Source organism: Hyperoodon ampullatus (genome assembly GCF_949752795.1).
Source record: "Hyperoodon ampullatus genome assembly, chromosome: 2".
Classification (NCBI taxonomy): Eukaryota; Metazoa; Chordata; class Mammalia; order Artiodactyla; family Ziphiidae; genus Hyperoodon; species Hyperoodon ampullatus.
The window spans coordinates 182,128,104-182,256,096 of record NC_136915.1 but is presented as its reverse complement, the minus strand read 5'-3'; the positions used below and the strand labels follow the sequence as shown (position 1 = coordinate 182,256,096).

At 37.7% G+C, this 127,993-nt stretch overlaps 1 protein-coding gene across 1 annotated transcript; it reads left to right on the top strand.

Annotated features, from left to right (window-relative positions):
- The first annotated feature begins 81,608 nt into the window (after nt 1-81,608).
- RRP15 (ribosomal RNA processing 15 homolog) lies at nt 81,609-127,699 on the top strand. Its single transcript, XM_079697333.1, has 5 exons — nt 81,609-81,768; nt 93,261-93,535; nt 95,977-96,074; nt 98,472-98,673; nt 127,328-127,699. The coding sequence occupies exons 1-5, from the start codon at nt 81,624-81,626 to the stop codon at nt 127,469-127,471; spliced, it is 864 nt and encodes a 287-aa protein (XP_079553459.1). The 5' UTR covers nt 81,609-81,623; the 3' UTR covers nt 127,472-127,699.
- Nucleotides 127,700-127,993: the final 294 nt, after the last annotated feature.

Sequence of the window (127,993 nt, the reverse complement as noted above, 5' to 3'; positions counted from 1 at the left end):
AGCACAAGATCAAATTTAGGGCAAAAGAGGTAGGTTTATGGGACCTTGGACAATTGATTCAGCCATCTTAAATTATGTATGTAATGATATCATGTAAATGATTGTATATTAGGAATCAAAAATGAGAACAGAAGTGAAATCATTTTAAACTTCTATACAAATGGCAGATATTATTGTAATTATATAAATTAATATGAACACAGAGAAAAACCTATATGTTGAACTACTCCATGTTTTGAAAGGATGGGATATAGGGAAATGATACAACTCTGTTTCAGGTGGACAAGTTTTCATAGGGTGACATTACAATGCTTTAGACCTAGTAAATTACATGCTTAATGTACATGCTTAGGAATATCCCATGCTTTCAAGGCAAGGTCTCCAGCATGAGAATAGAAGGACCAACCACAGAGGAAACTGGGGATCCTGGAAATGAGAGAAGTCATGTTTATGAATGAGAGGTGGCGGTTTGTTACCCAAGTGTTTGCTGCCTCATTGTTCCAATTTCAGGGGCCACCCTTGCCTATGACTTTAAAACAAACAAACACTTTTGGACAATGATATTTAGTCAATTAAGATGTGGAAGAGAATATAAATCAAACTCATAAGAGCAGAAAGTAAGTTGGTCGTTACGAGGGGATAAAGGGAGGGAGAAATAGGGAGGTGATGGTCAAAGGGTATGAAGTTCCAGTTACACAATAAATGGGTTCTGGAGATGTACTATACAGCATAGAGCTTATATAGCTAACAATGCTTATCCTATATTTAAAATCTAAGGAGGTAAATCTTGCGTTAAGTGTTCTTACAACACACAGCACCCCACACCACACACACTAATCATAAAGGGCAGGAGGAAACTTTGGGAGATGATGAATACATCTGTGGCCTTGATGGTGGTGATGGATTCTTGTGTTTAACCATCAAGTTTAGACATTGAATATATATAGTGTTTTATATGTTAATCATAACTCTATAAAATTGTTTTTTTTAAAGAAATGTATACTTGCGTTGGGTTGTCTGGAATGATGATCACTTAATATAATCTGATTATTATATCTGAGTGGTGAGACATTTTTTAGCAATAATTATTTTTACCTTTGTAACTGGGCTTCTTATACTAGGCATGTATATTTTTTTGAAAAAATCCTTATTCTGCAAAACAATTTGGGAAAATAAGTACATGGTAAAAGAAAGCTTCACTAGTAATAAAATGAGTGAAAACTTTTAAAATGAGCTGTTATTCTGCACTTCTATAATTAAAAATAGTAAAATCTGGGGCTTCCCTGGTGGTGCAGTGGTTGAGAATCCGCCTGCCGATGCAGGGGACATGGGTTCGTGCCCCAGTCTGGGAAGATCCCACATGCCGGGGAGCGGCTGGGCCCGTGAGCCATGGCCGCTGGGCCTGCGTGTCTGGAGCCTGTGCTCCGCAACGGGAGAGGCCACAACAGTGAGAGGCCCACGTACCTCAAAAAAAAAAAAAAAAAAAGTAAAATCTGATAATATTATTAAATGTTAAGGAAGGTTCAGTGAGACATGTATCTTCATACACTGCCAGTAAGAGTGTACTTTGATATGACTTATCTGAAAAGCAAGTGTGCAATATGAATTTCTAAAAGGGCACAGCCTTTGACCCAACAGCATGACTTCTTGTATCCTATCCTAAAGGAAAAAAAAAAATCAGAGATACATACAAAGATACAAAGGCATATTATTCATAACAGCAAAATTTTGGAAACAACTAAAAATTCAACAATAAGGAAATGACTAATGAATAATTGTATATCCATTAAAAATCATATTTAGGAGACTAATGTCCTGAAAAAATGATTACTCAATGTGAAATGAAGAAAAGCAGAACTCGATTCTTATACACGATAAGGTTTCAATTTTACAAACCATGTATGGGGGGAGGGGACTCACATAGGCAAAAGACCATTGGAGTAAACATACTGCAATGCTACTAGTGTTTATGCTTCTAGTTTGTAGGATTGTACATAATTATTATTTTCATCTTCATACCTTTCTGTATTTTCAAGATTTTCTACAACTTGAATGGGTTAAAAATCTCTCTGCTTTATCATTTAGGAAAGAAACACCCTTTCTCAAAATTTATTCTAAGAAATAATATTCAATTTGGGGGAAAAACTATCCACAAAGGAATTTATCACAGAATTATTCATAATCTTAAAAACTGAAAAAAAACTGTAATGCCCATTAATAGAAAGGATAACTAACTTGTGCAACATCTCTCCAAAGAGTGTACCACATTAATTTATACCAATGACTAGGATGATTGTGTAAAAACAAGGAGAATGCTTAAATGAAAAAACAAAGTCATCGAATGGTATGCAAAGTTTCATTTAAATTGTTGAATAAAAACAAATATACGTGCACATAAAACACTGAAAGAAAACTTGCAAACTCTCATAGTTATTATGCTATATCTGGGTTCCCCAGTGAGTGAACATTTAATTTACCTTTCTTTTCAAGCTTTTCTGTAATATGCCTATTTCCTCCTTTATGATAAAACCGATTTATAACACAAACCATAATGTCTGAATCAGAGAAGAACAATAGTACAGTCATTCATTCCAATTCTGTTTATTCTTCTTCCTTAATTTCTAACCATTTGTATGAACTTGCATCTTTCAGCCTCATATTAAGCATTAGTGTTTGTCAGTGAAGCTTTATGGACTTTAATACTGAGTTTATAAGGTATTGAGTTAATGTGACTCATTTACTTCACATTTCAGGATGTATACATGAAGAGCATCCTTCTAATGTTTACTTGTCCTTTTGGGTCAAGGATGCAGGTACTCCACATGTTTGTGATGTTTGCTTTTTGTAGGCATCCTCAGAATCAGAGAGCACTTTTTTTAAAAATGCCATTTATTAAGTAGACTAAAAATGAGAGGTGGGGTGGGAAGAAAAGCAGGAGTTGAGGACACAAGTTGAGTCTAGGATGACTCTCAGTTTCCTTTTTGACATTTTAAACAAACAAACAAACAAACAAACAAACAATTCCTTCTCTACTTTGTATTGTCTGAGAACCACTGTGGTTTTGTAAAGTCTGTAACAGTAATGACATTTAATCACCCACGAGTACATTTGTTTTAAGCTTATAAATATTATGTTAGTAATACTAAACTATCTCCATTGGCTTATTTGTAAAAAGAAAAATATATATTTATATTCCTATAAAGTTAACAATGAGGGCAGAGAAAAGGGAATGAGAAGCAGTGTTAAATCACAGTTTCTCTGGACAGAAAAACCAGACTGGGTTCTTACTCAAGCTAGCTGGTCAAGCAGCATCTGAGGAAGAGTCACAGGAGACAGAGATGATGGAATTGCCACTTTTAAGGATGACACACATTGGGTTATGTAGGATCAGATAAATTTGCTTTAAAAATCTCAATCTTTTATAACAGCACCTCATATATGTTAAGATGATGAGACACAGCTTCAATATTTTATGAGATAGTTTTCTACTTCTGATAGGTTCTCATTTAAGTTATTAAACCACCAGCCTTCACAATAAAGGGAAACATATGTACTAACCATTTTTCTCTGCTATGAAATTCAGGCTCTATAGAATAAGTAAGGTGACTTCCTTTTGGAAAGATTTTGTCTGACACTAAGTTTTATTTCTTCACTTAAGATAATAAAATTGTTTTGAAATTGTTTGTTTCATCGGTGGAGGGTGGGTGGTTAGGTTGAGAAAGAAAATAAAAGTAAAGAGGGAACACATATTATGGGAATTTTCCTCAGGGAAGTGAACAAAGGCTCCATGGGTTGGGTGAGTTTCCCTAGCATATGGTCTTTGGACTGTGTCCTTTCTTTGCCAGTACTGATACACATTCTCCATTTCACTTTACCCAGTGTCAAAAAATGGGGAAAGGAGATAATGACACATTGAAAAAGAAATACACACATATATATGTAATCTCATTGGATGAAATATATAAATAGTTGGAAACTTCATTTTAATTACTACCTCGTGAATACAAATGTATTTGACTCCACACTAATGACCTTGATTCTGGCACTGAACCATAACTAATGTCAAAAATTTGCAGAATTTCAAAGAAGAATATCACCTATAATATCAATGTGTCCTAACATCAAGGTCATTCTCTAATGATGAGGATTTTACTCACTTACATAATTTATGTGTAAATGAAGAATACGGATACTTTATGTTTCTGAAAGAAAAAAAAAAAAAAAAACTTCTACCAGTTCCAAGTTTCTGATGCCAGGTAGTGCTCTTATTAAAATAATTCCAAATGATATCACATTTCCCAAAAAATCTCTTGAGAGGGACTTGAGAGCTGCACCACTGTCTCTAAGAATTACCAATTACTGTCTTTCACACTTCCTCCTGAGCTGGATAAAAAGTATCCATCTCAAATTTATCAGCAAATACAGGGTAGTTCTGGGGCCGAGAGTAAAAGAAGCTTTTCCTTAAATTGGCGGCCCTCGGAAAATTGGCCTTTCCTAAAGGTTGGAAGACTGAGCCCCCATTACCACGGCCTTTGTCAGTTTGAAGACTTTATCTGAAGAAGCAGTCCATCTTCTGTCCTCTTTACCTTGGGTTACAGGGTCAGTTAACTGTTTTCAATCCAGGGAAAATAGGTGTCTTTCAAACTGGTGTCAAGATACCCAAATGGGATAATGGGAGAGTGTTTAGTGGAGTCTCCTAGACTATACACACTGCAGAGCTTCAGATGCCCTCTCAGTGAAGATGGGCGATCGTGAGACGAGGCTTGTGAATTTCACAAGCAGGTCTCGTCTGCTTCTGCCTTCATTCCCTCTGGTGTTTTAGGATCCACTGCAAACCTGTCACAGCCCTAATTGACAATAACACCAAGTGCAAGGGGGAAAAGCCCATTTGTTAAATTACTAGGATAAAGGAAGTGTAGTAAGTTCCATGTGCTGAGATGCCTCCTATAAGGTAGGAGGCCTCACTTGTTAATTTCTGCTACCATATCCTAGAATGAAAAATGCATTTATCCCTATTATGAAGATGAGAAAACTGAAGCTCAGAGAGGTTGACTGTCTTACTCCAGGTCATACAGCCTCTGAGTGGCAGAGACAGGATTAAAACCTGGGTTGATTTGTTACCAGGACCCCTGCTTTTTCTATTTTTTTTAACCACCTCCCTAAGAAGGAGTGATATCCCAGCATGTGAAATTGTGTGTTCTCCCTGGGAGGTCAGAGAATAAAGAAATCATTGAACCCCGGAATTCAAAAGCTCCAGCAGGGTCATTATTGTGAAGAACGGAGGAAGTTATATCCTGCAATGAATAGTTCTGCGCATTGTGATTTTCTAATGGAAAGCACACAGGCAGAGCAGAGGTGAGATACAGGGGCTGGGGGGTGGGAATAATGATCAGGCCCCAAAGAAGCAGAAGGTAAGTAATACAGTCATTCAGTGGTGGGAGAGCAGCCTAGAATGTACTCTACACAGGTCAGTGCAGACCAGCTCAGCTCCAAACTGTGTTTTCAGTCCTTTTGGAAGCAACTGGTTTCAGGCTGCAGGTAGGAATGGCCAAGTTTTCACCTTCACATTTACACCCAGCTCTTCCCCCAGAAGATCATTCTTTGAGCTGAAAGAAATAGGAGTCAGGAGCCGTGCAGTGGTGCATGCCTGCTCAGCTTATTAAAACATGGGAAGAAGGCAATATTTCACCCCCAGAAATAAAAAAAGATAGACAAGTGAGAGCAGCTAATCCATCAGAAGAAATTAGCAAGCAGAGTATGTAGCTGTTTGAAATGATGAACGAGGCTGAAATAGCTACACAGGCTAACATCCAGTGGGATAATTACTCCAAGCTCTCAGGCTAAAATCTGTCTTGGAGGAACTGGGAGGCTTTGATGACTCAATTTCAATGGGCATGCTTATGAAATACATAGTAAAAACTATTAAAATTGAAATTGCTCTTGGTAAGTATTCTGTGACTAGGCTGCTGACCCTGTCAGGCGGCTTTTAATAAGGTACACCCTATTTTTATTCTCCAAAGTGGCATGTACTTCAGCTGCCCACAAACTCAGCCTTAACCCTGTAGTCACTTGCCCTGTGATTTTTTCATAGACGTATGCTGCATTTACATGTATTCTTGTTATGTAAAATGGTGAGTTTCCAAATCAGTGTAGACATTGTTCATTTTTGCTATAAGAGAAGCTGCTTTCCTTGATTCTGTCAACCAGTTTTCCAGCTTCAGAGACAAGGATTTGTTGACAGGACTGATCATACTTGATGTCCATGGAACAAATATCTTCATAATACATACTTGCTGATCTAAAACAACCTTGTTTTCCCACTGGTGTTCATATTTTCAGCCATGACCATCATGACGTTATTCCTGTGGAATATATCCAAGTATAATCCAAAATAATCCCCACATTTTAGGGCTTCCCTGGTGGCACAGTGGTTGAGAGTCCGCCTGCCGATGCAGGGGACACGGGTTCGTGCCCCGGTCCGGGAAGATCCCACATGCCGTGGAGCGACTGGGCCCGTGAGCCATGGCTGCTGAGTCTGCACGTCCGGAGCCTGTGCTCCGCAACGGGAGAGGCCACAACAGTGAGAGGCCCGCGTACCGCAAAAATAAATAAATAAATATAATAATAATAATAATAATCCCCACATTTTAAAATGAATTAAAACTAAGTAGATCCTCCTCTACATACCTGGGCATAATTGTTTTAAGAAAAATCCTCAAATGTAGGAAAGAAGCTAGAGGATGCTAGGGCCACTCTACTCCAAGTGTGGTCTCCAGAGCAACCACATAGGCATCTGGGAGCTTTTTAGAGATGCAGTATCTCAGGCTTCCCCTCAGACATACAGAATTAGAATCTGCATTTTACCAGTATCCCCCAGGTAATATGCGTACACAGTAAAGCTTGAAAAGTCCTGTTCTCCTACACTAGATTTCTATCATCATTCACCATCTAAGCAACTTTGCACTCAGCCAAATCTTTCTTAAAACATATTTGGAGGGAAAACAACTACAAAGAATCAGAGGAAATCCACTCAAACTCCATTTATAAAACCACGCCTTCATTCAAAAGTACTGAGAGTCAAAGCAACTCAATGCTTTGAGGAAATCTAACAGTATAAATAGATGCTAAAGGAAACATGTAATTCAGGGAATAGAAGAGAATGTTTGCAAATTTCCAATTAGCATCTTCAGAGAGAGCTGAGGCAATGCTGCGAATTATAAAAGAACAAGCTTCTTTGAGAAAAGACCACTGAAAGAAAATGAATGAGCTCTTGTGAATTAAAAATATGATGACTGAAATCAAAATACAATGAGAAAACTGGAGGTTGAGGCTAAAAAAAATTCCAGAATGTAGAACATAGAGACAAGGGAGGGAAAAATTCTTTCATTCACTCATGCACGGAACAAGTATTTATCATGCAACTGCTTGGAGTCAAGCAAGGGCTGGGGATGTTGCCGTGAACACAACAAAATGTCTGTGTTCTCGGAGCTGATGAGGTGAAAATGATGTAAATAAAAGTTAAGAGCTATGGAACTTCCCTGGTGGTCCAATGGTTGGGACTTCGCCTTCCAATGTGGGGGTGTGCAGGCTCCATCCCTGGACAGGATGCTGGGATCCCACATGCCTCATAGCCAAAAGAAAAAAAAAAAACAACAACCATAAAACAGAAGCAATATTGAACAAATTCAAATCTAAGGAAAAAATGATACAAATGAATGAATTTACAAAACAGAAACAGACTCACAGACTTAGAGAATGAATTTATGGTTAGCATGGGGAAGGGTAGGGGAGAGGGATAGATTGGGAGTTTGGGATTGACATGTACACACTGCTGTATTTAAAATAGGTAGCCAACAAGGACCTACTGCAAAAAAAAATTTTAATTAAAAAAAACAATCAAGGCTCATACAGTTAAAAGCCTTTGAAGAATCAGGGTGGGGTGAGGCAAGGCAATTTATACTCCAACGATTATTATATTTACAGCTGAAGATGATGGGTCATCCTGTCAAAGACCATCTCCCAATCCTCTCCTTCTTCCTCACACCCCATTCACTGGCCCCATCCTCTTTCCGGAGTCTCTGTTTCCCCTCACTCTTCTCCTACAGTGACATTTCATCCCCCATTTCACTAATTTCTTTATTTGCTCTTTCTTCTATTATCTAGCCTGCAGTTTATATTCTGAACAATAAGCCCACTGAGGACATCAGTGTACCCAGAAGACAGTGTCTTTTTACTCTAAAGGTAAAGACAAAAGCATTAGATTTAGAACCTGGGATTGCTGCATATAAAGGAAGCTTGCTGTTGCTATCCAAGAAATGTCCATTCTTCTGAGTAGTGAGAGGTGGACTTGAGTCAGGTCGTGCACAACAGGAAGCTGCTCTTTTCCAGTTAAGAGAGAGTTATATACAAAAAAGAAGCAGACTCACAGAAGTTATATTCCCTCATATATATATATATATATATATATATATATATATATATATATATATATATATATATATAATATATACCACATCTTTATCCATTCATCTGTCGTTGGACACTTAGCTTGCTTCCGTGTCTTGGCTATTGTGAATAGAGCTGCTATGAACATTGGGGTCTAATTTTTTCTTGTCCATGGTCAATCTACTCCCATTCCCCTCAACATATTTTCAAACCTTCAATACCACCCTCAAACTCTTTTTTCAACTCCTGCCTCCTTCCAGTCTTCACGAGATAATTATGCCTCCTATTTTATACATAAAATTAAGGCATTATCTCTCAACTGCTACTCCCTGTTTACTGGTTTCTTTCCACCCACGCTCATTCCTAACTTCCTCTCTTTCAGTTTTCGAGAAAAGATGATCTCCCCCATTCAACCCCAATCTGTGCCTTTAATTCCTCCTTCTACTAACACCGTGACTTTGCTCCCTCAGTCACCTCCTCTCTTACTCTCTCTTGCATCTTCCTCTCCTCTTCCTCTCTCTCTTCCAGCTTATTGTCCTCAACTCATAAGCATAGTCAAGCTTCCCCCAGACAAAAAAGAAAGAACTGACCCTTACCTCAGAGCTCTCTATCTTCAGTCCAACCTTCCTTTCACATCAAAATTCCTCTCCAGTGTAGTTTTAATTTCACATTCTCAATGCATATCAACCAACTGCCTGTATGACTTCTATCCCCAGGTTGCACTTGCTAAAATGCCAGTCACCTTCTTATTCTCAACACCAAGTTGCCATCTTATTATATTTCTCTATGGCATTTGATACCTACTTCTATTTTCTCAGCATCCAAACTCTTTATTCTGCTGGCTGTCCTCCCATCTCTGGCCATTTCTTCCTCCTACTCACAATCTCCTCTTCCTTCTCCTACCTTTAAATACTGGTGTTCCTACATCTATCCTAAGGCATAACTGACTTGTTATATTTTATCCGGAGCAATCAGATTTACCCACTTGTCATGGTTTCAGTAACTATTTGTACGCAGATGACTAACAGATTCACACTTCTAGACGTAACTCTCTTTAGGGTCCAGATCGTTTTTTCAAGCCCCCTTTTGGATATTTCGTCTAGCTACCACTCAAGCACCTAAAATTCATCATGTCCAATATGGGCCTAATCCTTCCCCAGAACTGCACCTTCTCCTGTGTTCCCAAATTTCATGGTACCTCCATCCAAAAGACCCCAAAGTTAGAACTTTGCTTTCTCGCCAAAGACTTGATTATAAAGGGCCAGTGATATAAACTTCCTAAATATTTCTGGGCTCAAATTCTTATTTGTTCTTCGTACTAGTTCAGGCAATTATTGTGTCTGATGAGGATTATTACAACCTCCTGCTTTTAGTCTAGATTTCTCAAATTCAACTTCCACACAGACATCGGAGTCCAATATTCATTAGTTGGACTAGGTCAGAATGGCAGCAATATATAATTCCATACTACATGGCAGGGGTCAACCGCTTGTTTTTTTGTACAGTCCATGAGCTGGGAACGAATTTTATATTTTTACGTGGTTAAAAAAGAAGAGAAGTCTTCCATGACACATGAATATTACATGAAATTCAAATTCACTATGCCAAAATGAAGTTTTATTGGAACACAGCCATGCTCATTCATTTATGTATTTTCTGTGACTGCTTTCAAGCTAAGAAAGAATAGTTGATTAGTTGTGATAGAGACTATCTGGCCAGATCATCTGGAAGTTCAGATATCTGAAAATATGTACTATCTGGCCCTTTACAGAAAAAGCTTACTGACACCTGCAATATAGTATTTTTAAAAATTTCATCATATAGTGCCAAAAAAATTGGGCGGAAAATGGCTTAGAGGTGCTTATATTTTATAGACTCCAAAAAGCCTATTTAAATGTATGTATCTTCAAGTAATACTTTTGGTTTAATAGACATTATACATAAAAATTACTCCTCTGGTGAGTCCAATAAATAATTGTTGAGTACCTACGCATCAAGTATTTTTCCAGGCACTGGGCATACAAAGATGATAAATATAGGCCAGTGGGTTAGAAAAATAGAAAAATTTCATAAAATTAATTAGAGCCTTGAAAAGGTTTACAAAGGGTAATAGCCTATAAAAGACAGAAGAGGGACCATCAGCCAAGCAGGGATGTTCAGGCAGGTGTTCCTGGCAGAAAGGACCATTCAGCTAGAACTGAACACAGCGTGTTCTTACCCTCTTCTGTTGATAAAAGTAATTCATCTGTTACATTCATTTTTCTTATATTCTAAGTGATAAGAATTGTTCATGTATTTTTTCAAGTGACAAATAATAGTTTACACTCTCTATTAATACTATGTTGCAACCAGATGAATCTAAAAGCTTTCATTCCCACACAACTGCTTGCATACCAGTATCTTCACCAGGTTAATGACCACTGCCATTTGAGCCTACAATCATAATGAACATGGAAAATAACATAAATCTGATGGATGGCGCCTAATGCAAATATTTTATACTTGTTAGCTGGGTATGTATGTCAGATAATTGTACATTTACTACTCTGGGATCTCAATTAATACATTCAAGATGATTGGATATTCGTGAAAATAAAAAAATGCAAACATCGTAACATTACCTGAAAGTGTACTTCATTACCTGGAGAATGTAGGAGACATTTCTCCCATTAGTGTCTTCCACTAAATTAGGCTTTTATGTTGTTACAGTATTTGTGGCTTAGTCAAAGCTCATAAAATAGACAGTAGCCAATAATGGAGAGGAATGATTTATTGGCAAAGAGCCAAGTCTTGAAGTCTTTTTTTTTTACAGTCAAGTAGACTGAAACTACTAAGACACATCTTTTCATATTTCTTTCAGGAAAAAAAGGAGAGAAGAGATTTTTTTTAAGTCAGGGACTTTTTAAAAAAGAATAGATGTAAATTTAAAGACCTTCAGCATTTTATACTGGCTACTAAAATTTCATTTGTACTGATCCAAGTACCAGCTGGAGATACAGAAGTAACTTGATTTTTAAAAGTCATTTTTCAGGTGTTCCTCCTGTTATATTTGCCAGCTCTACCATCTAGATAAGGAAATAATTTAAGATGGGCTGAATTACTGACTTGAGGGCGTATTAGCAAACAAAATCAGAACTGGGAGTTAGTTTTCACAACTCATCCAAGATACTGTGCTAATATCGCCCTATATCCCTAGTGGACAATAGCTGCAAGTGTATCTGAGCCTATGAGTATTTTTGTAGGTTTTGTTGACTTCCACCAGCCCTACCAGCCTCAAACACTGAAGTGCTGCCTTTGCAACATGGATGTGTTCTATAAATAAGCAAAGTAACTCCCCTCAAAATCAAAATAATTTGAGTTTGGAATAGATAAAAAGGTTGAGGAGGAGTGAGTGATCAAGAATGAGTGTGAATAATATAGGGAACAAACTAGTGGTTACCAGTGGGGAGAGGGAAGTGGGAAGGCGCAAGATAGGCACGGGGCAGGGGGCGAGAAAAGAAAGGGTGATTATGGGATTGTATGAAATCATGTGTGTGAAACTTGAAAATTGTAAAGCACTATAGAATTTAAAGAACCTTTTATTCCATATAAAAAAGAATGACTGTGAAAGCCTGAGAGATCATTTACACTCGGTAAACATTTGTTTTATCACTTCTACTGCAGTTTTGGAAGATTTGTCTAAAGCCAAAATATTTAATGGATCTTAGGATTGCAAAGCCCTTTTTCTTAGGGCTTCCTTTATTTTTACAGACCAGTTTATTTAAATTTTATTACAAAATGATACTAATTTTAAATATAATATAATTTAAATATAATGAGGTGCAAAAGTATATTGTCATTCAAAAACACATTTTTAAAACAACTTCATGTCTTAGAAATAATATTAAGTAGTATATGCCTTTGGAATAATAGTAGCTAGCATATGTATCATTTAGCAAAGAATTTCATAGAATGAGATAACATTTGTAACAAAATATTTTTAATTAAAGAATTTAGAAAATATTGGCCTCAACTCATGTGATTTAAGTTGCAAACTAGATTTTTAATTTTAAAATGTCTAAGATCTTGGAAGTATCCAGTGGAAGTATCATTCTCTGAATCAAAAATATTTATTAAGTGCCTATTATATATAAAATACTATGCTAGGTAACTGAATATATAGAAGTGTCCTCAAACTACTTATTGTCCAGTGTTGGAGACCACAATTCAAATAGGATATGTCAGGCCAAATATAACAATAAACTAGGCTTTTCTCTGGTGGAATAACAGAGCTTATTGTGTGAGATTTGTTTAATTTTATGTTATCTTACAATTAATTTCTTATGCAGTCCATTATCAAATATATTTACAATCTAAAAAATACCTGTTCACTTCATATAAGAATTTGCTAAGGTGATATTTTATGATACTATGATTTTGAAAATATAAAAGCAAGAAAGTACCTTTGTAAATAAAATTCTGTTACTTCAGCTGATGTAACTCCTATGTGTTTTTTTGTGCTTTAGTGATGAAATGACTTTCTGATGACATCAATAGCGGAAGTCTTCACAACATATAAATCAACTATATTTCAATAAAAGTTTTAAAAAATCAGAAGTCTTTTCCAATACCTCCTAGGACTTTTTCTATCTATTCCTTTAGCCTGCCTTTCCTTTCTTCATAGGAGCTTTGGCATTCAAAATCTTTCCTGCCTTCTCCTTTTTTCACATAATGAAAGTTTACTCAGTTCTTTGGAACCTACTTGCAGAAATACTATAGCCCTTCTCCTTCTATGTATGTAAATAAAAGATTGTCTGGTTCAACCACCTGTGTACACAATCCAAAATCTTAAAATTTTAGGACTTAGATACTCAGTGGATGCTTCACTGATACCTTATAGTCAAAGTCTACAAAAATAAATTATTTGTAATTTTTGTTAATGTTCAGTCATAATTTGGCTTAATAAAATCCCCAAGTAAGAAAGTTTTCCAAAGAGAACTATGTCAGAAATTCCAATTTAGTTTGCTGACAAAGTAATGTTTAGAATGTCTGTATCAATAATATAGGAAAATGATGTTCGCTTTTTTCTCTTAGCTAATAAAAATGTTATATTTTCAGTTTAAATGAATTTTCCTTTCTACTTATGGATTTTTTTCAGACTTTTAGGGACCAAATTTAACGTTCCTGCCATTAACCTGTTTCAAAACAAATTGTTTCCTAGGTCAGCATTATTTCTTGGTACAAATAAGAGAGTGCCATTAAATGAATCCTGTGTTCAGACTTCAAAGCGATCAAACTTGACAAGTATTGCAGCTGCTGCTGTCCATAGCTGATTTTACAGGAGTAGGTGATAATGGACACCATTTAGTGGACTTTTAATTTCCCTATATTTTAAGGAGTTATAAGGAATAAAACATGGAAGGTAAAGAAGTATAATATTCCATAATTTAGAAAAAATACATTATTAAGTGTGAAATATTCAATTATAAGAAAGAGTAGAATTAAATTTTCTACTGAATTTGCTAACTATAAATTGTTTCATTCAACACTTTAATATAAATTTCTGAAGCTTTTTAGAGTAAGATATTTCTCTGCCTTTATTTTTTAAACCTATATATATCAGAGGAATTTAACAACATTTAAGGCAACAATCTATGATAAAACATAATTTCAGATCTTTTTTTAAGAAGTTGTAATGAAAAATCCAGTTGATCATCAGATAAGCTCCATTAAAAGACTATTAGATATAACAAGATAATTCAGAAAGTTGACTAGTTGCAAAATAAATATCAAAATCAGTAACATTTCCAGAGAAGAGCACTAATCAGAAAAACAATGGAAAAATTATTCTTCCATCACATTAACAACAAATATATATAAAAGAATCAGAAATTAATACAACAAGCAAGATACAAGCTTTTGTGAAGAAAAGCACAAAAATTTCCTATGGGATATGAAACAAGATTAGAAAATAATTGACTTATTTCTAGCTAGTGAGATCTAATAGTATTTCTTGAATTAATTTGTGGGTTGATACAATTTCTATAAACTTCAACAGGATTTTATTTTGTGTCTTTACAAAATGATTTTAAGTTTACCACGAGGAAGAATGAGCTAACAAAACCTCTGTGTGTGCATGCTCATGTGTGCACGTGTGTGTGTGTGTGTGTGTGTGTGTATAGAGATAGAGAATAATGGGGGGGAGAAGTGATTTTTATGTATTCAAGATTATGTCTTATAAAGCTAAAGCAATTAACAAAATATACTTGTTGGATGTTATAGAGACTGAACAATGAATGCATTAGAAAACCCCCTATTTATCTACCTTATGTAAGAATTTAATATATAATAAAGATGGTATTTCAAATTAGGAAATGGCAAACTACTCAGTAAATTGTACTAGCACAATTAAAGGAGGTTATCATTATCCTCATTTTACAAATGAGGAAACTGAAGCACAGAGAAGTTAGGTAAGTTGCTTAAAGTCACACAGCTAGCATACAATAGGTTTAGGACTCAAACTCAGGCAGATTTACTCAGGAGTCCAAGCTTTTACTATTACACCATCTCTTCCTAATACTTGATTTTTCCAACAACCTTATTTTACTAATAAGAAAACTGAACAACAGAAAAGTAAAGTAACCTCCTAAGATGACGTATCTGAAGTATTCCAGAAACAGTTCTGGAATTTGAATTCAGGCCATCAGGGTAGTTATTTAATTTTTCAAAATATCTTGTACTTATTAGGACTTCCCTGGTGGTCCAGTGGTTAAGACCCCACGCTTGCACTGCAGTGGGTGTGGGATCTATCCCTGGTAAGGAACTAAGATCCCACATGCTGCGCAACACGGCCAAAATAAATAAACAAATAAAATATTTAAAAACGTATATATTTTGTACTTACTAAATCAGAATTTATAAAAATCTAGGTCTTCTAAAGTGATCAGATCATTTTTTAAAAATACAATTACTAACACACAATTTTAGTAATACCACTAAAATACAATTCACCAATTACTATAAGCTCTCAGATATAGTGTTATTTCTAGTGTCGGATAAGAAACTGTGAGAAAGAGGAGATGTCTCATGTCAACTATGGCCTTCCAAATTTAATAGAGACACAGATCAAGAATTATTTTTGTATTGCATAAACTTCTCCAAAATAGGCTCAGTTCAGATTTCACCTTCTCTGAGGATTCTGGGGGGGACTTTATCTCACTCTCACCCCAAACTTACGACAAAACTAAATAGTTCCCTCCTCGTTGTGCTGTTTCCCTTCGCCGCCCAATTCTAGTTGAGCACAGACCACACACTGCATTATAGTTATCTGTAAAAATGCTTGTGGTGCCAAGATATCAATAGCAAAGCAAGAACTATTTGTATTCTCACTTCATGCTACGGTGTCTGGCACATAATAGAAGCTCAATAAATATTCTGCCTTGTCCTGAATCTGCTCATCTGTACTTACAGAGCATCCTTCTATATGGTACAAAACTGAAGGCTCTTGGGAAACAGACAAGAACTTTTAATCCATAATCTCTGAAGCACTAAGGGAGCAAGTAAAATGCCAGAAATAAGATTTTAAAAATCTGGCTTCAAATCTTGACTCTGCAGCTTTTTGACTATTGACCTCTGAGTTTTTATCTTTCTATAAAATGGGAATGATAATATTTACCTCCCAGGGTTTCTGTGAGGAATAATTGAGAGAAATTTAGTAGAAGGGCCAATTATACCGTCTACTATGTACTACCAGTCAACAATATTTATCCTATTAATATTAATATAACCATTTTTAAGTTATTGCAGCATCACCTCTTCTGCCAACCATTTTATATATCATCTAATCCTCATGACAGTGCTTTCATTCAGCAATGATATCTTCACTTTATAGGTAAGGAAAGATTCAGAGAGGTGAAATGGGTTGCCCGTGATCACACAGCTAGGAAGTAGGAAAGCTAGAATACCAACTCAGAAGTTGCTGATTACATTTCCTGCTCTGAGCTACTATATTTTTTTTTTAATAAAGCAATATCTTAAAAAATTGAAGATCACTCTACACTAAGAAGGCTGTTTTCTAAAACATAGACACTAAATAGATAAAGATTTGGGGGAAAACAATTTAAAAAAATACAGACTTCCTGGATGACTTAAGTTTCACAAAACATTCTGGAGCTGAAGGAGAAGAGTCAGGATTTAGACAATGCCAGGTGACTTCCAATCTCCCTCTCGATTCCAAATTTTGATTTTAATCTACTAACTCCTAGATATTTTTACTTGAATGTCTCAGAGACTTTTTAAAGTCAAAGATCCAAAATTAAATTAATAAATTCTTTTTTTTCTACCACAACTTTTGTACTACTTTCCTCCCTTCTTTCTCTTTGTTACTATATCTGTGGACTACAATTCCATCCCCCCCCCCCTTTTTTTCCCGGTACACGGGCCTCTCACTGTTGTGGCCTCTCCCGTTGTGGAGCACAGGCTCCGGATGTGCAGGCTCAGTGGCCATGGCTCACGGGCCCAGCTGCTCCGCGGCATGTGGGATCCTCTCAAACCGGGGCACGAACCCGTGTCCCCTGCATCGGCAGGCGGACTCTCAACCACTGCGCCACCAGGGAAGCCCTCCATCCCCTCTTAATTGCCCATCTCAGAAATCTGGAAATCCTTCTTGAACCTCTTTCTTTCATAACTACCTTCTCAAACCCCTCCATTTCTTCTGCTTCCCATCTTTACCACCATTTCACCACGAACATACCTGGCAAAATTCTTGCCAAGACTAATGTGCGTATTGAGCATATTAAGCACTCTAAGAGCTGAGACAGCTTCCCGAAACGTGTGAAGGAAAATGATCAGAAAAAGAAGGAAGCCAAAGAGAAAGGTACTTGGGTTCAGCTGAAACTCCAGCCTGCTCCACCCAGAGAAGCACACTTCGTGAGAACCAATGGAAAGGAGCCTGAACTGTTGGATGGAGCCCATTCCCTATGAATTCATAGCATGATGGCTGTAGAGAAAATAAAAGACCGGGACTGTAAAAAAAAAAAAAAAAAAGGAAAGAAAAAAAAAGCACAAATCATCTACTTGACTTGTATTAAAATTATGTTTACAGGGACTTCCCTAGTGGTCTAGTGGTTAAGACTCTGCACTTCCAAAGCAGGGGGTGCAGGTTCCATCCCTGGTCAGGGAACTAAGATCCCACATCCCACATGCCACGTGGTGCGGCTGATAAATTAAAAAAAATTTATGTTTACTGTCCATTTCCAAATAAAGAAGATTGTGAATGCACTGATGGCAGAAAGTTTGTCTTCTTCAAATTCTACCCTATGCTTTGCAGTAGCTAGCCTAGTGTTTAGCTTCTAATAAAAAAAAAAGTTCTATTTGTCTCTGTATGTATGTAAGCATCTATCTGTCTATACATCTATCTACCTACTTACCTACATACCTATCTTTATCGGTAGGTTGTACACAAAACGAATATCTAACAAATTTAAAGAGAATGCATTCTTTGACTATGGGTAAAGTGTTCTTTTCTCATGATGTAGTTTTAGTTAATATATAGCTCACTTCAAATAAATATCCCAACCTTCTACCTAAATGCTGGTTAATTTTTTAATACTGAATAACTTTTTAAGTACAAATAGAATGTTTTGGCAAAACATGCTCCCTTCATTTCAGTCCATTCTCAATTTAAACATAGCATTTACTTCTAAAACACTACAGAATTTTGGTATGACCACATGGGAAAAAAATTCCATAATGTAACTGTTTTTGTTTTCTCCAAAGGGTTAAATATTTTGAATTCAAATTCTCAGCCAGAAGTTAATGTTTTTTAAAGCTAAGTATGTATATTTATGTCTATCTAACAGAAAGATTTTGAGGACCATATCCCAGGCATGTTGCTAGGTCCTAAAGATAAGCAAAGATTTATGAAACAAGATCCCTGATCATTAGAAGCCCACAGTGTACAAAGGCTGATGATATTCACAGTCAATGAGAAAGCATGTGAGAATATCTAGTTCAGTGTTTGCTGCATACAAGGCTCTCAATTAATGTGTTAAAAGAAATAATCAAACTATGATACAGTAATGTCTACCTTACTGGTTTATACAGAAATTACATTCAGCATCCTCTTTGCAGCTGAAATTATTTTCCAGAACACAGAATTCCAAGAGGTTAACCAAAGATGTTTTGATTTCAAAAAATAATATCTCTTTGTCTACATGCATCTGATACACATATCAATTTTAATAAACTGTAACACATTTAGGGGAAAAAACAATGCCATATTAAATAAAAGGCAGCTGATTGATAGAAGCAAATTCACAACCCAAGTACCTGCCATTATTTTAGCTATTTCATTTTTGTCCTAATGCTAATATGTCCCTGAATTGTTTTCAATGGTTTTAAAGCAGCGAGGTGATTGTTTTGCCATAGATTCAGGAAATCATGGTTTATTGGCCAAGTCACTGACCTTCCAAGACCCCGAGCTAAAATCCCATTAGCACAAGTTGTTTTAATGTGAACTTGATACAGCAACTCAGAACCTGAGATAGGAGATCTGAAAGGCACCTTTCTAAAAAACAATTGATTTGCTTCATTTCATTGAAATGGCTAATGCTTTGATGGTTCATATTTACAATGGCTTGTCCTGCTCTTCAATAGAGTTGATATGTTGGAGTCTTTAACACCATAAACTTGATCAGAACTTCCTCACTAATAAACAGACTGGATGGAAGGGAAGTGCCCCTCCTCACCGGGCCTCTGGAACCTATTTGCTTACCAATTTGTAGCTAAAGACATTGAGAATAGTGTTCTTCATGCTCAACCGCTCCAGGTAGTTGAAAAGAGTTCTGGGAAACTCAATATGCAAACTGGTTTGGGAGCCTGAAAGATTTCAAAGGGAAGAACATTTGACCTTCCTTAGGAAGAGCATGTTGCTCAGTTACATTCACTTTTAAGTATGGAATTTTGGTAGCATTCATAAAACCCACGAAGAAAATCTATTTCCCTTGTAAGTCGCTTCCTAAACAACTCAGAAAATTAACAAGCTGGGATTCTAGTTTGTACATTTTTTTTCTAAATTCCAAAGATGTGTCAAACTTCACAGCGACTTATGTTGAATCCCATGATTGTTAAAGACAAGAGACACACACCTCTTCTCCACATTAGGGCACAGAGAAAACTGAGACTGAAACTTAGCAGCCACTGAAGGGCCTGAGTGTGTTGCTTTGTTTTTTCTTTTCAATTCTACTCTTTTGGAGGTGTCAGGGTCAGTGGAATTTTTTTTTCTTTACTTTTGAACAACAAGTCCAATTTAATTGTGATTGCGTTAAAATCAAGCCATTCAATTAGCACAAAATGCAGATTTAACCTGCCCTCCCACCTTTTTCTTTTTTTTAATATCAGAAGGTTTTCCTTGAATCTCTCCCAGGTTACTTGCCTATCAGTTTGCGAAGTGATTTTGCCATAGCAGTACTTGGGTAGGTGTGATGAGGTCAGGGTTAATTTAACAGTCACCAACAAAAATTCCTACCCAAACCCTAAAAGATAAAAGAATTCTGTTGGGGTCATACCTCAGTACCCAGAGATAGAAAATTTACCCTCTGCAGGTCTGTAGAAAATCCTTGACAACTAATCCTATCCCAACCTCTCCACACTCCTGCCAACAAGAAGAATTATATGAATTCCTTATGGAAAATCTCAGGTCAAAAATTAAAACATCTTTTTATGCCTCATAGTTGATTCCTACTCAACTTCTCACCTGCATTTCAACAAAATCCCTCCATGACTCTCAGCACCATTTTTAGTGTATTTCTCTGGCATTTAACCTGCTTCTTTTCATGTTAAAAATAACTGACTCATAAGTTATTCATAAAAATGATGGTGAGGGACCTCCCTGGCGGTCCAGTGGTTAAGACTGCATGCTTCCACTACAGGGGACATGGGTTTGATCTCTGGTCAGGGATCGAACTAAGATCCTGCATGCTCCGTGGCCAAAAAAGAAAAAAAAAAATGAGGGCGATCATAGAAATACCATGATTAATAGTAAAAGTCATTTGTGCAGGAGACAAAAGACAAGATAAAATAATTTTATGTCAGGATTTCTTTACTTTTAATTTAAATAAAAATAAGCAGCTAGAGATTGTTTAAATCATTTGGAAAACAAATTCAAACTTGTAAGATACATCAGAAAGCTACTGTATGAAGCTGTTCATTACCGAGGGAACATTACCAAAGAAGAGTTAGATCTATTAAAAAGCAAGATCACAGTTTAAATAAAATTAAACCATAAAATTAGAAATTCATTTTATTATTTCAATGTATATTATGTATGTATACATGCGTGTATGTATATATTTGAGAATAGCATGTGCTGCTTTCCTATGTATCTGATATCTAAACTGTCCAGCAATTTATAAAAGCAAAAAATTAAAAATCTCCTTATTTTTAAATATTTTAGTATGTATTGTTATATGTATTGAATAAAATGTGAAAATAATTTTCCCTTAAGTTTTCTTCTTTGGGAGCTTAGTTGCAAATTAAATGAGAGAATATATAAATAAACAAAAAAATTTAAAAGGATAATTAATTAAAACTAAAGTATCTACAGTGATTAAGTAATCCAAGTATTTCAGATTATGTAGTTAAGATAAATAATATCAATAAAGATGAAAAATTAATCTGAGGTCTCCAACTATTTACATATTTGTATGTATATGTGTGTTTATCTACTTTGTCTCTCTCAACTTGATAAGTAATAGCCTGGCAGAAAAAATCATGGAAATCCTTTTTCATTTCAACAATGATTCCTAATCTCAGCAAAAATACTCAAGAAAATTCTAAATCCATTCCTATCTAGCTGGCTTGCTAGCTCACACTTCAGAAGTTACTTATTTCTCTTGAGTCTGTCTCAACTAGAAAATTAGGCTAAAATCCGTCCTTCTCCAGAGATAACTTGTATAAAATGCTCAAATTAAAAAGTTACATATCAAGTACAAAATAATGCCAGTTCTCTTATTTCTTTAAAGAAGAGTCCATATGAAACACAATCTGCACAGTTGTGAATGAAAGGTGGAAATTAAAAGGGAGTAGTAATCAATAGCTGTGAAATCCCAAAGCCTATGAAATCCAATCAGAAAAGGGAAGAGTTAAAATAGGAGAACTCCCCAAAGCTTGGATGACTTTGGAAACACGGATCAAAAACAAAGACAGATAGTATAATTAACTCCATTACTGCTCAGTCAAATGAAAACAGCCATGACATCCTTACTTATTTATGACACCAGCAAATAGCTCAATTCCACCCCTGGATATTGCTGTAGGACAGCACTGGTTCCACAGCAGGTGAAACAGAAACAAGACGCTAAAATTTATGTCACTAGATCATGTTATAGATATAAGATTTATGCAGAAGTCCCATAAAAAATAAGTAGCTTTTATATCTTCTTATAACAATTCTTGTTCTCGAGCAAACCAAAGTCTATACACAGAAAGCTGTAATTTTCTCAAGTGCGTTTAGAATTGTGAAAAGCCTGTTTACTTAAGTATATATTTTGCCTCAGGTATTGGAATTTATCAACAACAATAATAAAATCTTTGCATCATCAAGCCATCTATTAATATTTATGAAATATTTTCATTTCTGAGTTGTCTTCCTTAGCAAATTGGAAAATTCAGCAATGTGGTATATAACCTCCACTGTACAGAAGGTTCAGAAGGAAGGAGAATAAAGGGGATATTCAGGTCACTTGCAGCATTTCTCCCTGAGATGTTGTCTGATTCCTCTCCACCTCTGTTCTTACCTTTCTGACCAAATCTTACCTTCCTGATCACTTTAGTATTCCTACTGCCTAGGGCGGTACATGGCGTGTAGTAGGCATTTGTCTGCAAAGAATTTCACTGTGCATATATCTTCTACTCAGACTCTCTTGTATATCTTTGTATCTATCTTCAAAGTCTAGGACAAGCAACCTTATTTACAATAGATGTATAATATTTAGTTGGTTGCCCGATTTCCTGAGTTAGATAAATAGTTTTACAATGGTCTTACATCTTTTTTTCACTGCTGGTGGGAATATGAATGGTTATAACCACTTGGATGGCAATCTGTTTTTTACACTTTTGGCCAAGAATATTCAATGACAAGCTGCAGAACACAGTTTGAGAAAAGTAGAATGGGTAAGTAGTGGTATATTCATAGGAGGCAATAATGTAGACTAGTGAAAAAGTATCAACTATCCCTATACAGGTTACCAAGGAGACTCTCCCAAATAAGATGTTGAGGGAAAAAAAAAACCAACTAAATTGTACATCATTTATATAAAGTTTTAAAGCATGAAAGCAATACTGTCTATTTTATTATACACTACACATTGAAATTATGTTTTTAAATGCATGGAAATGAGAAACATTACATTCAGTGGAGTGGTTGCCCTGGGGTAAGAAAAGGATGCTGCAGTCAAGAAGAGTACACAGGAACACGGAACACTGGGGAAGCCAAATGTATTGGTAATGTTTTATTTTTAAGCTGGATGTTGAGAACGTGAGATTTTTTAATTGTTATCATTCTCTTCACCTTTCTGTAAATCTGAAATCGTTTTTAAAGGAATAAGAAAATAACATTAACAAGGTAGTAGTTAATCTACCATGGGATAAATATCCTAATTAGATTCTTTTTCTCTTTGCCATCTCAAAATTGTTAAGGAAAACAATGCCCTGAATAGAAATGATATGTTGACATGAGGGGTACCATTTAAATCAAACATGGCAAAGGGACATGAACCCCAGAGTCCACAAGAATAGATATGAAACTTTAAAAAGCAAAGGCGGGCTTCCCTAGTGGTGCAGTGGTTAAGAGTCCGTCTGCCGTTGCAGAGGACACGGGTTCGTGCCCCGGTCCGGGAAGATCCCACATGCCGCGGAGCGGCTGGGCCCGTGAGCCATGGCCGCTGAGCCTGTGCGTCCGGAGCCTGTGCTCCGCAACGGGAGGCCACAACAGTGAGAGGCCCGCATACCAAAAAAAAAAAAAAAAAAAAAAAAAAGCAAAGGCAACATACTATTTTTAGCCACTCAGTAAAATATGATGACCCAGTGGCCAGGAAGCCATCACACACCTCCTTCTACCAGCAATCTCAAAAGGCTGCTCAAATTCTTTCTATAAATTGGGCGAACACCTAAGTTATCATCCAAGTAACATAGTTTTAAAAGCAAACACGGGCACTATTAAAAACTATTCTGGAACAAAAAATGTAAACCAGGACTGTCCCACCAAACCAGACTGACTATAGACTACAATTGCTGGATGCTCCACTGTAGTAACAGGTTTATCGAATTTAGTGGATTTTATGGAGGCAAATATGAATACAGAAGTGTAAATGTTGCACTCCATTTGAAATACTATTTTTAGATGAACTGGGAAATCAAAGAACTGGAAAATAAACTGACAAAAATCAGGTAGATATAGGAGAGGAGTGAAATCCTCTTCTTTTATAGTGGTCTATCTAGCGATTTTGTCTAAAATCGACATTTGTGACTGTCAGATGTAGGCATTTAACTCAGTCATAGTGGCAATTAAAATATGTTAAAAATTTATAAAAATGATAATAGCCAGTACTCACAAGTGCACAGAGTAAATAATGGTAATACCTCATATTTTTATTGAGCGTTTATTATGTGCCATGTACTTTTTAAATGATGAACATGAGTTATCTCATTTAATCTTCACAACAATCCCATAAGTTATTATGCTCGCACTCTAGATGAGAAAACTGAGATATTGGGTGGGTGTCACACCTTGTTGAAAGTCAGACACAGTTCACATGTGCAGGACCTGAGACTTGTACCCAGGCAATCTAACTCCAAAGCTGCCCTCTCAAATCATTCTTTTCTTCTGTCTCCTGTTTGAACATGATACTCCAGGGAGTATACATTGGTACAAGTTTTCATATAGTATTTTGACAACATGTATCAAAACATTTAGTGTGTATACTCTTTGACTCAGAAATTCTGTTCCTATATATTTATGCTAAGAAATAATGGTAAATACGCCCCAAGGGATATTTTAAAGGAAGTCCATCCTTGAAATGCATATGAAAGCAAAAAAAAAATCAATATTCATCAATAGAGGATTGATTTTCTTAAATTATGATATATTCATACAATATAATACACTCAACCTATACTTATTTACATGGAAGATTAACACGGTTATAATGAAAAGGCAAGTTGCAAAACAATATGCATATATGATCTTATTTTTGTCAAAAATAAAAATGCATAAACAGAGCCATAGAATACAGTTTGGAAGGCCATACTCTACAATACCGCTTCCCAGGAGAGATCATTTCTAATAGCTTGATGTAAGTAGTACCTTCCTTGTTGATTTGCCATCATGATTCTCTGCTCTCAGCTGTCATAAAAATAATATACATTCATTTGCTTTCTTGCCTATTTTTTGTATCTTTCACCAATTTTATGCTAACTAAGGGCAGGAACCACATCTGTAATAGTTATCCCTATTTACCAAGGCCCACGTGGTACAGAATATGTGCTTCAGAAATACTTGTTGAACTAATGCCAATCAAATTTGTTTCCAGGTGATTTTCACTTTCAACTTTCTACCTTAATCCATTGTTTCAGCTTTTACAAAGAGAAGGGTGGGTGTTGCTGGTATAACTATGGAGAAAAAAATACCCAGTAAAGCTATTTTTATTATGGTAGAGCCAATCAATCAACCAATCTAGCAATGCAGAGGCAGTGCTGATGAAATTAAAAACCACACTAGATTTGCATCCACAAGACTTGAGTCTGCAGCCTTCCTTCCAGCTCAAGCACTTACTAGCTGGGTCATCAGTCTCTTAAACTTCACCCATCTTCTCTTCTTTCCTTCTTACTCTCATTGAAAAAAATTATTCCCATATTTATTTGCAGAGCAAAGAACTGGGCTACCTGCCTCAAGGAGGCTACAGAATCTTCCAGTCCTCAGGGTCCTAGGTGGACCAGGAAGAACCCAGGGACAGAGACTACATAGGAAGGGCTGCTGAGGATTTGGTTTGGGGGTTTTTTGGTTTGTTTTGATTTTGGAGTGCCATCAGGAGGTGGAGGCCATAACTTAAAGGGCTGCAAAGCCTGCTTTCTCTCTCATTCTTCTCAAAGAGAATAGGCTGACCTAGCCCCAGCCTCACACTGTCAAAGGTATAGTCACTCCATAAATATTTGTTACAAAAATGAATGAATGAACATGTAAAACATTCTTTTTCATTGGTCTTGCTGTGGCAGTAAAAGCCCTAAAAATCGTAACTGGAAACATGTAAGATTTGATAAATATTGAGTTTAGGGAAGAAAAAAAATGTATTTATAAATTAATTTGTTTTCAGTATAAGACTTTGTATGTAAGGTTCCAACACAGTGAATTTTTACAGTGAAGCTATAAACTCTAAAATGGGGATTATGAATGTGGACACTATAATTTATAATACTTGCATAGCTTTCAATTATTCAGGTGCTCAAAGCCCAACAAATTGAATAATGAACAGGGGTAATGAATTGAACGCTGAGGAGATGATAATAGAAAACACTGGGTAGTCACCACGGAGAAATTCACATACAGAAGTAGCCCTGAAAGAAACACACTTCTTTGAAGGACACATTTTCTTTTCTTTCAAGCCAAACATTTACGGAACAGTCATGCAAGTAGGAATTGCTTTCAAGAAATACCTGTTAAAGGCAGAAAGCTGCTAAAATAGTATATTTTAGATGACCAAACAGAGAATTAGAATCGTAAATTGGCCTGTCACATTCTTGGAGAGTGCGGTTCTCTATTTCATTATCTTTAACCACATGGAGAAAGGGGAGATGCGTTCATATAAATTATCAGCAGCATTGCTTTAGATTTAGGCGGGGAAATGTGTGGATATTCCACAGATCCTAAAGCACAGGGTTCTTCACAGTATTTCATACAACACTGCAGATCAGAAATTTAAATAATGAGATGGCTTCTGAACTTGCTGTTCAGACCCGGGATCGATGATGCATGCTCGTGTCTGCCAGTGAAGGTTCTGGAGGAAGGATGCCTACTTAGCCTGGTACCCACATCTCTGCTGTCAGTGATACTGCAGACCCAGACAGGCACAACGTGCAGTTGGCCAAAATCGTTGAAAGATTCGAATTAAATGCAATTAACTAAAGTCAATAAAAATTAATGATCCCCGCACCTCTAACCTCCACCACCATCATACACACTACTCAGTCTGCACACCCATCATTTTCCACATAAAGGGTATTTATCAGAGCAACTTAAAAATCATTTGTCTTCTAGACTGTTGCAAGCCACGTGGTAATACTGTATAGTGATTAGCGTATTGTCCGTGAGGTCAATACATCTGGCTTCAGATCTCAGCTTTACTGTTTTCTAGATGTATTTTAGGCAAACTATTTAACCTTCTAATATTCAGTTTCTTTATCTGTATAATGGGGTTAATAACAGTACCTGCGTCTTCAGATTATTGGGAGTATTAAATAAGATAATATATGCTAAACATTCAGTATAGTCATAGTTAGCACTCAGTAAGTATCAATATTGGCTATTCTTACTGGCTAAAGCTGCATTGGCAAAAGCTGTTTCTATGTATCTGAAACACTGGGACCTGGCACCCATAAACAAGAGTTGTGCCATTCACAAGAACCATTTAAATGATCATTTGGGGCTCGAGGCTTTCAGGGGCAGCTATTGCTATTACACCCTTAGAAACGGTTTTCCAGCAGCAACATGGAAAACTTCACATGCAAAATGAGTGCCTATTTACCTCTGACAATTATTTTGATGGGTAGACCAAAGGGACTCATCAGTTTGATATGAATTCTAAAATATGTGTCACATTTGTTAAACTGTTGTACCTGTATAATTTGAGTTTGATTGTTCTGATCCTAAAATATTGTTCTACCCAGTGGAAATCATGATAATTATCCCAAATCTGTCCTGGAACTACAAGATCAACAGTGCAGAACTCTAAAACAAGTTATTTTACTGGGAGAATTTCATAGAAAATTTTCAGTGATATTTCACCACTCAAAAAATAAGTTAGGGCTTCCCTGGTGGCGCAGTGGTTGAGAGTCCGCTGGCCGATGCAGGGGACATGGGTTCGTGCCCCGGTCTGAGAAGATCCCACATGCCGTGGAGTGGCTGGGCCCGTGAGCCATGGCTGCTGAGCCCGCGCATCTGGAGCCTGTACTCCACAACGGGAGAGGCCACGACAGTGAGAGGCCAGTGTACCGCAAAAATAATAATAATAATAATAATTTAAAACTATTGAGGTACTTCAGGACTTTTCTCAGATGCAAATGTAAACCTACTAGAACATCCGGACTATTTTGACTTTTGTTTTTAATCACTCACTAATCAAGGAAAGTGGAAATTTGTAAGAACCTTAAAGATCATCCAATCTGACCACTTTATACTAGAAATGACGCAATAAGGATGAAGAGAGGAAGCTATGTTTCAAAGAGCCAAGATTCGAATGGAATTTTTGTGGGCCATAAACATTTTCAGTGATGTTGGTGGCTGCTGAAATGCCCAGGAAATTTTATACGTGGACATTATAGAACACAAAATATAAATTGTTATTTATCACTTTTACTTTATAATCCCAATAGTAAATTAATGGCTCTCTAAATATTAATACAAACACATGGTCTTTAGTTTCTTTAAGATAAAGCATAGGACGCCTACTCCGTAGAATTCTGTTTATGCACAGCACTTACACGCATACATCAAGGATCTCATTTTTTTTTTACATACATACATAAGAATTTCATTTTTCCTCTTGTTATTTATATTTCTTAAGTCTCCAATTCAATTGTAAGATATTAGGTGCAGAAACCTCTTTCCCCTTTTTTAATCACCTATAACATGTGGGGCATGTTCATGATAGGTTGCCATGATTCATCCCTGATGAATGAGTTCTAAAGGGAAGCATTTAAACTATTAAAGCTGATGGACTACGAACTCTGAACTCTTAGAAACCTTGGAAAAAAAATTTTTGTTTAAGGGTGACCTGAACAACCAAAGGACAATAATTCACACTATGACCTTGGATAAGTCAATTAACCTCTTTGGTCCTGGTTTTCTTCACCTGTAAAGCAAAGGGGTTGGCCAGAATGATGTCTAAAGAGCCTTCCAGATCTCCACATTCTACAATCCTGTGTTACTTCATTACCTTGGTCTCTCTGTACAGTGTTAGGTTATAGCCGTCACCCCTTCTAATAGCCATTCAATCTTACTTCTAAAAGCCAGGTCCCACCGGTGTTGCTGGTAGTGGAGGCTGCATTGCTTGTTTCTAACCTGCAGTGGAGAATTCAGTGGTGGGGAACAGATGAGGATCGATGTCCCTGTTATGGCCACAGCTGGGACGCAATCTCAACCATTGTGCAGACGGGCTCTTTGTTTTGGGGTTGGGAGTATTTGAGATGGCAGAAAGGAAAACGACCACTGGCAGGACAATCCCAGCAGGACAGCTTCATGTTTGGAGATGTCTTTGGTCAGCATATCACTCCCCTCCAGTGAGCATCTGGTCTGGAAAAAAACAAAAAACAACAAAAAACATGTGTATCTGTTGATCTGATAGCATTGGGAGGCTTCCTTCCTGTTCAGCAAAGTACAGAAATGGGTCCTGTGAAATCACAGACATGTAGAATATCTCCCCTTTGCCCCCCATCCTCAGCTTTTCACTCCAACTGAGATACACGGCCAGTGTCAACAGTCTTTGTTCTACCCTCTGGAGACCTTCAGAGGGTAGAAGAGACTTAAAAAGAAAAACTCCTCCCCAAATCATAAAACTAGCATGAATAGAACGTCTCCACAGCAGGAAAGCAAAAAGGAGGGAAGAAAGTTGCTTTAGGCAAGAGTGATATGAATATTCAACTCAAATACATCTTATTAGGTGAGGATATAGCAAAAGAAACAGCCAGAGGCAAGAAAAACAGGGAGGTCCTACAGCTGTATTAAAGAAGGAAAATGCTGCCCACTTTTTCAGTTGAAGGTAAGTTCATTGACAAAGTAGGGTTACAGGGACTTCCCTGGTGGTCCAGTGGTTAAGACTCCATGCTCCCAATACAGGGGACATGGGTTCGATCTCTGGTTGGGGAATTAAGATCCTGCATGCTGCATGGCCAAAAAAAAAAAAAAAGAAAGAAAAAAAAGGCCTAGTTAAAAAAATATATATATGTGTGTATATATATGCCTATATATGTATATAAAATAGAATAAAAAATAAAAAAACAGCATTTAAAAAAAAAGTAGGGTGACAAATAGCAGTCGTCTCCTTGGACAAAGCTAATGACTCACCTAAAACCCTGGAGAAAGAATACAAGTAGAAAATTACCAAAAATTACACTCTCTTCCTCACCACCATAACCCCCTTTGTTGTGTCATTTCCTAAACTGCCCAAAACTTTTCCATTAAGACATCAGTAATGCTGACCAATAAGCTGTAAGAATAAGCAAGCCCTGTCAGACAGGCCTCCTGGCTGTCTTAGCGTTTGCTACTCCCCTGCCCCCAGCCTTTTCCCTGGGTATTTCCATGACTCTGTCTTTCTCAGCCTCAATGTCATCAACTCAGAAAAGCTTTCCCTGGCCACACAATTAAAGTAGCCTTTGCGCCCCACCATCTATCACCCAGTTACTTTCTATTTCCTCATCTGATTTTTTTCTCCAATAAAATTTATCAAAAATTTGAAATTAAAAAAAAAGAATAAGCAGCCCTTAGAAAAGTATGCTTATTTGAGAGAAAAGGATAAAAGAATGTTTTATTGATGGCAGTTTCAAAATTGAACAATTGCAAATTATTCCACCTGTTTCTTCCGAAGACCACCAATTTTGCTTGGAAAGGTTTTTTTGTGTGTGTGTGTTTTAATTTAATAATAGGTTAGAAATCTTGTTGCTCATATCCTAAACATTTTCTACCCCATTATCTTCATTATTTTTCATTCACTTTCTCATTCTCACAATAAAAACTTGAGGAGACAAAAATAATAATTAACATAGGATTCCTATCTTTAGATTTATCAAGTCCATATCTGACTCAGATAGCAGAAGGTTAGAATACTGGCTCTTCTTATAAGCCAGTTATGGGCAAGCAAACTCTTCAAGCTTCAGTTTCTTCATCAGTAAATTAAAAATAAGAACAGATTTCTAATAGAATGTTGTACAAAAAATACCTGGAATAGTCCTTGGAACATAGTGGGAGCTCAGTCAATAACAAGAATTATCTTTACCATCGTTATTTTCTTGTGTGTTGTTAGCTACCTTCCAATTATGTACAGAGAGCTCTACTTCAATGAAGTTTCAATCACAAGGCAATAGATTATATTACATACATAATAAATCATCTTGCTTTTCTTATCAATTTCAAATCTGCAAAATCATAGGAACAGGAGGTGTCATACTCAGCCAAAACTATTCAAATAGTATGTCACCAACAGGAACACTAAAGACAAATTGTCAGTGACAGTGATAATTGTTACCATTTATTGAGCTCTTATTATATATAAGGCCCATGATAAGGAATTTATATGGATTGTTTCCTTTCATCCTTTATAATACCTTATAAAACCTCTTATGGAATTGGTATTTTTATCCCCACTTTCCAGATGAAGAACAGGGATGCTGCAGGGAGTTGCTTGCAAAGAATGTATTACATGTTCAAATTTACACAGCTAGTAGGTAAATAAACCAAGACATGAAACCAGGTCCCTGTTATGACAAAGTTTTATGCTTTTACACAGTATCGAGTGTCTAGTATTCTTCTGAAGAATTATAGCATTTTAGAAATTTAAAGGAGGAAGAAATTTTGGGGTTTTTAGCACAAGACCATATTTTGAGAAAAAGCATTCTCCCTTCTTAGTAAAATCCCTGTGTATGGAGCCTAAGACATATATAATTCCAGGCTCCCCAAAGTGATTTTTTTTTTCTGCAGTATGCAGGCCTCTCACTGTTGTGGCCTCTCCCGTTGGGGAGCATAGGCTCCGGACGCGCAAGCCCAGTGACCATGGCTCACGGGCCCAGCTGCTCCATGGCATGTGGGATCTTCCTGGACTGGGGCACGAACCTGTGTCCCCTGCATCAGCAGGCAGACTCAACCACTGCACCACAAGCGAAGCCACTCATTGGTGGATTTGTTTATTGGTTTGGTTGCCATCTTCATTTTTTTAATTTTAATTATTTATTTTTTCTTTCTTTTTTTTCTCCTTTTTCTTCTGAGCCATGTGGCTGACAGGGTCTTGGTGCTCCAGCTGGGTGTTAGGCCTGAGCCTCTGAGGTGGAAGAGCCGAGTTCAGAACACTGGACCACCAGAGACCTCCCGGCCCCACATAATATCAACTGACGAGAGCTCTCCCAGAGATCTCCATCTCAACGCTAAGACCCAGCTCCACTCAATGACCAGCAAGCTACAGTGCTGGACAACCCATGCAAAACAGCTAGCAAGACAAGAACACAACACCACCCATTAGCAGAGAGGCTGCCTAAAATCATAATAAGTTCACAGACACCCCGAAACACACCACCAGACGTGGTCCTGCCCACAAGAAAAACAAGATCCAGCCTCATCCACCAGAACACAGGCACCAGTCCTCTCCACCAGGAAGCCTACACAACCCACTGAACCAACTGGAGGCAGACAATAAAAACAATGGGAACTAAGAACATGCAGCCTGTGAAAAGGAGACCCCAAACACAGTAAGTTAAGCAAAATGAGAAGACAGAGAAACACACAGCAGATGAAGGAGCAAAGTAAAAACACACCAGACCTAACAAATGAAGAGGAAATGCTCAGTCTACCTGAAAAGGAATTCAGAGTATGATAGTAATGATAGTAAAGATGATCCAAAATCTTGGAAATATAATGGAGAAAATACGAGAAATGTTTAACAAGGACCTAGAACAACTAAAGAGCAAACAAACAATGATGAACTACACAATGAATGAAATTAACAATTCTCTAGAAGGAATCAATAGCAGAATAACTGAGGCAGAAGAACGGATAAGTGACCTGGAAGATAAAATCATGGAAATAACTATCACAGAGCAGAATAAAGAAAAAAGAATGAAAAGAATTGAGGACAGTCTCAGAGAGCTCTGGGACAACATTAAATGCACTAACATTCTAATTATAGGGGTCCCAGAAGAAGAAGAAAAAAGGAAAGGGATTGAGAAAATATTTGAAGAGATTATAGTTGAGAACTTCCCTAATATGGGAAAGGAAATAGTCAATCAAGTTGAGGAAGCACAGAGAGTCCCATACGGGATAAATCCAAGTAGAAACACTCCAGGATACATATTAATTAAACTATCAAAAATGAAATACAAAGAAAAAATATTAAAGCAGGAAGGGAAAAGCAACAAATAACATACAAGGGAATCCCCATAAGGTTAACAGCTGATCTTTCACAAAAAACTCTGCAAGACAGAACTGAGTGGCAGGACATACTAAAAGTGATGAAAGGGAAAAACCTACAACCAAGATTACTCTACCCAGCAAGGATCTCATTCAGATTCGATGGAGAAATTAAAAACTTTACAGAGAAGGAAAAGCAAAGAGAATTCAGCACCACCAAACCAGCTCACCAACAAATGTTAAAGGAACTTCTCTAGGCAGGAAACACAAGACAAGGAAAAGACCTACAAAAACAAACCCAAAACAATCAAGAAAATGGTAATAGGAACATACATATCAATAATTACCATAAATGTAAATGGGTTAAATGCTCCCACCAAAAGACATAGACTGGCTAAAATGGATACAAAAACACAATCCATATATATGCTGTCTACAAGAGAGCCACTTCAGACCCAGGGACACATACAGACTGAAAGTGAGGGGATGGAAAAAGATATTCCATGCAAATGGAAATCAAAAGAAAGCTGGGGTAGCAATTCTCATATCAGACAACATAGATTTTAAAATAAAAACGATTACAAGAGACAAAGAAAGACACTACATAATGATCAAGGGATCAATCCAAGAAGAAGATATAACAATTATAAATATTTATGCACCCAACACAAGAGCACCTTGATACATAAGGCAAATGCTAAGAGCCATAAAAGGGGAAATCGACAGTAACACAATCATAGTAGGGGACTTTAATACCCCACTTTCACCAATGGACAGATCATCCAAAATGAAAATAAATAAGGAAACTCAAGCTTTAAATAACACATTAAACAAGATGGACTTAATTGATATTTATAGGACATTCCATCCAAAAACAACAGAATACACTTTCTTCTCAATTGCTCATGGAACATACTCCAGGATAGATCACATTTTGGGTCACAAATCAAGCCTTGGTAAACTTAAGAAAATTGAAATTGTATCAAGTATCTTTTCCGACCACAACGCTATGAGACTAGATATCAATTACAGGAAAAAACTGTAAAAAATACAAACACATGGAGGCTAAACAATACACTACTAAATAAGCAAGAGATCACTGAAGTAATCAAAGAGGAAATAAAAAAATACCTAGAGACAAATGACAATGAAAACACAATGACCCAAAACCTATGTGATGCAACAAAAGCAGTTCTCAGAGGGAAGATTAGAGCAATAACATCCTACCTCAAGAAACAAGAAAAATCTCAAATAAACAACCTAAACTTACACCTAAAGCACTTAGAGATAGAAGAAGAAAAGAACCCCAAAGTTAGCAGAAGGAAAGAAATCATAAAGATCAGATCAGAAATAAATGAAAAAGAAATGAAGGAAATGATAGCAAAGATCAATAAAACTAAAAAATGTTTCTCTGAGAAGATAAAATTGATGAAACATTAGCCAGATTCATCAAGAAAAAAAGGGAGAAGACTCAAATCAACAGAATTAGAAATGAAAAAGGAGAAGTAACAAGTGACACTGCAGAAATACAAAGGACCATGAGAGATTACTACAAGCAACTATATGCCAATAAAATGGACAACCTAGAAGAAATGGACAAATTCTTAGAAAAACACAACCTTCCAAGACTGAACCAGAAAGAAATAGGAAATATAAACAGACCAATCACAAGCACTGAAATTGAAACTGTGATTAAAAATCTTCCAACAAACAAAAGCCCAGGACTAGATGGCTCCACAGGCGAATTCTATCAAATATTTAGAGAAGAGCTAACACCTATCCCTCTCAAACTCTTCCAAAATATTGCAGAGGGAGGAGAACTCCCAAACGCATTCTATGAGGCCACCATCACCCTGATATCAAAACCAGACAAAGATGTCACAGAAAAAGAAAACTACAGGACAATAACACTGATGAACATAGATGCAAATATCCTCAATGAAATAATAGCACACATAAGCCAACAGCACATAAAAAGGATCATATACCATGACCAAGTGGGGTTTATCCCAGGAATGCAAGGATTCTTCAAAGTATGCAAATCAATCAATGTGATATACCATATTAACAAATTGAAGGAGAAAAACCATATGATCATTTCAATAGATGCAGAAAAAGCTTCTGACAAAATTCAACACCGATTTATGACAAAAACCCTCCAGAAAGTAGGCAGAGAGGGAACCAACCTCAACATAATAAAGGCCATATATGACAAACCCACAGCCAACATTGTTCTCAATGGTGAAACATTGAAACCATTTCCTCTAAGATCAGGAGCAAGACAAGGTTGCCCACTCTCACCACTATTATTCAACATAGTTTTGGAAGTTTTAGCCACAGCAATCCGAGAAAAAAAAGAAATAAAAGGAATCCAAATCGGAAAAGAAGTAAAACTCTCACTGCTTGCAGATGACATGATACTGTACATAGAGAATCCTAAATATGCTACCAGAAAACTACTAGAGCTAATCAATGAATCTGGTAGAGGAGCAGGATACAAAGTTGATGCACAGAAATCTCTTGCATTCCTATACACTAATGATGAAAAATCTGAAAGAGAAATTAAAGAAACACTCCCATTTACCATTGCAACAAAAAGAATAGGGGCTTCCCTGGTGGCGCAGTGGTTGGGAGTCCGCCTGCCGATGCAGGGGACACGGGTTCGTGCCCCGGTCTAGGAGGATCCCACATGCTGAGGAGCAGCTGGGCCCGTGAGCCATGGCCACTGAGCCTGCGCATCCAGAGCCTGTGCTCCGCAACGGGAGAGGCCACAGCAGTGTGAGGCCCGCATACCGCAAAAAAAAAAAAAAGAATAAAATACCTAGGAATAAACCTACCTAAAGTGACAGAAGACCTCTATGCAGAAAACTATAAGACACTGATGAAAGAAATTAAAGATGATAAAAACCGATGGGGAGATACACCTTGTTCTTGGATCGGAAGGATCAACGTTGTGAAAATGACGATACTACCCAAAGCACTCTACGGATTCAATGCAATCCCTATCAAACTACCAATGGCATTGTTCACAGAACTAGAACAAAAAATTTCACAATTTGTTGGGAACACAAAAGACCCTGAATAGCCAAAGCAATCTTGATGAAGAAAAACAGAGCTGGAGGAATCAGGCTCCCTGACTTCAGACTATAGTACAAAGATAGAGTAATCAAGACAGTATGGTACTGACACAAAAACAGAGATATAGATCAATGGAACAGGATAGAAAGTCCAGTGATAAACCCATGCACATATGGCCACCTTATCTTTAATAAGGGAGGCAAGAATATACAATGGAGAAAAGACAGCCTCTTCAATAAGTGGTGCTGGGAAAACTGGACAGCTGCATGTTAAAGAATGAAATTAAAACACTCCCTAACACCATACACAAAAATAAACTCATTAAAGACCTAAATGTAAGACTGGGCACTATAAAACTCTTAGAGGAAAACATAGGCAGAACACTCTGTGACTTAAATCACAGCAAGAGCCTTTTTGACCCACATCCTAGAGAAATGGAAATAAAAACAAAAATACACAAATGGGACCTAATTAAACTTAAAAGCTTTTGCACAGTGAAGGAAACCATAAACAGGACGAAAAGACAACCCTCACAATGGGAGAAAATATTTGCAAACAAAGCAACTGACAAAGGATTAATCTCCAAAATATACAAGCAGCTCATGCAGCTCAATATCAAAAAAACAAACAACCCAATACAAAAATGGGCAGAAGACCTAAGTAGACATTTCTCCAAAGAAGATATACAGATTGTCAACAAACACATGAAAGGATGCTCAACATCACTAATCATTAGAGAAATCCAATCAAAAGTACAATGAGGTATCATCTCACACCAGTCAGAATGGCCATCATCAAAAAATCTACAAGCAGTAAATGCTGGAGAGGGTGTGGAGAAAAGGGTACCCTCTTGCACTGTTGGTGGGAATGTAAATTGATACAGCCACTATGGAGAACAGTATGGAAGTTGCTTTAAAAACTAAAAATAGAACTACCATAAGACCCAGCAATCCCACTACTAGGCATATACCCTGAGAAAACCATAATTCAAAAAGAGTCATGTACCACAATGTTCATTGCAGCACTATTTACAATAGCCAGGGCATGGAAGCAACCTAAGTGTCCATCGACAGATGAACGGATAAAGAAGATGTGGCACATAGATGCAATGGAATATTACTCAGCCATAAAAAGAAACAAAATTGAGTTATTTGTAGTGAGGTGGATGGACCTAGAGTCTGTCATACAGAATGAAGTAAGTCAGAAAGAGAAAGACAAATATCGTATGCTAACACACATATATGGAATCTAAAAAAAAAAGTTTCTGAAGAACCTAGGGGCAGGACAGGAGTAAAGATGTAGACATACAGAATGGACTTGAGGACACGGGGAGGGGGAAGGGTAAACTGGGATGAAGTGAGAGAGTGGCATGGACATATATACACTACCAAATGTAAAATAGATAGCTAGTGGAAAGCAGCCACAAGCACAGGGAGATCAGCTTGGTGCTTTGTGACCACCTAGAGGGGTGGGATAGGGAGGGTGGGAGGGAGATGCAAGAGGGAGGAGATACGGGGATATATGTTTATGTATAGCTGATTCACTTTGTTATACAGCAGGAACTAACACAACATTGTAAAGCAATTATACTCCAATAAAGATGTTAAATAAATAAATAAAAATAAAAATATAGGTCTTATGATTAAATACACATTTGGCTTGTATCTTTTCAGTGCCCAAATCCCTGGCTGGGAATGTTTGTTGACAAAAGAAGTTTATTGATACAATTGCACTAATGGCACTCATGTTGCTCTGGAAAAAACAAATCAACCTGGCTTTGTCTCAGAGGGAGGCACTGCAGGCACTATGTGGAAATCAGGTCCATTTTTTTACGTCTGGACTTGTAGAAAAACATGTTTTCCAAAGCTGATTTATAGCCTGTAGGCAAGTAAGTAGATTTGGATTGAAAGAGAGATGCTGGTCTGTTGAAGCAACTTGATCCAAGCCAAGAGAAAGCTGGAGAAAAGTCTCCCTGCTCTGAGAAAGAAACCCATGACCCACAAAGCCAGCCTGATCATGAGCATCTGTGGTTTTAGTAAACCTCTTCTTCAAGCCTGACTAAATCACAAGGGCACCCTAACAATTCTCCAGAGAGAAAACCAGAAGCAAGAGGCCAAAACAACTCAACAAAAAGCTCTCAGGAGTTTACAGAGATGAGATTTAGAGCCCCGGCACTAACAACACACCAGACACTTATCGAGGACTCGCTGTGGGTCAGGCACTGTATTCCTTGCTTTGCACACATCCAATTCATTCAGTTCTCACAACAACCCCAAGAGGTAGGGATTAATATTATCCCCATTTTTCAGAGGAAGAAACTGAAGTTGAAAGCTGTTAGGTCACGTGCCTTAAGTATCTTAGGTGTAAGAGGTCCCTGGAAGTCTGGAGCCTGAATTGATGCATGTAACGTCTACTATCCTAACTCTCTAGATCATGAGCCATTCACCAAGGTAACGCTTCCATTTCCCTGCCCCTTGGTCCCTGGACTGAATTACCATGGACTTCATATTCACCCTTTCCTGGAGACGTGGTGAATGTTGTTCAAAACTGCCTATATGTATTGAACCCATACTATACGCATATTTGTTCTATCATATCTCAGTATTGTTTCAAATTTTTCCTCCAGGGAAATCTTTGCTCTTTATTTGAAGGAAACATTAACAATAAAATTGTGATGGAAAATCGTGTCCTGAGTGTGCACTGATTCATTCATTTAGAAGATATTTATTGCAGTATAATGTAATGATCAAAAGTGCAGGCTCCACACCAGACTGCTCATGTCTTAATATCAGTGTGACCATTCTCTAGCTGGGTGATCTTAGGTATATAACCTCTTTGTGCCTTGGTATCCATCTTCAACATAGGGGTAATAAGATATTGATAGTATATATGTCATGGAATTATGAGGATTAAAAATTAATATATAGAGAATGTTTAGAACAGTGTCTGGCAAGAATAAATGCTTAACAAATGTTAGCTGTTGTCATAGTCAGTTTGGACTACTATAACAAAATACCATAGACAGAGTGGCTTAAATAACAAACATTTATTTCTCACAGTTCTGGAGGCTGGGGAGTCCAAGGTCAAGGGCATATTCGGTGTTTGGTAAGTGCTTTCTTCCTGGTTTGCAGACTTCTTGCTGTATCCTCACATGGTGAGGAGAGGGCTTTGTTTTCTTCCTCTTCTTATAAGCGCACTAATCCCATCACGAGGTTCCCACCTCATGACCTCATCGAAAGCTAATTATCTCCCAAAGGCCCCACTTCCAAATTCCATCAATTGGGGGTTACAGCTTCAATATATGAATTTGGGGGAAGACAAACATTCAGTCCATAGCAACTGTGGATGTGATTATGATCATTTATTGGGTGTCTTAGCTCTGTGCCAAAGATTGTGCTAAAAGCTTGGGTTGCAGAAATGGATGGCAGTGGATGGCTAGCTTGCACAGTTTTTTACATAATTATCTCATGTAAAAGAAAAATGTGTAGTTGGTAAGTAGAAAGGGCTCCATTGCCTCTAGGTCCCTGTTTCAAAATGCTTTCCCATGGAGAAGAGATAGAGCTCATCTTTAGCAGTTTGTTGAAAGGCTGTAGGAAATCAGCTTCAGTTCTTTGTGACTAAGTCCACCCAAGGCCATAGAAACTTAGGTGACATCTTCCTAAACTGATGCAGTCGTAACTTCCATTGAACTAGTGAGACTTCCTCAATTGCAATATAAAATATGTAATAATTAACAGCTTAGATATGTCAAGCACTTTTCAAGGCATTTTAAAATTATTAATTCATTAATTTTCAGAATAACTCCATGAATTAAGTGCTATTATTATTCTATTTTAAAGATGAAGAAACAGGCACAGAATGGTGAGTACCTAGGGACATACAGCTTGTAGGTAGCAGAGCCCAGTTTGGCTCCAGCATCTTTGCTCTTAAATGCTGTATTACAGTGCCTTTTTATACTTAAAGAAGACTGCCTATGTCTCTGATAATTCAATGGTTATTCATATAAACTATGAATGAGAAGGATATACAAAGAGCTCTGGATTGCATAGTTCAGAAATTCGGTGTCACATTCATGAGCATTTCTTCAATAAGAAATAACAGTTCCTGGATCTCTGTCTCACCAAGGACTAGAAACTTCATGGCACCAAACAGCTGCACCTCCAGTCTAATTACTCAAATACATGAGCTCATTGGGTTTACACAGAACAAGCAACTTGCCAATTTACTGGTCTTTTCACACATCAGTGAATCTTTTGGTGTTATGAAAACATAACATGATTCAAATCCATTGATAGAGCTTTTTTGGGGAAGCACAGATAGCTTCTATTTGGTGGGTAAAATATGTATAGGTAGTCTAAGTCTCAATTTGACATTTCAGCAAGCATTACATTTATAGAAGGAAGTCTAAGCAAGCAGAGGTCTTTCTAAACAGAGTAACTTAGAGGGGTGGCAGGTAGATTTCCATTTGATGTAGCATCATATACACAGGTGAGCAAATTAAGGTTGTAGTCCTTTTGTCAATAGGGTGAAATTTTTTTCTTTCTTTTTTCATAACTCTTTCAATTATACCCTCTATAGACTCACTTTAAGAAGTTATCAATGAGGACCATGCCCCAAGTACTCCTGAGGTAGATGGGAATTTTCCCAGAAGCCAGAGAACCTTCCTTGGTCTCTCCCCTGAACATTCATGTTTCCATTACCCCATACAGCCTGCCTTTTGGTAGCATCCAAACACACAAGGGGGAATTCTACGAATGCCTCAAAGCAAATGCCTAATTTGGGTCATTCAGTCATTTGTCTACAAATATTTTTTTGTTTATTCTTTTTTTAGGGATGGATCTATGCTTCAATTCTCTACTGCATTCTTAAGTTATGAACAGGACATGAACAAAAATTCAGTGGAGTTTTACTTTCAAATTTTAAGTCTCTAGTTGCCTCAGGTAGGTTAGTTCTTCACTTGAGTTCATCCTTGTCTTCTGTGTTGAGACTGCATGAGGATAAATGCAAATGATGCATAAGCAGAATGGTGATCATCAAGGTTTGAAATGAGAATAGAGGATCCAGGATGGAATGCCATTCACTTTATCCATTCACCCTCAATTCACCCTCGTAAAAACTGGTATAAATGCCTTTCAAAAATCTGGAACTTCAGCAGGGGGAGGGTCTATCAAGTTGCTGGGGAGAATTGGTCTTCTGCCATCTACAGAGCTTAGGTACTTCGGGCGAGCTAAGATTTCTCCTTCTAGCCATTCTCTTACTCATCAGAACTCCATTTTAGGGGACTTTGTGGATCAGTTACCTATTGAAACCACTCTCAGTTCATATCCATGAAAACAGATAATTAGCATGTAGCGATACTTGCTCTATATTTTCTGTAGCAGGAGAATATACATCTTGATGAACTCTGTCTGATAGAAATAAAATGGGAGCCGCATATGTAACTTAAAATTTTCCAATAGCCATGTTGAAAAGAACAAGAAGAAGCAGGTGAAATTCATTTTAATATCATATTTTGTTTAACCCACATATCCCAAGTATTATCATTTCAATACATAATCAATATACCAATTATTAATGAGATTTTTTATCTTTGGTACTAAGTCTCCATCCTGATTAGCCACACTTCAAGTGTTCAATAACCACATGTAGCCAGTGGCTACCTTACTGGGCAGTAGATCATCAAAAAGAGGTGGCAAATCATTAAGTAAAGTTAAAATAAATTGCCTCCAGACCATTTTATTTGACACAAAATTGTTAGTTTCTACCGAGACACCATAATTATATACGATTGTATACAATTAGCTTAAAGATAAAGGTTCTATGTAAACAGGAATGTATTCTAAGCTGATAGAGTCAAACTGTAATAAATTTCTTTTCACAAGATCAAAGGTCAAGGATATTTCTATAGTTCACAGATGTTCTCAAAATTTTTGTACTATAATTAACAAAATGCTCCATAAAAAGTTTAAAGTGAGTAACGTGGATTAATAGTAAATTGTGCTTATTTGTTGCTGACTACAGATCTTAATGACCAAAATTATTGCCATCTACATAGCTTGATTACATAGAAGTTTCATTAATGTAAAAAGAGATATACATTCGACAAAATAACAGGTAGCCTCTTCTATATCATTCATCTTAATTTGATTAATAATTTGTGTTTATGTTTTTTCCCTTATTTTCTCTAACAACCAAAGTCCCAAAAAACAAGTCCACATTTACCTAAACCCGAAATAAAAGTGGTAATCTGTTGATATGGATTAAGAGGGGGACCATTCTGTCAAACCACCAAAGAGAAAATGTCTACATCTACAGACAGAAGAAAATCACAATTAAAATTCTAAACAACCTCACATTATACTTTGTATTGAATAGTATTCATTATATCCTTTTATCTTTTTATGCTGAAGGGAGTAGATGCAGGTCCATTGACAACTACATCAAAAGTGAAGATATTGGTAGTTTCTCCTCAAGTTAAAGGATACAAGTACTATAATGACCCAGCAGCGCTACTCTTGGATATTTAGTCAATAGTAATAAAAACGTGTTCAAAAAATTATTTTAAAATGTTCATGGCTTACATAATAATAGTAAACAGCTAGAAACAACCCAAACATCCATCAACAGGTGAATGGATAAACAGTTGTGATGTACTCACACAATGGAGTGTGAACACGGCCATAAAAGAGCAACAAGCTACTGAGGGGAGCAAAATCTTGAATACTGTATAGCTCAAAAATAATGTGACAAGCAAAAGAAGTATCTCCCCCATATAATTACATCTACATTATGCTCTAAAACAAGCAAAACTAAGTTATGGCGACAGAATTCAAAACAGTTGGGCAGCTGACTAGAAAGAGGCATGAGGAAGTGTGAGTGATAATTGAATTGTTCCATAGCTTGATCGAGGTGGTGGTCATATTGCTGTATACTTTTGTCAAATGTCATTGGACTGAGCACTTAAAACCTATGCATATATAAATAATAAAATAAATTCAAAATTAAATAAAACACTTTAAAAATGAATAAAAGGACAGTGGTTGCTTTTATTCAGACTGTAGTTACACCCTGTTCTTGCGTGATAGCTTTCGGTCTCTTCAACCTATTTTACAGATATTTTAACTCCCCCTTCTCCCTCCTAATTCACGCTAAGAATGAACAATGAAGAGTCTCCTGATGACCGTTTTACTGAAGAAAGAGCTAATATTAAGTGAAAATATGGATGGGGATTTGCAGTCTACTCACACTTCTCCATCATTTCTACAATAGTTGTATTATTTTTTGGCAGATATTCAATGGTGACAAGTGATTTTTTGAAATGTAAACAATTAGTATATAAGATTCAGCACATTAAACAGATTTCATGGTCTCTTTATTCATCTTGAACTTGATAATTTCTGGAAATTTTGAATCAAGGGGTTTCTGTTTACTTTCCAATGACGTTTAACAGTTAGACTTAAAAATACAGAAAAAAGCATTATAAGTTTATCCAAAATGATTATGGCCATCATTTGAATAAAATACAGATTTTGCAAGCTGTAAAGCATATCATTACTACATACTGGCCTAAGTAAGGTTTGGTTCACAAACTATAGAGCTCTAACCAAGTCATTAAATCTATCGAAAAGGGCCTCATTTGAGAAGCAATAAAATTTTTAATCATTTTATTATTAAAAAAGTGTTTAATATGTAGCTAATTAAATGCCAAAGGCAGGTTATCTGAGTTTAACCTTCAAAAAGAAAATGATGTATCAAAGTCTGCCGTTGGCATCATGGGATAGAAATGTCATCCTCATAATCATTGCGTGACAACTAGCTGGTGGCCTTTTCTAGAGCTATAGTTAAATTACCTGACTAAATTAATAGCCATTTAGATGTTTTAGGAACTGCACAGACCTATACTAAATGAAAATTAGGTCCATTACATTTTCTGAGTGGGCTAGATAGACTCTAAAATAAAACACGTATGCCATTGCCCACATTACTTAGATTAAGCAATTAAAAGCTCTTTCTAAAAAGCGACTAATTCCCTGTAAAGTACAGACAACTGGATTTACACTAATGACCAGAGGTAAGTTTTTTTTTTTCCTGCTTATTTTTCCCTATCCTCAAATTCTGTTTATTTTAAAATAAAATATTAAAATTTGAACACACCTAAATATATAGCTAGATAGCTATTTGTAAGTATATTTCTGTAAGACAATGAACAGTGATTATGTGTAAGTAAAACAGTAAATTAGAAAGTAAAATAAAAAATCATCCTAATTGGGAATTCACCAAACCATTATTGAAGCATTCTAGGTAACAGCTTTTAAACTATTCAGTCTCGAATGTTTGGAAAGAATACAAAAAATTCATGCCTTCTTTCCTTACTATGTTGATTCTTTCATATGAAAGCCAGATCATCAAGTAAGTAAATATGTCAGAAAATGCAAACAACATATTTATTAACTTATTTAAGAAGCAAACTACTATTCTCTCCATATACCTCCAGTTGCAAATGAATACAGATTGCATGTGTAAGTTTTAAGGACAAAAGGTATTGTCACTGCTATATGCCTATTACCTAGAATAGCATCTAACACATAATAGGTATTCCATAAATATTTGTTGTATTGAAGGCAAGGCTGAAATGTTTTCTCAGTTTCAATTAATAATATTTATTTAAAAGTCATATTGACATATCAAAATCCCTTGTTTTCACAGCATGTTATAAAACTAAATATTCAGCAAGGAATTTTTAGTCCAGTGCCATTTTATAGGTAACTAATAAAAAATGAACTGCATCAGTGTGGGGACTTTATTTATAATTAAGATTTTGCCTAACTTCATTTCATTTCATTCTTATCAAGGATACAATGTTGTATCCTATTCAGGGACTTTAAGGTGTTCAAAATAGATACAAACTCTTAACAATATTTCTTAGAATCCTTCTTGTGGCTATAAAGCTTAGATCTACTGTAACATCTGGTACTATTTACAGATAAATTTCACCTGTGACATGTTCATGATGTTTTAAACATAAAGCAGAAAGAACCAAGGCAGCATTGATAAGACCGTGTAAACAAATCACTCTTTGGGAATCAACAGTGCTTACATCATAACATGGTTGCATGTGGGTAGGTCTTTATTCGGTGAATCCTCATTTATTGGGGGGCTTATGGTGTGCCTGCATTGCATTAGACACTTTGTAGAAATACAAAGAGTAATAAAACAGCCGATGTTTTAACTCTTGTGTAAATAAATAACCAACACTGAATATGAAAGAGTAATCAAAAATGTGCATGAGCCAAATTAGAAAAGTGGAAAAGTACAGTCACCATAGTGAGACAGAAGTGATGAACTGTCTCATGGATGGTGAAGGCAAGCTGGGAAAGAAGTTAAAAAAAAAAGAGTGTTCAGAATTGTTACATGACAAAATGAAGATGGAAACTTGTACATGAGGATGTCAGATCCAAAAAAAAAAAAAATCCTAAAAACCATGTTTGAGAAACTAGATTTAATTGAATACAGATCCTTCTTAGAAAATGTCAGAATCTGATGTAATGGATTGCATTTTTTAGGTTGTTTTATTTATTGGTATGTCAAAAAAAATCTCTAAGTACTTTGTGATTTTTTTCAAAGTTACCATGGAAAAAATTCCTACAGAGAAACATCACAGGATATTTCCATAATAGAGAAGATAGAGGAATGTTGTTATATTTACAGGAAAGCACAGAAATAAAAATTTAAGACTTTCATGGACCATGGGCTTTAGAATGTATTCTATAGATAGCATGCTGTGTCCCACTGACCCAAAGCCTAATTGTCCTGGTAAGGGAGTTGTGAGGAGAACACACAAATTCAGCTCATGGTAAGGGAAGAGAGTGGGAAGAAATAACCAGGTAATCATAACAGAGATGGATCTAAGACAGAACATATTGGAAAATCAACCTTGACAAACAATTTTGAATTACATTTCCAGCCTATGCCTGTCTTAAGTTTTAGTTGTTTTGCCTGTCAAGAGGCTGGCTATTTGACAAACAGTAACAATGACAGGAAATTCCTTTATACATTCATAGAAGCCTGTCTCAACCTAGATCCATTTTCAATGTCACTAGAGCTAATTGAGAATAGTATTCAAGCTGTACAAAGGATTATGTACATCTCCAGGGAGATCTTGGAGTTCATTCATAAGGGCTAGAAAAATATTTAGTCTATTCACCTCACATACACAATGCTTCTTTTTTATGTAAGATCTAGTATTGAAGTATTGTAGGTAATGGTAATAACCATGATTTCCTACCCACCTGCTATGCTCTGTACTTACTAGGAGTTTTCAACCTTCACACTACAGATACTTGGGCCAGATAATTCTTTGTCGTGGGGCCTGTCTTGTGCTTTATAGGGTGCCCAGCAATATCCTTGGCCTGTGAACACTAGATACCAGTAATACCCCTTCTCTAGTTGTGATAACCAAAAATGTCGCTAGACTTTGCCAAATGTCCCCTGGGGTGGGAGAGAGGAAAGAGGGCACAAAGTCACCTCCTATGGAGAACGACTATTATAAATGACCATTTACTTGTTGCCTATTTCCTTTTATAACAGTCCTGCATGGTAGGACTTATTATGCCTATTTTAAAAATGAGAAAACTAAGATTTATAGGAGGATTTTAACCTGGGTCTTTTAACCACAATCTTTATTCTGCACAGCGTGCTGTATTATCTCCACCTTTAAAGATTTTTTACTCTGAATTTTCTAAAAGATTTAACATTAATCCCAGAAACATCCTTGTGATACACGTCTAGAATTGACTGTCCTTAACATACTCAACCACATTGAGTATGTGGTTCAGGATTTCCTTTTAGGGTTGCTTTGTCTTATCTACCAAGCCTACTTCTAATCTACTGTTCTATCTTGTTACAGCCTCACGGTCATTTCTGGATGGCAAGCAAGGAAATCAAAACCTTTGGGTGACTTTGATTGTTTGCTGATTTTCAGAAATGTTTTGTATGTGTTTTATGGGGGAAAGAGAAGGAACTCTTAAATAAATCTCTGTAATTCATAAAAATATTGTTTGATGTTCATACCGAACAGTAAAACTTTCTCTCTCATCTTATCATTGTGACTCTGTTTGCATATTTGTGAATCTGTCAAAAGATTTAGGGATTCCTAGTGGTTTTACAAGTTGAATTGATTAGGTCAATGATGAAGGAATTGCGTTATCTCTTTTTCCTGCTACCAACTTCCATAATTACTCCATATCGTGCTCTAAGTCGCTTTTGGAAAGTTCTGCCTAATGGAGGAGTTTCCTCCCTCAGTTCAACAAAAGCAACTGTTTGCTGTTACATCATATATTTTTTTACCTGATTACCCAGCACAGAAGTCGAGGTTGAAAAATGTCTGTTGAATGAATAATAAATAACGAACTAATGTCAGATCCATAAATAATCAGCAGATTCTTGAATTAGGCTACACATAAAAGATGTTTTATTGCTATTAGCTGCAGTGAGTCACCTGCAGGACTGGAAGAGAATATTACAGATGATCATTTCTTTAATTTCTAAAACTCACTCCTCCCCTCTCTTCCACCACTACCAGTTTATGTGGTGGGAAGTCAGGAAAAATGTAGTTTTGGTTCTTTTTAAAGGAAGAATTAGGTACTTGCGAAGTTTGGGCTTTCACACTTAAAACGTTCATTAACATGGAGGAAAAAAATGTAGAGTATGAAGAAAGAAGAAACTATTACTTTTGTCCATTCTTCTGAAATAACAGTCTAAAGTTTTCCTTTGAATGTTATAGTATGGCTCTTTAGACTGTAGAAATCACCCATATTTATGATAATTCAATTTTTTTTAAAAAAAGAGCTGTGTATATAGATTATCAGACAAAATAGAACAAGGCAAGCAAAATCTTCACTCTACAATTGATTGTATTGATCAAGAATTTTGAATCTTTTTATAATTATGAAATGTTAGCATGAGTGTTATTATTTGATTTACTGGCATTCTCATCCTTCCTTACACAAGTATATTATGATTTTTAAGAATTATAGAATGCCACATTTTGAAGCTAAAAGTGACCTAACATTACCTGTTCCAATCCACATTCCCCTCTTAAAACAAACAAACAAAAAACCCAAAAAACAGCTGAAGAAAAAAAAACAATAAAACTTAAGAAGTTACCTTATACCAGACCCTGCCTTCCTTTTTCAATTAAGTAAAAATGTAATTGAAATTTTAAAGTTTTAATTTGAAATTGAAATTGTGAAATAGGTCATTATTTTGACCCTTTAAGCTCCAGGGAACATTCCCAGCATTATCAGAACTTAGAGTAAAGAGTCTTTCTCTAAATCTGTTGTCCAGATGACATGGGTTGAGATTTCTGCCAATTTTAAGCAGGAGGCCTTGCATTAGCTTCTTAACCGTTCTTTGCCTTAGTCTCCTCTCATAGGAAATAAGCGCTTCAGCTTTGATCTCTGAAGTCCCTGCTAGCATTTCTTCTCTGACTATAGCTCCTATTGGATTTTCCTTCTACAAAAAGCAGACTTCTTTTCTTAGCCTTAAAAGGGGTGAGGGTTAAAACCTCTTTTCAGTATTTATTTTGGAAGTGTTCCATCCACTGAGCTGCCATTTGATTAACCAAAATTTCTAGGAATATCTCTCTTTAAAGTAACTTTTGAAGTGGAGAGTTAGAATCCATAATGAACACCAGGAATGAGCAAGTTTCATAACCTCAAAGGGTCAGGTCATGACAACCTAAAAGGATCATGACACACATACTAGTAGTAAATTTCCCAGTAAAATGCCACAAACAGCAAACATTTACTGGGAACCTACTCTGTGCTCAAATCTCATTTCCCTTTACTTGATCTCTGCAGTGATCTCATCTACATCTGGACTTTAAACTATCATGTGTATCCTTAATTCATCACACCACATCTTCCTTCTGAGCCCTGGACCCGTGCATATTGGAAATAATTTCCACATGTTTGTCCCACAGGCACCTCAAATACATTAAGTCCAAACAGTCCTTTCTATCCACCTTCTAATCTCTTCCAACACTTCTCACCCATGTGAATAGGGCTACTACGCCCTTCGTCTTCTAATGCAATAAATGTGAGGGACCCTGAGGGCAAATAAGAAAAATGCGATTAGTAAAGAGGAGGTGAACTCTGAAGATGGAGAAACAGAAGGCGGGAAGACAGGCAAAAGATTGCTATGATTGACCAACCAGACATGGTAGGATAAAAAAGGTTTGGAACGGTAAATAGGCATGACCACGTCATAAATGAATGATGAATGAATGAATGGCTGTGTGCATGTAATTTGTGTGTGTGTGGTTTATTAAGAAAAATAATAAGACAAAGAAGAGCTGCTGAAGGGAACCACATTGATGCACTAACTCTTAAGTCATCTAAAAGGCATGTTATCATTAGTTCTTACTACTTTGTTGACAAGTTCATAGAAAGGGCAGGCTCACTTTTATTGAAAGCGTGAGGAGAAGGCAAAATCTGAAAATTGCAACCATTTTCAAACTAACTGTGGCTTGGCTCAATGTGTTTTGAAGCAAGGAGTGACAACGAAGCATCCTTCGTTCAGCGGGGACTCTTCACTCTGAGTTCTTCCTTGGAGAAGGTTAGCAATGTCTTCCTCACTTATGGAGTTCATGATAACTTTATCAAAAGGCTTGGCACATTGTACTCAGTCCTTTTTCCTGTCTCAAAAGTGTGCTGATATGTCCAAAAAGGTGATGTCAGCATGCTGATCATTTTCTAGAGAATCCAATATATTTCCATGCCAGTTGATCTTTAGACACGAACTTTAAGTTGCATTTTGTACTGTTATCAAACATTACCACTTAGACTTCTAATTTACAAAGATATATTAAAGCTTGTCCAGCAAAAGTGAGCAGCTCATTGGTGCCTTTGTGGATGGGGAAAAGCAGGGCATCAAATATGTGTCTGTCACTCCCACACTCATGATTCTCCAAATGATGAGTAGAGAGAAACCCATCTCTTTCACACATTGAGGGTTGCTAGTTTTATGTTCCTTACTTGATTATAATCTCCAGGAAAGCAAAGGCTGTGCCTCACTTATAATCGATGAGTTAAAGTTAGAGCAAAACCAATACGTTACTGCTCCAAGAAGTTTATCATAGAATACATGGAGGAACATACGTATAAATGAATAATGTAAGTATTATGCCAGTGGGTCTCAAACTTGGCCATGCATGAGAATCACCTGGGAGGTGTGTTAATCCACATATTACTGGACCCCACCACCAGAGTCATTAATACAGTAGATGTTAGGTTGTAAGAGGGAAGAACTTTTGTATTCTGTTAAGCTAACTTTTGTATTCAAGTTAAGCACTAAAGGGATGTTTCCTATAAGCTTAAATTATACATAATGGCCTGTCTCCGGGAACCCTGCCTCCCAAGTAATGAGCGTTAAGTTAAAATACCTTATTTAGCTCACAGAAAACATCCTGCCCAGGCCCACCGTGAATGGCTGCAGGAAAAAAGAAATTCACACTCTCCAGAATCTGGCTAAAACAAGGACTGCATCCCCCTCCCCTTTTAGTATAAAAGAAGCCTGAATTCTAACACGGGGAGGATGATTCTTTGGGACACTAGTCCACCATCTTCTCAGTCTGCTGGTTTTCCAAATAAAGTCACTATGCCTTACCCCAAAAACTCTTCTCTTGATTTATTGGCCTGTCATGTGGTGAGCAGTACGAGCTTGGACTTGGTAACAGGGTGATGCTAAGCCTTTGCATTTTTAATGAGTGATGCTGATTCTGCTGGTCTGGGGACCACACTTTGAGAAGACTAAAATATGGTGTCAGTGGTGGGTAGGTGAGATTATATTTACTCCCAAATAATCATAAGATGGCGGGGCTGACTTAAAATTTTAGACTTGAAAGGGAATTCTGAGATCTTCTAATTTAATCTCCCAAATATTATGTAACACAAGTGAATAGTGGTGGGTCCGTATTCCTGACCCAACTTTTCTCCACCTTCTTTTCTGCTTCCCAAATGAGGTTTCCAAGATCTAGTAAAATCCCCGAAAGCCATCCTGCATTTGTGTCTCCCATATAAAATAGCTGTGGAAATCAATAACAGTTCTGTGTGTATAGCAATCTCAGAGGTTGCTTGTGGGTTTTATTCCACCAGTAGAAATAACAGAAAAAATACACATGCATTAGATTGATTTTGGTCCTTTTGCTCTACTTTTAGAGGAGAAAATGAATATGAAAATATGTGTTCTTTCTGCGATTTTTCTCCCAGGAATTTCCCTTTTTATTTCTCAGGCAAAGTTGGCTGCCATCTGAATAGGAATATAAGGCTCCCTAGTCCTTTTCACCCACCATTATGCAGAGTCAGTTTTCCACCATTTAGAATTTAGTGCATCTTTGGTGAAGCCTGACAGGTACATGGAGGGTTGGTGGAGAGAGGTTGGAGGAAGGTAAGAGGGCTAAGAAAGCAGCCATATAATTTATAATCTTCATGACCATAAAAGCACAGCAAGCAGATAAGGTTGAGCGTGCTGTCACGGGGGCACTAGCCAGGCCTCCAGAAGCTACAGGGTCTTATTTCATTGTCCTGTGACCTGCATCACAGTGCACAAAAGTCCCACTCTAAGGCCATAGCTAATCTGCTCTGACAGAATAGGAAAACAACTGCAGAACTCTGCAGCTCCTCTTTCCCATAACCAGGAGGCCAAATGCAAGCGACAGAACTACATTCTTTTGGAGAACCATCGTGACAAGTTGGAGCATCCAGAACTTATGATCAAGGCTTTGACTCTGTGCTTTCATTGCTGTTACTGCAATGCTGCCTAGATGCCAAGTGCGTGGGTTTGGAGTTCACATTTTGGTTCTGCTATTTGTGAGCTGGATAACCTTAGCTTCTACTCCAATAAGTTGCATCTTCCTTAACTATAAGATGGTGATCAGAATAAAGCCAAACACTGAGGGGTGTTAAGAGAAATGAAAAAACTAATCCATGTAAGATGCAGAGTACAGGACATGTCCTATAGGAAGCATTTTTGATTATGACAGATACCTCATCAGTATATGTGTGATATGTCAGGCTAATTTATTTAGATCTGCTTATATATTTCTTGACTCTTTGTCTTTATCTATTAAAGAGACTGTCCTCAATTTCTACAGGTTAGGCTGATCAACTAGGCAAATCACAACAATGAAAAACTCACACCTTGACCACATTGTGACAATTACCTGAATAACCAAGGAAACAGTTACAAATGTGTTCTGCAAAGGAGAGCTTCACAAAATGTTAAGCCTGCATGAGTTTCTTATAATCAGTTCTTTTTCTTTTATTATTGAAATATAGTTGACTTACAATGTTGTGCTAATTTCTTTTTTTTTTATTTTAATTTTTAATTTTTTTGTACGCAGGCCTCTCACTGTTGTGGCCTCTCCCGCTGCGGAGCACAGGCTCCGGACGCGCAGGCTCAGCGGCCATGGCTCACAGGCCCAGCTGCTCCGCAGCATGTGGGATCTTCCCGGACCAGGGCACGAACCCGTGTCCCCTGCATCGGCAGGCGGACTCTCAACCACTGTGCCACCAGGGAAGCCCCTGTTGTGCTAATTTCTGCTGTACAGCAAAGTGACTCAATTATACACATATATACATTCTTATTTTATATTCTTTTCCATTATGGTTTATCCCAGGAGATTGGATATAGTTCCCTGTGCTCTATAGTAGGACCTTGTTTTTTATCCATTCTGCATCTACTCACCCCAAACTCCTCCAAACCCCAAACTCTTATAATCAGTTCTTATCCTTCCCTTGACACAGTTCACCTCGGAATAATGTAATAATCACAATAAAGATACAACTAAAGCAAAGTAGTTAATTTCTTGTGCTGTTTTGCCATCAATGAAATATGATACCACCTCCAGAAGGTCAAAAATAATATCTTACAATAAAAAGCTCCACTAACATTAAAGAAATGCCATACATAGACTCTGAAAACTGAACTCCTTCAGATTAACCTCTGTATCAATGAGTCCTTTTGTTAGTGGACAAGGAAATAAAGGAGGTAGAAGTCAGCATGCAAGCTGTACTTTTTAGATTTGAAAAGAAGATGATCCATGGGGATGTTTCTGATCTACAGTAAAACGTAATATTCTGCTCAGGAGTTGACATTAGTATCACTATATTGGTGAGGGAGGGGCAGGGGGACAGAGGAGACGCTGCATATTTTTTGCTTGTTTCCTCTCTCATCAACTGGAAACGTGACAGTGTTAGTAGCAAGTGTTCTATCCGGTGTACAAAAACCGAGCACTTAGGCATTTTTGAGTGATAATTCAATAGGATTAAATTACACTCATGTGACATCTCAACTTCACTAATGAGGTACATTTCAGTAAACTGTTGACAGAACTGTCTGGAAGGTTTCTTTAATTTACCAACATGCAACAACATGGGAAAAGCATTAGTCAACTAGATGAAGATGAATAAGCAGTGAGGTCTAGGGGTATTTTACATTAATACCTGACAACCTGAAAGGGTTTTTTCACCTGTTCCATTTAGCCCAAGGCAGGCGCAGAATCACTGGTACCTGTTAGTGTGATTGACTTACCAAAGCAAGGAAGGGAATTACTTAAAAGAGGGCTGAGTGGAAAATATGTCAGAGAAATTTCTTTTCCTTCCAGTTAACAGGAAGCATGTTCCTTGCAAAGTGAGGGATGGTTGCCCTAAAGTTGAAAGAATATTTCAAAGCTTTTCAGATGGCTACACCAACATTTTCATTTTCAAATTCTTTGAGTTTGTCCTTACAGATGAAAAAATCTGTCTGTATAGATTTCTAGCCAGATGTTGATTGGGAATAGTGTAAGGTGCTCAACTAAATAATTTATTCCAAGCCAAGAAAAGAAAGAAAATATAGGAAACATGGAAGAACAGTAAATAGGAGACAAGGAAGTATGCTTATGAAGGCATCAAATGCTTATTGAAAAGATGCTCTAGCTAAGATTATACTAGCCAATAAGAAGTCCATAAAATCATTTGCATCCTTTGAAAAATGCCCCCAAACTACTGTTTTTCTAGTGTCTGGCAAGTAGTATGTTTGAAGAGAAAAAGCCGACTCTAAGTGGATAAACATGGCAACCATTAGGGGACGCTACAGATTCCAAAATAGATATTTATGTACCAAAGTCTACCTGTTTCACTAGACTCACAGACATAGAACACAAACTTATGGTTACCAAAGGGGAAAGGGTGGGGGGGGGGATAAATTAGGAATTTGGGATTAAAATATACACACTACTGTACATAAAATTGATAACTGACAAGGACCTACTTACTATACAGCACAGGGAACCATACTAAATATCTTGTAATAACCTATAATGGAAAAGAATCTAAAAAAGTATAGATATATAGGTATATGTATAACTGAATCGCTTTGCTGTACACCTGAAACTAACACAACATTGTAAATCAACTATATTTCAATGAAAATTTTAAAAACAAAATATAATATAGTAAAAAAATAGTTATTCTCCATACCTAATCATCCTAAAAATGTTAATGTATTGATATATTCTCAAGGGAAGGTGTGCCACAAAGGACAGGCAGAAGCAAAGATGGAAATACTTTCTTACTACATCTGTTGGCCAGAAATTACTCGAAACCACTGAGCATTTTAGAAGAATTAGGAGAAAAAAAGAATCAGTGACACCTTTAACTCTTGAGTATCAAACATATAAGAGAGGATTGTCGGTTAGGACTGTCAGTTTAACTAACCCAAACTATCAGCTAATCCATAAACCACATCTGTTTAGCTTTGAGAGAATAAAGTATATAGGGTTTCTCGGCAGCAAGTTACCTTTCTCATTTCATCTTGATATGGCGATTATTCCAGTGGTTTTGCATTTCCAGAACACACGTTGATTTGTTGGAGGCCCTTGGGAGACAGGCTGGGAGGGAGATGATGCAAAGATCTAAAAGACAAGAAACCGACTTTTCATAGTTTCATCTGTGTCAGCTCAAAGCATACTACCTGAGGGGTAACAAAGGTGAGAAAACCATTCAGCAATATTGCCAACACACACACATACATATAAATGTCAAGCTGGACCTTGGAGTAAGACCGAAGTTCTGCCAATAGAAAAGCTCTAGGAGGTCTGAAAATACTGATGAAGTGTATGCTGAACAGAATGGAATGTATTACAAAAGGGCCAGCTAATTCCCGAAATGACTCCTTTTGCTGGCCTCAGACACTATCTCTGACTCTCTGAACACTATTTCCAGTCTCAATGATAATCATAATAACAATAATTGCTAAAATTTTCCCCATGTTCTGTTATTCACAAAAACTTCCATCACCTCATTTGCTCCTGTGAGGTAGGTAGGGTCAGTATTTTTATAAAACTTGACAGATGAAGAAGCTGACTTCAGCAACTGCCCACTCAGGCTGCAAAAGCAGCCAAATAAGACACAAACTCAGGTCCTCTGACTTCAAATCCAAGTATTTCATTTTCACTGTGCTGAAATGTCATGGAACGTCTAGAGGCAAACTTGCAGAGTTTGAGCAGGGCTCGTACAGTCCAAGTGGGAATTAAATATCTTGGCAGATTTTTGATCAGAGTGATCCTCATAGAGAATTCGAGAGGAAGGATTCCATCTTTCCACAGTCAGGCTAGGCATCTGGAAGACCAGCAACTTGATTCTATCTTTCCTTTACTTTTCTCTAACTATAAAGAAAACACGGACCTGGCAGTTTCCAAAGTAGTGAAGGCCAAGCATTCTTTCTGAATTCTTTTTTTTTTCTTACTCTATTACTTTTTTATTAGTAGAAGCAATAGAACAAAAATATGAGGAACAGTATTTGTAGATTTTTCCAAATATCTCTGTTACATAAATTTCTAGAAGTAGAATCACTGGGTTCAAAAATATGCACATGTAATATTTGATTTATATAGCTAAACTGCTTTCCATTGAATTCTACTTTTTTTTAGTTGAAGTATAGTTGATTTCCAATATTGTGTTAGTTTTGGGGTACAGCAAAGTGATTCCGTTCTATACACACACACACACACACATATGTATACACATATACAAACACACACACATATATATTCTTTTTTCTATTCTTTTCCATTATAGATTATTACAAGATATTGAATATAGTTCCTTTGCTATACAGTAAATCCTTGTTGTTAACCTATTTTATATATGTTAGTATGTGTCTGTTAATCCCATACTTGAGTCCTTTCACATTACAGAACAATATAAAATTAATAATGAAAGCAAACTAGCAACAGAGAAGGGAAATAAGACATCATGCCTATAAAATATTTTAGTAGAAGGTCTCAGTTGAAAACACTTATCTGAACAGTAGTACTTTTCTCACCCAACAGTGTGTATATAGTAGTTGCTTGGACCATATCTACTTATAAGACAGTTCTAAACAATGTTAGGTCAAAAGAATTGTCTGGCTGTTATTTTGACCAAGTAAAAATTGTCAAGTAATAGCTTGATGTAAACAGTTTTAAATTAAAAATGAACAATCAAATTTTGTCTGGGATTGACTCAGCTATCTAGTCAATTATTTTGTAAAGTTTAAACAATATTAATAACACAAAATAGTTAAGATTTTCTGACTGCTTACTGTGAGCCAAAACTGTGCATTTACAAGCATTATGCAATTTCATACTGCTACAGTTATATGAATGTCGGTGCTATTATTAGCCACATAGAGAAGAATGCAAAAAACAGACTTAGAGCCTAGGTAACTTGCCCACATTATATAGCTAGTGATCAGTCAAGCTACCACTTGAATCCAAGTCTGTATTATTTCAGAGTCTAAACCGTTTACTATGTCCACTTGACTCTACCTAGGCCAGATACTCTGTCTCAGTTAACTTCTTAATGTTCTGCTATATTCCTAATTCTGGTTATCAAACCCAGAGATAGCTTACTTTAGAAAGATGGAATGAAGTTAAATCAACTGGGAGCAAAATAGAACACACATTAATAGGAAAGCCTGCTTTCTGTAATGCGGTAGTTTGGCGCCAAGCTGAGTAACAAGTGCATGGCCAGGAATAGTATCAGAAATGATTCTTTTCAAATAAGAAATTAATCTTCCAGATATACTTGAATTCAAATATAAAAATGTATTACAAAGATTTTTAAATTGTGTGTAATAGGAAAAGCCACAAAATTTAGATGGAACCAGAAGAATAAATAAATTATGACAAATACATACAATAGAGTACTGTGCAACCTTAAAAGAAATTAAATAGATTAATGTGTGCTAATAGAGATCAGTCACCAAGACATACTGTTACATGAAAAATCAAGGCTCTGACTAGTACGACCAGTAAGTTACCAAACAGATCTTAAAAGATAGGCATACAAATTCATGCAAAATAGAACATCACTGGAAAGATCTACAAGATCCTGGTATTGTCTCTGGAGAGAGTTAACTGTGATTCAGAGAAAAGAGAAAGTCTACTTTTTACTACATAATTATTTATATTGTTTCTATCTTTTATCATGTACGTAAATTACTTAAAAGTATTTTAGCATTAATAAAGAATAATAGGTGTGCAATCTATGTTTGTGGATCTGAACAATGATTGGAACACATGGGTCATGCCAACCTAGAAGCATTGGACTTAGAAACAGACAAAAAAAATTTTAATTTGGCTCTGTCACCAACTAGCAGGGCAGGGTTTGTGTAAGGGACTTAAATCTTTTAGCTACAATTTCATGTATAGGAAATTGGTATAACAGCATCTCAGATTCTCAAGGATGAGATGAGATAATATACAGCAAAGCATTCTCTGAAGTGTAAAAATGCAAGGAATTATTTTTTTTTGTTGTTGCTGAAGCAGGCTCTGGTTCAGATTAGGAAGCCATGTCTTCAGAAAGGGAGGACTTACCACGTATAGCCTGACTTGCCACGTCAAGCAGATCAACCAAATATTTGCCAAATATCCACTTCACTTTGTACCATATTCCCATTCTTTTGCAACTAGATGTAAAAATATTTATGATTTCTCCTTTAGAAAGGGGAAAATGTTTGTTTGCAGAAATGGTTGTTTCTTTGGGGTAGAAGGTAAACGTAAGAGGGACCTCGGCAAGATGGAGAGAAACAATCTTGTTGCTTTAAAGAAGAAGGTGAAGAAGAGAGAAGAATGGATAAAGGCTGAGACCAGCGAAAGATAGGGCGCTCAGCAATGTGACCTCACCAGACCGCTTGTCATTAGAATCACAGAATGGCGGACAGGAGTAGCTTCTAGAAGAAGCTACTTAAAAAGCTGAAGACAACACACACAGGGTCTCTCAAGACAATAGAGACAGGGAGAATGAGAGTGAAGTTAAGAGACAGATGCCCAGGAAGTAAAAACCCAGGACCTCTCAGAAATATAAGGAAGAGTCTTGGACTGTCACAGACATGGATTGGGATCCAGGTTTACCCTAGAAGTCCAAGGGGCAGGGGCCCCAGCTGACCGCAGGGTAACGTACTGTTTCCCCAAATACATGCTTGGCCAGCAGTACGCCTGAGTATTAGACTGAGTTTACAGAATGCAACCTCTGTACAGCCAGCCCAGTGGATTGATTGTCCACAATCAGCAGGAACATTCCTGGGTGAAGCACAAATTGTTTTCCCTGGTGCTTGACCCTTCCAAACCATAATGATAATTGCTGCTGTGTTGCAAGCTGGGCTTATGCACAACACAGGGGTTAGTGCCCTCCCCTCAGGAAGGCTACCAAGGAGTAGGGACTACATACATCTGATTGTGACAAATGCCTAGTTTACCTGCTAATCAGTGCACAGTAGTAGGTATTTTGTAATCTCACCAGAGCAGAAAACTCCACACATCTCAGCTCAGAAAAATCAAATCAAATCTACTGCTTCTATATATTTCTGGTAAGAAATGAAATACATTCAGTTTTAATCACAGGAGCAGTCAATCAAGTATCGAATTGAAAACAATGAACTACAAAGAGCCACCTCGAAGTCACTTAGCATTGATAAATTAGTAATGGGTTATTAAATTATTCATATCTTTTTTTCTTCCTTCGGACTATAATGATATACTGTACACAGCACTGATCATTTACTTAGGCTGAGTCCATTCATTTAATTATGCTGCCAAACTTGGTGGGCCAATTGGTCATCATGAGAGTTCCCAGGCAAGCTTATCACAAATATAGAGAACATGTTCCTTATTGTCCCCAGTGGCTAAGTGCTAAAATGCTATTTAGTGCTCAGAAGGTTAATGTTCTGCTTATGTAAATTGTCCAATTTAACATTCAGCAGAGGTATCATAAATTCTGGCTCCAGGATTTCATTAAACGTATGTTCAAACTAGTTGACCTTAAAGGTTAACAAGCACAAGTTAAACAGGACAATTATTTAACTCACTTCTTATCAAGAGACTGAAGTGTACTGGCCATTTAACAGCTCCACAGATTTCACAATTAGAATTCTTAGAAGGTCTCTGATAAAACGGCAGGTCATGAATTTTCATAAGGGTGTCAGATAATAACTATTTATCTGCACTTGTTTTTTTCTTTCTTATAAACTTAAACTTTGATCTTAACATTCAATTAGAAACGAGTCCACAGAGAAGGACTCGGTAACTCAGGTTGCTAGGGTTCACCTTCATTTGGGTCTGCACGGGGATTTAAAACATCACTTAAGCATCGCCATTCATGAAAATTAACATGAAAGTCAGGGAGGGACTCACCATTAAGTGTGCAGAGCTCAAATGAAGCATGGGGCCCAACACTGAGTCACAACATCTCTTTTACTGGTTTGGGACATTAGACTAAACATTTGATTATTTTCTTAAAAGACCCCCAAATGCCTATTAACCTCCTGGAAAAAAAAATGCATTCTCCTTTGCTTTTATATTATGATGTGTTTTAATATAACAGAAAGTTAGATGATTCAAGACATCTTTTTCCTCGCCAGCCTGGTTTCTTCTCTTGCTCTCCTTGGGCATTTTTTGTGAAATGGGAGCGAATCTCTGGAAGGGATCGCTAAGGCCCTGTTACCTACGCTGGGGTGAAGCTTGGAGGGAAGTCCGTGGGCTGACGTCTGCATGTGCTTCTCTCTGCGGGAGGATCAGGCAGTGGCTTCGGGGATGCATTACATTGGTAACCACACACCAACAATCTCAACAGTTGGTGGCCACTGTCCACCAGGAAAAGGCACAGAAACCTTCTCTCCTTGCAGGTTTAACTGTTTAGACTGCAGGCTCTTTGGAAAATAAAGCAGCACATAAGAGCAAATAGGACTTTATTAATAAATCATGAGGACTTCCCTGGTGGTGCAGTGCTTGAGAGTCTGCCTGCCGATGCAGGGGACACGGGTTCGTGCCCCGGTCCGGGAAGATCCCACATGCCGCGGAGCAGCTGGGCCCGTGAGCCATGGCTGCTGAGCCTCCGTGTCCGGAGCCTGCGCTCTGCAGCAGGAGAGGCCACAACAGTAAGAGGCCCGTGTACCGCCAAAAAAATAAAAAATAAATAAATCATGAGCTGAATTTCTGTTAGGAGCTGAAATGAAGCAAAATGGGTCCAGTTTGCCTGTAGGTACATTGGGGGTGGGATAAGTAATTCTTAAAATTTGTTAATGTGCATTAAAGGTTATTAAATGTAACGATAGAAAAGGGAGAGATGGATAGATAGATAGATAGATAGATGGATAAATAGGTGTTAAATATATCTATGCTTGGCCCAGTTCCTCTTCCTGCCTTCCTCATTCCCCCAGAGGTTACTTATTTTTAGGAGCTGTTTAAAAAAATAGTAATATAAGGAAGAAGTATTTTCTAGCATGAAAAGATGTGACAGTGTTTTATACCCTCTTGTGTTGCTCTTCATCCAAACTTCATCTTTTGAATATTGGCTTCAAATCCTGCCTGAAAGGGGACATAAATAAAGTGAAATGGCTAATGGACTAAAAACACTTATGATCAGGTTTTCATAACTAACATTATTGATAGCTTCTACGGCGCAGGCACCTGCACACAGTGCAATATCCATTTCTAAAGTAAGATTTAGAGCCCTATTTGCAATAAAAAGGCTAGCACATGCAAATAAAGAATTCGAGAGTGAGGCCGGCAATGGCCTCCCCCAAGAGAGGGAGGAAAGACCTCTTTCCATAGCAGAACTGACCACAGGGGACACAGGACACTTTTTCAGATTTCAGAGGTGGCTGTGCATTTCATGGCATCCTGGGAGGGTCTTCAGGGACAGAAAATTGTTAAGTCCTTAATTTGGAAACCACCACTCCTTTCTACTCAATGGCTTAGTATTTGCACTTGGTCAGGCAAATAAATTTGCATTTCTGTACATTGAAACAATAACAAAATCATTTTGCGGGAAATGTAACACAATACAAATAAGGAAGCAGGCAAGATGGGAATATTTTCATGGAGTCTGGTGCTTTCCATGTCCATTTTAAGGTGATTTTCCTGTTGTTGTTGTTTTTTTTTTTTTTTCCTTTCAAGATTTCTATTTTAGCAAAGACAGTTGAAGAAAAGCCTTTGTGATGACTAGAAATTTATTTGGTGTTCAAAATTTTTCTTATCAATAACCCTCTCTTTAAAAATATTTTAGCTGTAGTAATAATAAGAAGATGCTAGCAAAACAGAAAGCCTTTTATCTGCCTCTTGCTATTGGGATAGCGTTTGGAAGGCATAATTTTCTTCTCTTTTAGTTCTTACTGTTCCCATCTCGGCAAAAAAAATTTTTTTTCTTCAAACTCTGGACTTTATTATTCTAAAAAAATTAAGTTCAGATTACATAGGAAACTGGAAATTATGGCTTTATTAAATTAAATTAATTTAAAAGAGCATTGGATTTGTGGGACTTGTATAGTTACTCATATCTACAGCTTCTATTACGGTAGAATCCCCTCCTTCAATTATATTGAAAATATGAATCCCAGTATACAATCCCCCTTGGAACTGTGCATTAATGTTAGAGATTATCACCTCTGTACTCTGAAGAATAGTGATAGTTTCCAAGCTATATAGCAATCAACAGCAAAACATTTCTCCCTCCCTTCAGAATCTCATGGTACTGCAAAGTATTACTGAGAGAGAAAAATGTCTTATACGGGAAATTGCAACAAAGATTTCACACATAACTGTATCAGTGTTTAGTTGTGAGTCCCTATTTTTGTCCTTTCTTTTGTCCGAATTTGAGTGTAACAGAGAACAAAGAAAGACATGAGAAGGAGGATGCAAAATGACTGCAGACTCTTCATAAATGGCAAACTCATTGCTCAGAGACAAGCTGAGACCTCGTTGCTGATGATAGGCATAGCCCAGATGCCCGGATGCAATCAATGCTACCTGGGAGGGAGCTGGGAACGATGAGAGAAGTGTGACACTGCTCCCCCCATCCTCTCACCCCACCCACTCCCACCTCCAGAGCAAAGAAAGAGCCAGCAGTCCAAATCACAAATCCAGCCTGCTGCGGGCGAACACCGATCCAGATAGTGTCTACTATGTGAGAGACAGCTCAAAGGGATGCTCAAGTCTTGTGACAGCTAGGGTTGTGACATATCAGGAATGAGTGGCAGCTGGGTGAAGACAAGTGGAAGACACCCTAGCATAAGAGAGGGAAGGAGGTTGCCATGAGTTGAATTGTCTTCCCCAGAAAGATATGCTGAAGTCCTGATCTTTGGTCCCTTTAATATGAGCTTATTTGGCAGATGCAATCGAGTTAAGATGAGGTTGTACTGTATTAGAGTGCACCCTAAATCTAATAACTGGTGTCCTTATAAAGAGAGAGAGATTCAGAGACAGAGAGAGAATGCCATGTAATGATGCAGGCAGAGACTGGAGTGATGTATATTCAAGCTAGGGAACTCCAAGGATGGCAGGCAACCACCAGAAGCTAGGAGAGGGGCATGGAACATCTGTCTCCCTCAGAGTATACAGAAGGAACCAACCCTGCTAAAACCTTGATTTCAAATTTCTAGTCTCCAGTATGATGAAAGAAAATATTTCTGCTATTTTAAGCCAACTGGTATGTGGTACTTTGTAGCAGCCCTAGGAAACTCATACAGAGGAGAATAGGAACTTGACCGACTTCCTTCTTCCCATTTTCTCCTAGCAGTCCCTGAACCAGAATCTGTTCTGGTATCTCTCATACTCTCCTGAACAGACTCTTAGACTGACTGGCACTGATTACACTGAATGCAGAGAATCACCATGCAGAAGTCTTGATGTCCTATCTCAAATTGGACCTGTCTCTTGGTCAATGATGTCAGTAGCCAGTGAGTCTTGATTATGCACTAGTTCCTCAGAATTGATTTTGAACTTCTATTAATTCCTCCTTACATCCTCAAATTAAAAAAAAAAAAAGGTCCTCAGCTCTCTTCTTCCATATTTTCCTCTAAAAGCCGTCATGGCTTGGGCCTAGCTCCCTTTCACCTTCTAAAAGTTTACCAAGTATCACACTTATATGGTCATGTTCTTTATGGCAGGCAGGAACAGGCAAACGTAACTGCTAGATTGCATTTAGAGCTTAGGTTTGGGGATCAAACTCCTTTGATGGAGGGAGAATAATTCTGGCAGCCTCTGCAAGCCTATCCTCAGATACTATGTCATGGTCTTCCTGCAGTGTTGATGCCTAAGAGATTTTCAGACTGCCTGGCAGTAGTTCTCAGTTTAAGGTTAGATAATCATAACGATAATCGTTATGATAATCGCCACCATCTGTAACATCCACAGCTCACAAGTGTGACTCCAAAAAGGAAAGGTTTGGAGTTATGAATGGCAGACCATTTTGTATCAGGTTTCCAATGCTCATGACCTGTCCAGGGTTGGATTAATATGACACAAATGCCAGGACTAATTTTCACCCTCAGTATATGATTATTCAAAATGAGTTACTACTGACACAGCACATATATGTGTGTATATGTGTGTGTATATCTTCTTGACACCATTACAATTACTCATATACTCTATACAAAGCTCCCATAAGATCTTTCCCCAAAAGAACTCTTTAAAAATTTAAAAAAAGTTTTTTTACACAATTTTAAGTTACTTTCCATTTACAGTTATTACAAAATATTGGCTATATTCCCCATGTTGTACAATACATCCTGCAACCTATGTTATACCCAGTAGTTTATACTTCCCCCTCCACTGCCCCCCCCCAACTGGTAACCACTAGTTTGTTCTTTATATCTGCGAGTCTGCTTCTTTTTTGTTTTATTCACTAGTTTGTTGTATTTTTTAGATTCCATATATAAGTGATATCATACAGTATTTGTCTTTCCCTGACTTACTTCAGTTAATATAATGCCCTCCAAGTCCATCCATGTTGCTGTAAATGGCAAAATGTTGTGCTTTTTAATGGCTGAGTAATATTCCATTGTGTGTGTGTGTGTGTGTGTGTGTGTGTGTGTGTACCACATCTTCTTTATCCATTCATCTAATAATGGACACTTAGGTTGCTTCCATATCTTGGCAATTGTAAATAATGTGGCTATGAACATTGGGGTGCATATATCTTTTTGAATTAGTGTTTTTGTTTCCAAAAGAACACGTATTCAACAATTTAAGGGAAAAATAAAACACCTTGTTGTATAATTTCCCCTTCGCTAACTTTCCTGACCCTACTTCCAAAAGTCAACTATAGTTAACACCCAAGGCATATCACGGGATTTATGAAACCATCAAAACCTTCACAACTAACAGGAGAGATCTCATTTACTTAAATTTATGTCTATAGTTGTGAAAATGAAACATAATTTTAAAGGACTCCACCTGCTGTGGAAGTTTTCCTCTGTTATAACTTCTGTGTAAAACTGAATACTCTTTGTCATTAACAGGGGGGTCAAAGGGATTCATTAAAGCACTAGCCTATTATTCCAGGGGCTTCTAACTAGCTGAAGGGAGAGAGAGAAACAATGAATCATGAGCATCCCTTTTGCTTTGCCTGCATGTCTCTTTCCCCTTTCCTCTTATATGTCTCCTTCTTATACCTCATGGATTAAACACCTAGTAGACAAACGGACATTAAGTAAAGGCAGACATGAAACCGTTTCAAGGATCTGATGTGGAAGAATGAGTATGAATTTGGAAGGCAGGGAATCCTAGTGCGTCACTCACTAAGCTGTGACCTTTGGCAAGGAAGTTTACTCATTCATTCAACAAATACATAATGACCACCCAATCTGAGCTGGCCACTGGAGTTACAACAATAAATAAGGCAGACGTGGGCCCTTCACTCAAAATATTTCATTCTATTTAATGGTCTTCTCCAAAGCTCAGCTTCCTCCTCTGTTAATTTGGCACAATTATAACATCAAATTCACGCGGAAAGTGTGAGGGAAGGAATGAGATACAATACATGTGAAGGAATTGTGAAGCCCAGTAAAATTAGCTATTATTTCCACTGGATGGGAAATACCTTGAGTAAAAACGGTTTGCTATTTGCCTTTAGTATGCCCTGCACCTTGCACAATGCTTGGCGTTTAGTAGATACTCAGTGAAAATTTATTGTATGATTATGAACACCAGTAGAGATCAGATTAGTCACTTCCTCCTCTGCTCTTCACAACTGGTACAGCACTTTGAACAATACACGATGTGAGAGCATGTTATGTTCGTCTTGGTATTCTTCTCGCCCTTCTTTACCTGACGCAATCGCTGGAGCATAGATGGTGCTTGGAATTTATTCGAGTAAAATGTCTGTCAGTTAATAATCATTTCAAATAGAAAACTTAAGCAGGGAAGGACCAGCACTCAGCCGTGTCTGCTCCATGCCCTGCAGAGCCAGTGTCCATCACAGTCCTCTCTCACTGGCCAGCTGTCAATACTGAGGATTTCATTATCAGCTCCACCCAGGTTTGGAAATGACCCTAAATATGCTTGTTAGTGTATAAGAGACTGGGTGGATGTTGGACAAGGTTTCCTTGTGGAAGGGGCTCAAAATAACGTTTAGGTAATGAGAGGGTAGAGTTGTAGGGGAGGGAGTATATCCTTCAGTGAAAGTAACATACACGAGGGACTGAACATGGGAGATAAGATGGAAATTTTGTGAAACAAAGAAATCCACCATGCCTGAAGCGTAAGTCAGGAGGAGAGTGGTCCAAGATGAGGGGTGGGCGGGGGCTAGGGCTGGGTTGGCAGCCTCTGCCATATTGACTTTTGGGGCCAGAAAATTCTTTGATATGGAGTTGTGTCCTGTGCCTTGTGGATAGTTAGGAGCACAATCACTATATGCCAACAACCAGTAGGTCCCAGTGGGATGACCAAAAATGTCTCCAGATACTGCCAAAGGCCCCTTGGGGGAAAAGCTTCTGAGATTGAGAACCACTGGGCTGCTGGGCCATTGCAGGGCCTTGCAGGTCACATAAGGAGGTATAGGAGATCACTGTGACCTGACTTGCAGTTTGAAGAAATCACTTCCTGCTGAATCCATGCAGGGAGATCAACTGGGAGGCCATGGCAAGAAGTCCACTGGAGGAAAATGGAGGTTTTGATCAAGATAGTGGCAGTCAGATGGACAGAACCCGGTAGATTCAAGAGATATTAAGAAGTAGAATGCGAGTGGTATTCATAATCTTGCCAGGCATCTTTTTTCTGACCTTCTTCACTGTTCTATTTGACCCTACTTAAGGCCTGGGGAAGAACCAGCAGAGCAGGTCTTCTTGTTAATACCCATCTGATGTCAATTGGTTCCATCCTTTTTTCTGATTCAGGAGATCTCTTTGTTTATTACTTATTGCTTATCACTATAATTTCTAACTCTTCACTTTTTATTAAGGTTGACATTGGAACTGTCTGTGAAGGACATTGTTTGCATGTCCTTTTGAAGAGAAGCTCAGACCACACAGGCCCATTTTGATTATCTACCTGTTTTTCCTGGAGGCAGGAAATTACTAGAAGCTTGTCAAAGCAGTTCCCATCCTTCCACTGATCCCCATTTGACAAGGAAACTCAGGGAGGAATCCCAAGTATAAAGAACCAAAAAAGTAGCATTGATGAGTCTACCACAATCTGAGCTTGCTGAACTCAGCAGAACGGTCTTCTGGTTATCTCACAGAAAAATCAACAGTAGTCAGAATATATTTATTACCCTACTTAGTGGATTTCAGGAACAATCTCATCATGACCCCCCACACAGAGTATAAGGCCTTTTCCCTTAGTAAAAGGAGGAACCAAAGGTCATAGCTTCCCTGAAACTTCTATCCACTAATTAGAGAGACCCGTTACTAGGTGAGGCTGAACATAATTGGACCATTACCTAATCCCATTACAAAATAAAAAATATACAATTACATTTTTGTTGGTTTCCCTGTGAGTGAGACACAGATCATCAATGGATAGTCAAAGTGTAACAAGAATATTACTGACGGGTTTTCTAAATGTGAGATTCCAGCCCCAGGGATTCTATTAATATTCCTCACATGAAAGAACCTGAATGGACAGGTAGCCATTTGGGACCTGCTTCTGATCCAAAGCCATTCTAAATATCTAGTTTTACCACTGTGAGCCATATTCAACGGTAAGCTCAGGAAATAATATTGACACTGAGAGGAAAACTCTCTTCTTCAGTAAAGATACCAAGGTTTCCTTAAAGCCAACAATATTCCAGGAGCAATTTATTAAAAATCCTCTCCAAAAGATCTGTGGGTAAATATACATAGAGGCAAAGCCATGGTACGCACTTCAACCTAGAGCCATATGCACACATCTGGATCAGGACCTCGAAATCTGGTTTCAGGTCACTGGAGGACCTATAGCTACATGGAGACACCTTCTCTGGAGGTGACGCTAGCTACAAATTCTATTGCAAACCTTCACATTCTCCACCCATTTCTCTTGTCTCCTGTGCAAAGACAAGGCCCTAGTGTTCTGAGTTTGATGCTGTTGCTGTTGCCAAGTGTTGTCTAGTTTCCATCTTAAGAAAATTAATTTCATGTTTTCTACTTTCATATGAATGAGTCCATTGGAAATGACAAAATGAACAAAGCTTGAAAGAAAATTAGAAAAGCAAGTAGGCAATGTGCTCTAACTTACCTTGAAAGTGTTTGTGGTAATAATGGCCATTTTTCATTTGTTGTGACAGTGGCTAAGATTAGGCTTCATCAAACACATGACTATCCCCATTTTTTTTTAAAAGGAAACTTCTGTGTATTTAATACCACAACAACTCCCCAAGGTAGTGGAGTCCAAAATGCTGGAAAGTTAGTATTTCAATAGAGCCTGAAAAGGACAACCTCGTTTTCCATGGAGAGGCAACGTGATGCCGAAGAAAGAACACAGAGCTGGGAGTCAGGCCCCTGAGTGTTGGACAATGCCTCCTCCTGTGTGGCCTTGGGCATATCAGTCTCAACCCACCTGCTCTCATACATCTAAGGCCTTGTCAGGCTTTAAAATTCTATGATTAAAAGAAAAAGGGGCATATATCCAGAGAAAACTATAATTCAAAAAGATTCATGCTATGTTCATAGCAGCACTATTCACAATAGCCAAGACATGGAAACACCCTAAATGTCCATTGACAGATGAATGCATAAAGAAGATGCAGTATGTATATACAATGGAATATTACTCAGCCATAAAAATGAATGAAATAATGCCATCTGCAGCAACGTGGATGCAACCAATGATTATCATACCAAGTGAAGTAAGTCAGAAAGAGAAAGACAAATACCATATGATATCACTTGTATGTGGAATCTAAAATATGACACAAATGAACCTATCTATGAAACAGAAACAGAATCACGGACATAGAGAACAGATTGGTGGTTGCCAAGGGGCAGGGGGCTGGGGGAGGGATGGAGTGGGAGGATGGGGTCAGCAGATGTAAGCTTTTATATACAGAATGGATAAACAAGGCCCTACTGTATAGTGCAGAGAACTACATTCAATATCCTATGATAAACCATAATGGAAAAGAATACAAAAAAAGAATATATATGTATAACTGAATCACTCTGCTGTACAGCAGTAATTAACACAACATTGTAAATCAACTATACTTCAATAAAAAAATGAAACAGAAACAAAATAAAAAGAATCCACAAGATCACATGCTTTCTTTTAATCCTCCATGACTTCATATGACCATGAGAGGCAACAGAAAAACAAATTTCCTTGCTAAGAAAGGGGAGGTTGTCTTTTGGCGATTCATCCCTCATCTCTTTCTCAACTTGAGAGCTCACTCTCCAGACTCACTGCATATTGGCATCCTTTACTGCCCAGGTCCAGGATCATTCTGAAAATAGAGATGTTCTTCTCACACGGCTGGGCAGCAAGAGTTCAGAACAAGAGTGAAAGGCTAAACAAATCTCTCCATTGTCTAAATGTCAAGATTCTTGTTATCACCCATCTGTGAATCAGAGATTCAGAAAACAGAATCCCTGCTTTCTAAGACAAAGAAGCCTGAGGTCTGAGTGGTGCATTGTGCCACATGCGGAGCCCATATTTTGAACCCAGCAAGTGTAACTAATACCCCTAAATTCAATAAGAAATAAACACCGAAAAACTCTGTAGGGTAACAGCATCAGTCCTCTGTGCTTAGCATCCCTTCCAGGTACTGAGAGGAAAGCATATTCAGTGCTGGTGGTAGTTAGTGCAGTGAAACAGCAGAAAATCTGGTGACAAAAATCCTTATGGCATAATATTTAGTGGAAAAGTAGTATATAAAACTCTGATCCAAATTATATTTAAACATAAATGTAATTTTGTTTTCTTTGTATGCATCTTTTCCAAAATTCTTACAGTAAAATTTGATTAATTTTGTTGTAAAAAATACAACCAATTCCCTTTTGAAACTATAGAAATATTTAGCAAATCTACGTGAGTTGAGAAGTCATTCCAGTTTTAACTTATATTTTTCTCAAAATTTTATCCACATATTGATGACTTTGGCTTGTTATGCCAAAAATTTACATGCTTTTTGCTAAGCACAGGAGAGGTGGATAGTATATTACAGCATTCAAATGCTCTCTTATTCTTTTGTGTGTGTGACCCTGTAGGGCAAGTTGGAAGATTAGGAATAGCAGCCATAAAATTCCTACCATCAATCTCATAGCACTTGGCATTATATGAATATTTGCCTGCAGTGTTTTATTGTGCAATAACAAAAATGGGGGGTGGCGGCTTTAAAATAGCTACTTTACAAACATTGTATCTTTACAGATAAAGCTGAATATGGTCAACTTTCCTGAATCAGTGGGGTGGTGCTAATGAAATTACAATTAGAGAATCAATAAAAATAGACAGAACTTAAATACAAAAGACTATGCACTGTACAATTCTATTTATACGAAATTATAGAAAAGGCAAAACTAGAGTGTCAGAAAGGAGCTCAATTGTTGTTAGGGGGCTGGTGGTAGATTGAAGGGGTCTAATACAAAGGGACACGAGAAGACTTTAGGGTGAGGAGACGATGCCGTATCATAATTATTGTGGTGATGTGATTCTGTACAAGCACTCATCAAACTACACTTTTAAAATTCGTCAATTTTAGTGCATGTAATACCTTAATAATAATACCTTAATACCTTAATAGTAATAACATAATACCTTAATAGGTATGAAAGAGGAGGAAATGGGCAAGATTTGCCTAGACCTATTCATTTGAGGCAACACCTGAAGTTCTAGAAAGGGGACAAATTGCAGCATTTACCATACATGGTAAGAGTTACATCAAAGATCCACAAGAGGGTCTTTAGCTGACATTTTCCTTGTTTATTTCTTGACTGGTTGATGGGATTTTTGTTCACTAGGTCCCATAAGGATATAATCTCCATAAGAAGAAATGTCCTAGTTTGTCTTGTTCTTAGCTGTATCTTAAGCACCTATGATAGTGTCTGGCATATAAATATTTTTTGACTGAATGAAATAAACAAATACATAAGAAAATTTCAGACCCCAGTAGGTGCTATGAGGATGCCTTATAGTAAGGAAGGTTCCCAATTAAATTTGCCTGAATGAAATATTTTCTGTATGGTGAGCCCGGATAATAATTTTGAGACATTAAGTTTTTCTCTCTAGACTCCTCCCTTCTTTTTAGTTGCAAGCAGATAACCAGGCCTTTGTAATTTATTGAACCTGAGACTTATAGGGTGATCAACAAGCTGTTTGAAATTTGTTACTCTTCACGTCTCTGTAAAATCATGAATTCAATCCAAGAGATTATATATCCCAGGGCTGCTGGGAAAGGAAGGAATACCTTTAAGTAACAAAAGGGAGAAGGGAAATATCCTGTGGACTGGGAACGGGGAGTTACTCCAGCAACAAAGGAATGCCATGACTGCGAAAAAGGGTCACCTTCAAGCCAGCGGACCACTTTTCCCAGGTGAGATCACCCCTTGCCTAGATTGCTATAGGATTTCATAGTTGTTCAGTGAGCCCATAGACAGATGCCAAAGAAAGACTCTGAACTGTATCTGAATTTTGCTCCTTTCACTGGCTGACGATCAGATGAACTCCATCATTACTGCATTTCCTTTTTCCCCCCAATTCACCATCTGAAACCTCTGGATCATCCATTTTCACCCAGACACTTGTCCTATGCTGCTTGGAAAACCTCTGATCTGATCCATTCACTCTACTCCCTGTCCTCTCAAACCCTCTATTCCACCCTACATCAACCAAAACCTGTCATCAGCAAATTCCCTACATCTTCAAGCTCTTCCCTCAGGATTCCTTTCATCTCCTCTTCAACTGAAACTCGACTGACCTTAGAAATCTCTCATAGGGAGGCTGCTTTTTTTTTTTTTTTCCTGTTGCACATGAAGTAGCCAAAGTATTCTTCCTGTTCCTCTTTGCCCATCTTGCTTCTCCTTTTTTAAAACCACATCTTCCTGAAACATCTGCTCTCACTCAACTTGTTTTGTCATCCTCCAATCTCAGCACCTTATTCATTATGGGTTTTAGCACTGTTCCCATCCTTGGTGACCTCAGCAGCCACATAGACTCACAGCTCTCACCTTCACTGTATATCAGAATGAACTGGAATGCTTGTTGAAAATACCGGGGCTGGGCTTCCCTGGTGGCGCAGTGGTAGAGAGTCTGCCTGCCGATGCAGGGGACACGGGTTCGTGCCCCGGTCTGGGAGGATCCCACGTGCCGTGGAGTGGCTGGGCCCGTGGGCCATGGCCGCTGAGCCTGTGCGTCCGGAGCCTGTGCTCCACAACGGGAGAGGCCACAACAGTGAGAGGCCCGTGTACAGCAAAAAAAAAAAAAAAAAAAGAAGAAAATACCAGGGCTAATGTCCTATCCCCAGAGATTTGGATTTAGTTATTCTGGAATAGGAGTTATCTCTCGGTAGGAAGTGGATCTCCCACCTCAGTCCACTCCTATCTGCCCAGAAGGAGGCAATAGTGCACCAGTATTCCTGCCCAGTGGTGTCCAAAGAACGGGGAGCTGATTTCCTTCCCACTGCCTGATGGAAGTAGGCAGGGCTTTGATGCCTGCCAAGCAGTGTCAGAGGCTGAGTGAGGAACTGCCTTCCCTCCTCCACTCTGCCAAGTGGTGCTCTGGTTCCCTCACCAGGACAGTGTCAGCAGAGCCCAGCAGACAGCTGCACCTCCACCCGCATCTGGAAGCAAAGAGGCAGAACAAGGCATAATGAGGGGGGCGGAGGTGCAGCCTCGTGTCAGTAGGGCCCCCGCAGCCAAAAAGCTCATGTCAGATCTCCACTCCTCCCTTCCCTGGTATCAGCAGTGCCCAACAGAGAGCTGAGCTGACACCTGCATTTGGAAACTACTAAGCAACATGAATGAGTTCTACTTCTCTTGGTTCTTACTATATACTTTTAAGTACAATCACTTGTTATAGTAACAACCAGGAAAATTTGCACCTTAAATGCGAGAAGACAATCAATAGACTCTGAGACCACGATGAATCAGATGTTAAAACTATGACAAAGATTTTTCAAAAAGCCATCTTAAAATGTCTCAACAGTAACTATGAATTTCTTGAAACAAATGAAAAGCTAGAAAATCTCAGGAAACAACTAAGTTATTTTTTTAAAGGACAGAATGGTATTTATAAAACTGGAAAATACAATCGCCAAAATAAAAACCTGGCTGGATAGGTTCAATAGTAGAGTGGATATGATGGAAGACATGACAGAAGAAGAAGAAAGACTGTATTAATATCAGATAAAGTGGACTTCAGAGCAAAGAAAATCACTAAAGGCAAACAGACATTACATAATGGTAAGAGGATTTATCCACCAGGAAGACATTAACAATCCTGCATGTGTACATACCAAGTAACAGAGACTCAAAACACATAATAACTGATAGAGTTGAAATCTTGATTCTGGGTATTTCACATGATATCTTGAGCCACAATGTCCTCATCTGTAAAATGGGGCTCTTAAACACCTGTTACATTGCCTGGTACATAACAAGTGCTCAGTAAATAGAGCACTGGAAATCTTAGCCTCCCATGGCCATGTGAGAAGCCTGACCAAATGGTCCAGGCCACCTGATTGGTTTTACTCAAAGGAAGTCTCTCCTCTCACCATAAAGCAGCTCAGGATTCAGGCTGCAGCTCACCAGAGAACTCAGGGCTGCCCGAGCCGAGGGCTGCATGGGGCTCCGCAAAGCTGGGTTTCAAGTTCCTGGCACAGCCAAGCAAAGAGAGTGCCCTTTATAAGCCAAAGGAGATATGAGTGCCCAGCTGGTTGCTGGTCTTGGTGGCAAAGCCTCTGGTCATGTCAGTGTAGACTTCAAAGACTGTCACGTCTGCCAAATAGGACCAGTAGAGGAGCCTCAGTCTGCGAACAGGAAGGATGACAGACCACTAGTGCTGACCAGACTCAGGACAGGTGCCCTACCCAGTGTCCTCTGGGAGTAAGCAGGTCTTAGTATGTGCTGGAGAATCCCAGGGAAGAGGAGGTGTGGCAGGGGGAGGGGTGTGAGGACCATGGTTTGTATTTGGCTGAGCCTCCCTGAACCTCAGCCTTGGCTCTCCTCTGTGGAAGGGTCACCATCCCTCCCTCTCAGCCTGAATGAGATGATGAAAATATTCCCCTGAGCGGCATTCCCACCGTGACCACTCACAAACGTCTAAGATAGATGAGATCAGAGTGGAGATTTCTATTTTGAAAACACCCTATGAATTCAATCTTATCTGCACCTATCTTGACCTCACAATAGTATTTAACAAAGATGATGCTTGCCTCCTTTTTGAAACACTTCTCTCTCTTGCTTTCTTAATTTCCTAATTCTTTCTACTTTCTGGCTATCCATTTTCATGCATTGTCTACTCATCTCTAAATACTGGAGTTCCTGCCACCTGGACTGTAGCCTCCTTTTTGTCTTCTGCCTGGAAAACCTGCTCCAGGTTTTAATACCTGGGTGTTAAAACCCACCAAATTGATGTCATATGCTATCAAATTTTATACATTGTATCTCTATCCCTGGCTTCTCTCTTGAGATCCAAGTACTTATTCAACGTCTTGATTTAGATGTTAAGATCTTAAACCTAATAAGTCAAAGTAGAAACAATAGATTTTTCCTACTAAGCTGTTCTTCCCAGCCTTCCCCATATAAGCAAATGGCACCATGACCCACCTAGCCATTAAATCAAAAATCTAGGCATAATTTCTAATTCTTTTTCTCTTACATCCTATATCCAAACCATTAACAACTCTTTCCATGTCTAACATATACCCTTAATATGTCAATTTTTATTTATCTCCACCCCAGTCTGAGCCACCATGATCTCTCACATAGAATTTTACAGTAGCCTCCTAACTGGTCTGTGCATTGACACTCTGACCCACGTGTTCTCCAACAGAACTAAAAGGGTCTTTGAGAAATGAGTTCTGATCCTGTTATTACTCTGTTTAAAATAGTACCATTGGGCTTCCCTGGTGGCGCAGTGGTTGAGAGTCCGCCTGCCGAAGCAGGGGACACGGGTTCGTGCCCCGGTCTGGGAAGATCCCACATGCCGGGGAGCGGCTGGGCCCGTGGGCCATGGCTGCTGAGCCTGCACGTCCGGAGCCTGTGCTCTGCAACAGGAGAGGCCACAACAGTGAGAGGCCTGCGTACCGCAAAAAAAAAAAAAAAAAATACATAAAATAGTATCATGGCTCCCCATTTCTCTTGGCACAAAGTTGAATGGCCTTGCCATGACCTACAAGGACATATTTAACCTGGCCCTTCTTAACCCTCTATCTCAGCATGTCTTACACCTCCCCTGCTCACTATGCTTTATTCATGCTGGCTTTTGTTCCTCAAAGGAACCTGGCTTCTCCTGAAAAGTTTTCCCCCAGATTGTCACATGGCCATCTCAGTTGCACCATTCATATCCCAGCTCAAATGTCACCCCTTAGAGTTTCTCTGACCTCTATCTAAGGTAACCCACTCCAGCCATCACCCTATTCCAAATCATTCTCTATTACATGACGCTGTTTTATTACCTTTCTAACACTATTATCTGCAGCTATTCATTTTATTTTTATCTACTTATTTATTATTGTCTCACTCACATAGAATGCAAGCGTCAATAAGAACAAGGACTTTGTCGGTTTTGTTAGGAATCCCTAATGCCTAAAACAGAACCTGGCACATAGTAAGGGCTCATTAAATATTTGATGGATGAATGAGTGAATGAATGAATGGATGGCATGTCTAGGAAGGCTGGACCCTGGGGCCTTACCACTGGACAAATAGTCTCTTGTCTTGGATGATGAAGCCATTCAATTTCAGAAGGATGTAATAAGAAGGCTGAGCTCTTAAGACCTCTTCCATCTGTATCGCTGGTCTATTAAGGACACACAGATTGGGTTCAACTGTCACCATGGGAAGGAAGTGGCAGTTCCTTGTATACAATTCCGGATGCACTTTACACTAGTAGAAATGAGAATCTGAAAGTCTGGAAGGATCGAGGTAGCCCACTTTTCTCTTTTGGTTGCTTGATCATTCAAAAATCCAGGGCAAATCTTGCCATGGCTGATGAATATTGTCTAAGAGACTGTTAACTCCCGTAGGGAGGTGAGTGTTTAATGGAAAGACTTTTTGCAAGGTGGAATATGCCTTCTTGAGGCATGATAGTACCCGTGTCACTAATGAAGGCCCTGAGACCAGGAGTCCAAGAGTAATTTGTTCAAATGAAATAAAGCCTGTTAGTCTTGCCAGTATTCTCCTGCTTCATTGCTTAACACCAACCGGATGATGTAATCTGTCCCTTTCTTGTTTACAGGGATGTTTCTAAAGAGGCAGTCAAACGTTGCCTCAGTCTGGTTAGGAATAATGAGGCCACTGCCTGGGTCTTAATTATATCACCGGCAGAAGTCCAGTGCCAGAAGAGAGTAAAGATAAAGAGGAAAGTTATCCTCTTTTTAAGGATGTTCCAAAGCATTCAGAAACATGTGTCCTTAAAATATAGATGATAAGATTCAGAAACAGCCATATGAACAGGAGTCTGAAATGCTGGGGTTTTGGTGGTAGTTCCACTTTTTCTTTAGAGGGCAAAGCTACCTGGTTGGAGAGGGAATGGAGCTCTAGTTAGCTGCTCCTTAATGGATTTCAAAAGCCTTAAGGTGACTCACATGAAAGATCATTCCTAGGAATTTCTAGTCAATCTCCAGAGGAGACACAGAGCCATACACTCATTGGCATCTAAATTCTGCGAGTCCTCTTTTCCCACAAAGGAAGTTTCTCTACTTTGCTGTGTTCAGAGCCTTTCTACACAGGAGAATATATGTTCACCTTTATATTCTTTCCACTCTGTTACTACTTTAAAAAAACACAGAGTTCAGACATTATCACCATCATCATCAACATCATCATCAGCATCATCATTATTATTACTATTAATTTTAGGTTACTGCTATTAAATAACTTAGGAAAAGTTTGCATATCAGTCTTGAATCTTAGATTTTGAACGAAGGGGGGATGGTTTGGGAAAACAACGTCTACGTGGAAATTTATTCTATAATGGCCTAGAAATGTAAGTTGAAAAGATTTTTAGAGTTTATTTAGTGCAGCTCCCTTATTTTTAATATGAGGATATGGAAACACCTTTACCTTTTTGAAGGTAAAGCAACTTGACCAAGGTCATGTAGTGTATCCAGTGCAATGTTTTTTGGATGTAAAGAACTGAAAACCTGACTTATCATAAACTGACCTAAACAATGATCCAATTTATCTTACTAAAATGAAGGACATGTATAGGGTGGGAGTATTAGTTTTCTAGGGCTGCTGTAGCAAAATACCACGGACTGGGTGGCTTAAATAACATATGCTTATCTTCTCATAGTTCTAGAGGCTTCAAGGTGCCAGCAGGGGTGGTTTCTCCTGAGGCTTCTCTCTTTGGTTTATAAGTGGCCACCTTTTCTGTGTATATGCATCATTGGTATCTTTTCCTCTTCTTTTAATGGCACCAGTCCTATTGGATTGAGGCCCACCCATAGGCCCTGATTTAACTTCAGTTATCTCTTTGAAGACTCTATCTCCAAATATAATCACATTGGTAGTTAGAGTTTCAACTTATGAACTTTGGGGACACAATTCAGTCCCTAACAGTGAATGCAGTGGGCCTGGTGTTTTCTGTTTGGGGGTGGTTATTAATTATTTATTCCATTTATTTAAGAGATACAGGCCTCTTCAGATTGTCTATTTCTTCTTGTGTGAATCTGGGGAAAATGAATCTTTTAAGAAATTGGTCCATTTAATCTAGGTTATCAAATTTGTGGGCATAATGTTGTTCATAGTACTCCTTTATTATACTTTTTACATCAATAGGATCTGTAGTGATGTCCTCTCTTTTGTTTCTTATATTTATAATTTTTGAACTTCTTGAAGTTCTTTTATTCTTAGCCTGGCTAGAGGCTTATCCATTTTATTGATCTTTTCAAAGAAGCAGCTTTTGGTTTCATTGATTTTCTCTATTGAGATCCTCCTTTCAATTTTATTGATTTCTGCTCTAACACTTATTATTTCTTTTCTTCTGCTTACTTTGACTTAATTTGCTTTTCTCCTTCTAGTTTCCTAAAGTAGAAACTTAGATTATTGATTTTAGATCTTTCTTCTGTATATATATCAGTATATATATATATATATATATAATCAGTATATATATATAGAAATCAGTATATATATACATATATATATATATAGAATCAGTATATAAATAAGTGTATCTATATGTGTGTGCTTTTATTTCCTGACTTTCTACTTTGTTCAGTTGATCTATTTGTCTACTTGATGGCCATACTATACCGTTTTAATAACTGTAGGCTTATAATGTCTTGAAATTATGTAGTGCTAACTCTTCAACTTTGTCCTTCTTTTTCATTTGTTTTTTTTTTGCTATTCTAGGTTTTTTGAATTTTCATATGAATTTTCGAATCAGATTTTCAATTTCTACAAAAAATGTCTGTTGGAATTTTGATGGGGATTTCATTGAATCTATAGATCAATTTGGGAATAATTGATAATAATGTTGCAACTTCTAATCCATGAACATGGTAGATCACTCCATTTATTTGCATATTCTTTAATTTTGGCTCAGCAATGCTTTGTAGTCTTCAGCATATAGGTCTTTCACATCTTTTACCCCTAAGTATTTTGTGGTTTTTGATGTTACTGTAAATAGCTCAAGCCCCTCTCCTGTAAGTCAACCCATTGCATGGGCAAATGTTATCTAGCTCTTTTTGAGTCACTCTGTGGTGGGGCTCAGAGAATTGTCTAAAAAATTGCTGATACTCTTGCTACTGCTATTGCTCTGAATAATAAATAAACTGTCCTTCCTCTCTTACCCTAAAGTCTTGTATCTTCTACCAGCATTAATGAAATTTTGGCAGGCTTCTTGTTACCTTGCAAATAAGATAAAATCTCATACCCTTAAATTTTTGATAGATACTCTAACCAATACCCTGTGAGTTGTGAGATTTTGCTAGTCTGGCTGGTGGGAATAGGCACTATTCTCAGTCCCACATGTGCATAAGTAGCTGTTGACTCTAATTCTTTTGGGTGGTTCTTGGGTAGTTTCTCACATGTATGTGTTGATCAGTACTGACCTAAATCCCCGAGGGAGCCTCTTCACAGATCTCCTGAGTTGTCTCTCTTCTCTCTGGTACTCTATCCTGCTAACTTTAGTTGCCTTGGTCTTCCCTGACTCTCAGCTGTATCTTTCCAACTTGAAAAGTCTTCCAGGCTCAGCTTCGATCCCCTCTCTCTGTGCCCAGGTCTGGAAACTTTCTCCAAGCAGTATGCTGAGGAGATCATGGGATCACCTAGTTTGTTTCCCATCTTTCATTGGTCATTATCCTTCATTATCTAATGTCTGGTTCTTGAAAACTGTTGCTCTGTTTATTTTGTCTATTTTTTGTTTCATGTGGGAGGATAAACTTGCTGCCTGTTACTCCACCTTGACCAGATGTGAAAGTCATATGAATTCTTTATGTAGTCATCTCAAAATCGATTTTCTGTCTTATTCACATTCTATTTACCTTTATATTTTGGTCATTTTCTTAGATACACAGTTTTTGGTTTTTATATAATTAGATCTATTGTTCTCTTTTTCAGAATTACTTCCATCGATTTTAAACTTGGAAAGTTGTTTCTACAATCCAATAAATCAGACTTGTACTTCTTTTTTTTTCCTTATATTTATTTCATATTTAATTCTGGAATTAATTTTAGGGTAAGATGTGAGCCTCTAATTTCTTTTCTCACTAAACAGTTAATTTTACTAAAATAAGTTTTGCAGAATTTTTCTCTTCTCTCTTTTCCTCATGATAGTTCCTGCATAATATTTTAAGTTTCTACACATTCTAGAATTTGTTTCATTATCACTTATTTTTTCTTTTGATCTGTACATTTTAATTATTGTAGCTTTATGTATAGTATAGTCTAATATCTAAACAGGCAAGCTTTGTCTCAAGACTCCTCTTTTTAAAAAAATATTATTATCATTTACTTATTTTGAAGCTTAGAATTATTTTATCAAGACTTTGCTCTTTTCCTTTCTTCTCCCCAAACTTTCCAATGGCACTTTTGTTGGAATAAATAAATAGCTTTAGAAAATTTGATCTGTCTTTCAAGAATATAGTACATCATTTCTTTTTTTTTCTTTTTTTAAGTTTTCCTTTACATCTCTTGTTAAAGTGACAAATCAATTAAATAGTTATGATTTCTTTTCCTGTGAGTCCACATTTGATGACAATCACTTCTTTTGGGGAATGTGTCCCACTAGTGTTTAGAGACCTAGCATTGCTCTTCTCGTAACTCTCTATCCTGATCCCTCTTTCCTGTGCCTTCCCACATAGCAACACTGATGGTATTCCCTATGATCCTGAGATATCGTCTTTCTCTTTACACCCTCCTTTTATAGACTCCTTTCTCTGTAGAGAACCCAAGAATTATAACTTAACCCAGAATATCTTTCCAGAGCATGCAGACCTTGCAGACCCAGTGCCCCCTGCTCTGGATACACTGTGCAATTCCCTCTCCTTCTCATCTGTTCCATGTCCAGTAGTTCAAAGCTCTTCAATGCACTCACATCAGCCAAGCTGCAACAAATCATCCAGAAGAAATTATTTTATCTGTTATCGTCCTATAAATATTTGCATTTTAACAAGGAACTCTACTCTGAGTACCCTCACTCTTCTAAAAATGACTAAACCTTAACGGAACGGTTTAATGGTGCTGCAGGCTGGTAGGGACAGTATTTGGGTACTGATAATATTTCCATCACAACACTGATCTTTGTATCAGTTAAGGCCAATCAGGAGATGGAAACCACTTAGTAATTTGATTCGGAGAGCTTAATATACAGAATTGTTAACTTTAACAGAGGATTGGAATAACAAGGGATTGGCTAGTAAGACGTGAAGAGAACTCTAAAGAAGATAGTAATAGCAGATAAAAGGAGCAGAGAGATAACAGCACCCAAAGAAGAAGTGTGCCCCCTCCCCCTTTAGAAATTTTGGGTTTTAAAGAAAAACAAGAAATGCTCTTCCAGGAAAATGCTAAGCTTAGGGAAATACTTTACGCCTGGCCGATGGAACACGATGTAAGAGTTTGCTACATTATCTGTTTGACTCATTAACTTTGTGAATGGTTGTATTCATTCATTCATTCATTCATTCATTTCTTCCAAAAATATGTTTGGCTTCCTATTCCTCCGTTGCTGGCCTCGGGGGTAAGGTAGTGAATGATATATGGTCCTTATTATCCAGGAGCCGACAAGTTAGGGAAAGGAAATAGGGGCAGCTTGTGGGAGCAGCCTCGAGGGAAAGCGGGGCTGGGAAAGCTGGTGTCAAAGGCTGACCTCAGGGAGAAGCTGGCCCCGGGAGGGAAGCAGGAGTAGCTCGCGGAGGGCAAAGCTGCTATTTTCTCGGTCTACACCGCGCGGTTGGGCGCCTTGAGAGGGCGGGGCGGAGCTACGTGGGAGGGAGGGGTGGGGGCTGGAACCCTTCACACCTGCGACCCAAGGGAAGAAAGCGAGATTCTATTATATTCTATTGGGGTCAGAGTGGGGCGGCGGACCAGGACAAGGGCGAGCTGGCAGAGGAGTCGGCTGAGAACGTATATTCACTGATTTTTATTATTATTATTATTATTGTTTTTTACTGGAGCAGATAGCACGTAAAGACAACCAATCAGTCCTCTTTCCAATCCATACTGTGAGCCTCCAGCCCGAGAACTCCCGGCTAAATGGCACCGGCCCGGAACCTTGTATCACCGGAACTACATGCCGAAGTCTCTTGTGTTACCGCCGGACGCAACGCTCACGGGACGCTTCCGGTTAGGAATCATGGCGGCGGCCGTTGGAGAGTCACGTGTGAGTGCGGGGAAAAAGCTGAAAAATTCACTAAAGAAGAAGGGGAAGATGAAAATGGTATCCCCGGTTGCAGCATCGGAGCTGGAAGAGAAGGACAAAGATGCTGCCGATAATGAAGGTAACGTACTAGGGCTGAGTTTGGCTGCTCAGAGGAAAGGCCGGCATGAGTTTGCGGGAAGCAGGGGATGCGAACGCATTTGCCGCTAGCCGCCCGAATTTCGTCTCCTCGGGACGGCGAAGGCGCGACTTTGGCTGCTTGAGAAGGCTTGGGAAAGTGGTGTTCAGGGAAGGGTCCCTGTTGCGTGTTAAAGCTTCCAAGGTCTTTTATTAGACATTTTTATCGTCTCTGTAATTAATTAAAACAGATGAAACTGCTGCTGCTTATAGCAGCAAAAAGAAGCTTACAGTAGCGAGGGACGAAAGGAAGGGGGATATTTGAAATTACAAGAACGAGTTCGTTCTCATATGGAGCAAGGAGCAAAAGGCCGAAAGAGGAAGAAGGATGGTATACTTGAATTTTCTTGTGCGGTAGGTGCGTGCATCTGTTGGGGAGTTAGAGATGAGATAGTAAATGAAAGAAGAGTAGGTGGTTAAAGTAGAATAAATAAAAGTAGCAGTTGATAACTCTCTCAGAGACGTTTGCTATTGAAAGGAAGGAAATATATTTTAAGGCTTTCAACCATGATGTGTCCATGCTCCTACTCTTTACCATCTTTCTTGGCACTAGCTTTTTAGGTTAAAGGGGTCGCAGACGACCCCTGACTTACTACTGCCCAGTGATCGCTCCTTTGTACTACCTAGAGCTTTGTAACAGCCAGACCTATTCTTTTTTAATGTACCTCAGATCATGTCAGTTATCTGCTCAAGATGATCCAGTGGCTACCCATCTCAGAATAACATCCAAAGTCCTTAGCCTGTGTATGATCTAGCTCAGGCATCTCTCTCATCATCTGCCACTCTGCTCTGCCCCTTACTAGCCACATTGATATCCCGTGGTTTGTTTTACATGTTAAACATAACTCTCACACCATGGGTTCTGCACTTGCTGGTTTCACTGCCTAGAATACTTTTCAGATGCTTGCATGGCTGTCTCTCTCTCACTTCTTCAGTCTCTGATTCAATGCCTTGTCTGCGAGACTTGTCCCTGACCGCCCTATCTAATGTACACCACTACTCTTCTCCGTGTCTCCCTGCCTTCACTTTTTGACTTATTACCCTGCTTTATTTTTCTCAGCATCTTTCAAACCCTCTGACATATTGTATATTTGCTGTGTGTCTCTCCCAGCTGGAATGTAAGTTCCATAAGAGGAGAGACTCCTCTGTACCCAGTGCCTAAGATAGTGCCTGCTGTGTTGTGGATCCTTCGCAGATATTTAAGTAAATGAGTGAATAAACCTCGACTTCCAGGACTAAGAAGAAGAAACTGTTATATACTACTGCAGTCCCTAGGTAATTAGAATCCTTGTCTCCTGCCAAAGGAGTTAAGGAAAACAGACTATTCGTTGAGCAGGGATTGGAACACCTCCCAATATTTTTTGAACTCAATAGACTAGTTCCTGTGGGGTTGTCAGAGAAAGAAATACTACTACATTTGGAGCAGAATATCAGTATTGCTTACAGATTTAGGTGGAAAGTAGATTTCTCTATTCAAGTACTGGGTAATTTCAAGTTAGAGCTGTCCTGACTTCTCAGTTCATTATTGTAAATATGATTAGGTTCTAGGGTTCTCTTGCTATTATAGTTCAATTACATTTAGGGTTAAGAAGACTTTTGGCTAATATAGAGACCTTATTATTCAATTCAGTTCAATGAACAATTGTGTTCTTCTATATTCTGGTCACCCTCTGGGTGTTGAGGATACAAAGGATGAGTAAATTCCTGCCCTAGAATTACAGTCTTAGGGAAGATAGATATTAAACACAGGACTGTAATACAATGTATTGAGTATTATTAAGAGCTCATTATAAAGGTTATAGTTACCATGATCCTGGTCCAGTTAAAAATGGTGAGGATGGAGACAGAGAAATCCATATCCTATAGAACCCAGCCTAGGCATCGCTTCCTTCTATCTTATACATATTACTCATAATATACTGTATTATTATTTTATTTTAATGTGTCTCTCTCCTTTTGGATATAAGTTCAAGTTCTGGAACGATGTCTTATGTATCTTTATTTTCATAGGGCCTTCCTTACACATTTTGGTACTAAGTACGTTTTCTTGCTGAATAGATATTGATAAGTAAGGTGTCATTTCATCGAAGCCTTAGCTTTCTAAGTCTGGGGGTGGAGAGGACAGTTTTCTCAGACATAGGACACATGTCTCAGACACATACAGTGGCATGCAGCTTCTTAAAATGCATGGCTGGTGAGGTTGAGGTGAATTGTTGCCTATGGCTCTAGCTCTTCAGAGGAGTCACTGAGACTAGGAACACAGGATAAAGCCAGATTGTAAAGGGCCTTGTTTGCCGTATGAAGGAAATAGGATTCTCCATTTGTAGGCAGTGTGGAGCGCTTGAGACCTTTTAAGCAAGAGGGTGACACATCTTTATAAACATCACTGCTAACTGTATGGTGACTGCCATAGAGAGCCAGAACAATCAGGCAATTGCAAAACTCTTTTAGGGATTGCACTAGGAAAGTACAAGGAAGACAGAGAGAAGGTCCCCACTGGAAATGTGTTTCAGAAGGAAAGCATTCAATTTTCCAGATAACCAACTTCCAAATAAAGTTGTAGTACCATAAATTTTGGGAGTACTATACTGTTAGAGGAAATAGGTAATAATAACAACAATATTAGCTTAGGTACTGTTCTAAGCTCCCTACGTATCACTTTAATTCTGACAACAGCCCTGTGAGACAGGGTTATTATTATTCTCATTTTACTTATAAGAAACTGAGACACAGAGAGGTTTTATCTTGCTCCCCCAATGCACAAGCTGATTAACAAGTTGGTAAATGACACAACCATTATTGAAATTTGCTCTAGAGCCTTTACTCTGACCCCTGATTCCGCTGATACGGTTGAGGAACCAGGAGGATAGAGATGATCAAAAAAAAAAAAAAAAAAAAAAGCTCTCCGGAAAGTAAAAGAGCAGGGGCATAGAATCTTAAGAAAGATTGGGTATGAGGAAACCTTGGTGTTGAGACACATTTTTCTTCCACTCAAGAAGGTTCCATCACTAAGGGGTGTTCTTGTGGTCAGATTTCTGTAGCATTCCTTCTGCTCTTTATAACTGTGTAGTCTTCGTTCCTTCCCCACTTCTTCCAACCTTCCTTCTTTTCTCCTAATATCCATGTATTATCTCTAGAAATGAATGATCACTTTTACTCGGTTGTATAAGAGGCCCCTGTGTTTGTACTGCTTATTTACTGTGAGCTGCCTCCGTTTCCTCATCCCTAAAATGGAGGTGATAAGTGTCTCCTCAGGATTGTTGCAAAGATTCAATGAGCTCATATATGTAAAGCATTTAATGTTTGGCACAGGCACCTACTCATAAATATTTGGATTAATGATCATGACATTTTTTCTGAACTTACAAAACTGCTAGTCCCATCTCTTGACCACCCAATAAGCCTTCCAGCCCTTGGTAACTGTGGTGTTTATAAACTGGAGCTTTCTGCAGAAAAAAGGTTAGAATTTCCTCTGGTAACCCTGCAAGGTAGCTGCTGGCGTTTCTGTTTTACAGATGAGGAGACAGAGGCTTGGAGATACTGTTTCCATTATGCCTCCCAGTGGAAAACTGTTCAGTCCATAGTTGCAGGATGTTGTCTCTTAATTCTGCCCTTCTCACTCCATAACCTAATCATTTAGTCATGTATCTGTGGTAGAATTCAGGATTAATAATAGTGAATTTGACAACTATGGGTTGTCTATGCTTAGTTGTTCCATAGATACCTCACACTTAATATTTGCAAGGCTGAATTCATAATTTCATTTTCCCAAATACAGAAGCCGGTGAATGAGCAGGAGGGACTGTATCATTGTGAACTGGTGACAGTCTGCATACCCAGCCTCCACGATCTGACGGCTGCTCACTCCTCTTGGCTCACACCTTGTCGCCCCCCCAACTCGCTGGTGTCACAGTTTCTGAACTCCTCGTTCTGTGAACACATTTGCTCTCCTCCCTCCTAGCCACGCTTATGCTGTCCTACCAGCTGCTCTTTTTTCTTCACTTTCTTGTAAGCAGATTCTCTGTCCTTTAGATTTCTACTTAGTTGTCTCCCTCTGCTGTTTCTTTCAGGATTTAGAATGTGTTTCTTCAATAGGCATAAATAATAAAGGGCCTTTTATTTAATAAATTCAGTAATGTAGGTCCTTTGGATGGGACGTTTTCCTTTGGTTTAACTCAGAATTTGCTATTTAATATAAGAAATTGATTTTTTTCCTCTTGTGAAATCAGATATTTCTGGAAAAAGTGACCCATGGAAACAGCTTTTCTAGTTCAGATATTTGTGTACATGTGGCCTTGGCAGAACTATTAAGTTATCAAAAATTTATAGAGAATGGATTCTGAGAGATTATAGAGGCAGATGATTGAAGCTGACTTCAGATGCATGAGGAATCAGCAAATTATAGGCTTGTTATTAAAGTGTACCAGCTCATTTTATCAGGAAATTGAATTAGAGACTTATCTTTGAATTTTAATTGGTTCATAAAAATTGATAGGGATGTGCCTTTTATCAACATTTGAAAGCAACTTCCTTTAGCAAGATGCTACTTAAATTCCATAGAAAACACACAGGTATAACCCATGTGTTGTTTTAACTTTATTTTTTATCATCTGGCTTTAATTTCTTTTGACACATTGTATAAGAAAGGTAGAAAATTGTGCTTTTATGAGTGTAAACCTCTTAAGTATTATTTGTCAGACTTTGCAGAAGTTTCCTAGTTCTGTGGGGAGAGACCTTGAAAGCTTTGGTTACAGCTGTGTCTCAGAACTTGGCATAAATCCTGAAACATGGTGTAGTACTCAATATCCATTTATTATAAATTGGAAACCTCTCTTAATGGGATTTTTACACTCTTTTCTCATGTACCAGGTATTTTTAACTGAAGTTAAAAATTAGCAGAAGTTGTATGTAATATAAACTTGAATGGTAGCAAAATGATTCCGGCTGAAGTTTTGGTAAATTGTAATACTCTTCAGTAGGGTTTGAAATCTGGTCATAGTAAAATTGCGGATGATCGCGAATCAGAGGTATGTGAAAGGTAAAATGCCATAGTCAACGTTAGAGTAACACAAAATGTCAAGCATTATAAAGGAGAGGATGCCACCCCTAAGTGAGTTAACCTGGAACTTCTCAGATTTATTGAATTGATACCTTGTTGGAGATTTAGATACAATGTATACTTCGCTCTTAAGTTTGTAGTCTAAATAAAAAACACAGGCACACCCAGCCTTCCCAGTCAGTAAATCAACTCAGGTGAAAAAAATGAGAACACTGGTGATGATATCAAGTATTATAAAGAGGAGTATGATAAGCTCTACCTCTGAGTTATCATTGACCTACTCAGATTTATGGAATTTATGCATTGTTGGAGGTTTAGACACAATACCTACTTGCTTCTTAAACTAATAGTCTTTATTAAAAAAAAAAAAAAAGCTCTGTAGTCAGTGAATCAACCCAAGTGAAAAAAGCCTTGGTCCAGTGCCATGAAGTGATTGACCCCTCCCTCATAGAATGTGTCCATATGCCTATAAACTAGTAGGGAGGAATGGTAATTTCATTTTTTTCTGAATTATCTGGTTACATACTTGAAAAATGGCCATATACTTCTAACACAAGACTTGATAACAATCGGTTTAGAAGGCCCTAGGAGCTATCCCTTCATTTTTGATAAACTACAAAACAGTATTCAAGATGTAATAACCTAGCAGATAAATGGGCTTTTCATCAAACTGTAACTTATAGCCTCCTTCATCGTTTAAGTTACTTAAATAGCAAAGGAACATGCCTCAGAAATGAAGTATATCATAGTCCTACTTGAGTGGTTTAGCAATTTATAGGACAGATTCAGGAAACAGACTACTTCCAGGCTCTGTCTGCTCTAGCTTGCCCAGATAGCACACAGTAATCACATCCGATAGTTTGTCCTGTGGTACAACTTTCATTTTATTTTTGGTTATTTTTATGGAAACCTGGGGTAACTTCATTTTTTTTTTTTTAGAGGTAAATGCTTTTTTAAAAAGTTTTCAAGTATCAATTTTGAATATTCTAAATTAAGTACTAATGGGCAGGAAAGATCACATGACATGATCGGAACAGATGATTTATACCTGGAGTGGGGAGCAGTAGTTTTGTAGAGCTCTGCATAGCTAGGGGCGAAATGAGAATGGGCGCGAGCAATGGCTGTTCTGTTAACTGTGGCCTAGAGAGAAATTCCTTTTTAATTCAAGCTTTATTAAGCTATTTCGTGAATACTTTCTGCATTAGTTCAGTATACATTAGCCTGAGCTGAATATTTGATTCAAAGCTTTGTAGTGCCTTAGAAATCAACAGCCCTATCATCCTACCTTATTAACTTTGTGACTTTGGACATTTTTTTTTAACTTTTCTAAGCTTGAGAACTGTTCCCTTTGTAAATAGAATAATAATAGCAACTCAAAGAGTATTGTGAGGATTAAATGATAACGCATAAAAGGTGTTTTAACTAGCACCTAGCCCTAAACACATGTTTTAGAGTGCTCGGAAAGCTGTAGGATGGAGACATCGACCACTTCTGAAATAGAGTCAAAGGTGGCTTCTCACCATGAATGCCTGGTGCATGGGTTACAGACGATAGCCAAGACTGTGGCTTGGCTTCCAGTGGAAGGAAAATTTATTCCCTCTTCCCCACTGTTTTTTGGCATCCTTTTTAAAGCTTTTGGGATTCCCCCCTGCTCTGGCTCCCAGGTTCTTAGTATCTTTGTCTGTCTTCTGGTTACTGTCATCTCTTTAGTGCCTACTGTGTGCCAGGGCTGTGCTAAGTGCTTTTCCTGTGTTATTTAATCATCATAACAACCCAGTGAGGTAGGTACTGTTTTTATTCCCATTTTACAGAGACACAGGGATTAGGTAACCTGCCCAAGAGTACACTGGTAGGAAGTAATGGAAACAGGACATAGCGCCAAGTCTGCCTAGTGTTATAATCTGAGCTCTTAACCCCTGTGCTGTAACTGATCATCTAAAGCTTCCCATTCAGCACCTCACATGTCCTGTGGATTCCAGCCACCCGAGTTATTTCCTCTCTTCTCCACAGCCACATTGTCTGTGTCCTGTGTGTAGTGTGTAATTGACATGTAAACATTTACTATGGGCTAGGCACTCTTTAAGAGCTTTGTATATATTAACTCATTTAATTATCACAAAACCCGATGAAGTAGATACTATTTTATTGCCATTTGTACAGACAAGGAAATTAAGGTTGAGAACATAAAAACCTTCAGAAAAGTCACATAGATGTGTGTCTGGAGTTAAGATTGAATCAGGCACCCTGAGTTCTGTGTCTTTACTCTTTAGCCACTGCTATCTGATCTCAATCAAATTTTTATGAGAGTTCTATTTGATTTAGAGTAAATTCTAAAGGTGTGAGGTAACATCAAGGTTAACCAATAGCCTTAATGCTCCCAGATGATATTTGTATTTTAAAAGAACAACCTTCTTAATCCAATAGAGAAACTTTTTTAAAAGTAAGGACTTGAGGTAGGTGGTAAGAGAAAAAAGCACTCGCAGTTTGGCCACTTACTGGAAGTACACACCTATAGTGCAGAACTTGGGGCTTGATGTATATTTTATTTCTTGGATGATAAATCAGACCAGCTTATTTATGTAAACCAACCAGCTTTTCATACCCAATTCTTACCGTCCAATCCCCAAATCTCCAGTTTCAGCCAGTGTGAACTTCTTGTTATTTTATAAATATCTTACCTTCTTCAACATTCCCATGCTTTTGGACATGCTGGTTTCTTCTGCCTGGAATGTCAATAATAATGATGATTACAATAAGAGTTTTAATTTTAATACAAAATCTAGGATGTTTTTGGTTCTAGATTCAGTGATCTTGCCCCCTGCCTCTTTCAGTTGGCCTCATTGTAGAAACTTATTTCTTTGGCCTTTTTCCTTCTCTTGTCATTCAAACTCTTGCTTTACTTTTAAGAAACAACTTGAAATCATCTTTGTAAAAGATACCCCTAAACAATCACCCTTTTCTTCGTTGTTTTTCTTTTAGAAGAACACTTACAAATTTTACAGATTGTAAAACCAACTTTTACAATTGGTTTATAACTGATTTATATATCCTACTAAACATTTGGCTTCTTCAAGGGGAATTTGATTTTTCATTTTCCCCTTCCTTCGTCTTCATTCACGATTACTTGGTAAATATTGAAGGACTGCGAGTCTTCTTTAAAAACTTTATCCCAGTTCCAAAGGCTAAGGTAAATAGCTCACTTTTCTGCCAGCAGCTAACCATATATCTGGGATCAGGGACAGATGGCAAGTTTGAAAGGCTGGTGGGAGTTTGGGGAAAAGGCAGCAAGAGATGGAGAAATGCCTGTGTCTACCTCATTATCTCAGAGGTCTAACCCTGCCCTGTCCAATATGATAGCCACTAGTCACTTTAAATTTAAAGTAATTAAGTTAAAAATTCAGTGACTCAGCTGTACTAGCCACATTTGAAGTACTCAGTAGGCTCTTGTGGCTGGTGGCTAGTGGGCAGCTCTGATAATAGAACATTTCCATGAATGCAGAAAGTTCTGTTGGAACCTTGAGTTATTACTTCCAATAAGCATTCTTTGTAGCCCTTCCTTAATTTCAAGATTTTTAAAATAGAATGCAGAATTAGAGTTAATGTTTAAAATAACACACACGACTTCAAAGGAATTTTTTGCTTATCTACATCCACTTAACTTCTTTTAAGTATCAGTTCATGGTCAATTCAAAAAATCTCGTCCTCGTAGGCTATAGTAAATTTTTAAGGACCAGTTCTATTTTCTAATTTCTGATAGTGATTATCTTTGGTATCCTAGAAGTAAATCCTGTTTTTTAGTATGCTGGAAGATCTCATTAAATTGGCATTTTAAATTTATATAAAATATCATCATTTCCATTGGCAGTGAATGCGTGACTAAAAACTTCTGAGCTAGAGCTTCTTAAAAAAATAATAAAATAAAAACTATGACTTCAGTAAATTATTCTGGGATTTTTTTTTTTTAATTGGTGGGGTAAGTGCAGGTTGTATGAAATGGTGTTATAAAACGTCATGGATTTATTGTGTCCATCACATGCCTGTTGTGGTAGTCAGGCTGGATAAGAAACACATCAAAGAAAAATAGCCAGGGTTTAGAAATGGAGAATTGGAGTGGCTTATACAACCATAAAGCCTTTGGCTGCCTTTACAGTGTAGGTGAAACTGAAATTCGCTGCAATTTGTGTGTGAATTCATCAGGACAAAACACTAGATGTCAGTGTTGTAGTTTTGACATTTTACCAGGAGCTAGTAAAGACTTCTGCTTTGAATCACTCAGAGATTCTTCATTGACACAAACTTTTAAGCTGTTGTGCCTCTTTACATTTGGATAAATGCTTACTTAGAAGAAGTACTTTTCAAAGCAGTGTTTATTTTGTTATTAGTGCCTGTCTAGTGCTGCTGACTGAGGAATAAACATATGCAATATTAACATATATGTTTTTCAGCTAACTACGTTCTCCAAACTTTGTTTCTCAACCTACTTTCCAGGGAACACTGATCCTAGGAGATGCTTCTGGGGGAAAAATAATGTGACTCTGGAATCTGGTATATAGCAGAAACTCAGATTTTCATTGAATGATAGTGCTTTCAGCTTTTGTTTGGCAAAATTTAGATACTTTTTCTTATATTGCAGGCAGTAAGATTTCTTATATCACCTTAGATTTGCATATCAAATCCTAGTCATGTTCTCAGATTTCTTAAATTTGCCCAGTGTACAGGATACAGAGGAGGCTTCAAATTAAATACGTGGCAAATTAATTTCTCTTTAAAAAATTCTTTCTCTTTATTAAGAAATATGCAGCACATTAGGGCAGTAGAATTATTAGTGATTCTTGCTTCTTTATCATTTCCTTTAATATTTTTTGATACCATTAACATACTTTATGTTTTAAGATCATGATTTTTAAAAATATAAAGTATTATTTTGCTCTGTGTATTCAACTCTAGTTTATGTATCGTTCTGTTAATTTTTTGAAGATACTTCATTTTTTTACTCCTATGCTTGAGGCTCATTTTTATATGTGTATAAAATGTTTTGTTTTATATATTTTTATTTGCTTTTTTCTAATATGTTACAAGTTTAGTTTCAATATGTTAAATGTTTAGTTTTCCATCCTTTTATTTCATGAATTCTCAACAATTAAAAAATAAAGGTATTATGCAAAAGTAATACCAAAAAGCAAATATAATGATGACTAGCTAAAAGTCAGGTCTTTTCAGCAGTTCTCTTAATTCATGGCTTAAAGTCAAGAGTTTAGGGGGGATCATTCAGAATTGAAGAGCTGACTACACATTCAGTTCCTTTCACTTTGATCGTAGCCATAAGCTGATATAAAACTACTTTTAAAGTATTTCCTAATAGTTCCATAGGTTTCTGAAGAACAAAGCAGAAGCTCTTCAGAAGGCTCTGGATCATTTAGTTACCCACACACTGTGCTGGCTCTTGTGTTCTTGTTGTTAAAGTACAGTGAGCTTTAGAATTTGAGATAGGCTGCAAAACTTAAAAGTACCCAGAGCTTCTTGGCAATTTGATTTTCGAGTAAGGTTACCAACTGGATTGTTGTTTAGGCCATTCCTCTGATTCCAGCCATTTGAATCTTACATGATGACGTAGTTTGCTGGTAGCCTGTATATGCTTGTTTTGGTGGTTCTGCATGCAAAAATTCAACAGTATACGAATTTGTATCCTCAACCCAGAGCTTGATATTTTCACTCAGTCACCCAGCAGTGCAGTCAAACCCTGGGCACGTATCACTTCATTAGATTATTTTTCAAAAATGTTGAAACACCCCAGTTGATTAATGTCATATGCAGATTCTATAAAAGGAAGTTGGTTTTTAGATTTTTCTGCACACAAATTCAGAATTTTAAACATCTGGGCCAAAGCCCTCAGAGAACTTAATCTGACTTCTCTGTGCCATGGGAGCACTGTACCATTTTCTTGACAGATTAAAGTTTTTTTTTGTTATTTGTTTTTAAAGTAACCTTCATTAGTCTCTTCAAGTAGTTTAATGACACAAAGCCTGGGGATTTGAACACCCTCTGCACTGGCACGATGTCAGCGTCTGTCACCACCTTGATGACAAGACGTGGTGGGGCTGTTGGATTTTTTTCTATTCCCTGGGTCCTGGGTGCTGAAGCCACTGCGGCCTCCCCATCCACATGGCTGGGCCAGGTCTTTGGGGGAGGATGGCAGTAGGATGGAGGGTCCTGCCATTCTCAGCTATTACTGCAGCTGTGGGACTCAGGAAAGTCTCCTCTTGCAAGAATGGAGACTGATGGAGAACCGTTAGCCTGAGGAAGGGCCTCCAGGGTCTTACCATGGCCTTGCCAAGGTCTGCCTCTGGTTTTAAAGTTTAATTTGTTTCTACTCTTAGGTTCTGTAGGAAGCTGTGGATCGGAAAAGGATTGCTTTTCCTCTGGTGAAGAAGCAGTAGAAGCTGACAATGAGGATGAAGCTGAGCCCTGTGACGATGGCAGTGAAAATGCTGTAGAAGCTAGTGTTGGAACTAATGTGGGCTGGGCAGATGCCATGGCTAAAATCCTTAACAAGAAGACTCCTAAAAGTAAACCCACCATTCTGGTCAAAAACAAAGAGCTGGAAAAGGAAAAAGAGAAGTTAAAGCAAGAGAGGCTAGAGAAAAGAAAACAGGTGTGTCCTACCAGTTGTTCTGTAGATTAGGTTGTCTAGTCTAGTTCTTATCTGCACCAGATTGTTCCCTGCAGTGTTTGTCCAATTAACATTACAGTTTGTAACTTGCGTTTTATGTGAGGGTGCATAACCAAGGTTGTGTTCAGAAATCTAGGCTGAATCATTCTGTTGAGCATGTTCACTTTTTGTTCATCTAAGCAAAGCAATAGAAATGTAAATGCCAAGGAAATGTATCCTTTTAAAATCAAGTAGTTATACATGTGACAGTGGCTCCTGGGTTTGAATATCTTATTCAACTTAGCTGTCCAGATACTAACTTTATTAATTCTGAACTAATAGAATCATGTTAGTTACTTTTTGCTCAGAATCTGTTTTATGGTATAAATCTTTGATGATGTCATTGTCAGGGGTTGGTTGCAGTTCTGCAAACAAACTGTTTCACTGTTGGATAAACTTGAGTTCCTGGTACCTTTTGTTAAACCACTGGTGGAAGAAGTTAGACTAGTGCCACCTCCTAATGAAAGGGAGAGGCCAAAAGTTGGACTTCAGTTTGCTGTTGTGTATTACAGAGGAGGTAGAGAAAGAATAATAAGGTTTTATATTCCCTGATGAGGTATTTCTGTGTCTAAAAATATTTGGTTACTGAAATAGGTATTATTTTTTAATGAGAGAAAAATAACTTTCTACAATCGTACTGACAATATAAAAGTACTCATTTCCAAGAGTTATGTTATAGGTAAAAATGAAAGAAAAATAGATTTCAATGGCATTTATTTCCTTTTAAGTTCACCATCCCCTTATCTTGTTTCAAGATGAATGTTTTCTTTGTTCCTAATACTGGTTGGCTCTCTGTAAGGGGCCATATAAAGATGGAACTTTTCAAGTGTTGCTCTTAGAAACAACGTGCTCTTTTATTAATTTGATATTCTCACCGTACTTTATTTAAGATCAGTTTTATCTCTAAATCGTACTGATAGCTTTTCAATTGAAAATTTGAATCTTTGTTTTGTATCTGGCAAAAGCTAGAAGAGGCTTTAATCCTTAATTACCTGTAGTTCTCATGTTCCAGTGAGAGAACAGCATTTTGAAGCCAACAGAAACGAGTCTGTAACTCTGCTCTAGGCCAAACCTTTGAGTGCTAGAGATGGTACTGTCCACATAATGCATGAAAGCACACGTGTGGATACCAGAAACACAACACAGCAGCCACAAACACTCTGAGTGTATATTTCTGGGTAGAGTCTATGTAAATTATCATCATTTTTTAATGTTAAATATTACTGGTTTCCAGAATATTGGCTACTTATTTCTAATCATAAGTATAAAAGTACATTTCAAAGTTAAAAAATATTTTGGGATCCTGCATGCCTGTTATCCCCTGGGTACAATAGAAAATTAAGAATCAACTGTTTTAAAAGTAAGATGTTTTTTATTTCTGGCATAGTCTGATAATGAATTTCATGATAGTTAAAATAAATTACATGATTTGGGGAAGAATCTACTCCTTTAAAAAGGAATCAGAGTAATCTTGATAGCAAGATTTGGTTTTACCGTGATCAGATGTTTTTATTAGTGCAAAATGAGAGATTAAATGAACGGAGAAAAGGAAAAGATAAAAGGAGACTTTTTTCCACTGGTTCTTAGTGGTTTTGATGTTCATCAGCTTCTTGGTGATTAGTTCATCATATTCAGTATATTTGATATTGGTGATAGGTTGGCCCGAGGAGGGGACCTGGAGAAGCCGTGTATCAAATCAGGTACCTGAGACTGGGATACCCCCGGAAAAAGTTTTGAATTAGATTATGTTGTCTTTGGGATTTCCTTATCTCCTGATCCCTTTCTATTTCTGCATTATAGCAAAGAATCAATTTGTTGTAGTTTGTGACCGATATGCCCTATTTGGCAAGGATATTGGTCAGATGTGCCATAAGAGAAAAGAAAAATAGTCACTGTATAAACGGAGTATATCTGGGTATGACGCTATTCTTTTCAAAGCTGATACAAATTCTTAATAGTTCTGACTGCTGAGGAAGTCAGTTTCTAAAAATAAAGAGAAACGGTATTTAAACTTGTGGTTACGGAAGAGGGTAGTTTGGAGTCTTGCTGATGCTCCCCTCCGAGGATCTGGTGATGGCAGGGCGGGAATGTGGCTGCTCACACCCTGCCTTGTCCTGCCTGGCTCTTTGCGCTGGCGGCTCTCCAGGCCCCTGCTGTCAGAGAGCCTGCCGTCAACTCACTTGGTGCCTCTCACATGACACTCGGAGTGCTAACCACAGGCTCCCTGAGCTGAACCCCTGAAAGTGTGGGTTTTTGAAAGTCCCTATGACAAACTAAGCCAGAATGATTTATTACCTTTGTCCTTTCACAGAGTATCATATCAAAGTGTGCTGCACTTTCAAAAATGCCTAATATTCTTTCACATAACAATATTTATAACACAGCTTGATAAGAAGCGGGAATGGGAAATGATGTGCAGAGTAAAGCCAGATGTTGTCAAAGACAAAGAAACAGAGAGAAATCTTCAGAGAATTGCAACGAGGTAAGACAGTGTTCTTGCCCTTTAAAAAATAAGTACTCTAAAGCTGTGTAGTGATCCATTTCTGACTAGATTTGATTCTTAAGGTCTGCCTTCTCAGAGCCAAGTGATTTATGTCTCAGCCTGCCTATTTAATACTGGATTCAACCACAGATTTTGGAGGTCTCATGAGGCAAGAATATAACGTGCTAAGTGGATATTTGGTTTGAACCTATTTCATATCATCTTGTATTTTATAGTCACAAGAACAGTATAATCAGACCTCTTACTGCATTTCTCTTAGGATGCTTGTCTTAAATTATGGCACTAGATGATTATTTTTGTTACTTTGCACTATATGACGTAACAGATTACACATTATAGCAGCTTTGTGCTGTCCTTTCACTCAGCATTTTTTTTACCATTGGCACCAAGCATTCACTTGTTGCCCTCTGTGTTCAAAGATAAATAGAATCTGGTGGCTGCTGCATGGTCTTTGTCCACTTATGTATAGGAGTTCTAGTCTCTTTGTAAATAAAGGTACGTCTGATGTGTTGGGAACATATGATGGGAGACTGTAGGGGACTTGCAGCAGTCTCCACGGTGGAGGTAACAGTCGGGTTGCTACTTAAAGAATATAGCAATCACATTTAGTGGAATTCCCTTAAATGTCCTGTTTGCCTACAACAATCCATCTGGGTGTTGTACAGTAAGACAGTGAGGCTGGGTGGGTAAGAGAGTGAGCAGTAGAGCCAGACTGCTAACCTATCCGAGCACACTGACTGACTAGCTGGGTGTCCCTGGGCATTTACTTACTTTCTCTCTGTCTCAGTTTATTTTTCCTTAGAAAAAGGAGAGAATATTATACCTATCCTATAGGATTTCTCTGAGAATTAAATAATTAATACCCATGCAGAGCTTAGAAGAGTGCAGGATTAGTGCCAGAGAATAAGTGCCTCCTTAAATTTTATACCCTGGACATCTCACTCTCCTCACTTTGGTCCCAGCCCTGCTGTGAAGGGTATGGAATTTTACCCTCCTTATAAACAAATAAGCCAGCTTGGTAAAGTTTCTTCGATGCTGGCAGGAGACAAGAGGCTTGTGGGCCAGAGACAAAGGACTTTGTTACTCACGGCAAAAGCAGTAGCCAGAGCTTCACGTTCCCACTGGTTCCCTGTGTCCCACGGGGGCAGCGCAGGTGCCCTAGATGGATGCCTGTGCCTGTGGTGGGTTGTGTTACAGGAGAGGAACTCTGTACCTGGGAATCTATTGCTTTTATGGTGAATGGTAACAAACCTGCTCTTTGTCCGGGGGGAGACATTACCTCATCTTTCAAGGTTGCGTACTGCAAACACAACCCTGAGAAATGGCCTGGGTAAAGAGCAGTTGGGGCCTTGCATTCTTGAAGAACCCAGCAAGAACGTGCAGGGATGCTCAGGGCCTGTGGCGGATTGCCTCTTCCAGTGATGATTAGAGCAGGAAAATTAATAGGTTATAGAATTTTAGAGCTGGAAGGGATGTTAATGGTCTAAATCATTGCTGTCCAGTAGAAATATAATGTGATCCACGTGTGTAATTTAAAATTTTCTTATAGCCCCATTGAAAAAAGTAAAAAGAAAGAGGTGAAATTAATTTAAATAATATTTTATTTAACTCAGTATAGTCAAACTATTATTTCAGCATGTAATCAATATAAAACAATTATTAAAGAGATTTTAAAATTCTCTTTTTCATACTGAGTCTTCAAAATCCAGTGTGTATTTTAAACTTGGAGCACATTGCAGTTCATACTGGCCATATTTTGTGTGTTCGCTAGCTACGTGTGGCTCGTGGCTACTGTAGTGGACATGACAGTTCTTAATCTTCAGAGTTTATCTTTCAGTGAGTTTAACTATAGCACAAAGTACTTCAAAAATTTTTTTTTAAATTAGTCTTATAAGAGTTGCAGATAACATAGCTGAATACTTTTTAAGCTTCTTGAGTATTGTTTTTCCCATTTACAGATGAAATTGAGATCCAGAAAATCTTTCCTAGCATCAAATGATTAGATAGCTAACTGTAAAGGCTGTGCTCATTCCATTTACACTGTAAAGCCTTTATATTTTGAGAAGTAGATGTTTGTGTTAAAACATCTTAGTTCTGATTCTTAGTTCTAGTTGTACAAAAGTTGATTTAGAAAGACTAAAGCTGAAAAAAAATCACAATTCAATCCACATATATTTATTCTCTATTCAGAAATTTATATTCATTCATTGAAATGTATGCTCACTTTTCAGATTTATTCAACACTTTTCACTTGAGTGCCTATTAAATTAGTGCCTCTTTTCTGAGCAGTGAAAATACATTGTTTCTGTCCTCAGAGTTTGGGTTCTAGTGTAATTGTTATTTAACTACATTGCTCTGGTCATTTATGTTCTATAGGGGTGTGGTGCAATTATTTAATGCTGTTCAAAAGCATCAAAAGAACGTTGATGAAAAGGTTAAAGAAGCTGGAGGCTCTATTAGAAAGCGTGCTAAGCTGATATCAACTGTTTCCAAGAAAGATTTCATCAGTGTTCTCAGAGGGATGGATGGAAGCACAAATGAGAAAAGCTTGACTGGGAAGAACTCGAAAGCCAAACAGGTAAGACCGTTAGATCGTATTCAGTGCATCAGATGTCAGCTCTTAGAGTTTTGAGGTGAAAAAGCATACTATAGAATTATAGGGTTTTTTTTTCAGATTTTATTAAAATGTCTACATGCCCACAGCCTAATTTAAAAGTTTGTATTCTTAAATTTCATGGTGACTTATTCAGTATGGAAGTTGCCAGTTATAGATGTTGTTACAACTCAGGAACCAGTAGAGTCAGGCGAATTTTTTAGAGACAGAGCAGTCTCTCTCCTATCTGAAATCCTGCGTTCTGTGCATTTTGTAGAAGACTAAATGAGGGATACAGCTTCCATTGAGACTGTTACCCACAGCGGTAATTGTGATGGTGTGCAACTTCTAAAATGAAGAATTGGAGCTTTGGGAAATATGGTGAGAATTCATCCTTGCGCGAGGCAGCTTTGATGATACTTGGCTGTTTGGGAGATGAAGAACATAAATACTTTTCATGATCTTTGGCATGAATCTCTGCTTCTCCAGCCCTTTGACCTATGAACCCCACTAGCTTTCTTTTTACTGTACCAGGTGAAAGGTTCTGAAATGTGCTTTACTCTCAGAAGGGCTGTGTTTTTTTTTTTAATTAAAGCAAAGTACATAGTTGCATTTGATGGCTTGGTTTCTGTCGCCAACAAAGAGTACTTCAATCAGGAAACTAGAGTTTCTTCCGTAAGTTTTTTGTTTGTGTTTTGGGAAGACAATAGGAACTCTGGCAAGAAGAGCATTTAGGAATTTCATGCTGGCCTAGTGTTGAAGTATTTTTCAAGTTTCTTGATGAAATGGCCATTTTACCTAATTTTGACAAAGATTTTCTAAGCTGTTTATACTTTGCTGATCTCTTGAGTATCAAAGGACTCAAATTTTGTATATTTATGTAAATGTGGTGCACACTGGTGCTGCCTTTTTAAAGTGTTTGTCAGAAGTAATTATGAACACATGAATACTGTGTTTGGGGATTTGTACTTTTTAGTTAAAAAGTCTAACAGGCTGTGTTCTGTTCTCACTTGTGATGTAATGATATTTTACTGTAAGAACTGGAGAAAGATCCAGCAGCATTGGATGAGACAGAGCTAATGGGGCAATGGAAAAGGAAAGACCTTTTTTTCCCCTTTTCCTCATTGGTTTCAAAGTAAGTTTTAATAGAAGCATTTGTTTTTGCTTTGGGATTACTTTTTTCATGAGTTATGAAAATACGTGAAGGGTTCTTTTCAGTGGAATTATTGCATTTTCTTTGTTACCATTTGCTCTTTTGACCTTGACCTTCTTTTTTTCTACTTCAGTGATCACAGGCATGGTATTAATCTGAGACAAGGTCAAAAATTCCTTGAGATTTAAACCAAAGTGGCTTTGCTTTAAAAGTAATTTGTTTCTAGAACTACCTATCCCGCACCAGTGCTACCCTGGCACATTTATTTCTTTTAAAAATGTTTGTTTTCATTTTGATTTTATACTTATGGAAAAACGTAAAGTACCTATTTGTACCAGGTACTATCCTTGTATCTTTTTTTTTTTCTTTTTTTTGTGGTACGCGGGCCTCTCACTGTTGTGGCCTCTCCTGTTGCGGAGCACAGGCTCCGGACGCGCAGGCTCAGTGGCCATGGCTCACAGGGCCCAGCCGCTCCGCGGCATGTGGGATCTTCCCCAACCGGGGCACGAGCCCGTGTCCCCTGCATCAGCAGGCGGACTCTCAACCACTGCGCCACCAGGGAAGCCCTATCCTTGTATCTTTTAAAAGCTTACAATTCAGACAGACACATGATCTCAAGTAGATAAGTAAACGAGATTAACATGACAACATACAAATTCTCAATTAGTATGTCTAGACTGTTATCATCAATTACACTAGGTACAATAGACTATAAATTAAGTGGCTATTCCCATCTGTGGGGAGAATTTCAAAGTAACCTATATTATTCATTTAGGACATAGATCAGTTAAGTCTATGTAGGTTATTTGAAATAGGTGGACTTTTTTTTTTTTTTTTTTTTTTGTGGTACGCCGGCCTCTCACTGTTGTGGCCTCTCCCGTTGAGGAGCACAGACTCTGGGCGCGCAGGCTGAGCGGCCATGGCGCACGGGCCCAGTCGCTCTGTGGCACGTGGGATCCTCCCGGACCGGGGCACGAACCCGTGTCCCCTGAATTGGCAGGCGGACTCCCAACCACTGCGCCACCAGGGAAGCCCCGAAATAGGTGGACTTTTAAGGCAATTGAAGAGAAAGAGGGAAGGCCAAGGTGGGAATAGGTTTGGTGTGCCAAAACACTATTCGGAAATGAGTCATATATTAATGGACTGGATAAAGGAGGACGTTAATTAAGTAGAGAATAAGATTTCCCCTTTTTCTCTTATTTCACCTTATCCTAGCACCACTGCTGCTACACATTTGCCTAATAAATGCTCCTTCTCTCCTCATACAGTCTGACAGAAGAGATTTTATGGAAGTTGCTCATTGGTGTCTCTTTTCTGAGCATAATGGTATTCAGAACACAGGCTTTTAATCTCTTATTTCTAATATTGTGAAATCTTTAGAGTCCATCCACATATAAACTGGATTCACTGGCAGCTATCTGTCAGGATACCAATCTGGAAAGACCTTCATATCTTCAGCCCCTTTATCCGGTGGTTGTGACATTAAAGTTCAAAACAGACAAGAGCCAGTCGTGTTATATTAAGCAAAGCTGGGTAGAGTGGTAATAATCTAATATAGAGGTCGGGTCCATTACTGTCAGTATACCTCAGGAGTGCTCTTGTTGTTGTGTGTGGTTGGTTGGTTGATTTGTTTGTCTGTTTTTGAATCCTTAGGAAGACTTGTGAAGCTATGTTATGGCCCTGAACAAGTTACTTTTCTCAGAACCTTTTCATTTTTGCTGCATTAAATTTTTTTTTTAAATTTTATTTTCAACACAATAGGAACACCACTCCAAAAGGGAACTATGACTAAATAAAATAGCCAGTACCCTTCCCCATCCCCCTCTACCCCTTGTCTTGTCCCTTCGCCCCAAGGTAATAGATCTTTCTTCTAGTGTTTACCTCCATATATTAAATAATATTTATACTGTTTTGTTATCAATATTAGATATTATCTTTTATGGAAGGTAAAGAATTGGCATTCTTAACATTCCTTTGACCCCATACATCTCATACTCGGTCCTTCCAGTATAGTATATTCATGTTTTTGGCTAAATCAGTATTCAATGTAAACATTGTTCACTGCTAAGCCAAGTAATGTATGATAATATTATTTTCTTTATTTATTTCCTTACAGTTTTTGTTTTCCTGGAATTAACATTTGCTTCGTTTTATGCACCAAAGGCTTGCTACACTCTTCAAAAGAACTCTTAAACCCTTCTCAGTACTATTTTCTTCATGGTCACCCTGCTGCAATCCAGACTGATTGTTTTTTACCTGCTAGGCACTGTCTATTTTTGACTTGGCTTTATCACTGTCCTGGGAATTCCCTTTGCCTCTTCCCTGTGCAGTAGTCTCTGTTTCTTGGACTAAATGTCTTATTTTCTCTTGGCTTTCTCCCTCATTTTGATGAGGTTACATTTACCAGTAGCTTTCTGGGAACGGATTTGGGTATCCTCATTTTTAATTGATGTATTGGCTAGATATATGTAGTGGGTTGAATGGTGGCCCCCAAAATAAGTCCACTTCCTGATACCTGGAAGCTGTGATGTACGTTATTCGGAAAAAGGGTCTTTGCAGATGTAATTAAGTTAAGGATGTTGAGATGAAGAGATCATACTGAATTATCTGCATGGGCCCTAAGTCCAGTGACAAGTGTCCTTGTAAGAGACACATGGGAGATCTGACAGGCAGAAGCAGAAGGGGCAGTGTCACAGCGGAGGCAGAGGCTGGAGTGATAGCCACGAGTCAGTGCCGACAGCCCCTGGGAGCTGGAGGAAGCACAGAAGCGCTTCTCTCCCACAGCCCTCAGGAAGGGGGGCCTGGCCACACTCTGAACTGTGGCACGCTACATGGCTGTTGTTTTAAGCCACCCACTTGGTGGTAGTGATATTATGGCAGACATGGGAAACTAATATAGTATAAATGTGTGTGTTAGAAATAATCTTCCCTCAGAAATTTGAAGTTATTGTTTCTTTTTTTTTTTTTTTTTTTGCCAGTGAGAGGCCCAGTGCTGTTTTGGTTTCTGGTTCTTTACCCCTTGGAACCTTTGGGCTCGTCTCTCTATCTCTGCTGTTCTGAAACTCTGCAGTGCAATGCATGGGGCGGCGTGCTCACTCCCTGCGCTGAGCCCGGGGTGGCTCTCTCAACCCAGTGAGAAGTTCACGTTCCTCCCTTCTAGACACGTTGTTTGGTTTCTTGGATTTAATATCTTTGATTATTTTTGTGCCCTTTTTTTTTTTTCTATGTTCTCTTTCTGGAATTTCTGCTAATTGGTTGTTAGATCTTCTGGATTGATCCTCTTATTTTCATAACTTTTTTCCCTCTAATTTTCTCTCTCTCTGGCACCTTTCTGGGGAAAGTTCTTTGATTTCTAGCCCTTAAATTGAGTTTTAAAAATATATGACTTCATATTTTTTAATTTTGAAGGACACTTTTTGTTCTTTTGTTTTATTCTTGGGATCCTATTATTGTTTCACGAATGCGCTATCTGTTCTCTTTGGGGAATTAATTATAGGCATCTTAAATTTTTCTTCTACTCTGCGTTGTTTTAGTCTCTTCTGAGCTCATTTTTGCTGTTTGCTTTGGCCTCAGTCTTTCCAGTTGGAGGCCTTCCTTAGTACATGGCGATCCTCACTGTCCACTCATATTTACAAGTAAAGTACTAGAGAATGGATTGAGCATCCCAGCATGAGCCCAGGGTTTACTGGTTGGTGAGCTCAGCTATAGAAGAATCAAGAGAGTTGGTGCTTTTGTTGGGAAATGTCCAAATGTCAGTTTCTATAGGACTTTCTTCTGGAACTTATATCTTTTCTAGAGAAGACTGTTAATAATCCTCTGACTATGTATGGGGTAAGAACTTGCTGCCAGTATTCTTGGAGCAGAATGTAGGAATAGTCTTTGGGGCTCCAGCATTCAGTATGTAGACTTATCCAGGACAAGCTCTTTGTGTTAGCCAGTGTTCCAGAGTCCGGGACCTCTCTGGTTTAATATTTTCAGGGAGTAAACTACTGTCCGTGTTAGTGTCAGTCACCTGCCTCCATAAGCTGGCGAGGGGACCAAGAGGTCTAATAACTGCTTCTTACGCGGACTATCAGCCATTCTTCTGTTTTTATCACACCCATTACCCCTACCTCCACCCACTGCCCCCAGTTCCTGAGCATGGATCCACTGTCACTTAAACATCAGCTTATTTTTCTCTGTTAATTCGTTGCTACTACTCTATCTAGTTTTCATCCCCCCAAAATTTTCTGCCGTATTGTGTCTCCTATTGTTTTCCCTTCTGTATTGTTTCCTTGTATGTTTATAACTTTTATACCTTTATTTTAATTTTTGTAGGCTTTCCTGTAAGAATTGGAGATAAATGCATGTCTGGGGTTTAATTGGAAGACCTCCTTTTTATTTTAAAAGCAAAAAGGCTCATCTATCGTAGCTTCCTATTGCTTTAATGGAATTACTGGTAGTCTTAAGTTGATTATAAAGTATTTCACAAACAATAAACCTTTAAATTTTGACATTTTTAATCTTTTGAAGTGAATTGTTTGAAAAATACATTATAGGCATACTTCCTAAAATTTTAGCCATATAAAGAGGGAAACGTCCATGTGAAGCAGATATATTCACCTCTATTTCTATGGGTTTGCATCTTCTTTGGAAACAATCGTTGTGATTATCTCTCTTCCTTTGAGAGTCTTTAGATATTTAGATTCATGCTCTGGCACATGTGTGTTTAGCATTGTTTCTTAGAAAATGAAGAAAAGAGAGTATATGCTTTTTAAAAAATTTGACTAGTCTTAATTTTTGTTATGTAATCTGACAGATAACGAGAATTACTAATTCATTTCCTTACAAGTCACATATCTATGATTTATAAGTCTGTTTTAAGGGTGATATGTATTTGTGCACTATACATCTACATTTGACTTACTTCATTTTAGGTTTTTATATTTACTGTTTTTGTGAGCTACAACTTCAGCTGTTTGAAGTCTGCTTATTTCATTTAAAACCATGATCTTCTTCAAGGCTTCTGATGCCTAGATTGGAGTACTTTTTGATATGTTCCAAGACTGCCTTTCATATCATTGGCTCTTTATCAAGACATTTTTCCTCCTCTGATCCTGCTGACTTGGATAATGCTGTTGCCCTTAGAAGTTTTAAAATCTTTTTCTTTCCTAATTTTGTTGTAGGTAGTCATTATTTCTAGAGCAAAGTACTTGGGAACTCATATGTTAGAAAGCCCTCCTTAGGGCAAAAAAGGTGTAATTGCTTTTTAAAGATCATTTTTAGGGAAAGAGATTTTGAAATGACTTACAAGTATTTTAAAAGATGTCACACTGATATATTAAATTACATTTGAGTCATCAAATTACTGTACTTTACTCCTTGGAGCTGAGCTTGGGTACTGTGAAGTAAGACAAAAAGGTACTTGATGGGCTTGTTTCAGAAGAAGTAACAGCTAATATTTGTAAATCAAAAAAAGCTTTCACTCTAGTGCCTAGGGCAGTTATTATTCTAGGTATTTTTCATCTCTAAAAAAATGAGTTGTTTCCTCAGTTACATATGTATGGTTTAATTTTTTTTCTTAATAAATAATTGTGTATCTCTTTCATCATGTTAAGCCAGGTCATTTGTATAGAGGATATACATCACGTTAATAAATGTAAACACATTACACCTTGGCATTCACAAATTTAACACTCTGGTTTTTTTTGCTTTTTCCTTTTTAAAAAAGTTCCTCATATTGTAAAACTTATATGCAGAAGTATGTCACTTACTGGTGAGTTCAGTACCCAGTATCCACTTTTATGCCCATTGTTTTCTCTATTCCGTATCATATCATGTCACAGTAAATCTTGTTAAATCATTACGGACTTAGTTTATTTTTATTTTTTATTTATATTTTGTGAGATAGAGCTATGAAATGCAGCATTGTTAGTGGAAGTGAGAAAGCCTAAGAAAAGAGTGATTCTTAGCCAAAAAATAAAAATTTGGGGTAAAGTATTGAATGTCAAATTCAGTGGAGGTTGGTTCTTTGAATGAATCAGTCCATCAAATATTTCACGTAGAAACGAGAAGAGAAACCATTTGAAAAATTGTTTTAGTATGTGTTCCAGGTGGTACAGATGTTAGCTCATGAAACTAGAAAGTTTTAAAGTTGGAAAAATTATGATGTGAGAATGTTCGTAGAAAATGTGACTCTCAAGAGGAATGTGCTTTGGAAGAATATAAGAACCTTAGCTTCGATTTTAAAATGTCATGAAGCAAACGTAGTGGTGGCACTAGTTCATCCATTGAACCAACCTAGCCTGTAGGTAAAGGTGCTTTGAGTAACTGAAGAAGCATTTTTCATTGCATAATGGTGAATTCAGATGATAACAAGGAAGGAGGCAGCAGTGAGTGATACTTCTGTTGAAGTGTTTACCTTCAGGCTAAAGAATTTCGTAAAGAAAGTCACAAATTGGAACAAGTGTTCAGTGTTGCTGAAACCAGCCTATACTGAGACAGTCTTTGAAAACACTTAAATGAAATAAGCATCAGAGAATGAAGCCATAATCAGTAGACATTTTCACTAGTAATAATTCAAGGAAAAAGAGACAGTGCATCTCATTTTTACTTCTTTTCAAGGCACACTTAAGCAGTTGGTTAGGAGGAAGAGAACTGCCAATCTTTGTACTACTGTAAGGGAAAAAAGCCTAACAGTTTTCCAGTTTTTCACATTCTTTATAATTTTCTTTCTTTTCTCTTTTCTTCTTCCATAGGGGTTGGAATATAGGGTGTTTGCTGACGGGTGGGGAGCTAGAAAAGGGGATTCTGAGTAAGTTGGGATCAGATTTTTTAGTCTCCTACCTTCAGTTAAGGAATTTGGACTTTATCCTTTAGGCATTTGGGAGCCAGTTGTAATTTTTCATCAGGTAAGTGATGTGATCAGGTTTGATTATTTTTAAGAAAAAGAAGGCTGGAGGATGTAAAGCCGGTGTCAGAAGACCAACCAGTGGGAGGCTACTGTGGTAATCACATCAGGAGGGGAAAACTAAAAGGGGGTGAGCTAAGGTTGCATGGGGGTGAGAAGAAAAGAGGAGCCAGATTTGAGAGGCAGTTTTGAGGTTGACTGGGTCTGGGACTCACCTGATTCAGAGGGATGAAGGAGAGGGAGGGACTGTGGATGACCGTGAGGTTGACAGCTTGGGAGATTCAGAAATGGTGACGGCTTTCACCAAATCAAGACTGTAAAAGGTGGAACATGTCTGAGAGGTAAAGACTTTTGGAGGCAATGTCTGCTCCAGGTTGTAATGAGAAATGAGATGTATGACAGTGAATCAGGTCAGAAACGTCAAGCACGGGGCAGAGGCCCTGGGTTAGTGCGGAAAGCCTGACACAAAGGAACAGGCGGCCCGAAGAGCAGTGTGAGTGAAGACCGCTTAGTGCAGGAGCTCAGGAGTCTGTCTGTCTCTGCAGGGTTCCGGACACGCGGAGGACAGTTAGTCTGTTTACCCAGTCCGGGAAGGTGAATAGTGTACTTTAGAAATGTAAACATTTCTAGGTTTAAAGAATTAATTGTCACCTATTAGGAGGGAATTCTCTAATCCAGAATCTGTAAATCCCTCCCTTGGACCAAATAAATGCAGCCCTGAATGTACCAGCCACATACCAACATGTGGCAGGGCACGTTGGCTGCTTCCTTGATGTTGACCCTGAGTGAATTTTTTTTTTTTTTAAAGATAAGATTGTATTTAGGACACTCTGTTTAAGGAAGCAACAAAAAACTTACATTTTGTATAAGAAAAGTTTTCATTAGAGATTAGTTTTAATCCTTAAGGGAATAGTACCTTCCTTCCCCATTCAGAACACATACCAGTCTAGAGTGATGTTTTCCCAATATGTTGAATAATCAAGATTTTAATAATTAGAGCTGCTAATTTTTTTCCTTACCTTTCAAAGTTGTGATTTCCTTGAAAAGTTGACTAAAATTCAGTCAGATTTCTTGGAACTTAAACGAACTTAAGCGCCTGTTTCCTTAAAGGTGGCACAGAAGCAAAGGAGATGCAATTTAAATCTGTTAAGTCTCTAAGGAGAGTATATTGGCTGCTGTTAGGAGATCATTGACTATATGTTATTAACACTCTTGAATTACAGACTTTCTGCAATGTTTTCGTTTATTTGAAATTGTCAATATATCAATTTGGGCTTTTGTTACAATGAAACTGCAATAATTTTGTAGTAAGAGAAAGTGCTAGCTAGTTTCTGTTAGAAAGTAATTTCCTTACTGATTGCAGGACAACAAATTTAAATCAAAATCAAGGGGAAAAGTTACTGGAAGAAACTAGGTATTTACTTTTTTCTGATTTTGTGATATGAGTGCTTTAAGTGTCAAACACAGAGATAAGTTAGGGGGCTCTGTTTCTCATACATTTCTCATAAATGACAACCATGTGATTTCTTCACAGCTAGGTATTTAGTGGTGGGAATGCTTTTGAAATACCTGGCTTCTTTGGTATCTTGGTAACTTAGACCTAGACTCTGAATTGCTGTGTACTTTTAAAATTGTGCATTCCTGCTGATTCATAGACCTACTGAATTCTCCTCCCAAGGGAGAAAGCCTAGGAATGGAGGGACTCCTCACACAGGTCCCTAGGTGGTCCCCCCAGCCATTTTCAGGCCTCAGTTTTTAAAAGGAGTTGGGGGTGTGGAAGGCAGGCAAGGGAGTGGAGAAAGATGCTGTCCTTAAGTTGCCCCTACATTGCAGGGCAACACTGTTTTACTCTCACATAAAAGCGGCTCTAACAGGAATGTGTGGAATGCTCACTTTGTAAATAATTCAGCTTAATGTTTGTTTACTGAAAATGCCTAAATAGATTAGAGTTTAGACAAAAGAGAGACTCCAAGTTTGAAATAAGAATGAGCATGATTGTACACTTTGCTGTCGATGGGAACAGCCTAAAGCCAGTTTCCCTTTGTACTCACTTTTAAAATATGCTGTTTAATTTTAACATAGGGTGGTTTCTGATTTGAACAGCAGTTTTAATCAAAGTGAACTTATGTTTGGCAGTGTGGTAACATACAGCATTTGACATGGGGGAAATATGGGTATAAGTGAAAAATATAATTATGGAGCTGCTGTGGAAATCTTTAGTTACTGTTAAAATAAAAATTAATAGTGGTGCCGTACGTCTTCTGGCCTGCTTTGAAGAAATGTTCTATTTGAAGGGGATGAAGTGGCTGCCTGCATAGGATTTTCATCAGTGAGGTTGAGGCTTTTTCTTTCTTTCTTTGATTTTTTTTTTAATTTAAATGTCCCGCACAAGGTGTGTCTTACACCCATGTGTTTGCACTTATGGTGCATTTTTAAAAATCAAAAGACTTATTTTACACACAGACTAGAGAATCAGACCGCCTGGGTTCAGAATACTTGGTCTGCCACTAACTGCAGATGGTTTGCTTACCCACACCAAACCTAGGATACTTCTCTGTTTAAGACAGTCATTCTAGGAGTTATAACGACCTCACAGAGATACTGTGAGAGTCAAGTGATTTAGTATATGTAAAGTGCTTAGCATTAGAAAGCTTGGCATCTAGTAAGCACTATATAAATGTTTGCAATAGCATGTCATTAGAATGAGTTTCTTATAGTCAGTTCTTAGTTTTTCCTAACAGATAATAGTTAAAGATGAATCTGAAGTTGGAAGCTAGTTTGTAAGGAAACTGTTGTCACTACTGCTGAGTTACTGGATCGTCCAAAAATTATCTAATAATTGAATAAAAATTGTGTTTAGATTTGGAAGGTTCTCTCTCCTTTTAGGTGTGTCTGGCCTAGTAATGCATACTTCTTACAAAATAATAAAACTAGATTCTGAGGACCTAGAAATGTGTCCACTTTCTCTTACCCCACACTTCAAGCTGTGGTTGAACTGTGTAACTTAACAAGATTTTCCTTAGCAAGGGGGATTTGGTTTCTAAGCGGGTGCTTTCCTACTATTTGAATGTTCTCAACTTTGTGAATAGCGCGCAGAACATTAGAAGGTCACAGATGTCCTCAGTCGGGGGTTCTGTGTGTACATGATGACTCAGGGCATTAGTGGTAGGGACAGGGTAAATGGGCTGGGAGGGGCCTTATTATTGTTTGCTTTGTGCCAGGTACTATGGAAGGTGTTTTTATATAATTATCATTTTAAGAAATACTAGAACTCTCATTTAAAGATGAGAAACCCAAAGTCAGATTAAGTGACCTGCCTCAGGACACACTGATAATAATTGACAGACTCTGGATGAAAACCTAGTCTGTATTGCTCCAGAACTGTCTTTCAGCCATTAGTGCCTGTGTGCTTAAAGTAGTGAGGTACTTTTTTAGAAGCAGAACAGAAAACTGTCTCCATTCTCTCACCTAGAGGAGCTGGGAAGAAGGGGGGCTGTGTGGCGAGCCCCAGTGTTGCCTGCCCAGACTAGACAGAGAGGTAAGCAAGGCAGCTTGCTGAGTTCTGTGTCTCACCTCCCTTCACTGGTTATGTAGTAGCCCTTGGGGAATGACCCACTTTAAGATCTCATTCCTTAAAACTGGTTAAGGAGGAAGTAAGATAAAATATTACAGTAAAACACTTCAGAATTATGAAGCTCATTAGACTCATTTAGAAAATTCTTTGGGGAATTCTCTGGTGGTCCAGTGGTTAGGACTCGGCGCTTTCACTGCTGTGGGCCCGGGTTCAATCCCTGGTCGGGGAACTAAGATCCCGGAAGCCACGCAGTGTGGCCAAAAAAAAAAAAAGAAAATTCTTTATAAGTTTACTGTTAGAATTGACTTTCTATTCATTTATCAAGGAATTTAAAGTTATTGGATATCATTTAATCATTGTTTGCCTAATAGAAATTTTAGAATCCTTTTTTTTTTTCAGTTATTTTATAGAAAATTTTCAAACAGGAAAAACATGTGAAAGACCAGTATTTCTGTCACCTAGTTTCTAAAATTGTTAGCACTTGTCCATGTGTTTATTTTATAGCTGTCTGCCTATCCTCTCTCCATCTAGTTTTTGTTTGTTTGGGGTGATTATTTGAAGGTAGTCCCTATACTGTCCCAGAGATTCTATTTTAGAAATTAGGTTTATTGTCATGTGATTCACATACCACAGAATTCAAAAGATCTTTTATAACTTCGCGAACTGGAATCCAGTCGAGGTTCACACCATACATTTGGTTGTATCCTGGTCTCTTTTCTTCTTGACCAGTCCCTTGTCCTCTCCCACCCCACCCCACCTTTTTTTAAGAAGAATATATAATGAGACAAACCAGTTGTCTTGAAGAATGAATCCAGATTCTGAATTTGCCTGATGGTTTTGTCATGGTATCTTTTAACTTGTTCCTCTATGCCCCTTTTTTAGTAGGCTGGAAGTTAGGACTAAAGGTTAGGATTTAGGTTAAACTCTTTTGGCCTATTTCATAGGTGTGATACTTAGCTGCTGTGTACTTACTATTGCATCACATCCATATTAGTGATGGTAGTTTTTCATTTGGTTAAAGTGGTAATAAATAGTCCCTTATTAAAAGTGCATTTTCCCCCTACAGTTATAAAGTCGTTTCTGGGAAGAATAACTTTGGAAGGAGCAAGTATACCTTTCTCCATCTTTCCTTTGCCTTTTAGCATCAATTGATGATCTTGTCTAAAACAGTTTTGTCATTGGAGTTTACAGAATGGTGATTTTCTCATTTATTTTTTATTTAGTTAATTTTTCTAGGGATGAATTTAATTTCCTAAAGATGGGGGCTAATGTTCCCTTCCCTTTAATTACTGCTTTCTGGAGTGAGGAGTTGGGTTAGCAGTCATCTCCAGTGCTGGCAAGAGAGCCTTCTCTCCCCCCACCTTTCGTTGTTGTTTTTTGTTTAGTATCATGGACATAAGAACTTTTATTTGTTCAATATTTTACAAACATTATGCTTTTTGATGCTTAAATTCACAAATGAGGTAATGGGAACCAGTGCAAACTGCCTCTTGTGCCCTTTTGACATGACCCCATTTTTCTTTGAGTACTTCTTGCTTTCTGGGATAACAAGATGTCCCAGACCAAACCTTGAACTTCCTGTGTCCCAGACTTGGAATCACCCATTTGTACAAGGAACTCTAGTGAGACAATCCATTTATTTTCAAATCTTTTGTTGACTTCAGTAGATTGATTGATAATATGCATATTATCTACCAGATATAACTTAGTTTTGTTTGTATAGCTTTTCATGGTTTTACAAAGAACTTTTCCATATTTAAAAAAATTTTTTCCCTTGTTGTTACCCCGTCTCATAAACTAACTGCAGTGTTGGACTAGCAAGAAGTCTGGACGTTTCATTGCTGCAAGGACCTTGGTGGTTGGGTACTTCAAGAAATTAAGGAGAAGAATGGCGGGATAATAATCACATATTACATTTAAAAGAATGACAAGGAGTTTATGTTGGCAAAAGCAGACATTTATTTATATCAATGACCTTTATGGCTGTGTGTGTACGTGATATGTGAGGGAGAGAGTATTTACTGTTATCATCCCTCATATTTCAGAAGAGGAAATAGTCAGGTAACATGCTGTCTCAGCCCATTCAAGTTGCTATAATAGATTATCACAGACTAGGTGGCCTAAACAACAGACATTCATTTCTCAAAGTTCTGGAGGCTGGGAGTCCAAGATCAGGGCACTGGCAGATTTGGTGTCTGGTGAGGACCTGCTTCCTGGTTCATAGACATGTCTCCTTGCTGTGTCCTCACATGGAGGAGGGGCTTATGTATGTTTTTTTTTCATTTAAGCTTTTAACAAAGTTGTGATATTAAAACATTGGTGTCTATTTTCTAGGTAAATTCATAGCTCTGCTAACTTGTTTATAAATCTGAATTCTCATTAATGTACTATATAATGTAGTGGATATAAGTATAAGGATGTGCTTTAAGAGACTGACTGGCGGAGTGTATTCTAAATATTTCATGATCCTAATAGAGTATGAAAATGTATAGAGCACTTGTGTCAAAAGGCTCCTTGAGATGTTCTATTTGTCTTTTTAGGCAGTATAGTCAGCTTTTAACAATTCTTAAGAGAATATAAACAATGAAGAAAATCAGGGATGCAGGAATGTTTCCTAAGACTTAATTTTGTGGAGCTAGATGTATGTAGATAGCCAGTTAGAACAGAAGAAACCAAATAGAACCACTTTGAACAAGGACGTAAGTGTTAAGTGCATAGTAAACTGAAGGGCAACAAATGAAATAAAAACAAAAAACAGTATATAGTGGATGAAAGACAATGCATCAAAAAAGCTTGTTTTCCAGGAATATTAGGCCTGAATACTTGGAAAGCCAGGCAGAATTAGGTTTTCTTAGAGAGTTCTGTACATTTAATGTGTGCTTGGGCTGTAATTAAAGGTGACATGATTTAAGCACCTTGATCTTTTTTCCTGGGATCTCTTATTAAATGCTTTTCTAGTTTGCTTGGATCTTAGAAATTACCCATCTGAATTTGTAAACTATACAAGACTCTGGAAACTAAACAAAAAGTTAACAAAAATGAAGCCCAGTGGGCTTGTTGCCTGGAATACCATCCTAGTAAAAGAGTTCAACAAGCTCGTGAAGGAATAGAGAAGGCAAAACTTGATAAAGACAAGTAGGAATTGCTTAGTAAGAATTCTTTGAGAATCAGAGAAAAGTTTGAGTTTGTTTAGATACGGGATCTTTCATATAAACTTGAATCAGTAGGTTCTTCGTTGGAATTCTTGTAGATTCTAGATTGAAAATTTTCAATCCTTTATGATTGAATTTTCAATTCTTTAGAGGGATGTTACAGTGTCTTGCACAATTAGAAAATCATTTGTGCTCTTACTTAAATTCTAAAGATTTGGGGCTATATTTTACTTCTTTTGATTTCTACCAGAATACATTTTTTTATATAAAGGGATTTCTCATATACCCTTCATTTCACAGGCAGAACTTTTAGATAGGATTTAATATGTCAACCAAAAAAAAAAAAAAAAAAAAAAAAGAAGCAGGAGTCTGCAAATAAAAAAAGAGTTTATTTGGGTTCTTAAGAATTGCAGTTTGGGAGATGCAGAAGATTCGGGTGATCCCAGAAGAGTGTTCCAGGGAAGAGAAAGTTTCATCATAAAGATGAAAAGCCATGAGGTTGTTAAAAGTCACCCGACGAGAATTGTGATTGCCTCTGACTGAAGTCAGAAAATATTTTTGTCCTTAAGAAATCATGAGTTGTATTAGGGTAGGGTCCAATAAGTAGATAGGCTATGCTGTCATGAATTTCTGGTAGATGTTCTGGATGGCTTCATCAGGTCAAAGGGTCAGATTCCATCCAGGCTGAGATGTGCGTAAGTCACACTTCTTTAATGGCCCCTTGGCTGTGTTTTAGAGGGCTCTCTTAGCAATACTGACTCCATTTTGATTTTCCTTTCACAAATGTAGGGGAGATTACTAACTACAGTTGTAAACAGCTTACAAACATTTGCAACAACAAAGGTATTAAGATGAATTTAACCAGTGGTATGAACCTTGTTTAGTTTAGGTGAAAATAAGTTAAAATGAAAACAGAACGTTCTTCTTAGGGAAAGCAATGAAATCAGCTATTGCTGATTGCTAAATTTAGATATGATTATAATGTTTATTTTTTTAGGATTTGACTTTAATTTTCCCCCTTCAAAACTGAAATGAGGTTAAGCTCTTAATTATTTGGTATTAGACTAATGAATAATTCCAAACCTCTGTTTTCAGTTTTCTTTTCAATAGCTGCCAGTGTATGTTTGAACCTTGAAATGGAAGCTGATTAACATTTTTAAGGGTTGTCTTCATCTTCAAAATCAACATAGACTGCTTCTGTGTGATCTTGATTAAATATTTGTGTAAAACCAGGCCAGTGAGGGTGGGGACTATTTTGTTTCCTTGCGTCATATGGTTTTCATTAAGTTTTTTGCATTTAAGTCAGTTTTATTTTTCAGTTGATGTAGGCACAGAGAGTTGTCTTGTAGGTTGCTTTAGGTCATTGAGTCATTGCTGCCTTGCAGTAACCCTGACAGATTTCATAAGCTGCTAAATTTTTATCAGTCCCGTCTTAGATGTCAAGACATCCAGACTTAGATGTCAAAACAACTTCCATCTGATGGTGGTAAATATCTGTGCCTCACATGTACAGTATGATTAACTGTCTCTTACATTACATTTATACCAAGGTTAAGAAAGGGAAGTACATTTAATTTCTTTCAAGTCTCGGACCTCTATCTAAACTTTCTCATTTGTAGTGTTGTAGTCAATGGTTAACAATGATTCAAATCCAGAACTCTCTTGGTTTTTTATTCCTGTTGTAAACATAATACATCATATTGCCACTACTTCTATTTTACAAATAAAACAAAAACCTTTAATTCTCATGATGTCTTAACATTTAATGAAATCTATCTAGGGGTCACCCTAGGCAAATTTTACAACAAATGACACATTTGGAATTTGCTTCAAGCTTTCCCCTTTTCTTATATTAATCTCTGATCCACCTTTTCTTTGTGGGTGCTCCAAGCATTTAGGAGGTTTTCTACTTAATGGTTAAGTCATCTTTATGGAAAAGATCCAGTAAGTTGAAATTATGTAAATCTGTTGTGTGAGATAATTTGCCTAAGTTTTGACTTTCTTAGAAATTATCTGAAAGTGTATTCAGTTGTTTTCAGTGTACTTTAGTCCTCATTCTACTGTGTAATTTTTAGGTTATAACAGATGACTTAGTAATATATTGTGTTCATATTGATTAAGTTGTAGAGCAGTGTAGTATTATGGAAAGAACTTGGGCTTTGGAATCAAATGGATCTGGATTTAAGTATTGACTCAGCCATTTATTAACTCTGACTTAAATAAGTTGCTTCACTTCTTTGAGCCTTAGTTTCCTTATTAAAGATGAGAAGGACGATGGCAATCTGGCTAGGAAACTTAAGAGAATTAGAAGCAAGGGAATATTATATAAAGTGTCTGGCACATAACAGCTTCATAGTATAATTCTTTTTTTCATTGAATAAGTTAGAAAGGAAAGCAGAATCATTATGGTTAATAAAACCAGAAAGGTTTCTTGGGGGAGATTTTTTTAGGAAGATGTTGGAAGAGGCTTGTAAAACTTGGGGATTTGTGGAAGTGATTGAAGAATAGTTGGTTTTCTCCTTGTCGTCCTGTTTTTTCCTTCTTAAATTAATTTTTACTTCGGCATATAGTTTAGAAGACCACATTTTGCCAAAAAGTTCATTATCAAATAAAGCAGTTTTCTGCCCCATTCTGTCTACTCTGCATGTCTCTGACCCCAGGGCAACCTGGGCAACCAGGACAGCTGGCTCCTGTGGCTAGTTCTGCTGGCACTTACACATCTCATATTCCCAGCTATCCCAGAGCCAGATCCTTTGATTTGTCAATTTGAGGCTTTCTCTTATTGTAGGCAAATATTTCATTCCTCTTACATAGTCTGTTTCCTCCCGGCTGTCCTTTCAATATAGTTAGTTTATAATTTTTTGCTAATTCAGTGTTCAACATATATTATTATGCCTGTACAAGTATTATTTACAGCTGAAGATTGTAATATTCCTTACTTACGTTTCCTTTCTATTTGTTTTTCCTGAAATGAATAATTGCCTTGATTTTCATATTTAACTTCCACAATTTATTTAGTTTTTCAAAATCAAATTACCTCAGGTAATTATCTGTTATAAAAACTTTCTTGGAGACATTCTCTCCTAGAATCCTCTATTTTCCTTTTTCTGGGTTGATTGCTCTCTTGGGCCGCTTCACAGTTGTCATCCTGGGACGTAAATTTCTTCTGATCCTTGGAATGTCTGCTGGATTGGATTTCCTATTTCCTGGATCTCGTATCTTCTTCTTTCTTGGTTTACTCCCACTGTTTCGGTAAAGCATACCCTCTAGGGGTTTTGTCCAGTTAAAATGATGGGACTGTGGCAGTTGGCTGGTGATGACAGCTCTCAGCAGCCTTTCCCGAGGTCACTGCTGCAAGCTTTCCTCCCTGCCTGACTGTAGTCACCGTGCTGGAGTCTCCATTCGGTCTCATCCTGGACATGTCCTTCTCTTTCCTGTGTTGAATATCCTTATTTTTTTCTTATCCTGTGTCTTTCTCTTCTTGATTTACTCCACCTTTTTGTGGAGGACATTCTCAGTAGTTTCTCGAGAAAGGCTTGATTGGAAGTAAAGTTTTGGGTACCTCATGTGTCTGAAAGTGCCTCTATTCTGTCCTCACACTTGAATAACAGTGCATCTGGGTATTAAATGTTCAATTGGAAATTCTTTTCTTTTAGCATTTGGAAAGCATTCATCTATTGCTTTTTTGCTTCCAGTGGTGCTGTACGAAAATCTGAACCTTATTCTGATTCCTGATCATCTGTATGTATGTGATTTATTTGTTTGCTTTCTGGCAGCTTATAGCACATTCTTTTAGCACCGCTTTGTTCTGAAATTTTACATGGTGTCCTTGACGTGGCTCAATTTTTCTTTAGTGTTTTGGACATTCAGGAGGGCTCTTTTCACTCTGGAAATGTGTGTCCTTCACTTTTTGGGAAATTTTCTTGAAGTATTTCATCAATTTTCCTCCTCTCCATTTTTGCATATCTCTGTCTGTAGACCTGTTATTTGTATGTTAAACCTCTTGGACTGGTTCTCTGATTATCTTACTTTTTCTTCTGTTTTCCATCACGTTTTTCTTTTTACTCTTTTCTGCGTGATTTCCTTAACTTCGTCTTCTCACCCTTATAATAATTTTTTTATTTCTGCCATCATGTTTTAAATTTCAAGCTCTTTGTTATTCTCTTAATGTTTATTTTAAAATAGTAACTGTTCTCGCTTTGTGGATGCAATATAATCTTCTAACTCTTCAAGGATATTAATGGTATTTCCCCCTAAATTTTCTTTATTTTAGTAGTTTCTTTCTTTTTATTTTTTAAAGAAATAAGTGAAAAAGCTCAGTTCCCACTTTTCTCCAGTGATCATATCAGGAGGATTATGAGAAATACTATTAATATGGACTATGCCCCAGGGATTAAAAACCAAACCACACCCAGGCAGTATTGTCCTGTCATGCATTTTGTCCTAGCAGAATCATCTTGTTTTCCCCAGAGCTTCTTGTTTTTGTAAAAGACACTAAAAGCAACTGACTAAAGTTTATCCAGTATATTCTTTTTTTAATTTAATTTAATTTATTTTTTAAGCAGCAGATTCTTATTAGTTATCTATTTTATACATATTAGTGTGTATATGGCAATCGCAATCTCCCAATTCATCCCACCACCACCCCTCCCCCCCGCCACTTCCCCCCCTTGGTGTCCATACGTTTGTTCTCTACATCTGTGTCTCAATTTCTGCCCTGCAAACCGGTTCATCTGTACCATTTTTCTAGGTTCCACATATATGCGTTGATATACGATATTTGTTTTTCTCTTTCTGACTTAACTTCACTCTATATGACAGACTCTAGATCCATCCACGTCACTACAAATGACTCAATTTTGTTCCTTTTTATGCCTGAGTAATATTCCATTATATATATGTACCACATCTTCTTTATCCATTCATCTGTCGATGGGCATTTAGCTTGCTTCCATGACTTGGCTATTGTAAATAGTGCTGCAATGAACATTGGGGTGCATGTGTCTTTTTGAATTATGGTTTTCTCTGGGTATATGCCCAGTAGTGGGATTACTGGGTCATATGGTAGTTCTATTTTTAGTTTTTTAAGGAACCTCCATACTGTTCTCCATAGTGGCTATATCAATTTACATTCCCACCAGCAGTGCAAGAGGGTTCCCTCTTCTCCACACCCTCTCCAGCATTTGTTGTTTGTAGATTTTCTGATGATGCCCAGTCTAACTGGTGTGCGATGATACCTCACTGTTGTTTTGATTTGCATTTCTCTAATAATTAGTGATGTTGAGCAGCTTTTCACATGCTTCTTGGCCATCTGTATGTCTTCTTTGGAGAAATGTCTATTTAGGTCTTCTGCCCATTTTTGGATTGGGTTGTTTGTTTTTCTAATATTGAGCTGCATGAGCTGTTTATATATTTTGGAGATTAATCCTTTGTCCATGGATTCATTTGCAAATATTTTCTCCCATTCTCAGGGTTTGTCTTTTCATCTTGTTTGTAGTTGCCTTTGCTTTGCAAAAGCTTTTAAGTTTCATTAGGTCCCATTTGTTTATTATTATTTTTATTTCCATTACTCTAGGAGGTGGATCAAAAAAAATCTTGCTGTGATTTATATCAAAGAGTGTTCTTCCTATGTTTTCCTCTAAGAGTTTTATAGTGTCTGGTCTTACATTTAGGTCTCTAATCCATTTTGCGTTTATTTTTGCGTATGGTGTTAGGGAGTGTTCTAATTTCATTCTTTTACATGTAGCTCTCCAGTTTTCCCAGCACCACTTATTGAAGAGACTGTCTTTTCTCCATTGTATATCCTTGCCTCCTTTGTCATAGATTAGTTGACCATAGGTGCATGAGTTTATCTCTGGGCTTTCTATCCTGTTCCATTGATCTATATTTCTGTTTTTGTGCCAGTACCATACTGTCTTGATTACTGAAACTTTGTAGTATAGTCTGAAGTCAGGGAGTCTGATTCCTCCAGCTCCGTTTTTTTCCCTCAAGACTGCTTTAGCTATTCGGGATCTTTTGTGTCTCCATACAAATTTTAAGATTTTTTGTTCTAGTTCTGTAAAAAATGCCATTGGTAATTTGGTAGGGATTGCACTGAATCTGTAGATTGCTTTGAGTAGTATAGCAATCTTTCACAATATTGATTCTTCCCATCCAAGAACATGGTATATCTCTCCATCTGTTGGTATCATCTTTAATTTCTTTCAGCAGTGTCTTATAGTTTTCTGAGTACTTTATTCCTAGGTATTTTATTCTTTATGTTGCAATGGTAAATGGGATTGTTTCCTTAATTTCTGTTTCTGATCTTTTGTTGTTAGTGTATAGGAACGCAAGAGATTTCTGTGCATTAATTTTGTATCCTGCAATTTTACCAAATTTACTGATTAGCTCTAGTAGTTTTCTGGTGGCCTCTTTAGGATTCTCTATGTATAGTATCATGTCATCTGCAAACAGTGACAGTTTTACTTCTTCTTTTCCAATTTGTATTCCTTTTATTTCTTTTTCTTCTATGATTGCCATGGCTAGGACTTCCAAAGCTATGTTGAATAATAGTGGTGAGAGTGGACATCCTTTTCTTGTTCCTGATCTTAGAGGAAATGCTTTCAGTTTTTCACCATTGAAAATGATGTTTGCTATGGGTTTGTCATATATGGCCTTTATTATGTTGAGGTAGGTTCCCTCTGTGCCCATTTTCTGGAGAGTTTTTATCATAAATGGGTGTTGAATTTTGTCAAAAACTTTTTCTGCATCTATTGAGATGATCATATGGGTTTTCTTTTTCAGTTTCTTAATATGGTTATCACATTGATTGATTTGCATATATTGAAGAATCCTTGCATCCCTGGGATAAATCCCACTTGATCATGATGTATGATCCTTTTAATGTGTTGTTGGATTCTGTTTGTTATTATTTTGTTGAGGATTTTTGTATCTATATTCATCAGTGATATTGGTCTGTAATTTTATCTTTTTATAGTATCTTTGTCTAGTTATGGTATCAGGGTGATGGTGGCCTCGTAGAATGAGTTTGGGAGTGTTCCTTCCTCTGCAATTTTTTGGAAGAGTTTGAGAAGGATGGGTGTTAGCTCTTCTCTAAATATTTGATAGAATTCACCTGTGAAGCCATCTAGTCCTGGACTTTTGTTTGTTGGAAGATTTTTAATCACAATTTCAATTTCAGTACTTGTGATTGTTCTGTTCATATTTTCTATTTCTTCCTTGTTCAGTTTTGGAAGGTTATACCTTTCTAAAAGTTTGTGCATTTCTTCCAGGTTGTCCATTTTATTGGCATAGGGTTGCTTGTAGTAGTCTCTTAGGATGCTTTGCATTTCTGCGGTATCTGTTGTAACTTCTCCTTTTTCATTTCTAATTTTATTGATTTGAGTCCTCTCCCTCTTTTTCTTGATGAGTCTGGCTAATGGTTTATCGATTTTGTTTATGTTTTCAAAGAACCAGCTTTTAGTTTTATTGATTTTTGCTATTGTCTTCTTTGTTTCTGTTTCATTTATTTGTGCTCTGATCTTTATGATTTCTTTCCTTCTACTAAATTTGGGTTTTGTTTGTTCTTCTTTCTCTAGTTCCTTTAGGTGTAAGGTTAGGTTGTTTATTTGAGATGTTTCTTGTTTCTTGAGGTAGGATTGTATTGCTATAAACTTCCCTCTTAGAACTTCCTTTGCTGCATCCCATAGGTTTTGGTTCATCGCGTTTTCATTGTTATTTGTCTCTAGGTATTTTTTAATTTCCTCTTTGATTTCTTCAGTGATACCTTGGTTATTTAGTAACGTATTGTTTAGCCTCCATGTGATTGTGTTTTTTACATTTTTTTCCCTGTAATTGATTTCTAATTTCATAGCATTGTCAAAAAAGATGCTTGAAATGATTTCAATTTTCTTAAATTTACTGAGGCTTGATATGGGACCCAAGATGTGATCTATCCTGGAGAATGTTCCATGTGCACTTGAGAAGAAAGTGTAATCTGCTGTTTCGGGATGGAATGTCCTATAAATATCAATTAACTTTATCTGGTCTATTGTGTCATTTAAAGCTTCTGTTTCCTTATTAATTTTCTGTTTGGATGATCTGTCCATTGGTGTAAGTGAGGTGTTAAAGTCCCCCACTATTACTGTGTTACTGTCAATTTCCTCTTTTATAGCTGTTAGCAGTTGCCTTATATATTGAGGTGCTCCTATGTTGGGTGCATATATATGTATAATTATTATGTCTTCTTCTTGGATTGATTCCTTGATCATTATGTACTGTCCTTTCCTTGTCTCTTGTAACATTCTTTATTTTAAAGTCTATTTTATCTGGTATGAGTATTGCTACTCCAGCTTTCTTTTGATTTCCGTTTGCATGGAATACCTTTTTCCATCCCCTCACTTTCAGTCTGTATGTGTCCCTAGGTCTGAAGTGGGTCTGTCATAGACAGCATATATATGGGTCTTGTTTTTGTATCCATTCAGCGAGCCTGTGTCTTTTGGTTGGAGCATTTAATCCGTTCACGTTTAAGGTAATTATCGATATGTGTGCTCCTATTACCTTTTTCTTAATTGCTTTGGGTTTGTTTTTGCAGGTCCTTTTCTTCTCTTGTGTTTCCCATTTAGAGAAGTTCCTTTAGCATTTGTTGTAGAGCTGGTTTGGTGGTGCTGAATTCTCTTAGCTTTTGCTTGTCTGTAAAGCTTTTGACTTCTGCATGGAATCTGAATGAGATGCTTGCCAGGTAGAGTAATCTTGGTTGTAGGTTCTTCCTTTTTATCACTTTAAATATGTCATGCCACTCCCTTCTGGCTTGTAGAGTTTTATGCTGAGAAATCAGCTGTTAACTTTATGGGAGATCCATTGTATGTTATTTGTCATTTTTCCCTTGCTGCTTTCAGTAATTTTTCTTTGTCTTTAATTTTTTCCAGTTTGATTACTATGTGTCTTGGTGTGTTTCTCCTTGGATTTATCTTGTATGGGACTCTCTGTGCTTTCTGGACTTGGGTGGCTATTTCCTTTCCCATGTTAGGGAAGTTTTCGGCTATAATCTCTTCAGATATTTTCTCTGGTCCTTTCTCTCTCTCTTCTCCTTCTGGGACCCCTATAATGTGATTGTTGTTGTGTTTAATGTTATCCCAGAGGTCTTTTAGGCTGTCTTCATTTCTTTTGATTCTTTTTTCTTTATTCTGTTCCACAGCAGTGAATTCCACCATTCTGTCTTCCAGGTCATTTATCTGCTCTTCTGCCTCAGTTATTCTGTTGTTGATTCCTTCTAGTGTATTTTTCATTTCAGTTATTGTATTGTTCATCTCTGTTTATTTTTTAATTCTTCTAGGTCTTTGTTAAACATTTCTTACATCTTCTCGATCTTTGCCTCCATTCTTTTTCTGAGGTCCTGGATCATCTTCATTATCATTATTCTGAATTCTTTTTCTGGAAGGTTGCCTATCTGCACTTCATTTAGTTGTTTTTCTGGGGTTTTATCTTGTTCCTTCATCTGGTACATAGCCCTCTGCCTTTTCATCTTGTCTGTCTTTCTGTGAATGTGGTTTTTGTTCCACAGTCTGCAGGATTGTAGTTCTTCTAGCTTCTGCTGTCTGCCTGAATAGTTTCTTTTTCCTGCAGGTTGCTTTTTATCTTTTTATTTTTCATTTATTTATTTATTGAATTTTATTTTATTTATTTTTTATACAGCAGGTTCTTATTAGTTATCTATTTTATACGTATTAGTGTACATATGTCAATCCAATCTCCCACGCAAGTTGCTTTTTAAATGTTTGTGTTTGTTTATGTTATTCTGTGTCTTCTTTCTGATAAACCTTAGTTGTCTGTACATGACTAGAACAAATAATCCTAAAAAGGTTACCGGACACTCTGAGTATGTGGATATTGTCCACATGACATGTGAGCTTTAATGTAGGCTTCTCTCAGTGGGTTATTTATTATTAACTGGTCAGATTTTCTAGAGTATTCCTGATCTCCTGCCTGGAGGAAAAAATCTGCTGACCAGCATTTTGGGAGCCCAATGTGAGAATAAGGCTGGGACTCATGTTGGGGGTGGAGTGTGTGTGTGTGTGTGTGTGTGTGTGTGTGTGTGTGTGTGTGTGTGTGTGTAACCTAATCCCCTGGTTTTGGTACTGCACCTATGCCTTCATCTGTGCTAGCTCATAACCTCTCCAGGGGTTAAACCTCAAGTGTTCTGCCAGGGGAGGGTGGAGTGGGGAGCAGATTTAGAGACCTGATTGTTTCTTAAGATAACTTTCACCCAGTTCTCTTTATTTTGGTTCCTCTGTTCCTATCCTCACTTCCAGAAGTACCCAGAACTGCCCGTTTCTAGGTTTTGGTTTTTTTCCCCTGAACATTCTGCAGTGTGAATTGGGTTAGCTGTCAGCCTGACAGTTGAAGTTGTAGGATTCACCTTCCTTGGCTTTGCCAAGACAGTTTCCTCCAGTCCATCTGCTTCCACCTTCTAAAATTTTGTTGCTGTTTTTTCTCTTTGGATCTTGTCCTAGTGGATTATGTCTTTAAAACAACAGTCACTTTTTTGTTGTTGCTTAAACTGTGCAGTTGAGCAGGACTAGTTGTTTATGTTCAAACAGCCACCTTAACACGGATCCCCTGCCTTTTTTCTTGCTGCATATTTATTCAGCATGTGGAAGCATTAGAAGTTAAAGGGTCATCTTGAGAGATGTTTTTTTTCTTGAGCTGCCATCTTGAGAGATACTATAGAAAATACCTGGTTTTTTGTTTGTTTGTTTGTTTGTTTTGTGGTACGCGGGCCTCTCACTGTTGTGGCCTCTCCCATTGCGGAGCACAGGCTCTCGACGTGCAGGCTCAGCGGCCATGGCTCACGGGCCCAGCCGCTCCGTGGCATGTGGGATCTTCCCGGACCGGGGCACGAACCTGTGTCCCGTGCATCGGCAGGCGGACTCTCAACCACTGTGCCACCAGGGAAGCCCGAAAATACCTGTTTTTAAACTATATTAACCTACACTTGTTAGTACTAAATTTTACGTTGTCAGTTATTTTCTCCATATTGTTGCTTTGTGGTATAAAAATGCCACTGTAATGTAGCTTGAATGATGGCAGTCTGTCAGGCATCCAGTGCTGTGTCTGACATTGGATTCCAAAATCTGAAATCTTTTCTCTCTCAGCCGTAAAGTGTACTTAGTCTTACAGCAGTGAAAGAAAACTGTCACTAAGAATATTCGTCCTTTTATTTGGTGGTTCTCAGGCTTTAGTGAGCATCAGAAGCACTGTTTGGCTTATTAAAACAGATTAAACCAGAGTTTCTGATTCAGTAGGTACGGAACAGGGCCCAAGTTTTGGGGGTCTTTTTTTTTTTTTAATGTTTCTGTATTTATGGGCCTGAGATTGTGAATTCCTAACTAGTGATGCTGATGCTGGTGTGAGGGCCACACTTTGAGACTGACTGAAGCAGACTGTGTGAGTGCTTGAAAACCAGAACGCCACCACCAAGCCCCCCAGTAAAGCTTTACTTCATTATCTTCAAGTTGGACAGCTGAGAAGAGCTTTGAATTTATGCTGTGATCACTCTCTTTGCCTGAAACATACGTCTACTTGATCGTGTTGATGGAGACAGTAGGTCTCACCATTTTAATTAATGAATCCTTTCCTTTGGTCCACTGTTACCCTTTCTTTCTTTCTGAGCTGCCTGGTTAAGATTGTCCTCGTCTCCCCTTCTTCCTTCCCTCCTTTCTTGTGGTGCTTGCAGCTCTGTGATGCGGCAGAAGTTGGCTGTCAGGGTGAGCTCTCATGTAGAAGCAAGTCTGCGTTGAGGTCGGTCACGTGGGGTCTGCCTGCTCCGGGTCGGTAACTTGTTCATAGCATGTTGGGTGTAGTTATTTAAACATGGAGCCTTATTACCATGAAGGTTGTGCATACTCGCATGTAAACACAAACATTCATGTCAGGCTGTCTTTACTAGTTAGTCATTTGTGTGTGCCTATACCAGGAAGCATACACTTTTTAGAATTTAATTGAAAACTTTGAATAATTAATTTGGCAGGAGAAGTGTTACAGTTATTGGTTCTAAGTGGATCTCTGTTCATTGGGAGCAACTCTCTCTTACTTAAGTAAGGTGAGGAGGTTGGCAAAGAAAACTTCAGTTGAATCAGGGAAAATGGCCTTTTATCCAGTTAGGTAATTTAATCTGACAGAAGCAGAAATCGTTTCTAGGAATGTAGGTTTGACACTGTAGAGACGAGGGATGGGGAGGTGTTAGCATCCTCCGTGAGCCGCGTTATAAATTGCCTTTCTACTTCATTACTGTCTATCAGTGCGGCGTGAAAAGCGTTGGAACTGTTTTACTATTGGGTTTAACCTAGCACAGATGTTTTTGTTTCTTTATGCTGGTTAAATTATAGTACAAAGTGCACTGTTTGATTCACTAAGTCATTTCTGAAATCTTTGCTCACATTTATATGCTGTCCAGTCTTTGGGTTCTACTGAGGGACAAGCCCTGGGGAGTAAGCCAATAGGAGATTTTTCCTGTTTGTAATAGTGTCCTTTTTTTTTTTTTTTTTTTTTTTTTAATGGTATGACTGTCTCAGGGCTATATTTTTTAAAATAAAAGATAGCTTCAGCAGAATTAGATAAGTAATCTCTTAACCCAGTAAATGTCTTTAACACCTTTTCCCTTAATAATTGCTTTTATATGATTAATGGCTCCCATAAGGTAACAGTATTTTCTAACCAAATGGGTTCTCGTATATTTAGAGAGATTTTTCCCACATTGTGTATTTCTGTGAATGGCATAAGTAGAAGAGCACAGACTGTTAGCTCCATGAAGACAGGGACTTTGTTTTGTTCATCACTCTGTTTCTAACACTAAGAAAGGTATTTGATGTGCAGTTCTCAGTAAATATTTGTGGAATGAAGGAAAGAAACCAGTTTAGAGTTCAGCATCCTGCATTACTTAATTAATGCCACAAGGTGGTACTGTTGTAGCATGAAATAAGAGGCTGTAGTTCTTAGCCTCTCTTACATAGTTTTATATAAATCCTATGAATAAACAAAATGAATTGACTACCTATTATGTTTATTGCCTGTTTCAGATACTTATGGTTTTAGCATGTGATTAGTCTTTTGAGTCCATGATTTGGGCAGGCAGTGAGATCATAACCTAAATAAAGAACATTTGGTTCAAATTTTTATCAAATGTTAAATGAGATAGCATCTGTTAAAACCTAGCACAGTATCAGGTTAGTTTCATTTTCTTGCCTTTAATTTATTTTGGGTTAAAAACCTTTGTTAAATTTCTCTTTGTGTTAAAATAATTTGCCAAACATTTTCTAATAAGTTATCACTGGATGTTAAACGATATTTTTTAAGTCTATTTTGACTGTCAGAAGATGTTAAAAATTGATACCAAACCTAGATTTTACTGTATTATACCCTCCACTGCAAAAAAAAAAAAAAGTTTAATTCTGCTCCATGGTTCTTTTATAAGGCTGAAATTTTTTTTTTTTTTTTTTTTTTTTGCGGTACGCGGGCCTCTCACTGTTGGGGCCTCTCCCGTTGCGGAGCACAGGCTCCGGATGCGCAGGCTCAGTGGCCATGGCTCAGAGGCACAGCCGCCCCGTGGCATGTGGGATCTTCCCGGACCAGGGCACGAACCCGTGTCCCCTGCATCGGCAGGCGGACTCTCAACCACTGTGCCACCAGGGAAGCCCAAGGCTGAAATATTTTAACATAGTACTGCATATTTGTGCATATATGATCATAGTGTATAAATAAAGTCAGTCTATAATTTGTCTTGATTTCACTCCTATTATAAAAGTGTTGACAGGTTTGTTTTATAGCTTGGAATTTTAAAATTTCCTTATGATGAAATTGACTTCTGAATATTTTGATTGTATAATTTTCCACAGACTGAAGCAAAATCAGAAGAGGGCCCAGGATGGACTATCCTACGTGATAATTTCATGATGGGAGCATCCATGAAAGACTGGGACAAAGAAAGTGATGGACCAGATGACAACAGACCGGGGTCTGGAAGTGACTCTGACACATAAAGCTATATAAGAAACACGGTTTTCATTTTATTTTTCCTAGAAAAATACTCATGCTCTGAAAGTTGGGGAATTATAAAGACACCATTTGTAAGAGAGCCAAAAGACTTTCACTATTATCAACTTTGGTGTTTCTCTTTTTCATGTAAACTTGGTTAAAATATTTCAAACCTTGTATAATTTTAAGCATTGTTCTTTAGAACGTTTGTAGAAATAAATAATTCTACTTGAGATATGCATTTTGCCAAGTTCATTATAGGTTTACCTGTTGCTTTTGGATATCGGCGTTTTATTTAAGTATCACCAGGGGTTGTAGAAATGCAATATCAATTCATAATTAAAATGAACTCCTTGAAGTTAATATTTTTCAGCCTCTAACTTACAGACCTATATGTATTTTTTGTGGGGAAGGGTTGGTGTCTTTTTTTTTGGTGAGCTATTGAGAAAACCTATGTAGCAAAATTTTTAAATTATAGTATTTCTGATTTGGGATGATGATTTTATTTTTAGACACTGGCAATTATG

Bases quoted from the DNA above. Each gene is read 5' to 3' on its own strand.
- RRP15 (XM_079697333.1), top strand. From the start codon at position 81,624: ATGGCGGCGGCCGTTGGAGAGTCACGTGTGAGTGCGGGGAAAAAGCTG. The intron at 81,769-93,260 runs GTAACGTACTAG...TTCTACTCTTAG, and splicing joins AGATGCTGCCGATAATGAAG to GTTCTGTAGGAAGCTGTGGA. The intron at 93,536-95,976 runs GTGTGTCCTACC...TTTATAACACAG, and splicing joins GGCTAGAGAAAAGAAAACAG to CTTGATAAGAAGCGGGAATG.